The 143,391-nt window shown below is 43.6% G+C and overlaps 4 protein-coding genes and 1 pseudogene across 8 annotated transcripts; 4 read left to right on the top strand and 1 right to left on the bottom strand.

Annotated features, from left to right (window-relative positions):
* The first annotated feature begins 24,709 nt into the window (after positions 1-24,709).
* Positions 24,710-62,879, top strand: TTL (tubulin tyrosine ligase). 4 transcript variants are annotated; one of them, XM_061211255.1, is made up of 8 exons: positions 24,710-24,960; positions 28,354-28,432; positions 34,453-34,685; positions 44,008-44,143; positions 45,159-45,428; positions 52,303-52,446; positions 54,236-54,425; positions 54,583-55,126. In XM_061211255.1, the coding sequence occupies exons 1-8, from the start codon at positions 24,804-24,806 to the stop codon at positions 54,592-54,594; spliced, it is 1,221 nt and encodes a 406-aa protein (XP_061067238.1). In that variant the 5' UTR covers positions 24,710-24,803; the 3' UTR covers positions 54,595-55,126. The 4 variants fall into 4 exon arrangements, with proteins under 4 accessions (XP_061067238.1, XP_061067237.1, XP_061067239.1 ...); XM_061211254.1 differs by having other exon boundaries at positions 54,876-55,124; XM_061211256.1 differs by lacking the exons at positions 54,236-54,425; positions 54,583-55,126 and adding an exon at positions 59,438-62,879.
* An 8,224-nt stretch (positions 62,880-71,103) lies between these two features.
* On the top strand, positions 71,104-96,621 carry POLR1B (RNA polymerase I subunit B). Of its 2 annotated transcripts, XM_061168827.1 has the most exons (15): positions 71,104-71,298; positions 74,918-75,085; positions 75,717-75,863; positions 77,079-77,211; positions 79,957-80,093; positions 80,997-81,220; positions 81,797-81,968; positions 84,940-85,111; positions 85,857-86,138; positions 87,253-87,386; positions 90,777-90,947; positions 91,526-91,687; positions 93,784-93,975; positions 94,406-94,659; positions 95,274-96,621. In XM_061168827.1, exons 1-15 carry the CDS (start codon positions 71,122-71,124, stop codon positions 96,154-96,156), a joined length of 3,408 nt encoding a protein of 1,135 aa, XP_061024810.1. In that variant the 5' UTR covers positions 71,104-71,121; the 3' UTR covers positions 96,157-96,621. The 2 variants fall into 2 exon arrangements, with proteins under 2 accessions (XP_061024810.1, XP_061024811.1); XM_061168828.1 differs by lacking the exons at positions 71,104-71,298; positions 74,918-75,085; positions 75,717-75,863; positions 77,079-77,211 and adding an exon at positions 78,541-78,721.
* Positions 96,622-111,446: 14,825 nt separating this feature from the next.
* CHCHD5 (coiled-coil-helix-coiled-coil-helix domain containing 5) lies at positions 111,447-116,556 on the top strand. Its single transcript, XM_061168829.1, has 4 exons — positions 111,447-111,716; positions 112,845-112,985; positions 113,085-113,250; positions 116,102-116,556. Coding segments are annotated over exons 1-4 (333 nt in total). The 5' UTR covers positions 111,447-111,714; the 3' UTR covers positions 116,126-116,556.
* A 3,310-nt stretch (positions 116,557-119,866) lies between these two features.
* Positions 119,867-121,225, top strand: LOC133105278 (axin interactor, dorsalization-associated protein-like). The gene has a single exon (XM_061211260.1). It carries the CDS (start codon positions 119,867-119,869, stop codon positions 120,785-120,787), a length of 921 nt encoding a protein of 306 aa, XP_061067243.1. The 3' UTR covers positions 120,788-121,225.
* An 18,602-nt stretch (positions 121,226-139,827) lies between these two features.
* LOC133105155 (large ribosomal subunit protein eL21-like) lies at positions 139,828-140,310 on the bottom strand (annotated as a pseudogene).
* Between the last annotated feature and the right edge of the window lie 3,081 nt (positions 140,311-143,391).

Raw genomic sequence — 143,391 nt, 5'->3', positions numbered from 1 at the left:
ATGGTATATTTTGTAGAGTTTAAAATATATGTAGATCTAAAATGCATGACATGAGGTGGATGGACCTAGAGACTGTCATGCAGAGTGAAGTAAGTCAGAAAGAGAAAAACAAATACTGTATGCTAACACATATACGTGGAATCTAAAAAAAAAAAAAAAAAAAAAAAAAAAAGGTTCTGAAGAACCTAGGGGCAGGACAGGAATAAAGACGCAGACGTAGAGAATGGACTTGAGGACACAGGGAGGGGGAAGCTGGGACGAAGTGAGAGAGTGGCATGGACTTATATATACTACCAAATGTAAAATAGATAGCTAGTGGGAAGCAGCTGCATAGCACAGGGAGATCAGTTCGGTGCTTTGTGTTCACCTAGAGGGGTGGGATAGGGAGGGTGGGAGGGAGGGAGATGCAAGAGGGAGGCGATATGGGGATATATGTATATGTATAGCTGATTCACTTTGTTATAAAGCAGAAACTAACACACCATTGTAAAGTAATTATACTCTAATAAAGGTGTTAAAAAAAAATAAAATGCATGACAGGGAATTCCCTTGTGGTCCAGTGGTTAGGACTCGGTGCTCTCACTGCCGAGGGCACGGGTTCGATCCCTGGTCGGGGAACTCAGATCCCTCAAGCCGTGAGGCATGGCCAAAAACAAAAAAAGAGATAAAATGCATGACAATCGTAACACAGAGAGCAGGACGGGGTAAATGTTGTCAGAGTGTTCTAGGGTTGCAGCATCATTAAGAAATTAGTAAAAATAATCATCTGCATTAAACTATAATAATGTAAGGACACATATTATAATCTCTAGGTTAACCACTAAAAAAGTGAAGGAATGTGTAATTAAAAAGTTATTACATGGAAATAACAGAAAAATTACAATTTTGATTGATTTTTAAAGTCAAGAAAAATGGGCATAAAACAGATGCCGAATAGAAAAGTCATCCCAGTAAGACAGTATATATATATATTTGTGTGTATATTGTGTGTATATATATATATATATATATACACACACAAATACATCTAATTACATTAAATGTAAACAGATTGGATTCATCAAGTAAAAAACTAAAATTGCCAGTCTAGGTAAAACAAATTCATTCTAATTATAATACAGTAATCCTGCTTACAGGAGACATAGTTAAGGGCACAGAGAGAGATTGAAAGTAAAATAAAGAAGCATACCATGGAAATGTTACCTAAAAGAAAGCTGTTTTGCTATAATTAATGTCATACAGAGTAGACTGAAGGCAAGAAATATTACTGGAGATGAAGAGGGTTACTTCATAGACATGACAAATCTTCCATGCAGTAGAATTCCAAATAATTTCTATAGCAACTCCACCCTCAAGGAGGGGGAGAATAACTCCCCAGTCCTTACGTGTGGGCTGTGCCTAACAACTTCCTTCCAAAGAGGACTGTAAGGAGCGGCTATGGGGGAGAGTAGCTTCACAGTAGAGAAACCTGACAACGCTATCTCAGCCAAGCAATCAAGGTCAACATCAACAGTGATGAGTCTAAATAGTATTCCTCAAAATTGTTTTGATCAAGGTGATCAAAAACAGGGAAAACCTTTGTAACTGTCATGGCCAGGAGGAATCTAAGGACCCATGACAACTAAATTTAATGTGGCATCCTGAATGGAATCTTGCAAAAGAAAAAGGATGCTAGGTAAAAACTAAGGAAACCTGAATAAAGAATTGACTTTATATAATAATTGTGGGGACTTCCCTGGTGGCGCAGTGGTTAAGAATCTGCCTGCCAATGCAGGGGACACAGGTTCGAGCCCTGGTCCGGGAAGATCTCACATGCGGCAGAGCAACTAAGCCCGTGCGCCACAACTACTGAGCCTGTACTCTAGAGCCTGCAAGCCACAACAACGGAGCCCGTGTGCCACAACTACTGAAGCCTGCGTGCCTAGAGCCTGTGCTCCACAACAAGAGAAGCCACTGCAATGAGAAGCCCGCACACTGCAACAAAGAGTAGCCCCCGCTCGCCACAACTAGAGAAAGCCCGCGTGCAGCAACGAAGACCCAATGAAGCCATAAATAAATAAATAAATAAATAAATAAATAAATAAATAAATAAAATTTAGTAATTGTGTATCAATATTAGTTCATTAATTAAAACAAATATACCATATTAATATAAGATGTTGATAATAGGGGAAACTGGGTTCAGGGAGCTCATACTACTTTCTTAATTTTTCTGTAAATCCAAAACTGTTTAAAAAAATTAAATCTAATTTTTTAAAAATAAATGATCACAATATATTTAATCAATAAATTAAATATGATAATATTAAATCAATAAATAGTAAAAAGGCTATTCCTAATCTTTAAAAAGATTTCCAAGTAAAATGCTTAAATATGATAAAGATTATTTACCAAGAGAAAGCTTTAGACTAAAGAGTAAAATGCAGAGCCAATTTCATCAAAATCAGTTTCAAACTACTTATGCCATCTATCACTATTATTCAACATTTCCCAAGGTTCTATTTAATGCAATTAAACAAAAAAAATAAAATAAAATACAAATTAAATTTAAAAATAGGCAAAATCATCCATGATATTTTAGGAAAGAAAATCTTTAAAAAGAAAATTTGGTTAAATGGTTGCATATATTTTCTGTATTAACAAAAATTGGATATGGAAGAACATCTCATTATAATAGTAACAATATCCAATGTGAAGTAAATTTAACATGAAAGGCATGATTTAACTTAAATAAAATCTTCTAGAGGACATAAAAACGGAATAAATTGAGAGATATAACACGTCTGGATAGGAAGACTTAGTAACATAGAAATAAGAACCCTCCCAACATTAATATGTATGGACATTACTGCCATTCTATCACAATGAGTTTAGAGCTAGCTAAAAATACTCATATGGAACAACAATAATGACAGAAAAGTTCATACGGAAAAATAAGTGCTTGAGAATAACCAAGAAGCTAAGGCAAAGATTAAGAGGGAATTGCCTTTAAAACCATTGTGTGGTGGAGACGGCTACTTACCCCCTGGTATTGGTTATCTATATCTGTGTAAGTACAACCTTCTGTAATACCTCAAGAAAATCAAAGGATCCGAGTTTTTTTTTTTTTTTTTTTTTTTTTAATAAATTTATTTATTATTTATTTATTTATTTATTTTTGGCTGTGTTGGGTCCTCGCTTCTGTGCGAGGGCTTCCTCCAGTTGCGGCGAGCGGGGGCCACTCTTCATCGCGGTGCGCGGGCCTCTCACTATCGCGGCCTCTCCTGTTGCGGAGCACAGGCTCCAGATGCGCAGGCTCAGTAGTTGTGGCTCACGGGCTTAGCCGCCCCGCGGCACGTGGGATCCTCCCAGACCAGGGCTCGAACCCGCGTCCCCTGCACTGGCAGGCAGACTCCCAACCACCGCGCCACCAGGGAAGCCCAGGATCCGAGTTTTGTTCCGTCATACAAAGGTCCCTTTAAAGAGATTTGGGTGTTCCTCTCAGATCCTCTCAATCAAACAATAAGGGGAGATTAAGAGCAGTGTTCCTCAGCCTCCGTGCAGGAGCTCAAGGTAGTGAAGGGTTTATCTCAAAGATTTGTAGCGTGTTTCATCTAATGGAGTTAATCCCAAGAAGACTCACACACACACAAAGAAAACCCACAAGTTTTTTGAGAAATCTGTGTCAGCCAAGCAGGCATGCTCCCACAGGGGTGGGGTGTAGAGGGATACAGGAAGAGTCCCTCTAAAATTAAGGTAATGGTGCCCGCTCGGACACTGTCACCAGCAGTGCAGCTGGTGCTGTGAGTGTGAGCTGCCAACTCCCCTCTCCTGGGAATTGCTCTGAGCTGACAGAGCTGCTTTCCCTGGGGAGTAGTTCCTTCCCCCTGGGCAGAGCAGACTGTAGGCAATGACTGAATGTTATGGAGTGTAAATGGTCAGGCCCCCTTGCCTTTAGGGGAGGCAAATCTGGGATGCAGTTTGTGCTCCATGGTCATATCCTGTGGGTCAGACCAGGTTAGACTTGATCCTGAGACCAGGTCCTTGCTCCTTCCCCTCCCCTGTCCTCCCTTCAGGCTTTTCCTGAAGGGCACTTCTTCAGTACATCCTGTGCCCCCAAACCACTATCTCAGTCTCTGCTTCTGGGGAAGCCGGGCTAAGTCTCTTCCCCTGGCTACATGTATTGATTCAGGGAGGGCAAATGATCTCAGCCTGTCCAATTAAAGCTGACTCCCAAAACCCGTTGAGAGCCAGCCTATGCGCCTGGAGCTGCTGGCAGCCATTTTGCCCCCATGATGGCGTGGCGGGTGGTGTCTGCTCTTGGAGGGAGCCAGCAAGGGTAGCCAAGGGATGGAGCAAGTAAGACCAAGTCCTGAAGACATTGCTTACGCCCTTGGATTCAGGTAAAAAGTTGTCTTCCAACACACACTTTTTTTGTTTTGCTTAAACCATTTGGTCACATTTGGGAGACTCAGCTGACATACCTGGGAACCTCCCAGAGGAATGAGGCCCCTCCCTCTGCATAGCTACAGGTGGTCAACACCACCTGTAGTGCTTACAGAGTGGCAGGGAGGAGCTACAGAATCCTGGCCCACTGTCTCAGTTATCAAAAAATTAAAAAATTTTAAAAAAGGATTTTATTTAGTTTTTTTTTTTGTTTTGTAAAAATCTTCTTTCTCATTTTTAAATGGATACCCACACAATGTTTCTAGTGTGAACTCTGTTCATGAAAGATTTTAACACACCAAAACGTATTATAAAATAAGTTATTCCTGGGACTTCCCTGGTGGCGCAGTGGTTAAGAATCCACCTGACAATGCAGGGGGCACGGGTTCGAGCCCTGGTCCAGGAAGATCCCACATGCCACAGAGCAACTAAGCCTGAGTGCCACAACTACTGAGCCCACACGCTGCAACTACTGAAGCCCTCACGCTCTAGGGCCCGTGTGCTGCAACTACTGAGCCTGCATGCTGCAACTACTGAAGCCCGTGTGCCTAGAGCCCGTGCTCCGCATCGAGAGAAGCCACCGCAATGAGAAGCCCGCGCACCGCAACGAAGAGTAGCCCCCGCTCGCCACAACTAGAGAAGAGCCCGCACGCAGCAACGAAGACCCAACGCGGCCAAAACAACAACAACAACAACAACCAAACAAACAGAAAAACAAAAAACATAAAATAAGTTATTCCAGATAAGAAAGAGTTTAACACATAAGAAAAAGGAAAACCTGGTTATTCCTGCTTCTGAGTATGCCTGGAGATCAGCCAACATCATCTTATGCCAAGAGCATGAGTTGTAAAAACCCTATGATCCATCTTTGATTGACAATCATTAGAGCGTAGCCACCCATAGAGAACCAACAAGGGGGAAAACATGGACATTTTTGCTTACCTTGATGGGAAGATGCTTTCCACTCTCTAAGCCAAAGAGCAGAATACTGGATTCACTCTAAATGTAAAATATCCAGTTTTTTAAAACCAGCAACAGGAATCTATTTACATCCATACTACTGTTCAAAACGGTGGCATCTCCCACCGTCTGTTAGCTGACTCTGCTACTGACGTCACAGACAGTATTGCTAACAAGCAAACATCATAATTTATGCATGGAGCTATTCAAAGTCTGCTGTTTCTGCAGTATTGAATGTCCTGCTTATTCACAGGAATAGGAACCAGATTACAGTCTGAGAAAGAATCTAAATGTTTTAATCAATTCAGTCATAAAAATAAGACTCAACTATGGGTCTTCAAAAAGTTTTGTTGTGGGCAGCTGAAAGGAAATTAGGCATCTGAAAGCCAGATGATGAATCACTAAGCAGTTTAGTTAACTTGGCTTCTTTCTAGTTTCCTCATGTGTAGATTTTAACAAGAATCTGGTTTGTGAGTGAATATTCACTGCTGCTGTTTCCCGGGAACAATAAAAGAAATGGGGTCTTAAACTGGAGGGAAAATAGAATTAAATATGTATTTAAGGTTTGTACTGTGTCCCGGGTGTTTCCTATATGTCATCTCACTTACTTCCTAGAACAACTTAATTAGGTAAGTATTATGATCTTCACTTTACAAGTGAGGAAACCAAAGACTGGGGCAGGTGAATGGTGCCAAACCTTTGAGAATTATTTCCTATTCAAATTATCACTCATTCCTTGATCTGCAATAAGTTCCTAAAGACTATATGATGTTTGAGTTGTGTCTGATCAGGAAAACAGAAAGCACTTTAGGTACTTAAATCAGAGGGAATTTGATTCAAAGAATTAAATACAAAAGTGTTGGGAAGGATAATGATTTCAGGCAGGACTTCTGACTATGGTTGAGTGAGGAGATTGTCAAATGCTCTTCCCTAAAAACAACTATAAAGATGGACAAAATTGCCCCCAAACAATCATTTCAGCACTCTGGAAGTTGACCATAGGCATTCAACAATCTGAGAAGTGTTTATGCTTTAGCAAATGCTGGACTTGGTGGAAATCTATGGCATTCTAGTCTGTGGCTGATCCTGTCTATCCCTTCAATGTGGAGTACTGTCAGGGAGGAAAGACCACGAGAACCAGCAACTTTGCTCTTGCCATCAAAGGGGGCTCACTCCATTTGGAGCAGTGGATGATGCCCACACTCAGGGTCCTTGTCAGTGAAAGTGGTTTCCCAGAGGCAGGAGAGCTGGGGAGGGCCAAGCGTTCATTTCTACCGGCCAGAGGTTGAGGCTGTAACTGGGGTAAGCACATTCCCTGCTAACGCTTTGCACATATGTAGCAGAGACCAAGAATCCTCAAGCTATTTAGAGACTCCTGGCTGACACTAAGGTCTTGTGCATAAGCATAGAAGACTCAAAAGGCCCATCAGAGAGCAAACCCCAAGACAGACTAAACCATGAATGTGCTCCCCTGTCTACATACAAATGCATCAGCAGAGGATGAAGCTTAACTGCTTTGAGGTGTTGGAGCACAATCTCTGTCCAATTATTGGCTGACCCACTGAGCTATGCAGACACAGTGAAACCATAGAAACAAGGCTAAAAAATAAAAACAAAAATATATTCATGAGTAAAGCCATCTATGAAGATGTGGTCACACACCACAAAGGAGACAGACAGATTTCACAGATATAGTTCAGGCAAACCACTAAACATATAAACAGCTACAAAAACAACTTTAGGAGAAAAAATAAATCCAGAGTCACTAAAATGACCTTTTTTTTTTTTTTTTTTTTGATGTGGACCATTTATAAAGTGTTTACTGAATTTGTTACAATATTGCTTCTGTTTTATGTTTTGGTTTTTTGGCCGTGAGGCATGTGGGATCCCGGCTCCCTGACCAGGGATCGAACCCACACCCCCTGCATTGGAAGGCGAAGTCTTAACCACTGGACCACGAGGGAAGTCCCTAAAATGACCAATTTTTAACAAAAATTATGAGACATGCAATAAAAAGGAAAGTGTGACTCATATTTAAGAAAAAAAAGCAGTCAACAGAAACTGTCTCTAAGTGACTAAAAATGTTAGATTTATCAAAGTTTTCAAAGCAGATATAGTATGTTCAAACAAATAAAACTATGTGCAAAGACTCAAAGGAAATTAAGACAGCAATCAACAGTGAATCTCAATAAAGATAGAGAAATTATTAAAAAATAAAAATTTTGGTGTCAGTACAATAACTGAAATAAAAAATTCACTAGAAGGGCTCAACAAAGATTCAAGATGACAGAAGAAAGAATCAGTGAACTTGAAGATAGATCAAGAGAAATTGTCCGGTTTAAACAACAGAAAGAATAAAGTGTGCAGAAAAATGAACAGAGCCTCAAAGATCTGTTGTACGTCAAGTGTCCTAATATATACTTAATGGGCATCCCAAAAGGAGAGGAGAGAGAAAAAGGTACAGAAAAATATTTGAAGAAAAAATGGCCAAAAACTTCTCAAATTAAAAGAGAAGTATTTATCTATCAATCCAAGAAACTCAACAAATTCCAAGAAGGCTATTCATACCTAGACACACTATAGTCAAACTGTTGAAAGCCAAAGACCCTTTCATCATTGAAAGCAGAATGTACAGGGAAGCATCAATACAATTAACAACTAACTTCACATCAGAAACAATGAGAACCAGAAGGTAGCTGTATTATATATTCAAAGTGCCAGTGGGAGGAAAAGCTGTCAATCAACCAAGAATTCTATATCCAGAAAGAATACCCTTAAAAAATGAAGGTGAAGTAAAGACATTTCCAGATAAACAAATACTAAGAGGATTCATTGCTAGCAGATTTGTTTTATAAGGAATATTAAAGAAAGTCCTTCAGCCTGAAGGAGGAATGACACCACATGGTAACTCAAATCAACAGAAAAAAAATGAAGAATTTCTATAAAGGTACTTACATAAGTATCAGAAACAATACACAATTTTCCTCATAACTGATTTAAGGATATAAGTTTATATAAAGGAATATTTATGAGACCATATTGTTGGATTTATAACAATAAAAGCATAAGGGAGAAAAGACAGGATGAAACTACATGGAAGGAAACTTTAGTTATTTTACCAGAATTAAGTTATTATTAAACTGAAATAGATTTTTTTTTAGTTAAGATGTACATTACAATCCCAAAGCAACCACTAAGAAAATAACTTTTAAAAATACTAAAAGTAGGCTTCCCTGGTGGCGCAGTGGTTAAGAATCCGCCTGCCAATGCAGGGGACATGGGTTCAAGCCCTGGTCCGGGAAGATCCACATGCTACGGAGCAACTAAGCCCATGTGCCCCAACTACTGAGCCTGTGCTCTAGAGCCCGCGAACCACAACTACTGAGCTGGCATGCCACAACTACTGAAGCCCACGCGCCTAGAGCCCGTGCTCTGCAACAAGAGAAGCCACTGCAATGAGAAGCTCGCGCACTGCAACCAAGAGTAGCCCCTGCTTGCCACAAATAGAGAAAGCCTACGCATAGCAAAGAAGACCCAACACAGCCAAAAATAAATAAATAAAACAAATAAGTTAAAAAAAAATACTAAAAGTGATGAACAATGAATAAAAATTGCATACTAAAACTATCTAACACAAAAGAAGACAATCAAGAAGGAGAAAATAAAAAACAAATAGCAAAATGACAAATATATAACAAACAATATCAATAATTATATTAAATCTGAATTATCTAAACACCCTAATCAAAAGGCAGAAATTGAAAAACTGCATAAAAAAGCAAAGTCCAATCCTGTCTACAAGAGACACAACCCTGATTCAAAAACACAAATAAATGGAAAGTAAAATTTTGGGAAAAGATACTCTTCGCAAATAGTAACCAAAAGAGAGCTAGAGTGCTGTATGGGATTGAACAGCATTCCCCCCAAATTTCATGTCTACTCAGAATCTGTGAATATGACCTTATTTGGAAATAGAGTCTTTGAAGATGTAATCAAGATAAGACAAGGTCATACTGAATTCAGGTGAGCTCTAATCCAATGATTGATGTACTGATAAGAAAATAGAAATTTGGACACAAACACACAGAGAGAACGCCATGTGATGATGGAGACAGAGATCAGAGAGATGCATCTACAAGCCAAGGAACATCAAATATTACTGGCAATTACCAAATACCAGGAATAGGCAGGGAAACATTCTTCCCTTGAGAATCCTAGAGCCTTGAAAGAAAGCATGACCCTGACAACTCCTTGATTTCAGAGTTCTAGCCTCCAGAACTGTGACAGAATCAATTTCTGTTGTTTTAAGCTACCCAGTTTAGATACCATCAGAGACAAAATGGGACATTTCATAATGATAAAAAGGGTCAATCTGTCAGAAAGATGTAACAATTAAAATGTAAATGCACTTACAATAGAACTCCAAGATACATGAAGCTAGGGAATTCCCTGGTGGTCCAGTGGTCAGGACTAGGTGCTTCCCCTGCTGGGGCTCGGGTTCAATCCCTGGTCAGTGAAAAAATACATGAAGCTAAAACTGACAGATTTAAAAGGAGAAATATACAACTCAACATATACAGTTGTAGATTTCAAGACCCCATTTTAAATATTTAATAGAACAACTAGTCAGAAAATGAGCAAAACATGAACAGTACTATCAACAAATGCACCCTAACTAGTATATATAGAATACACCACCTGATGATTGGAGAATACACATTCTTTTCAAGAACACATGGAACATTTCCAGGAAAAACCACGTGCTATGCCATAAAAGTATAAAAGTCTCAATAAATAAAAAGGATTGAAATCATGCAAAGTACAATCTCTGACCACAGTAGATTTAAATTTGAAAACAACATCAGAAAGAAATTTGGGGAATTCTTGAATATATGAAAATTAAAACACATTGATAAATAGTCGATAGGTCAAAGAAGAAGTCACAAGAGAACTTAGAAAAAAATTTTAGTTAAATGAACCTGAAAGCACAATGGATCAAAATGTGTGGGATGCAGATAAAACAGTACTTAGTGGGAAATTTATAGCTTTAAATGTCTAAAGTAGAAAAAGGGAAAAAAGTGTTTGGTAATTGCAATCATTGTTGCTTTTGTTGTGGTCATCCATTTACAATGCTTGGTGTCAGTTTATTTATCTCTTGTAAAAATAAAATACAGTGTGTGTGTGTGAGTTGTGAACAAAGAAAAAAATCTGAAAGCCTGTCTATGTGTTTTGATCATTTTTAAAATTGGTTTATTGTTCTTTAAAAAATTGACCCATAAGCGCTCTTTATATATTAAAGAAATTAGCCCTTTGCTTATTGTATGGGCTACAAACATTTCCCCCCACTTTGTCTTTCACCTTTAAAATGTTTAAATATTTTCCACAATTAAAAAGATGCTTTTAGTTAAAAAAAAAGAGAAAGAAAAAGGGAAAAAAAATCTTAAATCAATCATCTAAGCTTCCACATTTAAAAAGTTAAAAAAGAAGAGCAAACTTAATCCAAAGTAAGGAAAAGAAATAAAAAAGATTAGAGTAAAAATCAGTGCAATAGAAAGCAGAAAAATGATAGAGAAAAATCAATAAAACTAAAAATTAGTTCTTCGCAAAGATCAACAAAATTAGCAAACCTTTACCTAGACTGCCCAAGAAAAAAAAGAGAGAAGTCAAATTAGGCACAAAATACGATGCATCACTATTGACTCTATTGAAATTAAAAAGAATGTAAGGGAATATTACAAACATATTCATGACAAAAAATTGGATAACTTTCATAATGGAAAAATTCCTAAAAAGATACAAATTGCCAAACTGACTCCTTAGAGATACCCGAAGTCAGGTGGGAGAGGGATAAACTGGGTAGAGGAAGATGTAGCCTTTGGCCTTTCCTTTGGTCAATAGAGATGGGACTATTTCCTTCCATACTAGATCTGTTTCAAAACTGATTTCATCTAAGAAGTTTTCCCTGATTATTTCCCCCTCTCGCAAATGCTTCTTGTATTCCTATCTCCTTAGCACCTCTAGTTATTTAGGTCTATCAATTATCTTAAATTTATTACGATTTTCATTTGTGATTTTTCTATAATGGTTCCCTTGGTGCATGCTTAATCTCACCAACTAAACTGTAAATTGCTTGGGTTCTGAGATTGTGTTCCTTTTTGCTACTGTTGCCCTAACACAGGTTAAAAGTGGGAGTGGTTAAGAGCACAGTCAGGAGACGTGGGGACCAATGCCCAAGCAAGTTACTTAATCTCTTGGGGCCTCATTTTCTCCTTTGTAACATGGGTAGGACACTCATAAACCTACCTCATGGAACTATAGTAAGGATCAATTGAAAAAATATTTATAAAATGCCTAGCAAGTACCTAGCATATATAATCTGCTGAATAATAACAATAATAGTGTTGTAATTGCTAGTAGGAGTATTAAACAAAAGTGGAAAATTTTAAGACTCCACTTACTCACCATGTCCTCTTAAGGTTTGGCATAGCAGAAAGGATACGGGATTTGGCATCTAAGGGCCTTGATTAAACTTTCAGTTTTGGGGCTTCCCTGGTGGCGCAGTGGTTGAGAATCTGCCTGCCAATGCAGGGGACACGGGTTCGAGCCCTGGTCTGGGAGGATCCCACATGCCGCAGAGCAACTAGGCCCGTGAGCCACAACTACTGAGCCTGCGCATCTGGAGCCTGTGCTCTGCAACAAGAGAGGCCGCAATAGTGAGAGGCCCGCGCACCGCTTGCCGCAACTAGAGAAAGCCCTCGCACAGAAACAAAGACCCAACACAGCCAAAAATAAATAAATAATAAATAAATAAATTTAAAAAAAAATTTTTTTTTAGATTTGTCAAGACCTAAGAAAACTCACTTTACCTTTCAGTTTCTACATCTGTAAAATGGAAATGCTATCTGCCCTAGAATCTTTTTTGTGAAGATCTAATGAAAAATTTGCAAATAAACTGTATATATATCAGGTGCACTTACTGAGGGCTCTCCCCTGGGAGGACTGAACCAGATTCAGTCAACAGAACTTTCATGGACAATTAATTAATGCCTACTGTGAGGCAGACATGAAATCAACCATTGATTCAAGGAAAAGGTAGGGGATCTACATCGCCACATGAGGGTACTGAAATAAATTGTGAAAATAGGGCATTCTCCTCTATAATGGGACTATTCATTAAGTAAATGAGTCAGGAAATGGAAAGATCAAAACATCTACTAATTATGCAGAACAGAAGAGAGAAATGCATCCTTATGTTCGAATCCATTCTCATGGACCATCTGCTGGTCAGGATCCAATGAGACCCCCAGCCACCAAAGCTATGATGCCAAAGACCAGACATAGGTCTGGCTTCACTGAGATGGACAAGCCAAACAGCCTCATGCTACAGGCTTGAACACTACAGTCTGGAAAGGTAAAATAAAACTGCTTGCTCAGAGTTACAAAGACAGTCAGTAGAGGGGCAAGATGTGGAAAGAGTCTAGGCCTCTGGCTTCTAAACCATGCAGAAAGCTGGCAACAGTCAGAGAATTCCAGAGAAATGAATCTGCATTGGGAGCAATTGTGCACAACCCATGCTGGGATCCAGTGGGAAGGTTAGTTCCAGAGACATCTGGGCTGGGTGTCAGTGCTGGGGATTGGGGTGCAGCTGATCCACTCATGCCCTGGCCATCTAAGATGATGAGATAGAAGACCTTTCTAGACAATTATCCAAGTCCCATCCTCAATCACTGTAGACCCTAACGGGCTTGCTCTCGTCTTCCTGGCCAAACACTCCCAGCTTTGGCCCCAACTTTGACTCTCTTTCCCTTTTTGGTTTGGCCTTCTTGAACATCCTCTCTGGGTTTGGGGAGCTTCAGCTTCATTCATCATTGTGTATTACTCTAAGGGGTGGAGTGTCAAGGGCCAAGGAAGCTAACCAGAAACGTTGTCCCTTCTGTTGTGTCTGATGGGTGGCTGATAGAAGTTGAGTGCAGATACTGAAAAGTCTCCCATCTTTTCAGCCCCATCAGTCCTGCCGATTAAAAGCCAGTTTTATAGGGAGTCATTTGGAAAGCTCTGTTGCTACTCACTCATCTTCATCCTATTCTCTGAGCTAGAGTAACAGGAACTATCTTTAGCCAGAGCACAGGTAGCCTGGGGCACTCCTGGCACTAATCTCTGACTCAATTATCATTTTCAGTTGCGTCTGTTAATTTCCCAGACTTTGTGGAAAATGCCTCTGTTCTAGCTATCGACTGTTACATAATGAATTGCCCCCAAACTTAGCAGCTTAAAACTACAAACATTTGTTTTATCGTGCAGTTTCTGAGAGTCAGGAATCTAGGAGCAGCTTAGCTGGGTGATCCTTGGTTCTCCAAGGTTGCAGTCAAGCCATCAGCTGGGGCTGCAGTCATCTGAAGACCTGACTGGGTTGCAGGGTCTGCTTTCAAGGTCACTCCTGTGGTTGTTGGTCAGAGGCCTCAGTTCCTTGCCATGTGGCCCACTCCATAGAGATGCTCAAACATGTGGCTAGCTTCCCCAGAGAGAATGATCTGAGAGAGAGAGATCAAGACAGAAGCTACAATGTCTTCTCAAACCTAATCTTGGAAATGGTCTATTATGATTTCTGCCATATTCTATCTGTCACGCAGACCAACCCAGGTATAATACGGTAGGGGACTACACAAGGGTATGAGTACCAGGCGTTGGGGATCTCTGGCTCCAATATACAGGCTGGCTACCACAACCCCCTTGAAATGGGACAGCTCTTGACTGGTGATGTGTGTGCAGTGCAAGCTTGGCTTTCTCCTCTCCCGCCCTCTTTGTCTGTCACCATGCCCCATTCTGGGAGATAAATAACACTGGAAACTGACATATATGTTACTTTCTCTCTTTACTGAGATGTCCTTAGTTTCTCCACATTTTAAGGACAGTCTGACATATCTTTTCCTAAAACTCTGTGCATATGCCCTCTTACAGTTTAAGCCTTTCCCCCTTGAAACCTGGAAACCTAATTCTTTGCTGGCATGCTGAGTGGCTGCTTCCTGGATGTCTTTGTTTGAAAAGATGCCACCAACATCTAGTTAAGTTTGTTATTCACAGGCCTGTAACCCTGTGTGCAAACTCTAAGCAGGCATCACGTGGCAGAAACCTGACCCAGGCAGAAGGAGAGTGTGGCCTCCATCGGAGGCCTCTGGATAGGAGGCATGGGTGTCACCTCAGTCATTAGTACTCTGTAACTCTCGGAGATTTCACAATGTCCTGTGGATGCAACTCACCGAGTTATTTTTCTATTTTCCTGTATCTCTGCGTGGGAGCCATTGTATTCATCCCAGAAAGAACAGGAAATAAGAGGAGAAATTACTTAAGTGCCACATGGACATAAGTGGCTTCCTCCTACATGGTGAGATGTGAGGTTTCCAGAAGGTATTGTTGTTCCTTACAACTGTCACCCCAACCCAGAATTGCAGCTGCGGAGACTGTGGGAATTTGTGCTCCTCCAGTTAAAATTCCTCTCGCTGCATGCAGTAAAATCCAAGCTTCCCCAGGAACAGAAGCTCTGCGAAGGCAGGGACATTGTCTTGTGTCCTCCGTGCCTCAAGCGATGTCTAGAACAAGGATTTGTTAAATATTGAATGAGCAGTTCATGCCTTGAGAAGAAGGCATTTCCTGTGTTCCAGAGTCTCTGTTTCAATCACCAATGCTGCTAGAAATACCAACACATCAGTCATCGTAATCTTAGCATTAATAAGTTCATTCACATGGAAAATACTTTTGTCCTAGTTTTGAGAACTATTTGGATGGACATAAAGATGAGAAAGTCAAGGTGCCTTCCTCCAAGGACTTCACAACCTAGTACGTCAATTTTGGTGTCCTTCGGCTGCATGAATGAGCTGGGTGAGAACAGCAGAGTGCGACACTGTCGGAGCAGATTGGTTCAGTCAATGTTGAAGCTATTAATCAGCAGACACCTCTTGACATAAAATGCAATGCAAAAAACCCAATCCCGGTATTACCAACCATTGACAAACTTCGTAGCTTCCTCCAATCCTTCTGTTCCATAGTTATAATTCTGGGTACATCCTGGCCTCTACTGGTCCCATTTCCATGGCTCTGTATGATCCTTTCCATGGTTGGACGTAGGTCTCTTCTTCATCTGTGTTCATGGGCTGCATACCCAGCCCATTCTCAAGAGTCTGGCAGGAATCTGATGGGGAGGGAGCTGTCCTGTCCAGAGCTCACCTCACTGCCTTAAAAGGGCAGCGCCAGGACATGCAGTGGGGCCCTGGCTGGTGTGGGGTGCGGGCTGAGCATCTGGGCTGCAGAGAGTGTTAAAAGGTGTGTGAAGTTGAATATCACCATCTTAACTCTGTGTCTGGAGACTGCTCATCTTGAAGACTTGGAAACGAAGGTTTCATGCTCACCAGCAAGGATATCCTCGCCCTACAGACTCTGTTTTCCTTCTAACGGAAATGTTATTTTAGGCTATCACGTACACGCAACATCCAAACTTGGTAACTTCCCAGTTATGAAGAGTTGATTATATGCCAGGCATGCCTTAAGCGTTTTACATGTCACTTAATCCTCACCAATGTCACATTATTATTCCATTCTTCAAAGATACAATTTGAGGGACTTCCTTGGTGGTCCAGTGGCTAAGACTCCACGCTGCCAGTGCAGGGGGCCTGGGTTTGATCCCTGGTCAGGGAAATAGATCCCACATGCATGCGGCAACTAAAAAGATTCCGCATGCAGCAACTAAGACCCGGAGCAGCCAAATAAATGTATGAATGAATGAATGAATGATATAATTTGAGGCCCAGAGAGGTTGAGTAACTTGTCTCAAGTCACACAGAGAGTCAGCGGCTGAGGTGGGATGTTAGCCGAGGCCTGGTGGCCCCAGAGCCTGAGTTGTCATCTCTCTGTCACACAGTCTGAGCAAAGTCACAATCCCAGACACAGTCACCTTCTGAAGAAAGTGACTCCAAGCTCTGTCATCCTAATAAAAACCTCAGGCCTCATGATTTCTAAATGACACCCAGCCTAAAGCTCAGGACCTCATTCTGGAACTCCAAGTCCCTCTCTACGGCTGGAGTTTAAGTAGCCTGGAATGTTCTCCAGCGCTTCTTAGGGCATTTGAAGTGGTAGGAGAACAAAGGACGGGACCAGCTGTGTGAGCTGAGAATACTGTCTCCAGAGGGACTGAGCCCCTTCCTGGCTCACTTGAGACCTTTGGGAGAGTGGGATGTGGGATGTCTATGGAGGGGCAAGGAGCTCCCCCATCCTTCTTCCTGCTGCCATATTCACGGGTACCCACGTTCCACATACCACGCATGACCTGGGCATGTCTCATCCCTGAAACTCTAAGGAACTTGACTGCAAGAGGTACATACCCGGAACTGCATATAGAACCACCCTTCAAGGGCCTTTCTCTGCCGCAAGGTTCAAGCTGTTGTTACAAAGGACTCTGTGAGGTAATAGAAAATACATACAGTTGACCCTTGAACAAAGTGGCGGTTAAGGCCACTGGCTCCTGTGCCCTCAAAAATCCAAGCATGACTTTACAGTCGGTCCTCCCTATTCACGGTTCCAATCCATGGATTCAATCAACCATGGATGGTATCGTGCTGTATTTATTGTAAAAAAAAATCCATGTATAAGTGGACCTGGGCAGGTAAAACCCATGTTACTCAAAGGTCAAATATAGCAATCCAAATCTCTCATTTATCACTGATACTTATTGAAACTCTTTAAAATCACATTATCTAAAGAATGCCCCATTTAGGCAGCTGTTCCACGAATTTATTGGTCTCTACACATGTCTAGAGAATGGGCAATCCCTTCACAGTTGGGGCAGGATTAGAAGCGGATTCAACAATTGGCACATATTTCAGGTATGGTTCAGGTACTTTTTTTATACTTTTAACTATAGGTTCTGACTGTGCTTTCCTTTTACAATTGTTTTTTAGATGTATATGTCTGTATGTGTATACATGAATGTGTATAATAATAATTATTATGGATATTTAGGACATCATACAGTACAGAAATTTTTGAAGCAGATGTTCACTTTGTAATATCAAAGGCATGAAAGAACTTAACACAGAAAAATAAAACAGATAAGTTATGCAGTCTTTTTATTAAACATTTTGGTGCTTGGGGGGAAAAAATTAAGAAGGTCAAATATATATTGGTCTCTGCTCCTGGTTCCTGGCCCAGAGTTCCTAAAACACTTGTAACTTCCTAAGTGATAAGAACCCTGGGATCATCTTGTGTTCTACTGAGGTGACTCTGGGTGGGCTTCTCGATGGCTCCTGGATAGGGGCTGGTTACCAGGAAGACCAAATCATGATTATTAGGAGCTTGGAAGTTTCAGTGGCACCCTCCATCCTCCAGAGAGGATAGAGGGGCTAGAAATTGAGTTAATAATTGACCATGCCCATGTGAGGTAGCCTCCATAAAATGCCGATAGTACAAGGTTCAGAGGGCTTCCAGGTGGGTGAACACATCCACATACTAGGAGGGTGACTCATCCCAACTCCACGGGGACAGAAGCGCCTGCGCTCGGGACCCTCCCAGACCTCATCCTGAATATCTCTTCATCTGGCTGTTCATCTCTGCCCTTTATTATACCCTTTAGTAAACTGATAAACGTGTCTCCGTGAGTTCTGTGAGCCACTCTAGCAAATGAATCAAACCCAAGGAAGAAGTTCATTGGCTCCTCTGACCTACAGCCCACTGGTCAGAAGCACAGATGACAACCTGGGCTTGAGGCTGGCGCTGGATGTGTGTGCTGTGGTGGTGGAGGCAGTCTTGTGGACCTGAGCGATTAACCCATGGGATCTGATGCTACCTTGGGATAGTGTCAGGTCTGGGTGGAACTGTTGGTGGTCACAGAGAATCGCTTGGGGTGGGGAAAACCTCCACACACTTGGTGACCAGAAATGTTGGAAGTGAAGTGTTTGGTGTGAGTGTGGAGTAGTATGAGACGTGCAGGAGAAGGAAGCACCGGAGGGAAAAACTGGTGTTTCCGACTCAGGCCAAATCTACTTTTGTGGAAGCGTGGGCAGCCCTGGGATGGATGAACCGGACAGGGAGAGACTGGGGAGAAACCTTACATAAAAAAGACCTATGTGGTCCATGAACGTTTGTACAGCATGCTATGCAGGAAGAGTTTGCTGCAATCAATCTGTCAAAGAAAGGCAGAAGGAGCTTTTGCCAAGTAAACTCTTCCTGTACGTGAAAGCTTTTCATTTTATTGTTTAACATCCTAATTGGGAGAAAAAAAAAATCTCCCATCATGTGTTCACAATTAGAACTTTTTTTTTTTTCTTTCTTCAAAGAATATTAAGGGAAGTTCCCTGGCAGTCCAGAGGTTAGGAATTGGCACTTTCACTGCCATGGCCTGGGTTCCATCCCTGGTCGGGGAAGTAAGATCCCGAAAGTCGTGTGGCACGGCCAAAAAAAAAAAAAAAAAAAAAGAATTAAGTACCTACCATGGGGCAAGCCTGATGAGAGATGCTGAAATGTAGAGCTGAAACTACACGGTCCTTGAGCTTATCATCCAGTGAGTGTAACATCACGTGCATAGCATCTTGAGAACCGCGATTCCGGTTCTCTGGGGGCAGAAGAGTGTGGTGGGCCTTCTCCCTCAAGGAGGGGGTCAAGGGCTCCATTGAAGGGTACAGCAGTTCTACCTGCAAAGTGCTTAAGAGCTACCAAGATCTCAGGCTAAAGAAATAGTAAGTCTTATTTTACTCAGCACGATTGTGAGATACAAAACTCTGGCTCATTAAATGCTTTGATTAATAGGGACTTTATGATCCATGTGGTATATGGTTCATCCATCTAGGGAGGGTTAATACACACTCAACATTGAAACAGACTTTCATTTGACCTTGACGATGATCAGGGCACTTCAAAGACTTTGGATGAAGGAGTGTGGGAAACACGGCAGGGAAGATCCAATGGGAAGACTTAATGAAAGGCTATGAATTTGAAACTGAGGATGCTGGCTTCAATGAGCCACTGCAGTTTTTGATGGGTGGATAGACGTGATGAATGCTGTGTTTTTGAAACCTGATATTGATGTTCAGGGAAGAGGGGAGGTAGAGGGGTGAAAGCAAGAAGAGCAGCCAGAAGGCAGGTGCAGTAACCGAAGCGTGGAATGATTGTGGTGGTGTCAGAGACAGACAATTTTGAGTTGTTTTGGTGTCCAAGTAGGAGACACAAAGAGCAGAGAGAGGGGAAAGGGTAGTTGAGGATTTTGCAGCTTGCATCTTAGGAGCATCAGCCTAAGGCCCACGTAAGAAAGGTCCTTCTTTAGAGGCTCCGAGTCTGGCCCTATTCTAGCCATGTCCCTCCCTATGAGTGAGACATTTGTGAGGTCAAGGGGATATGGCCACCCCAAGACTATAACCTTCCTCCTTTCTAGACTATTCTGGGTACCTGAGAACCTGATGCTTCACTGTCCAAATAGCCCAGCTCATGGCCTGGGCCTACACAGGCTTCTTCCCTGGGTCCATTATCTGAAGGGTCAGTGGCATGGCTGGTGTGTGCGCCTCTAGGCCTGAGTGGTGGCCAAAAGGCAGCTATTTGTGGGAGGTGTTGGGTGAGTGGATGGAGCTTGAATTTCCTGGCTATGGAGTCCCCGTGCATGATGCACAACCAACCCGTCACAGCGTAGGATGGAGTCAAGGGGGCGGGCCATGGGCAGGGGTCAGGGTCATCCCTTCCAGTATTACCAAGGTCTGGCATGGAACTCCCATGAGTCTGAAAATTATTAAAATCCTGACCTTCCAGGTCATTCTCATAAATGTATATTTGTAAGGCAGGAAGATAGACATATTATTTAGCAGCTTATTGGCTTGGTTTATAACTTTAAAATATTTAGACATATGGCTTCCCTTTGTACTCTTGCCCTACAACTATTAGGTGTATGTGGGCCTGCTTTTTAGGCAAATATATTCCTTTTCTAGTTTCTCAGTGTGACTTTTCTTCAAATTTTCTCTTTTCTGAGGGCTTACCTCTTGGGTTGTCCCTTAGAATATCCAGAACAATTCTTTTGTTAATTGGCTTATCAGTTTTTTGTTTGTTTGTTTGTTTGGCCATGCCACGTACGTGGCTTGTGGGATCTTAGTTCCCCAACCAGGGATTGAACCTGCACCCTTGGCAGTGAAACACGTGAAGTCCTAACCACTGGACTGCCAGGGAATTCCCCCCAGTTTTTTAAATTATTGATTTGTAATTCCTTGTGTATCTCAGCTATGAGTCCTTTGTCAGATACATATGTGTATGTACACACGCGCACACACACATCAAACATATTCTACTCTCGTTTTCCTTTTTATTCTCTTGATGATGTCTTTTTTTTTTTTTAATATTTATTTATTTATTTATTTATTTATTTTTGGCTATGTTGGGTCTTCGTTTCTGTGCGAGGGCTTTCTCTAGTTGCGGCAAGCGGGGGCCACTCTTCCTCGCGGTGTGCGGGCCTCTCACCATCGTGGCCTCTCTTGTTGCAGAGCACAGGCTCCAGACGCGCAGGCTCAGCAGTTGTGGCTCACAGGCCCAGCCGCTCCGTGGCATGTGGGATCTTCCCAGACCAGGGCTCGAACCCGTGTCCCCTGCATTGGCAGGCAGACTCTCAACCACTGCGCCACCAGGGAAGTCCGATGATGTCTTTTGATGAATAAAAGTTCATAATTTTAAGGTTGCCAGTTTATCAGTTTTTTCCTTTATTCATAGAGAATTTTGTGTCTGCTTTGAGAAATCTTTATCTGGCGGAAGATCATAAAGATTTTTCTTCTTTCTGTTTTCCTCTAGCAGGTTTATTGCTTCACCTTTCACATTTAGATGCATTATATATATCACAATGAATCTGCAACTAATATTTTTCTTTTTGCAACTGATTTTTGTGTGTGGTAGAGGTCAAGATTAATTTTGTTTTCCAAGTGCATATCCATTGACCCAGCTCCATTTATTGAAAAGTCCATCCTTTCTCCTATTGATGTGCAATGTTGCCTTTGTTATAAACAAAGTGACTATATATGCGTAGGCTCTTTCCATTGGTCTATTTGTTTCTCCTTGTACCAAAATCATACTTTCGTAATTACTATAGCTTTGTACTTAAATATTATAATTTTACAGTTCTTGATATCTGGTAGTGTTAAGTCCTCCAACTTTCTTGGTCAAGATTGTCTTTGCTATTCTTGGTCCTTTGCATTACCACGTAAATTTTAGAATTGCCTTGTCAATTCTCAAAAATTGTTCTGTTTTCTATTTCCTTGGCTTCTTCCCTTATTGTTTCTTCCCTTCCACTTACTTTGGATTTGATTTGATATTCTTTTCTAGTTTCATAGATGAAAGAGATGACAATAGAGATGAAAGCTTAGATAATTGATTTTCAGTCTTTCTTCTTTTTCTAACATATGTACTGTAGAATGTAAATTTCCATTTAAGCACAGCTTTAGTCTGTGTTCTACCACTTTTGATACACCATATCTTTATTACCATTCAGTTAAAAAAATTTTTTTTCATACTGTTGCGATTTTTTCATTGACTCATGGGCTATTGAAGGGTTTTACTTGATGTCCAAGCAGCTTGATTCCACTGCAGTCAGAGAAAGTGCTCAGAATTATATCAGTCCTTTGAAATTTGTTGAGGCTTACCTTATAACCCAGCATATAATGAGTTTTGGTAAATGTCTTACAACGTTTTGTTCCACTATTGTTACTGACTGTGTATCCTGCCTCCAAGAGAAGAAGGAGAAGGCAAGTGCAAATTCTAAGGTCCAGACTAGGAAGAAATGCACAGTACTTCATTTACATGTAGTAAATGAAGATATTCATATATCCACATGGCCAGGCCTAATGCAAAGGAGGATGGGAAGCTGAATTCTCAGACAGGGTGTTCCCTCTGTAAGATAGCAAGAGAGCTGCACGCTGTCCCACACAATCTTCCAGCTAAGCAACTCCAGTTGGGGAAAAAAAGAGAGAGTCTTTCTCCATAGCTCAGGTAGAAAAATCCCGGAGAGAATCAGATTCGCCAAATTTGGATCACTCTCCTACGTTTTACCAATCACGATGGCAAAAGGGGTGGAGTAGTCCTGTTGGGCCAAGCCTGGATGTTCATTTTCCTGTGCCCAGAATGGACAGCGTCAATCCCAACAGAATCACATAAAATGGACTCCAAGGGGAAAGATGGATTCTATTCTTAAGAAAAGGGGATGCTGGGCTTCCCTGGTGGCGCAGTGGTTGAGAATCTGCCTGCCAATGCTGGGGACACGGGTTCGAGCCCTGGTGTGGGAGGATCCCACATGCCGCGGAGCAACTGGGCCCGTGAGCCACAATTACTGAGCCTGCGCGTCTGGAGCCTGTGCTCCGAGAGGCCGCGATAGTGAGAGGCCCGCGCACCGCGATGAAGAGTGGCCCCCACTTGCTGCAACTAGAGAAAGCCCTCGCACAGAAACGAAGACCCAACACAACCATAAATAAATAAATAAATAAATAAAACCAAAAGCCAACTAATTATTGCTTTAAGAAAAAAAAGAAAGAAAAGGGGTGCTGTACAAGAACTAAAACAAAGAAAAAGGATGTTCACTACAAAGTGTAGGTGAGAAAAAGGAGAAAAGTACTACTGGATTTGGAAATTCGGAGGTCGCTGATGTTCCTAATGACATCCGTGGCTGTGGAGTGGCAGAGAGAGAGAAGCCAGCTTGCCGGGGAGAGCGGGTAATGCAGGAGGAGTGAGTGAGTGAAGAGGAAGGGGGCACGATGAAAGTGGGTGTCACTTCCGAGATGACTGGCTGTGAAGAGAAGCAGCTACAATGTCTGGGCCTGAGTTCCCCAGAAAGGTGGCCCTGGTACAGGGATTTGAGAGCAAGTAGTTTATTTGGGAAGTGATCCCAAGAGAGGTGGGATAGTAAGCCAGGAAAAGGAAGGACTCCAACAAGAGAAGGTGCGTAAATGAGCAGGTTACAAGCTGTGGACAACTGGAACGCTTCTGCAGATGACCTCGAAGTAGAGTGCAGGATATATGCCTCCCCGCCGGTTCGTTCACTGGAGGGGTGAGGAAGCCGGGGGACTATCTACCAACTCTTATTCCTCCTGGATGTCTGACTGCTGGGGGCGGGGTTGGGGGGGTGAGGAAATGTAACCAACCCGGCACTCCTGAATCTGCCCCATTCCTCCTCTGAGCTAGCTTCCCACCCACAGTGAATGCCTCCAGGTGGTGGCCGAGCTGGAGGCTTGGGCGTAGAATAGGCGAGTACTCGCCGCTGGGAATGTGGGCAAAATGGGAGAGAGGAGAGCGCTTTTACGATATGCTAATTAGACACCATGAGCACAGGGAGAGCAGGACGGGGAGACGTCCCAGGATGTTCCTTCTCTAAAGAAGAGTAAAAGATGTGAGCCGCGTGGCTGATGTGGCTATCTTACGGGGAAGTGTAGGAAGTTTACGGGAAATCTGATAGAGTCCTTTCGCTGTCCCTCAAATGCACCAAAAATCGTTTCCTAAAAGGAAGTCAGAGTGAGATCAGGACCGAAGGGACTTTGAAGAACCCCGCCACGCACACACTCGGAAGGGGAAATCGCTCCGGAGAAGAGAAAGCGAGTGACCCAACGCCGGTAAACCGCAGGGCGGAGTCCAGGGCGCCCCAGGGCCTGTATGCGAGTGCCCGGCGGAATCTGAAGTCACCCCTGGCTGTGTGCCACGCAGGAGGTCTCAGCAGGTGAAAGGAGCATTCGACCCAAAGGGAAACCAACAGCCACCGGAACGCTTCTGGTTCTCCGCCGTCTTTAAGCAGTAAAGTCAAAGAAGAGCATCTTGGACACAGGATGGGGCCGTAGAACTTTTTGTTTTTATCCATAAAACGTCCCTTTGAAATAGTAGGTGGGAAGCTACCGGAGCAAGCCCCCTAGAAAGAGATCTTCCGCTGGCACCGCCGCCCCCCTCCGCCCCCGGCAGTGACCCTGGGCTCGGGAGGACTGCCCCACTCTCCGGTCCCTCTGGGGACCGGCTCCCGAGGCTGCGGCTCAAGCCGCGCGCCCCTCCTCCAGCCCCCGCACCCTCCGCCGCCGGCAGCCGGCTCAGGGAGGGTGCGGGGCGCGCCCCGGGCGCACAGGCTGCCCCTGCCCCCCCGCCCGCCGCCGGGCTGGCCGCGCGGAATCACGGGCCGGAGGCGGGGCTGCGCCGGCGGTGGGCGCGGCGTCCGGGCTGCGCTCGCCGCTCGGGCCGACGCGCGGGCACCCGGGCGCGGGCCGCCAGGGGAATCCTAGCTGCGCGGGGGCCGGGCGCGGCGGCGCGGCCGGAGCGTGCGGGGCGGGGTCGGCGGGGCCGGGTCCCGGCTGGCGCCCGGGCGGGTCCTACGCTGAGCCGCCGCCTGGCCGGGTGGTTCCTGCGGCGGCTGCCGGGGCGGCCCGGTCGCGCGGCCCTTCGCCATGTACACCTTCGTGGTGCGCGACGAGAACAGCAGCGTCTACGCCGAGGTCTCCCGGCTGCTGCTCGCCACCGGCCACTGGAAGAGGCTGCGGCGGAACAACCCCAGGTTCAACCTGATGCTGGGAGAAAGGAACCGGCTGCCCTTCGGGAGACTGGGTGAGCTTCCCCGTTTCGCGCCCTCCCGCTCCTCCCGGTAGAACGAGCGCTTTTGTCTTAAGGTCAGAAACCTTCCCCTCTGTCATTCCTCGGGCGGATAAAAAAGTGCATCCCTAAAGGGCCAAGCCCGTCGTTTTTCATGCCTTCTCGGGTCCCAAATCGAATTCGGGGCGGGAGTGGCGGTGCGGGCCCCCGGGACGGCGGCCGCCTCCTGACAATGACCCGGCCCTGCAGCCCCGGGGGCGTCGGCCTCGGGAGCGGGGAGCCCATGCCGCGCGTTCCCCGGATTCCCCGGTCCCGACGCCCCCAAATCGGGCAGGTCGGCTGGGCAGATCGCCGGGCGGGGCGAGGCTCCGCGGAGCCGGCGGCTGACATCAGGCTGGAGTCATCTTGCAAATTTCCTCCACCGGGGATTCCGCCCTGCCTGTGTTGGCTCGGGAGGGGAGCTTGTGTGTGTTGAAAACCCTGAGGATTCAGCTCCCCGAAGGCTCAGATAAAGCGTCAGGGGATTTGGAAAAGACCTCTGGATTCCGAAAACAGGAGCTTCAGCAGTGAGCCCAGCCCGGGGAAGGGCGGAAGGGTGTCTGATTTTAGACCTTCCCTTAGTTTCACCAAAGAACACGTTTTCACAGTTGCGCATTGAATGCAGATTTTACGTGACCCAGGTTTCTCTGCCCTACTCTCTCCGAGGGAGTTCCCTTCATTCACGCGGTTGAAGCTGGTACCCCCATGTCTACATCTTCCCCTGTAGGAAGAGGCAGGGGGAAGGAGAGAACCAACGGCTCCTTTTTAGATGACGTAATCCAGAAGTTGTGCAGATCACTGCCATTTACATCCCACTGACCTGCACATAGTCTCACGGCCCCTCCTCCCTGCACAGTCATCCGGAATTGCAGCCTCACTCGGGGTCGCCGTGTGCCCTGCCAAAATTCCCCTGGGATAGGCACCCCATCGTACTGCCAAAGATAGAAGGGGAGAAAATAATGAGGAAAAGTCATCTCTGCCTTGGAGGGCATCCCAGAGAGAACAGCGTTCTTCGTCCAGGAGAGGAGACAGTTTTTAGAAATAGGTGTGGTCAGCGGGTTGGAGAGGTTGAATAGGCAAATACTGAAAATAGCCATTTGGAACTGACTAGCCCTTGGTGAGCTGATAGAGCACAGTTGGGTGGGAGCCTGTAGAATTGTAATGATTTGAGGAATGAAGGGGGTTTCAGCCTAGCCTTCCTGATATTTTTTCTTTGAAATGAGACCATGGACAACTTTTTATTGTTATACAAATTTATGATGTATGTTGGGGACTCCATGGAAGGGCTGATTCCAACCCCCAGAAATCTTCGAATACAGAGAATGTGCCTGGAGATTGATTCCCTTCTGTTAAACTGTCTCCCCAGGAAGCCCTCAGCGAGAAGAATACCTTCCCTGAAAGAAGAAAACCTGCTTATAGTTGAGAACGTTTATTTCCTCCTTGCTCTGTCTGCTTCCCTGCCTGCCTGACTTTCCTCTTTGGACTGGTCAGTGCCTGGCTGAAAGAGCTTAGGTGGAATCCTAAAATTAAAAACTGGCAAAAATGGTTCTTTGCAGGGGTGATGGGCATTGCTGTGGGGCTGAGGACTAGGGTGTAGGATTAGGGTTAGGAGCAGAATCCTAGAAGGTCCAAATCCTAAACAGGTACCATGAAGTCAGCAGCTGCTCAGGAAACATTTGGTTTTTATGGGAAAGAAAACAGCATCCGATTGGGAGTTTAGGATTAGCAGATGCAAACTATTACATATGTATAACCGGATCACTTTGCTGTATACCAGAAACTAACACAACAGTGTAACTCAACTATAGTCCAATATAAAATTAAAAAAGAAAAAGAAAAATTCTAAGAAGAATGTCAGCCAAAAAAAACCCCCCATACTTCAATAAAATAAACATTTTTAAAAAGGTTAACATCTTAAAAAAAAAAGAAAAAGAAAAGAAAAAGAAAAACAAAACAAAAAAACCAGCATCCCACAACCAGATGGTTATAATATGCCTTCATTGTTAAGGATATTTACCTTTCACACAGTTCGAAACCCAAGGAGATGGCCCAGCGGATAAAGGCCAAGGAATGCTGCTGCCTTGGTGATGTGAAGGTGGGTAGTTCAGGTGTGAACCAGTCCGTCTGTCCAGGGAGATGGTGAGAGCTAGTTAGCGCCTGAAACTTTTTATTTGATTGTATGCTGTTCTCAGATGAATTAGTCTTACCTCTGGCATCTTCAGTTCAAGCTCCCATTGTTGGGTTCTACTTTTGTGTTGCTGAAAACTGCATTTTGTTAAGATGTTAAACATAAATTGAGACTTTTATAGAGATTATCATACTCAGTGAAGTAAGTCAGACAGAGAAAGATAAATATTATATGATATCACTTATATGTTGAATCTAAAAAATAGCACAAATTAATTTATTTACAAAACAGAAACAGACACACACACAGAAAACAAACTTATGGTTACCAAAGGGGAAGGGGGGGGAGGAATAAATTAGGAGTATGAGACTAACAGATGCACACTACTACATAAAAAATAAACAAAAAGGATTTACTGGATAGCACAGGGAACTATATTCAATATCTTGTGGTAACTTATAATGGAAAAGAATCTGAAATATATATATGTATAACTGAATCACTTTGCTGTACATCTGAAACTAACACAGTATTGTAAGTCAACTATACTATAATAAAATTTTTTTTAAATTGAGGCTTTTGTTTTTATTTGTATCCTTTTGCCCTAATTTTAAAGAGGAGGGGGCATGCAGTACAATCTATTGAAAATGGGTTTCCCTGTGAGAGGACGCACGGAACATCCTCAGGGCTACTGAATTTACAGACACGGCCTCTCCACTACCTCCCCTCAGCTTCTAGCGGCCCTCCTAGAAGCTTGCACAGGGGGACATGCTTGAGAACAGCAGGATCGTAGTTCTACGGCCTTCCTTGATGACTGTAGAAAGCAAGGGTAGCAACATCAAAAGCCTGACTGTTTAAGCCCTTACTGTACAGAGATGACTAAATCCATATGTGTTAAGCCAAATGTGTGGTGCGGTGGGGGTCTAGGAGAGGCGAAATAGAAAATACTCTCCCACCCAAAGAAGAAAAAACAGAGGCAGCAGTGGTCTTTGGCAGACCTACGATGGCGGTATCATAATAGCCACTCTGGGGAGGGTGAGAATTGCCAGTGAGATGCTGAGCAAAGGGGCGTAGAGGGGCCGGGCAACTGAATTGCTCCCTTTCCAACACCCAGTCCTGAAAGGGGAGAAAGACGAGCTAAGCATGACCCTGCTCTCCCTCCTGCGGGCTGGTGCTGACATTGTCATTTCCCACGTGAGAAATTGTCTGTTTCCCTTCTGAGCCTCTTCTTCCCTTTACAGGTCATGAGCCTGGCCTGATGCAGTTGGTGAATTACTACAGGGGAGCTGACAAACTGTGTCGCAAAGCTTCTTTAGTGAAGTAAGTGTTCTTTAAGACCCGTGTTTTCCATTTTTCACCTGAACCTTTTGAGCTTTCATCCTGAAGCACTTAAGCAAAAGTGTAAGATCGTCTTTAAAGGGAGAAAACACTTTTATTTAAAAAGCCAACAAAGATCAGCTTGTCGTCACAGTCCAAACTTGGCTGTACGTGCCTGGTGAAGCCTGTCTGTCCCTTAAGTGAGGCTCCCTAGAAGCAGAGCCTGAGACAGGGCTTCTGGCGTAAGTGATTTATAAGGGGAGGACTTGCAGGAGAAACGCGCTCAGAACCAAGGGCAGGGTATCTGGGGAAGACGCGAAGCGAGGAGGTGGGTTCAGCTGAAGTCTCGCCTCAGCCTGACTCTATGGAGCTTGGCAGTGGACAGCCCCTTGACGTTCTCTACTCTGGCGTCGCTCAGCCACCGGCTGCGGGCGGGACACAGCTTCCCCAGCATTTCTAGGCACGGGCTGGTCCCTGGAGAAGAGGCGCGCCTAAGCCCTTGGCAGCCAAAGCTCAGCAGCCAGGGGTCCCTCAGAAGGGACACCTGGGCAGAATATACCGGTGTCTACTGCACCGCCCATCTCTGGGCAGTGGGCTTACAGCCAGGTGCCAAAAGACCCGTGTCATAAGGTGGAAGGAAGCAGCCTTATACAGTGATTAAGATCTAGGATCAGCAGCTTGGGTTTTAATTTCAGCTCTTAGCAGCTTGGGCAAATTTTCTGATCCCTCTAAGCCTTGGTGCATCCCTCATAAAGAGGTTGTGATGCATGTAAAGCGTGTAACACAGTGACACAGAGTGAGCGTTTGACGCTATGCCTTAGTTTCCTTTCCTGTGAAATGAGGATAATAATAGCAACTACCTCAGGGTCGTTGTGAGGATTAGTTGAGTTACTTTACATAAAGGCTCAGAATAATGCGCGTGTCAGAGTTCACACTGTATAAATGAAAGGTGGCTGTGGCCCCTAAAATCAGGTCTCCAGTATTCCCTCCACAGTGGCTAGTGAACATGTGTGTGTAGCCAAACGAATCATTTAGGTAAGAAGACACTAGAAGACTTGACCCAAAGCAAATGCTCTTTTCCCCAGTCACACAGCTTTCCGGGCTCTAGCTGTTTACTAGGTTGAGTGCTGATAGGAATATTTCCACCTTTTTGTTCAGACTGACTGCCCCCACTAACTTATGTATCCACTTCTTCCTGTGATGGATTTTCATGATTTACCAGCTATCCTGAAGGAGAACGAGGCTTTCTGAAGTCTTCTTACATATTTACACATTTAGAGTGCAAACAGTTGTTTCATCAGAACTAGAAGTAGGACACAATTATTTATCCAGATTGTCCATTTAGAACTTTTTATAAAACGCTTACTCATTCTTTATTCTATGATGATTTTTTTCCCTAAAGATAGAGGTTGAATTCTGTTTTTGAAGTAGAAAGCAGAAGGTGCTGTAAAAAGTAATGTTCTCTATATTTGCATACTTGGCAGCTATAATAGGGTGAAGAGAGTACAGAGCTGGAGTCATGAGCAGGTCTGAATAGGTATCCGGACCTCTGTGACCTTGGACGGTGCCACTCAGAATCTGTGGGGACGGAGGTGATCACACCTGCTTTTTGCCGTTCCGCAGCATGCGGCGTGGTCTGTCATGGCACCTGATAAATGACGACACGACTTATGCAGACTAGGGGTTGTCATCATTCTCATAAGCTTCCTTCGTTCTCTCAGGTGTCCTGCAAGGGACTGTAGTAATTCCAGGAGGGGATGATCACCTTTGTCATTTTGTCTCTCTCCCATAGTTCGTATGGCTCAAAAGAGCTCCAGAAAGTTAAAAATGTCATCTCAGGTGGCAGTCAGAGAAGACAACCAGGTTGCCCATGGCCGCAGCAGTTAGTGTTGAGCCAGGACGGTTCTCACCTGTGCGAATGGGCCCCGTGGGCAGTGTGCCTGGGCATCCCTCGAGGCTTCCCAGGGCCCTGATGGGGTTCCATGCTAGACCCTGTACAGCAAGCGCCTGTCACTTCGGGGAGCTTTAGAAATTCATCAGGGCCCCGTGGCCATAGTCTCAGAGCGCTCAAGGGCTGTCCTCCTGGCCCTGGAGCTTTCTTTTCCTCTTGTGAGCGTTTCTCACATCTCATGTGAGATGTGACTAAACCTCCATTTGTGGCTGCTTCCCAAATGGGCCTTTTTTGGAAAGGGAACAAATGCTAGAGACTTCCGGTAGAAACTGGACTAAGTTCTGTACAGGAAATGAGGGCTTCAGATGAAGGGCATTCTACAGACCAGCGCTGGCCAACAGAAATAGAATGCTGGCCACATGTGTCATTTTAAATTGCTTAGTAGCCCCATTAAAATGAGTACAAAGAAACCGGTGCAATTTATTTTAATAATATATTTTATTTAACCAAATAAATCCAAAATGTCATGTAATTAATATTAAAAACAACTAATGAGATATATTCTTTTATTTTTTCTGAGTCTTCAAAATCTGGTGTGTATATTTTACATTTATAGCACAACTAAGCTCAGATATTAAATTTTCATTAGAAGTCCTATATTTAGATTTCATAAAAATGTATGGTGGAAAAGGTAGATTTACATACCCAAGTCATTCTGACATACATAAAAGTTTTTCAATAACTGTATTAAATACCAAAATATAATTTTCCTTTAATATTCACATGTATATTGACAAAGCAGGTTCATAACATTAGAAGAATTGATTTGACTTTGAAGCAAAAGCATATCATTTTTAAAACTATGTCCAAGTTAAGTAAATTCACCAACCCATGTGTCAACTCAGTATTATTAATATTGAATTCAGAGGAGGTATTGAATAAATTGAAAAGAAACTCAAAATTTGTCATTATCAACAAAGTGTTCTTCAAATTTTTCTTGAGTTTTTGCAGCCAGTTTGCATAATGCTGTCTATTACAAGGAAAATCTTATGCATACTGAGTCATAAAACTATGTAAAATCGTTATTATTGACTTATATTATGAAGTTGGAACATAAATTCTCACACCTGTTGGGCTACATCATAAGTAAGATCTTTTTTTCCAACTTCCTTGGAGCTTTAAATTTAGCTTGTTCATATGCAGCGTGGTTATAGGTGAAAAAATGTAAACCACACTGCATTTTTTATCTTTGATTATTGAATGAAGTAATAGTTGCATGAAAAGAACGATTTGACAAGCATTCCTCTTATTTTAAGAAAATGTGAATTGGAGTTTACAGTACAGGGAAACCTTGTAAAACTCTTGCATCTCTCAGTCAGTGAGCATTGGCAAAGAACACAGGGTCATTAAATTCATCATCTTGTGTTTCTTTCATGGTTCTATAGCTGCGAACCATTGTAGCATTTGCAAGCATATACTGAACCATTTTAACAACTGTATCCATACTGAGTGCAAATGTTTTCAATATGTATCATACAATGAAGCAAATGTTTCCAATACGTATGGTACAACAAAATAAAGCAATAAAGCAAATGTCAGTCTATTAAAATCCCAGTAAATCCAGATTTTAACCCAACCTAGCTGAAGTAATGTCTGTCATGATAGAAGCTGACTTTTCACATGTAGATGAAATTCTTCTTGGACAAATGTAAAAGATGAGAAAATATCTTCACCACGAGTTTATATTTTAGGCTGCAATTTGACAATATTTTTTTCATATATTTGGAAATCTTTTGAGGCAAAACATACGAAGTATTAATTGGGCAGCATCTCTTATGTCACCCAACTCATCTAAAGCTAAGGAAAAATATTTCAAAATTTTCCAATTTTGAATCAATCTTTAATATTGTTAGAAATGCTTTGTACTCTATGGGCAATTATTGATGGCTTAACTAAAGATTGTTCACTTTTTATAAAATATCTTTTTAGTCTTTTCCTCAAAATAATTTCTATTACCACATTTCCATCTAAAAGGATGTTCCTTTTGCGTGTGTGTGTAAGAATCCAAGCCACTTTGTAGCTGACCAAAGTTACAAGCTCAGATCCTAAGAAAAGTATGTTTAAAGTTTTTTTGTTGAGTTTTTAATTCTGATTTCAGCCACTAATTCCATTGCTTCTCTTTAGGCTATTGAGAGGAAAACACTTATCAAATTCATTATGTATTTGCTGAAAATGTCTCCTTGTACAACAAACTTCATTTTTCCTGCCACAGCAAATTGTAATTGCCATTTGTTAGGAAATTTGTGACACGTCTTCTTCTAGTGCTTATTTTTTTCTTTATTGTCTGGTCATAGTTCTAGCTTCTGCATCCCCACTCAATTCTGTGTCAGTAGAATGCCTTTGTTTTAAACTTAAAAGTTTGTCCATGCTCATTTTTTTAACTAGAAGACTAATTATACGTTATTTACCAATTATGATTTACCTAGCTATTACTGTAACTTGGCTGGGTGCCTAATAAACACATTATAATGTTTCATCAGTGCCTGGAAAAAAATTCACATGAGCTGAATCCATCTGTTGTCCCCCAGTAGAACAGTGATGCATTTATGTCTAATACCAGAAGCAGCACACACGCCTGACATGCACGCCACCCTCTAACAACAACATCTGAGGTCACGTGGTGGTTAAAGTGAAACGTCATCTACCGAAACAGTAATGTTGTGCTTGGTGGAAACATATTTTACAATGGTTCAGCTTTTAAATTAAAACTAAACAAAATGGAAAATTCAGTTCCCGAGTTGCATTGGCCACTTTTCAAGTGCTTGGAAGCACTTGGAAGCTCCACGTGGCTAGTGGCCGCCGTATTGGACAATGCAGGTAGAGCTGAATGGTCAGTGAGTTAGAAATGTATTGATTTTTTGTTCCTTTGAGTTCTTTAAGTTAAATTCCATTGCCTCTAACTTAAACATAGCTTTATTTAAAATCTCAGTTTAAAGTTTCTTTTCATTATTTCTGCCATTGGCTCATAGGCTGGGTTTTGCTGATGAATCGTAACCCAGGCTTTAACAGTTCTGTTCTAGATAGAAGAGGGAGTGCAGCTCAGGGGAGGCCTGTGAATGTCTTTGGGCAGGTTTCTCCCTCCTCTCATTCCTGGGGAGCAAGGGTAGGTTTTTTCTTTCTATTTTCTTTCTTTTTTTTTTTTTTGGCTGCACCTCGCGGTTTGAGGAATCTTAGTTCCCCAACCAGGGATTGAACCTGGGCCCTCGGCAGTGAGAGCACGGAGTCTTAACCACTGGGCCACCAGGGAATTCCCAAGGATAAGTTTAGAGTTAGGACATGGGAGTGATTCAGGGCTTGCATCCTGCTTGTTTCTTACTACTTTTGTGATCTTGGGAAATTCACTTCTCTGTGACCTAGTGCCTCATCTGTGAAATGCGATGCTAGAGCCTCCCCCCAGGGGTCTGATTGGAGAGGAGATACAGTGTGAAGCCTTTGTGTTTATTAAGTGCCTGCCCAGGGCCTTTCTTTATTTTCCATTATATTATGGGGTTTTTTTTGAGGGGGGGCAGGAGGTGTGTTTAGTTATGACCACTGGAGTCCCAGGTTCCATTAGAAAGATTCTTCCTTTATTCTGTCACTGAAGCCAGGCTGAGCTAAAAGCAAGAAATGAAGAACGAAAATGTCTTTAGATAATTCAGATTCCTGAGTATTAGCCTTTTCTCTCCAGAATTGGGCCAAGGTGGTATTTTTGCTAGTAATCCAAATAGTTTCCCCAGTTCTCCACTTTGTTTTTTTAGGGTGGGTCTAGCTCAGCTACAGCATGTTTGGTGAAAAGATGTTGGTTCACGATTACTTCAAGTTAAGTTTCCCTAAAGATGCATTTTAAAAGGAGCTAAAGTTCTGGACGTTAAGCCCCTTTTGAATTCACTGGAGCATGCCTATAAGGTCTCGTGGAACAGCTGTGAGCTGCCCTGTGGTGCCTTGGAGGTCTGCCCCGTGAGTGGGATAAGAAGGAGACCTAGCCCTGGTCGTGCCCTGCTTCCTTCCAGAGCTCTGGGGCAAAGCACTGGCTGTTCTGAATAGAGGGACAGAGGGTACTCAGAAGAGAGACTGACCCTCTGTCCTCTGCCAGGCTCATCAAGACCAGCCCAGAACTGGCTGAGTCCTGCATATGGTTCCCCGAGTCCTATGTGATTTATCCAACCAACCTCAAGACCCCAGTTGCTCCAGCTCAGAATGGAATCCACCCGCCAATCCATAGCTCAAGGACAGATGAGAGAGAATTTTTCCTGGCTTCTTATAATAGAAAGAAAGAAGATGGAGAGGGCAACGTTTGGATTGCAAAGTCATCAGCCGGAGCCAAAGGTGAGTCGGCACTGCTGCCCCTTCTCCCTTCCCCGTAGGTTCCCATTGTGTTTTGTTAGATTCAAACGATGTCTTTAGATGAGTGGCTATTCTAATCTGAATCCTCGAGGGTAGAGACCTCGTTTCATTACATAGTTTAAAATATCTGTGTGCTGGTGACTTAGAAACGTGTATCTCCAGATCAACTAAAATAGAATAAAATAAAATAAAATAAAAAAGTGAAATAAAGTAAAATAAAATAAAAAAATAGGAGTATCTCGAAAATAGAATAAACTCGAGCTGAGGTCTTTCCCTTTAAGCTCCACATCCAACAGCAGGCATTTTCAACTTAACGTGTCTGATATAGAACTCTTTTTTTTTTTTTTTTTTAATTAATTAATTAATTAATTTATTTTTTCTGGCTGTGTTGGGTCTTCGTTTCTGTGCGAGGGCTTTCTCTAGTTGCGGCGAGCGGGGGCCACTCTTCATCGCGGTGCACGGGCCTCTCACTATCGCAGCCTCTCTTGTTGCGGAGCACAGGCTCCAGACGCGCAGGCTCAGTAATTGTGGCTCACGGGCCCAGTTGCTCCGCGGCATGTGGAATCCTCCCAGACCAGGGCTCGAACCCGTGTCCCCTGCATTGGCAGGCAGATTCTCAACCACTGCGCCACCAGGGAAGCCCTAGAACTCTTTATTTCCTTCCCAACTTCACCCACCCCAGCCTGCTCCTCTTTCCACCTTCCCGTGGAGTATATGATTCCACTTTTCACCCAGCCTCTGAATCCCCAAACCTAGGAGTCGTCTTTGGCTGCTCTTTGCTTTACAATCTATACCTAATGCATCAGTAGGTCTTGCTAACTGTACCTTCAAAATAAAGTCTGCAATGGACTTTTTCTTGCCGTTTCCACTGCTCTCACTTATCAAAGCTCCTTTTCTCTCTGTTCTGTGTAAGTGCAGCACCTGCTCACAGCAGCTCTCCTGCTCTTGGACAGAGTGATGTTTTAAAAACAGAAGCGTGATCATGTTACTCCCCGCTCAAGACTTACCAGCTGGCTTCCCAAGGCAACTAGAATAAACTCGAGTCCTGGTGGAAGTCTCCGTCACTTGATATTTGCCTGTATCTCTGATCTCATCTCTTATTCTTGGCCTTGCTCCCTGTACTGTAGCCATTAACACCTGCCTAGCATCCCTAAAATGCTCTAAATTCATCTCTGTACCTGGAATGAGCTTTCATGGACTATTTTTCATTTCTCAGCTCAGATGTTGCCTTGTCAGAGAGGCTTTTCTTTTTTCTTTTTTCTTTTTTTTTTTTAGAGAGGCTTTTCTGATCTAAAATAACCTCTGTGCCCATTGCTTTCTATCCTTTTCCCTGCTTTATTTTCCATCCTTGCACTAACCTCTTCCCAGCACTCTATTACATATTAGTTTATCTGTTCACCTCCCCCATAATCCTGCACACTCCATATAAACACAGACTTTCTGTCTTGTTCATCTCTGTACCCTCCCCATAGGCACTTAATAGATGTGTGTTGAGTGAATGCGGGGAAGGCATAAGGTACGTCATACTAACTCCGGCTTAAAATGTAGGCAGCTGCCAATGTAATGATCACATGGACACAGTCCCTCTCTATAACTACCGTCATACGCTCTCTTAAAAACCACTCCATTTTGAACTTACTTCTTCTTTTATTGCCTTGGAAGACCATCTGGCCATTGGTACTCATTTCTGTCCCTGGTCCAGTGGACCTCACCTTCTTTTCCACCAACCGTGAGACAGGAGGGCATCACCTGGAATCTCCTGAAAGTGGGAGAGTTGGACTCTTGCCACAAGCCAGGTACCCCACCTACTTCTCCCTCCCCTCCTGGGACTTCTTCTCCAGGAGAGTCCCCTAGCTTTGTTCTAATAGTAAGTGGGGGAACTGAAAGAGGAAATAGTCATCCACAGTATTCCAGATTCCTCCTTTGGATCGGGGCTGGAATCAGGATGGCCATTATGAGGCTATCATGTGTCCTTGTGTCAGGGACTTGACTGGCGCGAGAAGCATGAGTGAGGCAGGGCCCTGGGTAGAAGGATCTGTCCAGTCGTGGGGAGATCCCACCTAGGTGGTCCCTGGACCCTCACCAACACAAGATATGGAGTACTGCTCAGCAGCAGAGGGAGGTAAAGAGAGAATAAAATGCCGAACAAAGAAGACATTTTGCTTTAGGAGTTGAGGAGATAAGTGGTGTGGATTTGTTTTGTTTGGGAATTACAAAATGAAACCAATAGGCTGAATGAATGACTTTTATTCTTGTTAAACAAATACTTAGTGCCTACTACATGCTGGGTGTAGTTGGCTTAACTTCACACTATATCCAGATCAAGCCACTGTTCACCACCTCCTCCACCCCCCGTGTGGGATCTGAGTCACCTTCACCTGTCACCTGGAGCATTGCTCCCTGTTCTCCTGTTTTTGGCCATTCTCCAGAGTCTACACAAAATACAGCAGACAGAGATCCTGTTAGAGCACAATCAGACCATGTCACATCTGTACTCAGCACTGTCTCTGGGGCCAGGACAGCATGGACCTTTGCATGCAGCAAAGGTTCAATATATGTATTGAATGGATGGATGAATGAATAAGAGAAGTAATGAACGTTTGGAGGGAGATAAAGAGATAAATGAGACGGACATAGTTCTCTTGCCCTTGGGGACCCATAGTCTAGTCAGAAAGAAGGCTAATGATGCATTTATTTCCAGATTAGCTAAATGTTGAGATGGGAACAAAGAACTAAAAAAACCATTGTGACTGCGACCTTGAAGCTCCTAGAAGAACCCCAACTTCATAACTTAGTGAGGATATAAACAAATATCCTCCAGGTTTAGTTAGTGAGGATAGAAACAAACGGTGTAAGAAACACAGTTAACAAACACATGGAAACATGCTACACTGGTATACAAAACTTACAAAATAAATGTGGATTTTACGTATCATTTTACATCTACAAAATAAGAAAACAAAACCCTTCAGTGGTTGTGTTGCTGAGTTTGTTGTGAACTGCTCCCTCCCAGTGGTGATACACAGCCCTTTGAAGCAGCAATAGGATCACACAGAGCAAGAGTCAGAAAGGGTTCCTTTGCTTTCGGCTCACTCATCTCATTCCTGAAAATTTACTCCAGGGAGATAGTTAAAAAGTAACAAGGGTGATCTACAGCAAAGACATTTACCATTGTGTTACCTGTAATAGCAAAATTGTATTTAGGAACAACCCCATTGTCCAGCAGTCAGTAAACGTGTCATTTTTTACATCCACACAATGGGATATTTCTTTGGCCACTAACATTGTGAAGTTAATGCAGATACAGTGAAAATATTGACTGAAGTGAAAAAAGAATGAGGTGAGTTTGCTGTGATTGAAACTGTCTTTGCCATATTACATAAAGGAAGGTAATATGAAAAAATGAAAAGAATTATGTTAGGAAATAAGATGATGGGTAGTTTCAGGGCATTAGTAGGAAAATGGTGTTTTAGGATGGTTATTCTAAAAAGAGTATGCAAGGTGCTGTGGAGGAGGAGAGACTAAAGTCTGTACTGAAGAACTGGCAAGTGCGAATAAAGAGGAACCAGGAAATCTGAGTGTGGTTCTTAAGGGAAATGAAACAGAATGAATTATGTTCATCCAGAGAGAGAGAAAAGGATGTTTCCCAAGTTGATTTGCTGTTTCTTGTTTAAGAGGCTAACCAGGTGGTGGAGGGAGTGATAGAAATGGGGTAGTTGAAAAAGGGGTTGGCTTTTAGGAAAGATGAATCATTAAATTAATTTGCTGTACAGCAGAAATTAACACAACATTGTAAATCAACTATACTTCAATTAAAAATATATTGGGAAGAAAAATAATGTTTACTGAAAGCATGAGACCCAAGTAGAGATGGGCTGTAAATCTAAAGTGTAGGTGGGTGACTTCCCTGGTGGTCTAGTGGCTAAGACTCCGTGCTCCCAATGCAGGGGGCTCTGGTTTGATCCCTGTTCAGGGAACTAGATCCCGCATGCCGCAACTAAGAGTCCGCATTCCGCAACTAAAGATCCTGCACGCTGCAACTAAAAGATCCCGCACACCTCAATGAAGATCCCGCGTGCCGCAGCTAAGACCTGACACAGCCAAATAAATAAATAAATATTTTTTTAAAAATGTAGGTGGGAGGTCCTAGAACTAAAAAGTGAGTCCAACAAGGTCGCAGGATATGAGATCAACACAAAAATCAATTGCATTTCTACCTCTGTCACCTATTTATGCCTTGCTCTCCGCAATCTGGCCACATCCCATCTTGTATGCTCCAACCTTATTTTCTTTATGCAATTTCCTTACGGACTATTTCTTATTGAAAATTAATATCTCTGATGCTAGTAGATGGAAAAATAATGGGAAGAAAGTAAGGAGACAGGTACTTTTTTAAAATAAATTTATTTATTTTATTTATTATTTTTGGCTGCGTTGGGTCTTCATTGCTGCGTGCAGGCTTCCTCTAGTTGCGGCGAGCAGGGGCTACTCTTCGTTGGGGTGCGCTGGCTTCTCATTGTAGTGCCTTCTCCCGTTGCAGAGCACGGGCTCTAGGCGTGCGGGCTCAGCCATTGTGGCTCACGGGCTCTAGGGCGCAGGCTCAGTAGTTGTGGCGCACGGGCTTAGTTGCTCCGCAGCATGTGGGATCTTCCCAGTCCAGGGCTCGAACCCATGTCCCCTGCTTTGGCAGGCGGATTCTTAACCACTGCGCCACCAGGGAAGCCCTATAACTTTTTTTTAATTGGAGTATAATTGCTTTACAGTGTTGTGTTAGTTTCTGCTGTACAATGAAGTGAATCAGCTATATGTATACATATATCCCCTCCTTTTTGGACCTCCCTCCTCCCCTCCACCCCATTCTACCCATCTAGTCATCACAGAGCACCGAGCTGAGCTCCCTGTGCTATACAGCAGGTTCCCACTATCTGTTTTACGCATGGTAGTGTGTATATGTCAACCCTAATCTCCCAATTCATTCCACCCTCCCCTTCCCCTCTGGGTCCACATGTCCGTTCTCTACGTGTGCGTTTCTCTTCCTGCCCTGCAAATAGGTTCATCTGTACCATTTTTCTAGATTCCACATATATGCGTTAATATACGATATTTGTTTTTCTCTTTCTGACTTCACTCTGTATGACAGACTCTAGGTCCATCCACATCTCTACAAATGACCCAATTTCATTTCCTTTTAAAAAGTATTATCACTAAAGAAAACCTAACATTAAAGGGAAATGGAAAGGTTACCCGTAGTCTTACCCAGTTCCTAACATAATTATTTTTATTTTTTCATATTAGTTTCTTTTATGGATGGGCAAAGACAGATTCAGTCACGGTGAACTCATCTCATATCTTTTTCATCTCATACTAACAATGAACATGTGGAAACCAAAGTTAAAAATACAATACCAATTACAGTCACCCCAAAGAAAATGAGATGCTTAGGTATAAACTTGCCAAAACACGTACAGGGCCTATCTGCTCAAAATTACAAAACAACTATGAAAGAAGTCAAAGAGGACCTAAATAAACAGGTAGACATATCATGTTCATGGATTGCAAGATTCAACACAGTAAAGATGTCACTTCACTCCAAATTGCTCTATAGGTTTGAGGTGATTGGTGTCAAGACCTCAGCAGGGTTCTTTTGTAAACATAAAGCTTCTACTAAAATTCATATGGAAAGGCACAGGCCCTAGAATAGCTTACACAATATTGAAGAAGAAAAGTGGGAGGAAACGCTGTCCCTGATCCCAAACTGTATTGTAGAGCTACAATAATCAGTACACTGTGGTATTGGTGGAGGGGATAGAAATATGAATCAGTGGGACAGAGATGTACCCACACATTAATGACCATCTGATTTTTGACAGAGGTGCAAAAGCAATTCAATAGAGGAAGGATAGACTTTTCAACAAATGGTGCTGGAGCAGGTGGATAGCCATAGACCAAAAAGATGAACCTCAACATAAACCACACCCCTTATACAAAACCGAACTCAAAATGGATTGTGGGCTTAAATGTAAAATATAAAGTTATAATTTTTCAGAAAAAAATTAAGAGATAAAGCTAGGCAAAGAATTCTTAAACTTGATACTGAAAGTACAATCCATAATAGTAAAAATTGATCAGTTGAACCTCATCAAAATGAAAAACTTTTGTTCTGTGAAGGACCCAGCCACGAGGATGAAAAGACAAGCTACAGACTGGGAGAAAATATTTCCAAGCCTTATATCTGACAAAGGACTCATATGTAGAATATACAAACAATATTCAAAACTCAACAGTTAAAAAAGGGGGTGGGGGGAATCCAATTAGAAAACGGGCAAAAGACATGAAAACACATTCCATTGAAAAGGTTCTACGGATGAAAAATAAGCCAATGAAAAGATTTTCAATATCATTAACCATTAGGGAAATGCAGATTAAAACCACAATGAGCTATCACTCCCATTAAAATGGCTAAAATAGGAAACGGTAACAACAGCAAATGCTGGTAAGGGTCAGGAGAAACTAGATCACCCTTCCAGTGCTAGTGGGGATTTAAATTGGTAGAGCCACTCTGGAAAACAGTTTGGCAAGTTCTTATAAAACTAAACCTGAAATTATATGACCCAGCAACTCCACACGTGTGGGCATTTGTCCAGAGAAATGAAAACTTACATTCACAAAAAACTTGTACATGATTGTTCATAGCAGCTTTATTTTTAATAGCCCAAACTGGGAACAACTCAACTGTCCTTCAACAGGTGAATGATTAAACAAACTGGGATGAATTGATCCCATAGAATACTACCCAGTAATAAAAGAGAACGAACCATTAATAAATACAACACCTTGGATGAATTTCCAGGGGAGTATCAGTGAAGAAAACAACTTCCAAGGATCACATATAATTCTATTTATGTAACATTTTTGAAATGACAAAATTATAGAAATGGAAAACGGATTAGCGGCTACCAGGGGTCGGGGAGTGGGGTGTGGGGAGGTACTTGTGGCTTTGAAAGGGCAATATGAGGATTCTGTGCAATAATGGAACTGTTCAGAATTGGAGAAGATATTTGCAAATCATATATTATAAGGTACCTGTATCCAGAATGTATAAAGACCTCTTATAACTCAGTAATAAAGACAAATAACCCATTAAGAAATGAGCAAAGAATCTAAGTAGACATTTCTCAAAACAAACAAATGACATAAATAGCCAATAAGCATGTGAAAACATCCTCAACATTACAAGTCATTAGAGAAATGCAAATCAAAACCATAATAACATACCACCTCCCTCACAGCCACTAGCATGGCTATAGTTAAGACAGAATACAACATGTGTTGGCAAGGATGTGAAGAAATGGAGCTCTTGCCCTTTGCTTATGGGAATGTAAAATGGTACAGCCATTACCAAACTATTTTGGAAAACAGTTTGGTAGTTCCTTAAAAAGTTAAACAGTTACCATATGACCAACAATTCCACTCCTAAGTATATTTCCAAAAGAGTTGAAAACATACGTCCACACGAAAACTGCAATGCACATCTTCATAGCAGCATTATTCATGAGCCAAAGATATATGTATATGTATAACTGAATAACTTTGCTGTACACCTGAAACTAACACAACATTGTAGGTCAACTATACTCTAATATAAAATTTTTAAAAAAAAGAGCCAAACAACAGTGGAAACAACCCAAATGTCCATCAATTGATTGAACAAAATGTGGTATATCCATACAATGGAATATTTAGTCATAGGAAGGTGGAATGGCATATTGACACATGCTATAACATGGGTGAAGCTTAAAAACGCTATGTTAATGAAAGAAGCCAGACCAGAAAGGGCCCCATATTGTGTGTTTCCATTTATATGAAGCATCTAGAATAGGCAAACCCATAGAGACAGAAAGTAGGTTAGTAGTCCTCAGGAGCTAGTGTAAGGAAGGAATGGGGAATAACTGCTTGGTGGGTATGGGGTTTGGGGGGAGATGAAGAAAATGTCCTAAAATTAGATTGTAGTGATGGTTGCAAACCTCTTGAATATACCAAACACCATTGAATTTTACACTTTAAAAGGGTGAATTTTGTAGGATATAAAAAATATCTCAAAGCTGTTTAAAAAGATATTGCATCATTTATCTAATATTGATGGACACTTTATATTAGAGTATAGTTGATTTACAATGTTGTGTTAGTTTCAGGTGTACAGCAAAGTGAATCAGTTATACATATACATATATCCACTCTTTTTTAAAAATTTTTATTGGAGTATAGTTGGTTTAAAATGCTGTGTTAAGGACTTCCCTGGTGGTCCAGTGGTTAAGACTCCGAGCTCCCAAGGCAGGGGGCCTGGGTTCAATCCCTGGTCGGGGAACTAAGCCCATGTGCCGCAACGAAGACCCAGCGCAGCCAAAATAAATTGTAAAAAAAAGTAAAAAATAAATAAATAAATAAAATGTGTTAGTTTCTGCTGTACAGCAAAATGAATCAGTTATGCATATACATATATCCACTCTTTTTTAGATTATTTTCCCATATAGGCCATTACAGAGTATTGAGTAGAGTTCCCTGTGCTATACAGTAGGTCCTTATTAGTTATCTATTTTATATATAGCAGTGTGTATATGTCAATCCCAATCTCCCAATTTATCCCTCCCCCTGCCCTTTCACCCCTGGTAACCATAAGATTGTTTTATACATCTGTGACTCTATTTCTGTTTTGTAAATAAGTTCATTTGTACCATTTTTTTAGATTCCACATACAAGTGATATCATGGGATATTTCTCTTTCTCTGTCTGACTTACTTCACTCAGTATGACAATCTCTAGGTTGATGGACACTTTGAATGTATCCAGTTTTTTCTAATACAACGCTGCAGGAATGTTCTTGTACATTTGTCTTTATGCCCTAACCTCCTGATGTTTCTACTAGATATGGTGTTTCCAGTCGGTTTATTGGTCGTAAGCAGCATACAGCCTTTACTGTGGTAGCCAGTGACCAAAAGTAGAGCGGCCTTTATTTATGGTGCTTAGACCCTTCGAATATCCATAAGAATGAAATTTCATGGAGCCTGCCATGACAGTGTTTACAATCCTACATGGAGAGAGGGTTGGATAACCCTGGTGCTTTTGTGGGGAGAGGGGAGAGTGAGAGAGATGGAAGGAGGGAAAGGATGGAGAACGAAAAGCGAGTTGGCCAGTAACAGCCTCCTGTCGGTTTTTACCTGCTGTCAGAATTTCCTTTCTGGCTTTGCAGAGAGCTTTTCCTCTTGGGACGAACTGGACTGATTATGGTTTGCTTTTGCCCTGTTAGGTGAAGGCATCCTCATCTCCTCGGATGCTGCGGAGCTGCTGGATTTCATAGACAACCAGGGCCAGGTGCATGTGATCCAGAAATACCTTGAGCGGCCGCTGCTTCTGGAGCCAGGTCATCGCAAGTTTGACATCCGGTAATGCTTCCGTGTCTGGAGTTTTTGTTTTACAAATCTGGAAAAAATGCAGTGGTGTGTGATGAGGAGGGTGACGTGGACTATAGAGAAATATTGGACTTCGTTTAATGTTCCCCGAGTTGAGTGCGGCTGAACAGAACCGAGCTTCTGTTTTTCTTTCACTCTTTCTCTTGTCTTTCTAGAAAATGTTATTAAGATGATGAATTTTCTTTCTTTCTTTTTTTTTTTTTTAATATTCTCTTTAATGAAAATGACTTGTGGATCCAAAGAAAAGATATCAGTGTGTGGGGCTTGCTTTACGAAAGAAGCAGAGAGATATACATAGAACACATAATACAGTCACAGCAGATCATGGGATCCTGCCAAAGAGCATGTCCTCACTTTATTATCAGTGTCCCACTTTTTCAGGTTTTCATGAACACACCTCAGGGGTTTGGACTTTACCTTTCCGAGCAAAGGACCTGCAAGGAGAAGGAGGTGGCATGGTGCTTTCAAAAGCTGAAAGCCCTGCCCCAGCTTGCCCTGAGCCTTACTGTCATCTCCCCATCCAGGACTCTTTGTCACTTAGGTGCCTTCACATTGACTTGCTGCTTCTCGAACACCAGTGCTGTCAGATCAGCTTCAGCAGAAGGTCTTCTTAAGATTACTAAAAGAGCAAACATGGCAACTGGAGGTTTCATAGATTAACCGTAACAAGCAAGCCACTCAGATCTCTTCGAAATGCTGTATCTTTTGAATGGATCAAAGTCTCTGTGTCAGTTGTGGTGAAATGTTTTCTTTGCCTCGTTATGGTGATAAGCCACTATCTTGGCTAGCTGTCATGGCTTGCCTCGTATATTTTTTTTTATTAATTTTTTTTGGAGTATAGTTGCTTTACAGTGTTGTTATGGCTTGCCTCGTATAATTTTAGAACATACCTCCTTCCTCTGTTTCCTCCCAGAAAAATCAAGGTGTGGGGATGATGTATATAATATGCAGAAACTTTGGGTAACTTGAATATTTTATTGACTTGCAGAAGCTGGGTCTTGGTGGATCATCAGTATAATATCTACCTCTATAGAGAGGGTGTACTTCGGACTGCTTCAGAACCGTATCATGTGGATAATTTCCAAGATAAAACTTGCCATTTGACTAATCACTGCATTCAAAAGGAGTACTCAAAGAACTATGGGAAGTATGAAGAAGGGAACGAAATGTTCTTTGAGGAGTTCAATCGGTACCTAACAAGTGCTTTGAACATCACCCTGGAAAGTAGTATCTTACTACAAATCAAACATATAATAAGGTAACTTATTCATATCTCTTTTGGTTAAATGTGTCTTAAAGGAGCTTTGGGAGTTTGTGCCTTTCAGGGAATTATTCCATTTACATTGTCTAAGAACAAAAATTATTTGTTATATCCCTTTATTATCCTTTTAATATCTATAGGATCTGTAATGCTGTCACTTTTTTAAATCCTTCTGTTGGTAATTACCTCATGTTGGTAATTTATATTTTCTGTCTTTCACTTGGACAGATTGGTTAGAGGCTTATCAATTTTATTCATCTCTTCTAAAAGTCAGCTTTTGGCTTTATAGATTTTCTTTGTTGTTTCTGTTTTCAGTTTCTTTGATTTATGTTCTTAATTATTTTCATCCTTCTGCTCTTGGGAGGTTTGATTTGCTTTTCTTTTTCTAATTTCCTTAAAGTGCAAGGTTAGATCATTGATTGGAGAGATTTAGTTTTTTAAAAAATATAAGCATTTAAGGCCATCAGTTTTCTTATAAGTACTCATTAGCTGCATCCCACAGATTTTGCTATGTCATGTTTTTGTTTTCATTTTATTTTTACTTTTATTTTTAAAAATTTTTATTTTTGGCTGCGTTGGGTCTTTGTTGCTGCACATGGGCTTTCTCTAGTTGCGGCGAGCGGGGGCTACTCTTCTTTGCGGTGCGCGGGCTTCTCATTGTGGTGGCTCCTCTTGTTGTGGAGCATGGGCTCTAGGCGCGCGGGCTCAGTAGTTGTGGCTCTTGGGCTCTAGAGCGCAGGCTCAGTAGTTGGGGCGCACGGGCTTAGTTGCTCTGCGGCATGTGGGATCTTCCCGGACCAGGGCTCGAACCCGTGTCCCCTGCATTGGCAGGTGGATTCTTAACCACCGTGCCGCCAGGGAAGCCTGTTTTCATTTTATTAAAATATTTTCTAGTTTCCCTTGTGACTTCATCTTTGACTGGTGTTATTTAGAAATTTTTGCTTAATCGCCAAATATTTGGGGATTTTCCAGGAATTTTAATTTCATTATGGTCAAAGAAAATACTTTGTATGGTTTTACATCTTTAAAATTTGTTAACGTTTGTTTCATGGCCCAGAATATGGTCCATCTTAATGAATGTTCCACATGCACTAAAAATAATGTTTATTCTGCTATAGCTGGGCAGAGTGTTCTATAAATGCGCTTTAGGCAAAGGTGGTTGGTAGTGTTGTTCAAGTCTTTCACATCCTCGATCATTTTCTGTTCTACTTGTTCTGTACATTACTGAAAGGTAAAATATTGAAGTCTCCAAGTATAATTATGGATTTATCTATGTCTCCTTTTAGTTTGTTTTTTTTTTTTAAATAAATTTATTTATTTATTTTTTGGCTGCGTTGGGTCTGCGTTGCTGCACGTGGCCTTTCTCTAGTTGTGGTGAGCGGGGGCTGCTCTTCATTGCGGTGTGTGGGCTTCTCATTGCGGTGGCTTCTCTTGTTGTGGAGCACAGGCTCTAGGTGCACGGGCTTCAGTAGTTGTGGCACGCAGGCTCTGTAGTTGTGGCGCACGGGCTTAGTTGCTCTGCAGCATGTGGGATCTTCCTGGACCAGGGCTCGAACCCGTGTCCCCTTCATTGGCAGGTGGATTTTTAACCACTGCGCCACCAGGGAAGTCCCTCCTTTTAGTTTCATTAGGTTTTTGCTTTGTACATTTTGAAGATCTGTTGTCAGGTGCATATACATTTAGAATTGTTATCTCTTTGAGGGGAATTGACCTCTTTATCATTATGTAGTTTCTGTCTTTATCTTTGGTAATATTTCTTATTTTGAAGTATATTTTGTCTGATATTAATATAGCCACTCCAGCTTTCTTTTGATTAATGGTATGTCTCTTTCCATCCCTTAACCCTTCTTCTCTATTCTATTCTATATTTAAAATGGGCTTTTGGTAGACATTGTATCATTGGATTTTGTTTTCTTCTGCTTTTAATCCAATATACCATCTCTGTTTTTTTTTTTTTTTGAATTTTTGTATTTTATTTTATTTATTTTTTTATACAGCAGGTTCTTATTAGTCATCGGTTTTATACACATCAGTGTATACATGTCAATCCCAATTGCCCAATTCATCATCATCTCTGTTTTTTAATTGTTGTGTTTATACCATTTAAATTTAAAGTAGTTACTGACTTGATGGGATTTACGTCTACCATTTTATTATTCGTTGTCTGTTTGTCCCTTCTTTTTTGTTTGTTTGTTTTTCATTTCCCTGTTTCCTGCCTTCTTTTGAATTATTTGAACTTTTTTAGAGTTCCATTTTAATTTTTCCATTGAGTATTTGGCTATATCTCTTTGTATTTTTGTTTGTTTGTTTTAGTGGTTACTCCAGGGTTTATTATATACATACTTAATATATGATAGATTGTCAGGTTGGATGAAAAAAAAAAAAAAGACCAAACTGTATGCTCTCTACAAGAAACCCACTTTAAATATAAAGGGAGAAAAATATTCTTTTACATTTACCCAGATATTTGCAATTTCCTTTGCTCTTCCTTCAGTCCTAAAGTTCCAAGTTTCATTTCCCTTCAGACTTCAGCATTTCTTTTAGAGCACTTATGCTGGTGATAAGTCCTCTTAATTTTCCATCATCTGAGAATGTCTTTATTTTACCTTATTCCTGAAGGATTTTTTTCACTGGAGTTATACAAATGTAATGTCAAGCAAAAAATTACAAATTGGTCCTGTTCATATAAATTGAAAAACAAGCAAAACTAAGTAATACATTATTTGGAGGAATGTACATATGTGGTAAAAATCTAGAGAGAAACAAAGTAATGATAAACACAAAATTCAAAATAGTGGTTAACTCTGGAGGGGAAGCAGGAGGGACCCAAGGAGGGGGTTTAAAGGTATTGAATTGTAAGTATATAGGTAGTCATTAGTGCTACATATATTTTAAAATCACAAGTCATTATTTTTATTATATGTATAGTTAATATCCTGTTAGATTTCCCCTTACATTTTAACCCTTTATGTTGCTTCTCTTTTTTTCTTGCATTTCCTTGCTTTTGTCTAGAATCATTTTCCTTATTCTTACAAAACTAATTTTTAGTGCTTTTAAAGTAAGGTCTGCTGGTGATGATTTATCTCAGTTTTTATTTATTTGATAATATATTTATCATTTTTTAAAGACATTTGCTCTGAAAACAAAGATCAGCAATTAACTTACTTAGCACTTTGAAGGTATCATACCATTATCTTGTGGCTTCCATCGTTTGTTAGGTCAGCTGAAATCTTAGTATTGCTCTTAATGTATCTTTTCTTTGTTTTTAAGATTCTTTCTTGTTGATTTTATAAATTCTACTATAAGATGGGTATAGTTTTTCTGGTACTTATTCCTGTACAGTTTTCATGGTGCTTCTTGAATCTGTGGCTTGATATCTTTGATCAGTTTTGGAATATTCATGCCATTATCTTTTAAGTTATGGCTTTTGTCCTGGTCCTTCTTTCCTTACGAGTCTCTAATTACACGGATATTAATCCTTTTCACTGTCTCACGTTTCTCCTATGGATTTTGTATGTTATTTTTATCTCTTATTTCAGCTATTAAAACCTGTTTTTAATAGCTTTTAAAAAGTTAAAAGCTGTTAAACACATCTGAGTTCTTGATTTTAGTTATTGTGCATTTTCATTCTAGAATTTCCATTTGACTCTTTTTTTTTTTAGATTACAATTCTCTGTGAAATTCTCCTACTTATGGTTTATATTTTCTTGAACATATTAATGGCAATTCTTTAACGTCCTTGTCTGATAACTCCAGATCCTGGATTACCTATAGCAGAGGTCAGCAAACTATACCCTGCGGGCCAAATGTGGCCCACAGCCTGTTTTTGTTTAGCTCATGAACTAAAAATGGTTTTTACATTTTTTAACAGTTGTGAAAAAATAGAAGAATTTGCAACAGAGACTGTATATAGCCTGCAAAACCTAAAATAATTCTATCTGGCCATTTGTAGAAAAATTCTGCCAACCCCTGACTTACAAGTCTGTTTCTGTGTCTGTTTTTCCCTCTTGGTCCTGTTTCTTAATATGCCTGGAAATAATTTTGTAATGTTATTATTCATTTATTACAGCATATTAAATCTAGTAAATATTTTTAAATTAAATTAAATTTTATTTTTTTAATTGAAGTATAGTTGATTTACAATGTTGTGTTAGTTTCAGGTATATAGCAATAGTAAAGATTTTTTTTTTGAGGTATCACATGCAAACAGTAAAGTTCACAAATCTTAAATGCATAGCATAATGAATTTTTAATTATGCATACATTCACCTAATCATAATGTAAATCAGTATATAAAACATTTACAGCATCCCAAAAGACACCCTTGAGCTCCCTCAAATATATACTCCCTGACAAAGGTAGCCACTCTTCTGACTTTTAATGCCATAGATTCCTTTTGCTTGTTCTTAAACTTTATGTAAATGGAACTATACTATATTTCTTGTTTTATGTTCAGCTTTTTTCAATATCGTTTCTATGTCGTATTCCATTGTGTGAATGTTCCGCGGTTTATCCCTTCTGGAGTTGATGGACCTCTGGGTTTTCCTCTTATATTTTATACCTGTAATCTATCTGAATTGTTATATGTCAAGTGTCATGTTTTTCCACAAGTATATCCTATTGACCCCAGGTCACTAGTACATATGACTGTCCTTTCCCCACTGCGTTTTGGTGTGCCTTTGTTATAAATCAGGTGGCCGTTTATGTGAGAGTCTCTTCCTGGGATCTCTATTCTGTTCCATGGTCTGTTTATCTGCCCTGTCGTTACCACCCTGTCACGATGACTGAGCCTTTTTCCTTAATGCATTCTTACACAGAGTCTAGCAGAATAATTACGGGGCTCAGAGTTCCATTTCTTCAGGGATTATATGTGGTTAGAATTCTGACACCAGATAAGTCAAGTATACTGAAGAAAGAATTCATATTTTAGGCAAAAGATTTATTTGATATTTGCTATACCCCCTCCTCCTCATTGTTCTGTGCACTTCAGAGAGTGTTGCTACTTTGGTGCTATTAACGCACCTCACGGCTCTCATGTTCTTTTTTTCCCCAGCTAGCTTCCCCCAAACTTCCCACTCCAGCTGAAAAAAAAAGATGTACTATATAAAGTCTCTGATGATGGAAAAAAATTCTTTAAAGTGAATTATTAACTTGAACTCCCAGCAGATAAAAAAATATTTCGTTTTGATTTGGTTCTGGCTTTCAGTTTTTCCTATAAGTGTTGGAGTGTAATGTTTCTTTCAATTTTTATCCTTCAGTATTGTTGGGTTTTTTTTTTTTTATCATGAGCACCTATTAAATTAAAATTTTTTTCTTAATTATATTTTAAAGGGCATTTTAATAAAAACAAAAGTTAAGGGTATTCTCTCATAGAATAGAGATGAAATATAGAAAAATATGTGATATGTGGCTTGCAGGTTAGAGATGAATGGGAGAAGAAATTTTTATTCCAATTGGTTCTTAAGTGACTAACTGTCCAAAGTGATTTTTAAAGGTTTAAACACATCTATAGAAAATTTTTCCTCTTCGAGAAAAGAAGGAAACTGATGCTTGGTGTGGAGGGAGGTTGAGGGGAACAAGACCCTGGTGCCAAGTTCACAGAAGCCTCATTTCTTCTTTTAAAGTCATAAGCCAAAAGCTACTTATAAGGACACATCTTTTTTTTTTTTCTTTTTGGCCACACGGCACGTGGGCTCTTAGTTCCCCGACCAGGGATCAAACCTGCGCCCTCTGCATTGGAAGTGCGGAGTCTTAACCACTGGACCGCCAGCGAAGTCCCCTTCTATTTCTTCTTCCTCTTCTTCTTCTTCTTTTTTTTTTTTTTTAGGACACATCTTTTTCCTTCTAAATATACAGCTGTGTAGAAGGACAGCTATCTCTGGTAATCTTAGAGTCATCATAACATATATTGCATTTACTAAGGTAAATAATTTGCCCCAACATCTAGTTAAGGGAAAAAATCAGTGAAGAGCTTCATAAAACAGAAATGGCAGAGGTTTTTTCTGGGATGGTTGTACTAGATAACAGTTCTTTATTATTCATAAACAGTAGATTCATGATTATTGTAATTAATGATAAATTCATAAAATATGCTTACATTTATTAGATGCTTCCTAGCTACCAGAAGTCATGCCAAGTTCCTTATGTAATTATGTCATTGAACCATCTCAGCACTGGGAGTAAGTATTATTTTTACCCCAACTTTACAGACAATGAAGTCAACACTTGGCTTAAAGAGGTTAAAAAATTTGTCCGAGCTTCTGGCTTCAGCAGCCTGACCTCAGGCATCATGTACTTTTTCATTATGTCTCTGAGATTCACTTTCAACTTTTCTGTGTCACTAAAATCCTCCAATTTTTGCAAACAGTCATTGATCCTAATAATCATCCTATTCTGTATTTCAGTATCTTGTTTCATTATATAAAGCGTTAAAAGCAACTATTTGGCACTTGAACTGGAGCTAGTGAAAGAAATGAATGAAGTCAGCATTCTTTTTGCAAATTCTGCTCATCACTAAATGGTGGTCCATTTTTTTAATATGGCAAAAATACGTAGAAATGTTTTGCTTATTATAAACAAATGGGGCAGCAGTCCACCTGTTGGAGGAGTCCACATTTGTAGGGACCACGGTGACTCAGCACTTGCTGGGAAAGCAGCCACTACTTGTAAAGAACAAGAGTGATGGCAGAGTTTTCTAACAAATAAGTCACATCATCTTGAATAATCTATTGGTAATACATTTAAAAAAGAGAATTAAGCCAAAGCCTAATTTTCATCAGCACATTCGACGTAAAATCATCCAAGCACCTCTCCCAATGTTCCTTCTCCCTGGACCACCCCATCCTCAGTGAGCTCCCCCTCTGCCCTGCAGGAGCTGCCTCATGAGTGTGGAGCCCGCCATCAGCACCCGACACCTCCCTTACCAGAGCTTCCAGCTCTTCGGCTTCGACTTCATGGTGGATGAGGAGCTGAAGGTCTGGCTCATTGAGGTCAACGGCGCCCCTGCTTGTGCTCAGTAAGCCTGAACACCATTGGGTTTTTGTCTGTTTGTTTGTTTTTTATCTAAAATGAGATGTATTGCATTTCGTGCAGTTTGAAGTCCATGCAGCAAAGGAGACTAGCACAATTTTTAATGCATTTAAAAATAAAATAAAATTTAAAATGGAGGGTGGGAGGCAAATACACAAAGTCCTAGTCTCCTTGAGTCCCTGGAAGAGAAGGGTTTGGGTTAAAACACGTGGGAAGTTAGTTCTGCAGGGGGAGTAGTCTGTCTTGGCAAGGTGGTGAGCTCCTGTTACCTGGGACAGGTAACCACTGACCCTTTGAGTGCCGTCAAGGAGGATGTACCAGCGACCGGAGGGCTTTGGGAGGACCCCGGCCAGCAGGGGGCTTTGCTGAGTCATTTCTTATCCCTTTTCCTCCCTGTACGTGTTGAGCACTTAGCACCTGTGGGTGGTGGATGCTGTGAGAGTTCTAAACAAAGCTAGTAATACCAGCAGAGACCCTCTCCTGTGACAAGGTGATGAGTCAGCCGCGTCCTGTGAGTCAGGGAGAAAGTGATGACCAAGCAGTTCAGAGGCTCCCTGGGCAGGAAGTGGTCTGAGAAGGTACCATGGACATGGTGGAGCTGAGGCTGGGGTGTAAGAGGAGAGTGTCATGTGTGCTAAGGGGGAGGGTACCCAGAATCCAGTGGGACCTTGCTCTGGGCCAGGCTCTAGGGGAGACGCACAGATGAACAGACCCTGCCCTCGGGGTACTTCTGTTCCTCCTGGGAGGAGCCTGGCTGCAGCGTGGCACGAGTGTTGGGGGGTAAGGAAAGGTGAGGGTGAAAAGGTGAGTTGGGGCCCCACTGTGGGAGGCCTTACGTGTAAGGGAGTCATTTGGACTTCGTCCTCAAAGGCTGTTGGTTCTTCTGAGGATCCACATTCATTAGTGTCAAGACCCTTTCACGGTTCCCCACGTCCACGTCTTGGAGAAATTGAGGTGATCTTCCGACGGCGTAGGAAAAAGGCCTGCACCTCCAAGGGGCAGTGTTAACACATAAGCAGTTCTGTCATTTGCCTCCTGCTTCGTGACTGTGACCTGGCAGGTGGGATTCCGTCTCATTCATCCGTGCCTGCAGCTAACGAATACTTGTCAGATACCCCTAACCCGCCAGGCCCCGGACTGGGCTCTGGGTCACAGTCGTGAGCAGAGAGACCCAGGCCCCGCCCTTAGTGGAGGGAGACTGGGCGAGACAAAGGACGAGACAAATATAGATTACAAACTGGGACACACCCTTTCGTAGGGTAAAAGATGTTAGAAGGTAATATAATTGAGCAAGAAGTCCCCTTGGGAGGTGATGTTTGGAACCGAGATCTGAAGGAGAAAGGAAAGTTAAGGAGACCGGGGTGGAGGAGAGCAGAAAGTTTCACATCCTCCCTTCACCAAGTCCACAGGGGTGTCCGTCTTCTCCTGTCCATCCTGTCGGAGGTTTGTCCCTTCCTTGTGCTCTGGACCCGATCCCCTCCCTCCAGGCAAGAGGACGGGACGAGGATGCCTTCCTCATCAGCTTTCTTCCTCTTTGGTGCTTCATTCCCACCAGCATGTGGTACTCAGCAGATTTCCCCAGCGATTAAGAAAATCCCTCCTCTGATGCCCCGTCCTGCTCCCGTGACCACCCCCTCCCTGTTCCCTTCACAGCCACACTTCTGGGGAAGCCACATGGGCACACGCTGTCTCCTTGTCCTCTGTCTGCATCCACGCTCTGGTCCACTCCAGGCTGGCTTCCATCCCAGCCGCTGCACAGAAACTGTTCTTTCCAGGTCCCCAGCCAAGTCCATATTGCACTCCAGGATTTTAAAACCAGCAAATGACGTTGCAGCCCGGAGTTCCCGGCCAGTATGTGCACCTGTCTTCCCGGCGTCCTGCAAGGATGTGTGTGGATGTCCAGTAGGCGCCCCGCCCTGCCCCGAGTCGCCCATCTCACTGAATGTCCAGCCCCCCTCTTTACAGGTGCTGAGCCCGAGACCCTGCCCCCCGCCTTTCCATTACCCTCAGGTTCTGTCCGTCGGGGCCTGGTCAGTTCTGCTTCCAGCCTCGCCAGCCCTCTGCGCCCCCCGCCCGCTGCCCTTGCTCTCCCAAACACTGTCCTCCACCTTCGCTTTTGCAGAGAGCCTGCTGACCGGGTCCCCGCTCGTGCTCTTGCCCCACTGGAGTCCGTTCTCCCCTGAGCAGCCAGTGATAAACGGAAACCAGGCCCTGCTGTTCTCTAGCCTTCCCCCCGCGCCTGGGACCGAAACCTGCCTCCCCTCCGCCTGCACGGCTACTGCCCCGCCTGCCTCTCCAGCCTCACCCAGAGCGTCGTTTCCCTGATGACGCTTACCTGCTGTGGGGCCTTTGGCTTGCTCTTACCCTCCCCCCCAACCCAGTCTTACCAGGGCTGCTCCTACTCTGTCAAAACAGCATCTCGGGCTTCCCTGGTGGCGCAGTGGTTAAGAATCTGCCTGCCAAAGCAGGGGACACGGGTTCGAGCCCTGGTCTGGGACGATCCCACATGCCGCGGAGTGACGAGGCCCGTGAGCCACAAATGCTGAGCCTGCGCGTCTGGAGCCTGTGCTCCGCAACAAGAGAGGCCGCGATAGTGAGAGGCCCGCGCACCGCGATGAAGAGTGGCCCCCACTTGCCGCAACTAGAGAAAGCCCTCGCACAGAAACGAAGACCCAACACAGCCATAAATAAATAAATAAATAAATAAATAAATAAATAAAAATTAAAAAAAAAAAAAAAAACCAGCATCTCCCTGAATAATCCCATCTTTTTTAAAAAATTTATTTTATTGAAGTATAGTTGATTTACAATGTTGTGTTAATTTCTGCTGTGCAGCAAAGTGATTCAGTTATACATATATAGACATTCTTTTTCATATTCTTTTCCATTTTGGTTAATCACAGGATATTGAATATAGTTCCCTGTGCGCTACAGTAGGACCTTGTTGTTTATGCATTCTATATGTAATAGTTTGCATCTGCTAACCCCAAACTCCCAATCCATCCCTCCCTCCCCCCCTCCCCTTGGCAACCACAAGTCTTGAACAATCCTATCTTCGATTTTCTCCAGCCAGAGCCTTTGTAGTTTACTTCATTACACTAATTGCCGTCAAATCAACCCACTTGTGTTTTCTTTACAGAATGTATGCACCGTGAGGGCAGTAGCCTTGTTTTTCTTGTTCTCCTTGGAGTCCCAGCACCTAGCACCATGCCTGGCACATCCTAGTCTGCAAATAGTAGTTGGATGGACATAGTGTGTGTTCCTGGTTAACACTCTTACTCACCTGACTCAGTAGTTGCTTAGGTTTTATTTACATAGAGACATCTTTCTATCTTCTTAATACTCCCTAATGACATTGGTGCTTCAATGCATAGAATTTATGTATCAGTAGGCCCAAACTTACACATCAGCCAGGATGGGGTTTCAGGGAGCAGGGAGGTTCTGTTTGCTTACTGTGAAGAGCTTTGGGAATGTTTAAATGGCAGCTTTAAGTGTTTAAAGACAAGGATGCCATCATGTCTTGATGGTGAATCAAGGACCAGAATCTAAAATGCAGTCAGGCATTCAAGTATGCAAGGTAAGAAAGTAATAAAATAATCCGACTGTCTTGTGGCGAAAGTGATTCTGTTTCATTTTATTCCTGAAGCTTATGAGATGCTCACTAAGCATTTTCTCTCCAGGGTAGCTCTTTGATTCCAAGCATAAATTATCCTAGGTCAAGATACAGATAATCTGGTGCAGGTCCTCATAACTGAACACTTTCCGTAGAGGTTGGACCCTTTATTTACCACTGGTCTTTTTTTTTTTTTTAATGAAAGCTTCTTTATTTATTTATTTATTTATTTTTGGCTGTGTTGGGTCTTCGTTTCTGTGCGAGGGCTTTCTCCAGTTGCGGCAAGCGGGGGCCACTCTTCATCGCGGTGCGCGGGCCTCTCACTATCGCGGCCTCTCTTGTTGCGGAGCACAGGCTCCAGACGCGCAGGCTCAGTCGTTGTGGCTCACGGGCCTAGTTGCTTCACGGCATGTGGGATCTTCCCAGACCAGGGCTCGAACCCGTGTTGCCTGCATTGGCAGGCAGATTCTCAACCACTGCGCCACCAGGGAAGCCCTACCATTGGTCTTAAGGGCTTTGGCTCAATGGTGGACCTCCAGTCTCTGGATTGGAAAAGGTGAATCTGCCTCTTTTGTTCCGCGTAAGGATTGAAGGCTAGAGAGGGCAGAGAAACAGCAACTTCTTAGTTCATTTGGAGTGTTGAGTAATGGCTTTGACCTCTTTCCCCAACAGTAGTACCCACTCACCTGCTCTCTGAGGTGCTTTGCAGGATCAGGTCATGCTGGAGCCCAACAGAGGCCTCTGGTGATAAACCCCTGGGCATCAGCGTTCAGTGTCTTCTCTGGGCTCCATCTCACCAGCTCCCACACAGCCACTCACTGTCTGTTGGATTCCCTTCGTTCAGAGTCCTGATGCGAGCAGTGGGGTCCAGGGAAAGAGCCGGGATTTTAGGAACATGTAAAAATGAGTGTCCTCAAGGAGTCGACTGGAGGAGGGAGACAGACACTGCCCAGTTAATTATTATATGAATCATACTGTGTTACAGTTGCTGTAATAGAAAAGAAACAGATTCCATCTTTTTTTTTTTTGGCCGAGCCTCATGGATTGTGGGATCTTAGTTCCCCGACCAGGGATTGAACCCAGGCCCTCGGCAGTGAATGCGTGGAGTCCCAACCACCGGACCACTGGGAAAGTCCCTCAGATTCTGTCTTTTAGGTGCATGATTTTGAGTGGGGAGTGTTCTTGGGTCCTTGCTTCCTAAAGGACGAACGGGGGTAGAGGGTCGATGGAGATGATGACATGATGGCGTAGTCAAAGGAAAGTCTTTTTTTTTTTTTTTTAATAAATTTATTTATTTGTTTTTGGCTGCGTTGGGTCTTCGTTGCGGTGCGCGGGCTTCTCATTGCAGTGGCTTCTCGTTGCGGAGCACGGGCTCTAGGTGTGTGGGCTTCAGTAGTTGTGGCACGCGGGCTCAGTAGTTGTGGCTCGCGGGCTCTAGAGCGCAGGCTCAGTAGTTGTGGCGCACGGGCTTGGTTTCTCCGCGGCATGTGGGATCCTCCTGGACCAGGGCTCGAACCCGTGTCCCCTGCATTGGCAGGCGGATTCTTAACCACTACGCCACCAGGGAAGTCCCGGAAAGTCTTTATTCAGGAACCACAGTTTCCATTGTTGTGTACATGTTAAAGTAGGAGTTACTCATCTTGCCGTATGAAAACGAGCAGGATGTTCAAAGGCCCACTCTTGCCTGTATGTCAGGTACCTCCTACCCCAGAAATACCGAAGATATGAGTTGACCAGGTTGAAGCTGCGTCCTCCCCTCCCCCCAGCATCCCCTTTGGAAAATGCCTTCCCGAGGTGGCTAATGACAAGCATCATGAAACACCAAACACGGTGTATTTTGACGGTTGTGGCTCTTGGTGACTTGCCGAGTCCCAAGTTTAGTAGCCGCTATCACTCCCTTGCAGGCCTCCTGGTCACTATCCCTTCAGAAGTGGGAGGTTGAGTGGTGTGGCCACACCAAACTGTTGAAAATGGGACTTGATTCATAGACAGAAGGGGCAGAGGCTGGGGGACTGGGGAGAGGGGAGAGAGGGAAGAATAGGCATCCAGCAGGAAAGATGAAGGTCAGCTGGCAGTTAGGACTTCCTGAGACAGACAATGGAAGCATGGCTTTGCATGAGCTTTCTTCCCAGAGGGCCTTACAAGAGGTTAGAACATACAAGTTCCAGCTTCAAGGGCAGTAGAAGGGGATGGGGGGTGGGAGAAAGTTTCTGTGATGGGGAGGATGATAGAGATTTGCCATTGCATCAGGAGGGATGGGAATTCGGTTGTGAAGATTTCCTACCTGATGGAGATTGGGACATAGCATCTTCTGGAAATCAGGGCAGTAAAGACCTCTGTTCCTCTAGGTCGAGCTGGCCTGGGCTCCTACCCTTGGCTCCAGCCACCTGGATTCCAAGTGTGTCTTGAGTGAGTTGGGAAGGCACATCAGGCCTAGAGCATCATCCCAAATGTGGGTTTTCTCTTTGGACCATATGTCTCTGGTTTTTCCCTGTGTTAGAGACAGTCCTGAGAGAGCTGGCTCTGGGGCCTCATGTGCTGCCATGTGAAACGGGCGAAAATCCTATAGGCAATAAGTGAGTGGGGAGCTAGAGGGCCTCATCGCTTCTCTGAAGAGACTGGGTGGGAGGTTTTCCTCCTTAGCTTTTCTGCTATGGTGGTTCCATTGCCTCTGGCTGAAGTCCAGACCCCTGCACGTGGCATCAGAACCCTGCATGGCCTGGCCCCTGCCTTGTCCCTAGCCTCGCACTGCGATGGTCCAGTTCCCCAGATGCTCTGAGTTCTCTCTCCTCAGTGGGTACCACTCCTTCCATTTGCACTGCCCCTCTTCTCTCCCGCCCAGGTCTCTCTTTCTCCCTCCCCTCCTTTCTCTCCGCATCTCTCCCTCGTTCTTTGTGTCTGGCTCCCCCTCCTTCATCCTGTTTCCTATCCCATCATCCATTCTCTGTCCGACGTGATTCCCTCTGCGGGTCTCGGCTGAGCTGTCACTGCGGGGAGCCTTTCCTGAAGGCCCCTCAGCCACACTGCGTGGGCGCTTTCCCTGGGGAGAGCCTGCACCTCCAGGTGTCCCCCCCCGAGACAGGCAAGACGGCCCCCGTTCTCTTTGGAATTGCCTGTCTTCCCTGCAGTTCAAGTCAGAGCAGGAGTCGTCTTGTCTGTTCACCTACAAGACCTTCCAGAAATATCTGTTGAGTGGCTGCTTTCTCTTCCTGCAGTACCTCCTGCAGGATTTGTATGGTCAGCAGACACCAGTCTTAGAAACGTGAGGTGGAATTTCTAGGGCAGATCCTGGTGAAAAAAGCGTTGACTTTTCGCTTGCGCTTTGATGAGCATCCTCAGTAATAGCTCTCTGAACCCGTTTCAGGAAGCTCTATGCGGAGCTGTGCCAGGGCATTGTGGACATAGCCATCGCCAGCCTCTTCCCGCCCCCCGACTCAGAGCAGCAGCCGTCCCAGCCGGCCGCCTTCATCAAGCTGTGACCGAGGGAGGTGCTCGAAGCTGCATCGGAGGAAGCACGAGGGGGCTCTGCCCCGGGGGAAGGAGAAGTGTCCGAATTGCTCGTCATCACGCCAAACAGGAGGAAGAGAGACAACCTGCAGAGACGTGCTGGAAGAAGAAAAGGCAGCTTCCCCGAGGAGTGGTTGGTTGCCCAGGGGTTCCCAGGTGGAGCTCTTGGCACTGCTACTGAGATTTGAAAACTGCAGCAAATTTCGCCAATGGGAGAGCAGAATATTCTTCTGAGGGGCAAAAACAGGGATGTGCTTATTTTACACTCTCATCCTTTGAAAAATCTGATTTTTATCCTAAGGTAGTGCTGTGAGCAGCGCCTCTCCTGCCCGGGTTGGCAGCCGTTGGATCTGGTTGGGGTCTGTCCACCTGCTGCATTAGTGCCTTAGCTCTGTGCCCAGCTACAGCCTCCTGTCTGGGGCAGGGGCGGGATGTGAGAGCACTTGGGAGGTTGCCAGTGTGTCCCCCGCTAGTCCCACAGGCATCTGGACAAGCGCACACCAACTGTCCTGGGTGCTGGGCTCTGCGGACGCTGCCTCGCCATCAGGGGGCTTGCTCGTCCTGGTCCTGATGGCATCTGGCTGGTCACTGGCCAGGGTTGGCGTGGGCTGGGCACCAAACAGCAAACGCTGCTCTCAGTCTGCTCTCTGCATGTTTTAGAAACCAAGCAGCAAGTTTGCTGCAAACCCGTAAGCATCCAATAAGCATGAGAGAGGAAAAAACACAATGTCCTGCTTTACTTAATAGTTGCGTGGGCGGGGAGTCTTTGAAATATGATTCTGTGTTCTCTTTGTTTTAACCAGAATTCTACATGCCCTTGGCCAAGTTCCCTTTAGTTCTGTTTTTTTGGGGATTTAACTTTTGTAAAAACCCTTCCAGGGGTCAGGAGAGGGTAGAATTCCCCTCCCCTCCACCCCAGGGGGCTCCTCCCCATTTTGTTTTTCTTGTTTTGTTTTCCACCTTCTGTGGGAGCTGGACAGGCAGGTTTTGTTCCAGGGAAGATTCTCCGTCTGCTGCGCCTCTCGACATCACGGAGAGGCTCTGAATCAGTGTGTGTCTCGCCTGAGTGGGAGAGTCTCTTAAAATGGGGAAGATGCGGTTTCATGGCCGCACTCAGCATCTCTTAAGTCAGCAGAGGTTAACGGTGTCCCGTTAGATGTAGTTTCTACTCACGGGATCGACGAATTTTCTGCAGACTTTCCAGGAGGCCATGTCACTAGCGAGAGGAAGCCCCATATGCCATCTGTGTCCAGTGTAAGATGAGTGAACGGTGCGCTGGGAATCACAGCAGACCCACTGAACAGGCTCCCTCCTCCCCAGGACGCGGCGGGGTCTTCCCTCTGGCACGTGTGTGCTCCGTTATTCGTCTCTACTTGGCACGAGAAAACAGTTCTGCAGCCAGGGGAGACTTTTTTTACATAGAGAAGAAAAAGCAACACCTCAAACATGATGAGATGTGGGAGCTTACAGTGAAAAAAGGAATCAGGATGGAAATGATTCAATGGATGCAGCAGTGCGTGTGGGATGTGAAAGTGTTATGTCCGGGCTGAAGTGGAGGAAGGGCCAGCTGGCTCGGCCCTCCCGGGTGTTTGGAATTACAAAATAAACGTGCGGGCGGTTACCCAGAATATATAGATAATGAAGTTTCCATCCAGAGCAAAATAAGACAGTGTTAAGGGAACTGCGAAGGCCCAGCACAGCTGATGGGTTAGTGCTGGGGGCTTCTGAGCAGATCGTGGTGAGGTGCACACCTACGTAGAAGGTGTAGGGTGATGGGGAAAGCCTGGAGGTGTTTGTAGTGCTATCACATGCGAACGCAGATTTGTAATGATCTTTTGGACCTGAACTGCAGGGACATTCGAGAATTTTCTCTTACGGTGTCTCTTACGGTGACAGAGCTAAGAATCCAGGTGTAGGAAGTCTGTGGATCTTGATGGATTTTCTAAGAAACCTGAATCAATAGCAATATATGTGAGGGAAGGAAGGCTTTAAAGAGAAAATTCTGCTTCATTCCTCGCATGGTTTCAAATAAGTATCTATTTTATGCATTTATTTCTGATCAGGTGGAATGGTTGACTCAGAACTGTTCCGTATCCTTCCATGATATCCGTGACACAGGTGGTCATGCCTCGCCCCCAGTCAGTCTTCATACCTGTAGTCTGTGTTCGTGTCTCCAGTTGCTGGGGAAGGAGGCGGTGTTTTTTGGAGGTGTCGATTCTGATCTTGACTCTGTCGTTGGCTGCACAGCATCAGAGGAGCCCGTGAACCTCTCTGTGCCTTAGTTTCTTATCTCACGGAAGAGCTTGTTGCCTGACCCAGGGACTACCTCAAGGGCATTTAGTGAGGACACATGAGATTAGGAAGGCTGGAGAACCTCTAGTACTAAGGTTCTCAATGCTGGCTATTTGCTGGAATCACTTGGGAAGCTTTTAAAGAATGTTGGTGTCCACACCTTCCCCCTCCCCCACCCCTGACCCATTAAGTCAGAACCTCAGGCATCAGCATGCTTTGAGATGCCTTGAACCACTGCTTGAGATGGAAGGACAAACACATTATTACCTTGGAAGAAACAGATAAGGTTTAGGGCTTTTTAAAAAATTCCTTTTAGAAGGCTAGGCATTCCTTTAAGAATGACCGGATGCTGACGTGATACTGCGAGTGCCGTCCAAGCAGGTTTTTCTTTGCTCCCCGTCACAGCCTTTGGAAACTCAGCTGTGCTTTCATCTACTTAAACAGTTTGTGAAGCCTTGTCAGCAAATATAAACAGACATGAATTTATAAATCTGCTAAATATGTGTTAAGATTATAAATGAATTATTGAGAGAAAATCCCCTTCCCTCCCTCTGGACTCCCGTGGTAACTATAAACTCCACTTCCCCAGGACGTGGAAGTGCCTCAGTGTCTGTCTGATGCAGTGGAGCAGGTGCTGGTGAACTTACCAGCTGACGTGATGTTTCACGAGTGCCTCAGGGTGATCATCCCAGACTTGGGACATCTGGTAGTGCTGGAAATGGATGGGATCTGCAGGACCCGCAAGCAGCAGTGATGCTACAGAGGGTGTTGCCATTAAGAATTGAGGTCGTGTCAAGCAGGGGTGCATCCAGCCCTGCTGTGGGTGGTGGGGACTCTGCCAGAGAAGACTAGATTCCAGAGTGGGTCCCCACAGCACATGGGTGCCACGGAGAAAACTATCCTTGATCCTGGACACAGAATCTGTACCTAAGAGGAAATGACTTCTGAAACAAGGTGATTTTATGAATGTTTAAAATGCCTGGAGCATTAAAGGAATCATATTTCAAGCGTTTCTTTGCCCTTTGGTTCTGTCATCTTATTGTGAGTGTTGACTGTCCTAGGATATCACTGGTTATTTGAATGCATGATTCTGTTACCCAGAGGTAGGCATACTTTTTCTATAAAGGGCCAGGTAGTAAATATTCTAGGCTTTGCAAGCCAAACTGGTTCTCCTTTGCATATTCTTCTTTTTTTTCCCCAACTCTTAAAAAATATTAAAACAAAGCCAAAAAAACTTAGCACACAGGCCACATGAAAACAAGCACATATGTGGCCATCGTTTGCTGACCCCAGAATGCTACTCAATACGTAAGCCAACAGATTGTCCTTTGAAACTGTGATGAGCTGCTTCAGGGTGAAGCATTGAAACAATTTCAGCTGCCAAAATCCAGTCCATCATGTTTCACATGTCACGTGTATTGTCTGAATCATGCTGCAGATTGTGAGGTGAGACCCCTGGTTGTGAAGGAGTTATGTGTGCTTTAAACATGGAGGTAGATGGGCTTCTGAAGTGAGGTTCCTTCCCCAAATAGCTAGAAGTTCAAGAAGTCCTTACTAAGACTTCACTAAGGACTTCTATGTAAGTCCCCATCTTAGGGCTTATTTTATGTGACCTGTCTCAGAGTGTGCCCAGTGTGAGCAGCCTTTTCCCTAGGTGCATTTGTTAAAAATAATCAGCAGCAATTGTTTAACATCTCAACTTACTGAGATGGCTTTAGCAGCTGGAACAAAGAAGCTGCTGACCAAAAAATTTAGAAGGGAAAGATGGGAAATGAGATGTCCATAAAACGTTTTGAAAAGTTTCAACATATTCCTAAAAATACGGAAGGCCACACACAGGTGTAGGGCTGTGTACATGCCCAGGGGAGACCTGAATTCCCTCAGCTTTCACCTCTGTCTGACTAGGAGGATCTGCACAAGCAGGAAGTGAAGACTAAGGCAGAGCTGTAAACTGCCTGCCTGAGCATGAAAGCATGCCCAACACACACACACACAGACATGCACACACAGTCCTGTGACAAAGACTGGGAGATGTACTGGTTCTAAGCATTTGAGGAAATCTCTGTTCAATCATTAGTTGACCACTAAGCTAACTGAGCAGAGACTTCAGTGGCCACACACTAAAGAATACAAGCTTTACAGAATTAGTTCAGAAAAGTCACTAAATAAAGAACAACAACAAGAAACCCTGGAGAGAGAAGAGTGTCTGGTTTCCAAAGTTGTCCCATCGTATTATTTAAAATTTCCAATTTTCTACACAAATTATCGGGACATGCAAAGAAAAAAGAAAGTATGGCCCATAGAAGGAACAGTCAATAGAAACCATACCTGAAGAAGCCCAGGCATTGGACTTAATACATAAAGACTTTAATTCAGCTATTTAAAATATGTTTAAAGAACTAAAGGAGACAGAATGATGTGTCACCAGAGAGACAATATCATTAAAGAGAGAAATTGTTTTTTAAATAGAACAAAGTAGAAATTTTGGCATTGAAAAGTATGATAATGCAAATGAAAAATTCAGTAGAGGTGTTCAAAAGCAGGTTTGAGCTGGCAAAAGAAGGAATCAGTGAATCTGAATTCAATTGAGATCATCCAGTCTGAGGAACAGAAAGAAAAATGAATGAATAAAAAAATGAACAGAACTCCACAAACATGTATGTACACCAACATATACGTAACAGGAATCCTAAAAGAAAGGAGGGAGAGAGAAGGGGGCAGAAAACAAATTGGAAGGAGTAGTGGTCAAAAACTTTCCCACTTTGATGAAAACCATTAAAATGCATCCAAGAGGTTCAATAAACTAAGTAGGATACATTCAAAGAGATCCACACCAAGACACATTAACCACTAAGAAAATAAGTTTAAATATATAGTAAAAAGGACAAGGGAACTAAAATATTACACTAGAAAATATATATTTAACAAGAAAAGGCAGTAGTGAAGGGATGGGGAGGTAAGAGGCATTTAGAAAGCAAATAGCACAATGCAGACACAAATCCTAACATCAGTAATTTCATTAAATGTAAATGAATTAAACACTCCAATCAAAAGGCAGAGATTGGCAACATGGATCAAAAAAAAAAAAAAACAAACCATGATCAAACTCTGTGCTATCTACAAGAGACATACTTTGATTCAAAGACACAAACAGGTGAAAGTAAAAGGATGGGAAAAAATATACCATGCAAGCAGTAACTCAAAGAGAGCTTAGGTGGCCATACTAATATTAGACAAAATAGGCTTTAAGAAAAAAAATTATTACAGGCAAAGAAAGACACTTTATAATGATAAAAAGATCAATCCATCAGGCGATATAACAATTATAAACAAATGCACCTAGCAACAGAGTCCCAAGATACATGAAGCAAAAACTGGCAGAACTAAAGAGAGAAATAGACAATTCAACAGTAATAATTGGAGCTTTCAATTTTCCATTTTCAATAATGGATAGATGATCAACAAGGACATAGAAAACCATGTAAACCAACTAGACCTAACAAATATCTATAGAACACTCCACCCAACAATAGCAAAATATACATTTTTCTGAACTGCACATGGAACTTTCTCAGGAATAAACCATATGCTACACCATAAAGCCTCAGTGAATTAAAAATGATTGGAATCAAACTACATATGTTCTGTGAACAAAATGAAATAAAACTAGAAATCATTAACAAATCTGGGAAAATCACAAGTACGTAGAAGTTAAAAATGCCAAAGGAAAGAAGTCACAAGGGAAATTAGAAAGTACTTTGAGAGAAATGAAAATGAAAACACAACAGAGCTTTCCTGGTGGCACAGTGGTTAAGAATCCATCTGCCAATGCAGGGGACACGGGTTCAAGTCCCGGTCTGGGAAGATCCCACATGCTGCAGAGCAACTAAGCCCGTGCGCCACAGCTACTGAGCCTGCGCCCTAGAGCCCGCAAGCCATAACTACTGAGCCTGCGTGCTGCAACTACTAAAGCCCGTGTGCCTAGAGCCCGTGCTGTGCAACAAGAGAAGACATTGCAATGAGAAGCCCGCCCACTGCAACGAAGAGTAGCCCCCGCTCACCGCAACTAGAGAAAGCCCGCACGCAGCAACGAAGACCTAACACAGCCAATAAATAAATAAATAAATAAAAAAGAAAGAAAACACAACATGCCAAAACTTACGGAAAGCAGTTAAAGCCATGCCTAAAGGAAAATTTATATCTTTAAATTACTATATTGTGAAAAGATCTCAAATCGGTAACCTAACCTTCCACCTTAAGAAACTAGAAAAAGAAGAACAAGCTAAATCCAAAGTAAGTAGAAAGAAATAATACAGATTAGAGTGGAAATAAATGAAATAGAGAATAGAAAAACAATAGATAAGATCAATGAGACCAAAAGCTGGCGCTTTGAAAGATCAACAAAATTGACTAACCTTTAGCTAGACTGACCAAGAAAAAATAAGGAATGAAAGAGGGACATTACTACAGCACAAATAGAAAGGATTATGGGGGAATCCGATGAACAATAATATGCCAACAAATTAGATAACATATGAAATGGGCACATTCCTAGAAAGACACAAAACTGATGAAACTAACTCAAGAAGATAAATTCTGAATAGACCTAACAGGAGATTGAATTAATAATAAATAATATTTTCACAGGGAAAAGCCCAGGACCAGAGAGCTTCACTGGTAAATTCTACCAAATGTTTAAAGAGGAATTAACACCAATCGTTCACAAACTCTTCCAAAATATAGAAGAGGAGGGGACACTTTCCAACTCATCCTATAAGGTCACTATTAATACTTTAATACCAAAACCAGACAAAGACATCACAAGAAAAGCAAGCAACAGACCAATATCTCTTAGGAATAGAAATGAAAAAATCTTCAACGAAATACTAACAAACCAAATCCAGCAACATATAAAAAGGATTATAGATCTTCCTTGACTTATGATGGGTTATGTCCCAGTAAACCCACTGTAAGTTGAAAATACCATAACTCAAAAATGCATTTAATACACCTTACCTACCAAACATCATAGTTTAGCCTAGTCTACTTTAAATGCGCTCAGAACACTTACATTGGCCTACAGTTGGGCAAAATCATCTAACACAAAGCCTATTTTATAATAAAGTGCTGACTATCTCATGTAATTTATTCAATACTGTAGTGAGAGTGAAAAATGGAATGGCTGTCTGGGTATAGAATGGTTATAAGGGTATTGGTTGTTTACCCTTGTGATCGCTTGGCTGACTGAGAGCTTCAGCTCACTACTGCTCCCCGGTATCATGAGAGAGTACCATACTTCATATCCCTATCCCGAGAAAAGATCAAAATTCAAAATTTGAAGTAAGTTTTCTCATGAATGTGTATCGCTTTTGCACCACTGTAAAGTTGAAAAATCATAAGTCGAACCATTGTAAGTTGGGGACTGTCTGTATATACTATTGTATACACCATGATCAAGTAGGATCTATCCTAAAAAGTCTACATTCATTTAACACACAAAATTCAATCAATATACTCATTTTTTATAGAACAAAAGATAAAAGCCACATGATCATATCAATATACACAGAAAAAGCATTTGACAAAACAACACGTTCTTTGTAAAAACACTCAAAAAACTAGGAATGAAGTGGGAACTTCCTCAATTTGATAAAAGGCATCTTTGGAAAAACCCACAGCCTACATCATATTTAGTGGTGGAAGACTGAAAGCTTTCTCCCTAAAATCAAGCATAAAGCAAAGATCTATTCTTGCCACTTCTATTCAACATTGGATTAAGGGTTCAAAAGGAAGGAAGGAGGGAAAAAAGGGAGGGAGGAAGGAAAGAAGGAAGGGCATCTAGATTGGAAAGGAAGAAATATAACTATCTCTTTTTGCATATGACAAGACCTAACATACAGAAAATCCTAAGAAATCCACAAAACCTATTAGATCTAATAAATGAGTTCACACAAGATTGCCAGAAACAAGATCAATATACAAAACTCAATTGTAGGGCTTCCCTGGTGGCGCAGTGGTTGAGAATCTGCCTGCCAATGCAGGGGACACGGGTTCGAGCCATGGTCTGGGAAGATCCCACATGCCGTGGAGCAACTAGGCCCGTGAGCCACAACTACTGAGCCTGCGCGTCTGGAGCCTGTGCTCTGCAACAAGAGAGGCCGCAATAGTGAGAGGCCCGCGCACCGCGATGAAGAGTGGCCCCCGCTTGCCGCAACTAGAGAAAAGCCCTCGCACAGAAACAAAGACCCAACACAGCCAAAAAAAAAATTAAAAAAAACACAAAACTCAATTGTATTTCTAGACCCTACAAATGAGCAATTTGAAAATTAAATGAAGAAAACAATTCCATTTACATCAACATCAAAAAGAATTAAATACTTAGGAGTAAATTCAACAAAAGAAGTTCATTTGTACACCAAAAACTACAAAACATCTTTGAAAGAAATTAAAGAACACCCAAATAAATGGCAAGACGTCCCGTGTTCATAGGTTGGAAGATAATTATAGTTAAGATGAATATAGACCCTAGATTGATCTACAGATTGAATATAATCCCTATCAAATAGCTCAGCTGCCTTTTTTGCAGAAATTGACAAGCCAACCCTAAAATTCATATGGAAATACAAAGGATCAGGAATAGCCAAAGCAACCTAGAAAAAGAAGAACAGAGTTGGAAGACTTACACTTCCTGATTTCAAAATTTATTACAAAGCTATATTAACCAAGATTGTATGGTATTGGTATAAGAATAGACATACACATCAAGGCAATAGAACCGAGAGTCCAGAAATGAACCATCATATTTATGATCAATTGATTTTTGACAAGGTGCTAAGACAGTTCAATGGGAGAAAGAATAGTCTTTTCAACGAATGGTGCTAGAGCTAAATATCCACATGCAAAGGAATGAAGTTGGGTGTCTTTCTCACACCATATACAAAAATTAACTCAAGATGGGTCAAAGGCCTAAATGTAAGAGTTGCAGCTAAAAAAACAAAAACAAAAACAAAACACAACTCAGAAGACAGCAGAGCTGTAAACCTTCATGATCTTGGATTAGGCAATGATTTCTTAGATATATCAAAAGCACAAGCAACAAAAGGAAAAAAATAAACTAGACTTCATCAATATTAAAAACTTTTATGTTTCAAAGGACACAACCAGGGAAGTAAAAGATAACCCACAAAATGGGAAAAAATATTTGCAAATCATATATCTGATAAGTAGTATAGAAATAATACAAAGAAGTATGACAACTCAACAATAAAAAAGACAACCCAATTTTAAAATGGACCAAGTATTCATTGGAGACATTTCTCCAATGAAAATATACAAATGGTCAATAAACCCATGAAAATATGCTCAATATCACTAGTCATTAGAGAAATACAGAAATCACAATTAGATACTACTTCACATGTACTAGGGTGGATATAATTTTTAAAAAACAGAGAATAACAAATACTGGTGAGGACATGGAGAAACTGGAATCCTCATACATTGCTAGAGGGAATGTAAACTTGTACAGCTGCTTTTGGAAAAATTTGGCAGTACCTCAAAAAGTTAAACATGGAGTTACCATATGTCCCAGAAATTCCACTCCTAGCTGTAATACCTAAGAGAATTGAAAACATATGTCCATACAAAGACTTGTGCATGGATATTTCTAGCAGCATTACTCATAATAGCCAAAGGTGGAAACAACCGAAATGTCCATCAACCAGTGAATAGATAAAATATGTATCCATACAATGGATTCTTGTTCAGCAGTGAAAGGAATGAAGTACTGATACATGCTAAAACATGGATGAACCTTAAAAGCAGTGGAGAGATAGTAAGGATGGTGGACGCTTTTTGTGTTCTGAAGGGGAGAATTCCTGTGGTAGCTGAAGAGGGACAAGAGATCCGTGAGCTGTTTTTTTGTTTTAACAGCTTTTCCAGCAAGTTTGTATGCTGATGGAAATGACTGCTCCTGCCATCATCCCTGCATTCTCCTGCCTTCCAGGAGACCCTGACCAAGGGAGAGGGAATGAAGGAGGAGTTTTCCTTAAAAGAAGCAGACGTTGCAAGGGGAGAGAAGGCAGAATTTAGGTCACAGCTGCACGCATCTTGGGAGATTTGATGATGTCGACAAAAGACAGAAACAGAAGATAACTTTTTAAAAGTGATATAAGAGGAATTCCCTGGCGGTCCAGTGGTTAGGACTCAGAGCTTTCACTGCCAGGCCGTTTCAATTCCTGGTCCGGGAACTGAGATCCTGCAAGCCACACGGCATGGGATGCGGGTGGGGGAGCGATAGAGGAGTGAAAATTACCAGCTGACCCAGGTAAAGGTGAAACTGGGGAAGGAGGACACTTTTGGGAGTGGTGAATTAATTAATTGTGGTGATGGCTTCATGGGTGTATAAATAGGTCAAAACTTATCAACGTGCACACTTTAAATGTGTGTAGTTTATTGCATGTCAATTATACCTCAATACAGAATAGAGCTGTGACACACACACACATACACACCAAAGATGAAGTTGAAAGACAGCTGCAGGCGGTCCCTGATACAATCCGTATTCTGGGGAGATAAATACTTCATAGGACTCACAGATCCTCAAAGGATCTTAAGGCTGGAAGGCCCCTCGGACACCCGCCTTCCCACCCCGCCGGCCCGCCCCGGCCCTGCCCGGCTCAAGACTCCAGTCCAGACGACGCGGGGAGTGGGTAGAGAGGGCGGACCACCGCTTGACCGTCCCAGTGATGAGCCTTCGACTTCAGAGTTGGGTAGAGAGCAGTCAGTTTGGTGCCCGACTGCTTTTTCCTTGAAGCCAAGACTCCGGCTGGGTGTCACCCCAAGGGTCTGCATCAGCATTGGATCGCAAAGCGGTCAAGGGAAGAGAGGGAAATCTTTGAACACCGCCCTCGGCCAGCCCTAACAGCACGAATGAGAGCCAAAGAGGTCACACGCGTAATTGCCCGTGGAGCGGATTCCCGCCTTTGGCGTCTAGCGGGAGGGGGATATGGGAGGGGGCGGTGGAAGAGAGGCGTCCGGGCGAGTCCGCCACGCTCCGACTCCGCACAGGTTTAAACTGGCCCATTCGCTCCACGGTATTGGTTTCAAGTCGACCCCGTAAAATCGGAGGACCCAGGGCCGGAGGAACAAGAGGAACTACATTTCCCAGCAAGCCGTAGGAGCCCGGCGCCGGCCGTGCTTTCCGGCGCGTGTGGAGCAGTTGCTGGCATCCGCTGTGCAGGCGGACTCATGGATTCCGGCGGCCGGTGGCGGCAGCTACCCAGCGGGCCCAGCCTAAAGCACTTGACCGACCCCTCTTACGGGATCCCGCGGGAGCAGCAAAAGCCAGCGTTGCAGGAGCTGACGCGGGCGCATGTCGAGTCCTTCAACTACGCTGTGCGCGAGGGGCTCAGCCACGCGGTGCAGGTGAGCGCGGCGTTCTCAGGCGAACCCAGGCTCCCCTCAGCTCTGGGTTCGCCTGCGCCCCTAGCCCCTGCTCCAGGCGGGCGGAGGAGAGGGGCCTGGCGAGGGTAGGGGTTGGGGGCGTGTGAGGCGTTGGAGGAGGGCCGGGGGAGAGGTGATTGAGGCTCGGGGCCTGGGAGGGGGAGATCCAGGAGGCGGGGCGAATGGGGCACAGGCCGCGGGCAGGGGTCCCAGAAAGAGGGCTGGGAGGTCGCAGTATAATTTCAAATAGTTGTAACTCCTTGACCGTGCTAGGCTCAGCGCGGGTCTGTGTTGGGGAAGGTATCAGTGAAGCATAAAAACGAAGTTCAGTAGGAAGCATTTGGTCCACAGGAAGTGATTGGTACCATCATTACGTAGCATTTGCTCCACATTAAAGTGATTGGTCTAGAGGGTGATGGTACCAGAGTTCAGGTGAAGATGGTGGGGGAGGGTCTCATTTAGTAAGCATCGCCATGTCTCCAGGCAGTGGGCTCTAAGGGTGAGGGAGAGGCAGGCCTGTAAGAGACAGTTCTTGCTTGGCATCATGTTTTGGGTGGAGGAGGTGGAGCTGTGAAGGCAGTCGGCGCCGGTACACTTGAGCACTGCTCTGACAAGGGGCGGCCGCGTGGTACTCCGGAAGCACAGAGGAGGTCTAGCTAGTCCAGCTGTGTGAGAAAGGGCAGGATTACGCGAATTGAAGAGGAAAGTGCGTTCCCTCCAGGGGAAGTGAAGGAGCAGAGCTCAAGGGGACTCTACCCTGCGCTTTTGTTGGGTAGGGCTTGCATTGGGGGAGGGGTGGAGAGAATGTGGAGAGCTGTGCCAGTCTCTGATGCTTGAACTCTATTCCGCAAATAATATGGAGCCATTGAGGCGTCTTTGAAGTTTAATTATTCCTTGACCTGTTTGCAGAAGACAAGATATGTTTGTCTGATGGGAAATAATAATTTCTATCATGCCTGGACTCATTGTATCATGTCTATGAGAAAAATTATACGTCTACTTAAAAGTTAATTGGCCCTGGGGGTTTATGAAAACAATGAAAAAGAGCCCAGTGTTGAGATGATCAAGGAAGGTTTGACCTAAAATGATGCAGCACATGTACATAAGAGATTTTTATGGATAATATGTAGACCAGCAGTTCTCAAACTTTTTGGTCCCAGGACCCCTTTCCACTCTTAAAATTCTTGAGCGATTCCCAAAGAGCCTTTGTTTACTCTATTAGAAACTGAAATTGAGAAATCTTAAAAATACTAATTCATTGAAAAATAGACCAATTTTATATTAACTCTTTCTATAAAAAATATTTTCTAAAGCAAAAATGAAATTAGTAGATGAGTGATACTTTTGTGTATCTTTTTAATGTTTGGCTTATTAGAAGACAGCTGGATTCCCAACTCTGCCTGTATAGTTAATCTCTTGATATGTTGTTTTGGTTGAAATACATGAAGAAAATCTGACCCAGATAATGACGCTGCAATTTAGTTTCTGAAAATGTTGTTCCATAAAGCACAGTAAGGTAAATGACTAATGTTTACAAAACCAAGGGGAAAATAGCCTTCATCAGATCTTGTTTTGCACAGTTTCTTTGGGGTAGATTCCTCCATCTGTGAGTGCAAGTTGATATGTCTGTCACATCTGTGAATTGCCTACTTGCTAAAGTTTATTTGTAACCCCCAAATCAGTACTCACCAACATCTGCAGGGACAAAAAATTTGAGTTGCCCATTGTACAGCCATCCCAACTCAGGTCCAATAAGGTGACACTCTTGCTTTCTTGTTTCAAGTTCTTATACTCAAAATAATGAGATAGTAAGAGAGATACGCTCGTTTTTTTTCAGCAGATTCAAAGTGTTCTTTTCAAAGTTGCTTCCGTTTTTCACATTCTTATGTTTTTTTTGTTGGTGATTTTGCTGTTTAAAACAGCCGTCATGCGTAGTGCTGAAGTGCTGTGTAATGTTCCGAAGCGTGAGAAGGCTGTGATGTGCCTTCAGAGAAAATGTATATTAGATAACCTTTGTTCAGTCATGAGTTAGTGCTGATGGCTGTGAGTTCAGTGTTAATGAACCACGGTATGTATTAAATAAGATGTTCTTAAGTAGAAACACACATAAAGGGAATTCCCTGGTGGTCCAGTGGGTAAGACTCTGCGCTCCCAATGCAGGGGGCCCAGGTTCAATCCCTGGTCAGGGAACTAGATCCCACATGCATGCCGCAATTAAAGATCCTGCATGCTGCAACTAAACACGCTGCAACAAAGATCCCGGGTGCCGCAGCTAAGAGCCGGTGCAGCCAAAATAAATAAATGTTTAAAAAGAAAGAAAGAAACCCACATAAAGCAAGGTTATGTATTGATCAGCTGATGAAATGCTGTGATCAGAGACGGGCAGGAACCTAACTTCGTATTTCCCCTGAGAACAGAGGTTCAGAATTCAGTGATTCAGTGCTTGTGGTGACTTTATGGACCATAATTGTCTTGAATAATGAGAACTGGCTGTGTTGAGATATAGATAGTGCAGCAAATGGCTGGAGAAAGTGACTCATCTAATCTCCTTTTGTAAACTAATGCTCTATCCTGAAATAGGAGATATGTGAAAATTTTATTTTAGAATAAAATACTAAATTCTAAAATACCAGCTTTAGATAAAATTTTGAAGTTTAGAAAAGGTCAGTTGAACTCACGTGAGGTGGAAGAACTTCCCTCGTATTCTTAGCTCCATTTTTTTTTTTTTTACCATCTTTATTGGAGTATAATCGCTTCTTAGCTCCATTTTTGGCATTCTTGCTATTTTAGCACTAAGGCCAGGAGGTTGTTCAGAGTTAATACGTAGGAGAGCTCAGTGATGCCCCTTCCTCAGTTCAGCAGCGCTCCCCCCAGGGAGTGGTACAAAGAAGCAACTGCTGTGGAAGGGGAAGAACCACCATGACCACCACCAACCCCTTGCATGGCTCTGCAAGTATGAGGCCACCATGGAATGAAATGTACAAAGATCAGCCTAAAGAATGGCATTTATTAGAGTGTCTGTTGCTAAATCAGGAGGGTGTGTCCATATCCTTGCTCTGTTAGCAGGAGTCCCATTTGTCTTGCTATGCATGCAGAGGGTACAAGGTAAGAATGGGAGGGGTGGGGGAGAAATTAGGAGTTTGAGATTAACATATACACATATACACATATATAAAATAGGTAAACAACAAGGACCTACTGTATAGCACAGGGAGCTAACTATACTCGATATCTTATAATAAACTATAATGGAAAAGAATCTGAAAAAGAATAGATGTGTGTGTGTGTGTGTGTATTATATATAAGAATAGAGAAGTCAAGCACTTGGTTCAGAGAACAGCTTTGTTCTGTACACAGCTGTATCCCTAGAACCTACTACAGAATCGGACATGTAGTAGACAGTCAAAAAAAATCTTGTTAAGGCATTACAGTTTTAGGTACTTAGGATATGAGTAGACTGGATGTAGCTTTAGCTGTTTTTCAGATGTGTCACATTAGCATTATAGCCATCAATGCTTACAGAACACATGGGATTTGAAAGAGTCTTAGAGAAAAAATACCTTGGAAATGCAAGCAGTTAACAGTGTGAATTGTATTTCAGGCCATTCCTCCCTTTGAATTTGCTTTCAAAGATGAGCGGATCTCTCTTACTATTGTGGATGCTGTCATCAGTCCACCCACAGTTCCAAAAGGGAGCATCTGTAAAGAGCTCAATGTTTATCCAGCAGAATGCCGGGGCCGAAGGAGCACCTACCGGGGAAGGCTGACAGTGAGTACAAGAGACAGTGTATGACTTGCACACTGTACATTTTTGAGAATAAGCCTGGTGCCTAATACAGTTTATACCAGAATTCTACTTTCTTAGTGCTGTCATCCAAGAGATCCCATCTTTTAAATCTAAAGCATAAAATCATTTAGTTTATGGTCTTCTGCCTTAATCTTTTCAAATACTCATTCTTGTAGATCTGGATATTTCCTTTTTTGTTTATTTTTATTTAATTTAATTTTTATTTATTTTTTTATTTTTTGGCTGTGTTGGGTCTTCGTTGCTGCACGCGGGCTTTCTCTAGTTGCGGCGAGCGGGGGCTACTCTTGGTTGCGGTGCGCGGGCTTCTCATTGCAGTGGCTTCTCTTGTTGCAGAGCACAGGCTCTAGGCACGCAGGCTTCAGTAGTTGTGGCACGTGGGCTTCAGTAGTTGTGGATCACGGGCTCTAGAGCACAGGCTCAGTAGTTGTGGCGCACGGGCTTAATTGCTCCGCGGCATGTGGGATCTTCCCGGACCAGGGATCGAACCCATGTCCCCTGCATTGGCAGGCAGATTCTTATCCACTGTACCACCAGGGAAGCCCAGGATATTTCCTTTTTTACTAAATAATGTTTTTTTCTCATTTTCATTTAGGCCGATATCAGCTGGGCAGTGAATGGAATCTCAAAAGGAATCATTAAACAGTTTCTTGGCTACGTTCCCATCATGGTGAAATCCAAGCTTTGCAACTTATACAGCCTTCCTCCAAAAGCCCTCATCCAGCACCACGAGGAAGCAGAGGTGCCCGCAGGGGTCCCGTGCAGTGGAAGGCCCGGTGACAGTAGCAAGCGCCTGAGCTGGGAGTGACGGGGCCGGAAGCTTGCCGGGAGTGGGGGAGGGCTGTGCGGCTTTCCTCTCTGCTTCAGTCTCTGGATGGGTAACGTGGGGCATTGATGTTTCGTCTGCACACTGCATGGGCCTCATAATGAGTCTCAGATGAGACAATGTATGAAAAACAAACACTCCAGTTAGAGAATATTATTATTATGGGGAAAGAATTGGTAGGTTTTTCCTACCAACTGGTACATATTTAGATATGTATTTGGTTTTTTTTAAAGCTGTCTTAACCCACATATCTGTCTAAAATGTCTGCTTTACCCACAGTCAGATTCTGTGGACGTGTTAAATGCTTCATATACCTTCCATTCGAGCCCTGTTAGGTGGCTTTGCAGTATTAAGTTGAAGTAATCAAGGCATGGCAGACTCTGCTTACAACAGGGGGGCTGTGTCGTGTGGTGGGAAGAGGGTTTTGGTGGCAGATCTGGGTTTGACACCCAGCTGTTCCGCTTACCACTCCCGCACCTTTGGGAAATTTAATCTCCCTGAGCCTCAGTTTTCTCTTCTGAAAATGGGCATATAGCTCTCTCTCATTATTATGGGATTAAATGTTATGCTGACATGGAGCACTCAGCGTGATATGCCTGCTTCATAGTAGCTCCTTATTTATTACAGAAATGTTCTATTAACTTATTAAAAGTTAAATATTAAAAATATTTTCCTATTTAGCTAATCCAAATTTCTGGTTTCCAGAGCTTTCATACAGTCAAAAGTTTTTTAACTTATTCAGGAAGCCATACTTGTCTGGAAGCTAAACAATTACTGTTTTCATCTTTAGACTTCTCTTTGGAGTAACTTGTTTTTGTTTTTTAACATCATTTGAAGACTGCAGTCATTTTAGGGACAGAAAGGCAGGTTAGGTTCAGCCTGTCTGGTAGAAGAAAGTGCTATGATTTTCTTCCATAGTTTTCTCCCAAGTCTCTACAGCCTTCTTAATGTGCTTAAGAAGACTTAAAATTAGGTCTGCAGTTTCCAAGGGATCCACAGTTCCTCTTGCCCGAGTGCACCTCTTCTGCACATCTGTTTAGGAATGAGGGTGGTGATTGCAGTTGGTCAGTTTCATGTTTACGGGTAGTTATATATCTTTATTTAACAAATTTTAATTCATCTCTTTGGCAGGAAATGGGAGGCTATTTTATAATCAATGGCATCGAAAAAGTCATCCGAATGTTGATTATGCCTCGCAGAAATTTCCCCATCGCAATGGTAAGACCAAAATGGAAAAGCAGAGGGCCTGGCTATACTCAGTATGGTAAGTTGTAGTGATTTTTTGGAATGTTCTTTTAGAAAAATTTAAGTTATTTTATTGGGTCAGCCAAAAGGTTTGTTCGTTTTTTTCCGTAAGATGGCTCTAATAGCACTTAGTTGTCTTTAACTTCATTCAAAACAATTTTGTTAGATTGTATGTGACAGCTGTCATATCAGCGTGCATTTAAAAAATGACTTATCAAAATTAGTGAATTTTTGTGTAGCCATTTTAATATTGAAGATGAAAGAAAAAAAGCAACATTTTTCAGCATATTATGTTTTATTATTTCAAGAAAGGTAAAAACGCAACTGAAACGCAAAAAAAATTTTGTGCAGTGTGTGGAGAAAGTGCCATGACTGATCGAACATGTCAAAAGTGGTTTGTGAAGTTTCGTGCTGGAGATTTCTCTGGACGATGCTCCACGGTCGGGTAGACCAGTTGAAGTTGATAGTGATCAAATCAAGACATTAATTGAGAAAAATCAATGTTATAGGACTTCCCTGGTGGCGCAGTGGTTAAGAATCCACCTGCCGATGCAGGGGACACGGGTTCGAGCCCTGGTCCGGGAAGATCCCACATGCCGCGGAGCAACTAAGCCCATGCGCCACAACTGCTGAGCCTGCGCTCTGGACCCCGCGAGCCACAACTACCGAGCCCACGTGCCACAACTACTGAAGCCCGCGCGCCTAGTCCGTGCTCTGCAACAAGAGAAGCCATCGTAATAAGAAGCCTGTGCACCACAACGAAGAGTAGCTCCTGCTCGCTGCAACTAGAGAAAGCCTGCACACAGCAACGAAGACCCAAGGCAGCCAAAAATTAAAAAATAAAATAAATAAATGTTTAAAAATCAACATTATACCACGCGGGAGATAGCTGACATACTCAAAATATCCAAATCAAGCGTTGAAAATCATTTGCATCAGCTTGGTTATGTGAATCGGTTTGATGTTTGGGTTCCACGCAAGTTAAGCGAAAAAAACTTTCTTGGGGATTCCCTGGTGGCGCAGTGGTTAAGAATCCGCCTGCCAATGCAGGGGACACGGGTTTGAGCCCTGGTCCGGAAGATCCCACATGCCGCGAAGCAACTAAGCCCGTGCGCCACAACTACTGAGCCTGTGCTCTATAGCAAGCGTGCCACAACTACTGAGCCCACGTGCCACAACTACTGAAGCCTGCGTGCCTAGAGCCTGTGCTCCGCAACAAGAGAAGCCACTGCAATGAGAAGCCTGCGCACCGCAACGAAGAGTAGCCCACCCTTGCCGCAACTAGAGAAAGCCTGCGCACTGCAATGAAGACCCAAAGCAGCCAAAAATAAATTAAAAAAAAAAAAAGAAAAAAAAGAAAAAAACTTTTTGACCTTATTTCCGCATGTGATTCTCTACTGAAATGTAATGAAAACGTTCCGTTTTTAAAACAAATTGTGACGGGCGATGAAAAGTGAATACTGTACAATAATGTGGAACAGAAGAGATCATGGGGCAAGCGAAATCAACCACCACCAACCACACCAAAGGTCGGTCTTCATCCAAAAAAGGTGATGTTGTGTATATGGTGGGATTGGAAGGGAGTCCTCTATTATGAGCTCCTTCTGAAAAACCAAACGATTGATTCCAACAAGTACTGCTCCCAGTTAGACCAACTGAAAGTGGCACTCGACAAAAAGCGTCTGAAAATTCTTTTTTTTTTAATATAAATTTATTTTATTTTATTTATTTATTTTTGGCTGCGTTGGGTCTTTGTTGCTATGCGCAGGCTTTCTCTAGTTGTGGCGAGCGGGGGCTACTCTTAGTTGCAGCGCACGGGCTTCTCATTGCAGTGGCTTCTCTTGTTGCGGAGCGTGGGCTCTAGGCACGCAGCCTTCAGTAGTTGTAGCACGTGGGCTCGGTAGTTGTGGCTCGTGGGCTCCAGAGCGTAGGCTCAGTAGTTGTGGCGCAGGGGCTTAGTTGCTCCGTGGCATGTGAGATCTTCCTGGACCAGGGCTCAAACCCGTGTTCCCTGCATTGGCAGGTGGATTCTTAACCACTGTGCCACCAGGGAAGCCCCAAAATTCTCTTAATGGAAAAAATTTCAATTCCCTGCAAGACTGTAAAAGGCACCTGGAACAGTTCTTTGCTCAAAGAGATAAGTTTTTTGACGATGGAATTATGAAGTTGCCTGAAAAATGGCAGAAGGTAGTAGAGCAAAAGGGTGAATACGTTGTTCAATAAAGTTCTTGGTGAAAATGAAAAATATGTCTTATTTTTACTTAAAAACCGAAGGCACGTTTTGGCCCACCCGATATTAAAAAGTAGATGCATCCAAACAGAGTCTTTGATATTTTTCTCCCATATATGTATAATTTTTTGTTTTTCTGTTAAGCATTTCTGCGTTATAATTTCATAGTGGGAAACCTTTCTACTGTGTTCAATTTTTTTTCAAACCGAATGAACACATGTATTTATGTTACTGCTCATGGTGCTGAAGGACGGCTGACTTGGCCAGGTGTAGGTACAGGCCTCGGAAGTCTTCTGGTTCAGGGTATGTGGCACTCCCCTCGGTCTCTGGCTCACAGTGACCTGGCCTCTGTTTGATCACTCTCCGTGACAGTGCCTGGCTTCAGAAGATAGCATTTTGCATTCATGAGCCCTATAGTTAAACAACTTATTCTTATAATTGAGCTAAAAATCAGTCTCTAATTGTAGCCACGCATACTATACTTACTGGTAGTATTGCTGAGTTTCTGACTATTTGCTCTGTTTGTTTAAATAGGAGTTTCAATGCACTGTGTGAGAGAAGAACATTCCGCTGTCAATATGAACCTTCACTACTTGGAAAATGGCACGGTTATGTTGAACTTTATTTACCGGAAAGAACTGTTTTTTTTTCCTTTGGGATTTGCACTTAAGGTGTGACTTACTGAATATACTTCTTTCGTTGGGGAGTGAGTCATTGGAAGTGGTGTGCTGTGCAGGATGGATGGGTTGTCCTCATCAGAGTTCATGCTGTGCTGGCATCTACTACAGCTCCATAATAAGTTACCTCAGGGAATTTCCTGGTGGTCCAGTGGTTAGGACTCCTCGCTTTCATTGCCGAGGGCCGGGGTTCGGTCACTGGTTGGGGAACTAAGATCCTGCAGGCCACACGGCGCGGCCAAAAAAAAAAAGTTAACTCAAAAGGCAGTGGCTAAAACATCGCTAAACATTTCTCTCACAGTTTCTGTGGTCAGGAGTTTGGAAGTGGCTCCAGATTTGGGCAGTTCTGGCCAGGGTCTCCGGAGGTCGCCGTGAGATGTCAGCGGGGGCTGCTGTTGCTTAGAAGGCTTGCCCGTGGCTGGAGGATCCCCTTCCGAGGCGGTTCCCTCATGGCTGGCAAGTCACTGTGGGCTGTTGGCAGGAGGTCTCAGTTCCTCTCCACGTGGGCCTTTCCACAGGCTGCTTTGAGGCAGCTGTCTTCCCCAGAGAGTTAGCCAAGAGAACAAGGCAGGAGCTGGAGTGCCCTTTACGACCCAGCCTTGAGAGTCATGCTTCAACTTTTCCACCATATTCCATCGGTCACACAGGCCAGGCCTGGCTCAGTGTGGAGGAGACCAAGGTTGTGGATATCAGGAGGTGAGGATCATTGGACCATCTTGGTGTCTATCATACAAGCATTGCCCTGATTTTGAAGAGCTCACTTAGATTCAGCGATAGTGGAGTGCTAATTTTTCTCGAGTATTAAAAAAAAAAAAAAATAGAACAGAATGGTTACTAAATGATTAAGATGGTTTAGTTATTAGCAATTTTAAAAAAGAACCTTTTTTTCTTTTCTAGGCACTTGTCAGCTTTTCCGATTATCAGATTTTTCAGGAGCTCATCAAAGGAAAGGAAGATGACTCTTTCTTTAGGAACTCTGTTTCTCAGATGTTAAGGATTGTAATGGAAGAGGGATGTTCCACACAAAAACAGGTCCTTAGCTATCTGGGTGAACGCTTCAGAGTAAAACTCAGTCTTCCTGACTGGTACCCAAATGAACACGCTGCAGAGTTTCTCTTCAGGTATGTGTGCTTTTGTTTATTGGGGGTGGTGGGTGTCCATGCTTCCTTGTGTTGATGCAGCTGGGGCTGGTGAGTCATCTGGGAATCACAGTGGCCCTGGGGGTGGGGTTCTGGCTTAGAAAAGTAGGGCCTAGCTTTGTTTCTGCAGCCATCCTCGCCTCTCTTTTTTCTGGTAGCTTCATACCTTCTGTTGTACTTTAAAACTTTTGAAATAACTTCAGACTTCCAGAATTGCTGCAAAAATAGTACACTGGACACTCTCATTCACTAGTTGTTAACATTTTTACCACTTTGCTTTGTTGCTTTCTCTGCATATCATTGACGTTTTTCTTTCTGCATCATTGAAAGTTGCAGGCATCATGTCCCTTTATTTCCCCAAGGCTAGGACTTTGTCTTCTGTAACCACTGTGTAATTATTAAAGGAGCCCTGCTCTAGACCAGCGCTGTCCGATCTGTATCCGCGAGCCACGTGCTGAGCATTTGAATGGCCAGTGCAGCGGAGAAGCTGAATTCAGTAGGACATCGAGTAGTAGCAGCAGCTGAGTCGCTTCAAGCTTTTTCTTTCTCTTTTGGCAGCCAGTGCATCTGCATCCACTTGAAATCCAACACTGAAAAGTTTTATGTGCTTTGTCTCATGACCCGGAAGCTCTTTGCTTTAGCCAAAGGAGAGTGCATGGAGGAGAATCCTGACAGTTTAGTGAATCAAGAGGTCCTGACCCCCGGGCAGCTCTTCCTCATGTTTCTGAAGGTAAATGCAGGCTGCTTCACCCCGGAGCATTCGTACCTCTTGTGGGATGATGTGGCCATTTCCAGCAGTATTGTTTCCTGCATGTTTAAAATTTCTAGTTTGGGCGTTTTATGTAGTCTTTTTTTTTTTTTTTTTTTTCTATTTCTTGTTTGTTTGATTGTTTAGCAGTAAGGGACTTACAGATCTTAGCTTGGCCAGGTTCAGAAATTTCTTTAATGTTTTTATAGAAGCTAAATAAAGACAATATCAAATCTTGGTCATTACATTAATGATAAAATGCAAATGGCCTATATACACACATACAGTCCGTCCCCATTATTCACAGAGTCTGTACTTGTGAATTCACCTACTCGCTAAAATTTCTTTGGAACACCAGCGGTATCAGCACTCTCATCCTCGTTTGCAGACACGCACAGAGTGCTAGAGAAGTGGGGCTTCCTGATGTTCACGGTCCCAGCCGAGGTCTGATGAGCTGGAAACAAGGGTCTCTGCTGCCATGTTTTTCACAGTTTTGTGCTTTCTGTTGGTGATTTTGCTGTTTAAAGTGACCCCCAGGCTCAGTGCTGAAGTACCGTCTAGTGTTCCTAAGTGCAAGAAGGCTGCGACGTTCCTTATGGAGAAAACACTTGTATTAGACAGGCTTTGTTCAGGCATGAGTTACGGTGCTGTTTGCTCTGAGCTCAGTGGCAACGAGTCAACAGTATAAACTAAGGTGTCTCTCAACAAACACAAAAAACGAGGTCGTGTATTGATCAGTTGACGAAAATGTTGTCAATGACCAGAGACTCCCTGAAGTCTAACCCTGCATTTCCCCTAGGAGCAGGGTTTCTGTGCTCGCCAATGCAGTGTTCACAGAGACAGGATAGGAGATGATTACTGTAAATAATGAGAACTCTGTGTGTGTTGGGAGAGAATGTTGGCATGACACAAAAATGATTTTATAAGCAAGTTGATTTGGTGGCATTTTATGTTTTGAATATCATCCCTAAAAAAGATTTAATCTAAGAGATAACAGAACAACGGCAGGGAAGATGGAGAGGACTGAAGTAAAAATCTCCCAAGTTTCTAATCTAGTCAATAATTAAATTCTTACTTGAAGGTAATAACTTTTGTTTCTGTCTGCTCTGTCTATAAAATTAGATTGAAAAATTTTGGTAGCCTAGAATTTCCCTGATAAAAATTCAAATCAGGCAGAAGTTTCAGTCACCTTTAAAGACTAATTTACATTTCCCTCCTCCTTAAACTGAAGCATGTGGGTTCGTTGGGAGCCGGCCACGTTAGAAGTATCTTCAGTTGCACGACATTACCAAGGTGACCTGTTTCAGCAACAGAGGAAAGGAAACTTGGGACTTTTTCAGAGAATTCATTGCTTAAAAGTGTCTGATTTCCTTACCTTTGCCTCCGTCATACTCAAGCTTTTAAACCTCTGAATTCGGGACATGAAAGCAATCTTCAGAAGGTACACGACAGTGACCTGACATGAATGACAGGCTTGTATAACCATCTCAGTGAGTGTTGCCACAGAGACTGAGCTCCCTGTGATTGGGTCCGAGGCTGCTTAACAGGGTTGGGGAGTGAGGGACGCTGAAGCGATTCCCCTCTGACCTGTGAGAGCAGATGGGGCGATGCTGTTCTTCCTTCTCAGCGCTGCCTCGCTCTCCACAGGCTTGCCCGCCCATCCCTTCCGTTTAGCCCTTTTACCAGAGAGGCTGGTGAGCCTCGTGGGAAGGCTTCCTGGAGGGCTCTCGCTTGCTTCTGCTCGTCCTGAGTGTGCAGACCGCACAGACAGGTCCACAGCCGCTCACCTGCAGTTCCAGATCCAGAAAGTATGAGAACCAAAAAAAACATGAGAGTTGGCAGCAAAACCTGATCGGAACCGACAGGAGGCTGTTGATAACTTTCATTTGCTATACTTAGTATGACAGTTTGCGTTTCAGGGTAGAAGTGCGTTTGATTATGAGCCAGTGCCTCGGTCTCCATCATGGGTGTTAGGTAATAAAAAGGTCTGTGTGCCTGTCACCTTTCTGAAGCCTAAAAAATTCTTAATACTGAAATGCATTTGGCCCACTGGTTTTCAGAGGTCCTGTAATGCAGTGCTTCCTGAGGAAAAGTTTGTTGTGAGGCCGAAGTAAACATGCAGAGGACCAGCTTGTTGTACGTGCCCAGTAAATGCTAGCTAACCTCGAAGAGACCACGGGCAGGCCTCTGACCCAGGCGGAAAGTTTAGCTCACTCTTTCCGCCTCCCCGTCTCCAGTTCCAGAGCATTTTACCCACATCTCTGTTCCTCATCTCTTCTTTCCTCTTTTGTTTTCTCTTCCTTTTCCATTATGTTTCAACTTTTATATGAGAAGAATGTGTCGGTCTTTGCTACCGGCTTGTCAGGGGTCCTGTGTGTTGGGTGGGACTTCGGGTTCTTCTTAGTTGTTTTGTTCTTGGGACAGCGGGCTGCTGCTTTGTCTCAGGGCTTTGTTGTTGTTGCCTGTTTCTGGGGTTGAAGGTCTTTGGATTGTTTGGTAAGAGCATTTGAATTAAAAACTTTTCTAAGGCCCAAGCAAACCAGCTTTGGTTCTTTTCCATTGGTGTGGATAATCTCGACTGGGAGCGATTTTGTTCCACCCCAAGGGACCTCTGACAGTGTCTGGAGGCATTTTTGTGGGTAAGGGCCAGGGGTGCTGCTGTACCGTCCCACAGCTCACAGAACAGCCCCTTGTCACGAAGAACTATCCAGCCAGAGGTCCACGGTGCCGAGGCGGCACTCAGCACTGCAGAAGTCTATCTTCTGTCTTAAGAAATGCCTGAGCTGTAATAGTACTTTGAAAAGCTGTTTTTTCAGGTTTATAGTTTAGAAGTTTTCCGTGTCAAATGTATGGATTAGTGGGCTTTTGTTATGGATGTGCAGGTTATGTAGGAGTAAATATCCAACTTGTGGTAATTAAAATACCTAAAAATTTAAATTTTTTTCTATTTCAGGAAAAATTGGAAGCTTGGTTAGTATCTATTAAAATAGCTATAGACAAGAAGGCTCAGAAGACCAATGTGTCCTTAAACACTGAAAATTTGATGAAGATTTTTAGTCTGGGAACAGACCTTACAAAACCATTTGAATATCTTCTTGCTACTGGGAATCTACGTTCTAAAACAGGTGAAATTAAATAGAGAGGCTTCATTTAGTTATGATTTTCAAATTATTTGCTTAATGTAGATTTATATATTGCTGAGAGAGATTCTTTTCAAAAGTGAACTTCTTACTCTCGTTAAAGACAGATTTCATGTTGTAAATTTTGACAGGTGTATATTGGGCTGTAGACAGGCTGTCTGTATAGTTGAAATCTAATTTTAATGATCAAATGCATTTCTTGTGCCTCTTTCTAGAAAACTAAAGAAAGCTTAGATCTCTGAGGAAAGGTTAACTAGATGGGTTGTCTGGGAGGGTTGTTAGACATGCCCCTCCCTAAACCAGTTGTATTAGAATGACCGGAAAACTTTAAAAAGTGGTTATTGAGGGCCCAGAAATCTTTTTTTTTTTAAACAGATGATACTGGTGCAGATTCCTTAAGGGCTAACAAATGCTTGTGTGTTATCCAGCCCTCTTGAATGAATCCCATTTAATTACTTGCTATTTTATTACTCATTTAATGTTTTCCCACAAAGGAGATAGTGTAGAGGAGATGGAGAAACAGTCGAGGCTAATACAATTTGTGAAATCTGGGGATTTTTACTGTGTTTTTAAACTCTTCCCCTCACCAGAGCTGAGTAAACTTTGTGATAACCCACTGTCTGATCTCTAGTGTACTCTGAGGTTTTATCTTATCAGAGCCTCCAGTAAAAAATAGGCTTTTTTTTCCCCTTCAGTTTAGCCCATTTTCAATGACATTTGTTTTATTAAGGTCTTGGCTTCCTGCAAGATTCCGGACTTTGTGTTGTGGCTGACAAGCTGAACTTCATACGCTATCTCTCCCATTTCCGCTGTGTGCACAGAGGGGCAGATTTTGCCAAGATGCGGACCACCACAGTACGCAGGCTGCTGCCGGAGTCCTGGGGTTTCCTTTGCCCTGTGCACACCCCCGACGGGGAGCCCTGTGGTCTGATGAACCACTTAACCGCCATATGTGAGGTCGTCACACAGTTTGTGTATACAGCATCTATTCCAGCTTTGCTCTGCAACTTGGGTAGGTGGTGTACAGCAGTCTTGTCTTGTTTGCTTGTGTGGGTTTTAACAGGTGCAAAGCTATTAAGTTGTGCTCCTTTGGGGGTTGAGCAGAGAATTCTTGTAAGGGTGATGGGTGAAACACTGTGGATAACCTGTGACATTTTGTAAAGCACTTGCTGTCTTCAGAAGGTGTTGATGGCTCATGGAAGAGTGTTCTTTATTTAGTTAGAGTCGATTCTTGGTATTTGCAGTACTTCTGTAAAGTCACCACTGGCACTGAATGGGCAGATACTGAGCTGTTGTTCCTGGGGAAACAAAAGATTAGGTTCCTGTGAGCCTCTTGTCACAGCGTTTTCATCAGCTGGTACATAGTCTTGCTTTATGTGTGTTTCTGTTTAAAGACGCCTTATTTAATGTATATTGTTGATTCATTCATATTGAGCTCTCAGCCAACAGCACGGTGACGATAAGCCTATCTAACACGTGTTTCCATAAGGCTCAGCATGGCCTCGTGCTTAGGAACCAGCACTTTCACACTGTGCTTGAAGGCCATTATAAACAGCAGAATCACCCACAAAAGCACAAAGATGCAAAAACATGGCACTGAACAGAGTGCGGAAAGGACGCTTGTTTACAGTATGAGCTGAAAGAGCGCGTCACCTGGTTTGACCTCAGCTGGGAACACGTGTATCCGGCGATTCAGAATTTTCACTGCGTGTCCTCAAATGATCAAAAAAGCGCCACTAGTATCGATATTGGGGTTACAAATAAATCTTAGCAAGTAGGCGCATTTGTGATATGTGAACAATGAGGATCAAATGTAATTAGATTTTTGGGAAAAAGTTAATATGTTTACATGGCTCAGAAATCAAAATACAAAAGGTGCACAGGGAAAAGCCTCCCTTAAACCCCTGGCCCCCTGCTACTCTCCTCACCGGCAATTAGAGACAGTAGATTTGGGGGGTCCTTGCCGAAATGATTTAGATATTTACTCAGGCAATACAAAAACATTCCGCTTTAGAGACAAGATGACTAGATAGCTAAGATGATGAAGCACTTGTTGAATCTGGAGGGAAAGTTAAATGTTGGGAAAGGCATCCTGATGTGATCATTCCGTTTCCTCACTTCACCAGGCGTCACTCCAGTTGATGGAGCTCCACAGAGGCCGTACAGCGAGTGCTACCCTGTCCTGCTGGACGGTGTCATGGTTGGCTGGGTGGATAAGGAGCTTGTTCCTGGCATTGCCGATTCTCTCCGACATTTTAAGGTGATCTTGAGTCTCTGTGAATTGTTCTGTCCTTCTGTCTTAGGTTTTCAGTCATTTTCTAGTTGTTGAGGTAGCCCCAGGGCATTCTCAAGTGTCAAGGGGTCTGGAGGTCAGAAGCTAATTACAAAAGTGCCCATACATTCCCTCTGGTGGCAGCGTCTTGCCTTGTACTGACCTCATCAGTTAGGGTCAGTGACAGGTATTTGCTCCATGCGTCATGTGGGATCTTAGTTCCCCAACCAGGGATCGAACCCGTGCTCCATGCATTGGGAGCACAGAGTCTTTAACCACTGGACCACCAGGGAAGTCCCTTGAAATACATTTTTTAAAAGTCAAGTAGAATGACATTCTTTGAATAAACTAATCTTTAAAATTTCCTCCTAATAGTCTTTGTTGCTTAGATAATGGCCATTAGTTTGGCAGTAGGACGAATTTGTAGTATACGCTCTGTCCTGTTTAGTTGTTTTTGCCCCATGTGCTTTATCATTTGTATGCTTTTTCTAAATACTGTGTACATCTTAGTTCTGAACGTTTGAGAGCAGTGTACAGATGTGTCCCCTTTTCCATGAAGATTTTTGTGTATATTTTCTAAGAACAAGGATTTTCTCTTCATTAACCACAGTGCACTTACCAAAATTAGGGAAGGTCAGGTTGGTGGAATCCACAGCTGATATTCAGATTATTCCATTATGTCTTGAATAATGTCCTTTATAGCTAGTTTTTTTCTTCCTTGTCTGGGACCAAGTCCAGAATCACGTGTTACATGTAGTTGGCCTGTTTCTTCTCCTTTAATCTGGAACAGTTCCTCAGCCTTTAATGTCTGACTTTTTTTTTTTTTTTGAAGAGTACAGGCCAGTTTTGTAGACACTCTTGTTTTATGTAGCTTTTTTATGATGAGATTCAGGATATCTTTTCAGGAGGCACTTGATGTTGGCTGGTCTTTTGGCTGGTGACATTAACTTTGATCACTTTAAGATTCTCTTCTTTAGATTAAGTCCACTGTACTATTACAGATTTTTTCTGTAATAAGTAATATGTAGAGAGAGATTTGGAAGCTCTGTGAAAGCCCTTTTCCTCATCAAATTTTCACCCACTAGTTGATGAATTCTTTGCAAATTTATTACCATTCCATTGATGATTCTTTGCTGAGTTAGTTATTACTGTAATGGTTGTTTTCTAATGCCATCATTTGTTCTATGTTTATTAGTTGCTATTATGTAAGGTAGAGTTTTCCTGTTTCCATTTATTTATGTGTTCATTTATTAGCATGGATTTATAGATGCTTATTTTATTTCATGAGTGTTCTCTTACTATCATTTATTTTGGTGCTCAAATTTTGTCAGATTTGGCTAGTGGGAACTACTCTGGACTGGTCCCTGGGTTGTTTTGTAAATATATAGAACAAAATTTATCATTTTAACAGTTTTCAAGTGTGCAGTTCAGTGACATTAAGTGCATTCGTATTGTTGTGCAACCATCACCATTATCCATCTTCCAAACTTTTTCATCATCCCAAACTGAACCTCTGTACCCATTCAACAGTAACTCCCCGTTCCCTCTTTCCCCAGTTTCTGGTAACCACTATTCTACTTTGTTCATGAATTTAACTTTGCTAGGTACCTCGTGTAAGTGGTACATAATAAACCATACAATATTTGTCCTTTTGTGTCTGGCTTATTTCACTTAGCATAATGTTTTCAGAGTTCATCTGTTTTGTAACATGTGTTGGAATTTCATTCCTTTTTATGTCTGAATAATAGTCCTGTGTGTGTGTGTGTGTGTGTCACACATAGTTCTTTTGGGTGTATACTTAGAAGTGGAATTGCTGAATCATATGGTAATTCTATGTTTAATTTTTTGGCATCCATGGAGGAAAAAATTGTGAGTTTTTCCCCTCAGACGTATTAAGTGTATTATATTAATTCATTCCCTAACAATGATCATTCTCTGATAATGATGAGTAATGAGTCTTAAATTCCTGGAATAAATCCCACTTGGTCATTATTTTAATACTTAATAAATACTAATACTTCCTTAAAGACTAATATTTTATTTAAGATTTTTTATAATCAACATTTACAAATTTCTGCTTTATAAAAAGAATTAGAAAGTTTTCCTTAGTTTTCAGTGCTCCGAAACAGTTTGTGCAGCATTGGGTCATCTGGTCTGAGGTCTTCTAGAATTCACCTGTGAAATCATCCGGCTCTAGTGCTTTCTTTGGGGATAGCTCCTTGATACCTTTATTTCTAATACAGAAGTTGGTCTTTAATCTTTTCATCTCTGTTGCGGCCTGTTCTGGTAACCTGAATTTTATTCATTTCATCTTGGTTTCAGAGAGATATGCAAAGCGACCCATGGTTTTAAAATTTTGTTCCAATAGTTTTTTTCCCCCTTTGCCATTTTTTACTCAATATATTCATCCCCTCCTTTTGATTAGATCAAGTAGTGGGTACTGTTAATTTAAGAACTGAGAATTTTTTGATTTATTAATTTGAACATTTTTCTGTACTCTGCCTCATTAATTTCAGATTTTACTTTCAGTTTGATTTCTTGTACTTTTTTTTGTTTTGTTGTTGTTTTAGCTTTTGAGCTAAGAATTAATTCATTTATTTTCATTCTTTTATTTTATTGATAATTTAACTGTGATTCGCCATAAGTTCTGCTATACTGGTTTTGTTATTTTTTCACATTTCTGTAATTTTAGTTCGTATATCTCCTTTCACCAAGGAGTTCATAGAAGGTTTCTTTGCTTGTTTTTTGTTTTTTAATTCCCAGGTGGAAGGGCCTTTTCACTGAATACATTTTAAAATAACACCAGTAATCTGTATATTATTTATTTATTTATTTATTGTTTTAGTATTTATTTATTTGGCTGCGCCGGGTCTTAGTCGAGGCACATGGGATCTTTGTTGCGGCATGTGACCTCTTACTTGTGGCATGTGGGATCTAGTTCCCTGACCAGGGATCGAACCTGGGCCCTCTGCAGTGGGAGCACAGAGTCTTAGCCACTGGACCACCAGGGAAGTCCCCAGTAATCTATGTTTTAGACATCAGAGGATAGAATTTCATTTAGTATGTCCACACACACATTCTTGGTTTACCTTTTCCCCAGTCTCAGTTGTACGCAGTTTGCCTGATGCTGGGACTGAGCCCCCAAGAAAGTAGGGCTTTTGCCAACTCTGGATATGGGGCGAATGGCCATCTGTGTGGGGTTGAGACTGGCAGGGCACTAGGTTTGTTACCTGCAAAACTGATTTAATTCTAAAGATGTTGCTTTTCACATTTGATCTGCTTCTCCACTATACCCGCCTCCTGGGTGGCAGGGGAGATAGATGTAAAATACTTCATTTATTCTTAATTGAACTCTTTTTTTTTTTTAATTGAAAACAGGTTTTGAGAGAAAAAAGAATTCCTCCCTGGATGGAGGTGGTCCTGATCCCAATGACAGGAAAACCAAGTCTGTACCCAGGATTGTACCTTTTTACCACTCCTTGTAGACTGGTGCGGCCTGTGCAGAACTTGGAATTGGGCAAAGAAGAACTAATTGGAACTATGGAACAGGTACATAGACTATGTGTGATTGTATAGTATGCAACTTTCAGAGACTTAGTAACTATTTCTTTTTTAAAAGTGTTACTGTTATAATTACGGTCGGGGCATTTGAAAGAAAGTCAAAGCTTATTTTCTGCCTCTTCTGTGACCAGCATGAAGCAGTTTTCATGCTCATAAAACTTGAGAGAGGGTTGGCAGTCGCATTACTTGCCTTTCCCATCCCTCGCAACTCCCCACATTCCTTGGCAGCCAGCTCTGCCTCGGGTGGTGAGACTGAAACATTCCGTTAGAATCACTCTCAATCTTTGCCTACATTTCTGCAGTTGCAAAACTCTGGGCTTTGTGCTACTTTAAAAAAAATTTTCCTCCTTCCTATCTCCCTTCACAATTGGACCAGGGTAGATTTAGAATGAAGTGTGTAAGGCGTGTGGTATTTCTAACTGTGGATCCCTTCAGTATTCATGATGCTGGGTGGGAGGTTTTTCTTTCAAGCCTGTGAGAACTAAACTCTGAGAGAGAGAGCTAATACGTGTCAGCAGTCACAGTTATTTTGTGCCCTGAACTTCCTCGTCCTTCCTCTTTTCCAGATCTTCATGAACGTTGCTGTCTTTGAGGAAGAGGTTTTGGCTGGAGTTACCACCCACCAGGAGCTCTTCCCTCACAGCCTGCTGAGTGTGATCGCCAGCTTCATCCCTTTCTCTGATCACAACCAGAGTCCGAGAAACATGTACCAGTGCCAGATGGGTAAGGTGGAGGGGAAGGTGGTGGTAGTCACAGAAGAAAAGGGCTTGTATTTTTTTTTTAAATTTATTTATTTAATTTATTTTTTATTTTTGGCTGCGTTTGGTCTTCGTTGCTGCGTGCGGGCTTTCTCTAGTTGCGGCGAGCGGGGGCTACTCTTCGTTGCAATGTGCAGGCTTCTCATTGTGGTGGCTTCTCTTGTTGCGGAGCATGGGCTCTAGGCGCTCGGGCTTCAGTAGTTGTGGCACGTGGGCTCAGTAGTTGTGGCTCGCGGGCTCTAGAGTGCAGCCTCAGTAGTTGTGGTGCACGGGCTTAGTTGCTCCACGGCATGTGGGATCTTCCCGGACCAGGGCTTAAACCCGTGTCCCCTGCATTGGGAGGCAGATTCTTAACTACCGTGCCACCAGGGAAGTCCCTTAAATCTGTTTTAAAAAATTAAATCTGTATGGTTTTCTACCATTATTTCTAAAAATATTGCTTCTGCCTCATTCGCTCATCTCCTGAGACTTCAGTTATGCATCATGTATGTTATGCCTTTTAGTATTGTCCCATAAGCCACTGGATTTTTGTTCTCTTTTTTCAATCTTTTTTTCTTCTTCAGATTGGATCATTTTTATTGATCTATCATGTTCACTGTCATCTAGTGCATTTTTATTTCAGAAACTTAATTTTTTAGCTTAGAGCTTCCATTTGTTTCATTTTTATAGTTTCTGTTTTATCTGAGAGTCTTATCTACATTCATCGTGAACATATTTTCCATTACATGAGCGTAGTTATAACAGGTATTTTTAAATCATTGTCTGCCAATTCCAACATTTGGGTCATCTCAGGATCAGTCTCCATTGATTGCATTTTTCTTGAGCCTTGGGCATGTTTTCCTGTTTCTTTGTATGTCTAATAATATTGGATTGGATTGTGGACAGAAAATATGTTGTAAAGACTAGATTCTATTCTGTTCCTCGGAAGAAGGCTGGTTTTTAGATTACTGGCAGCTAGCTGAACAGCTGTTGAAGTGCACGCTTTAGCCTTAGGTAGGCTGCTCATGTCTGTCCCACCACACATAGTGCTGGACGGAGTCCACCAAAGATTTGGACTCAGTTTATATGCAGAATGTAAGCCTCTCCCTGTATGGTTCTCTCCTTTCTGAAATTTCCCCCCTTACATTTCCAGTTGCTGTCATGCTCTGAACTCTGTTCCTTGATTCTTCAAGCCAATAAGACTGTGGGTTTCTGAGCTTTAGCCACTACACTGACTGAGCCGTCAGGCAAAAAATTAAAAACAAGAAACAAGACATTAAAAACTGAAAAAACTGGAAATTCACTCTGAAGTTCCTTTTGTCCAAATGTTAATCCCTCTCTAATTTATATTTTTTATTACATTTCAGTGCTTTCAGGTAGTATGTATATGTATGTAGTTGATTTTCTTTTCTGGATTTTATACTTACATGTTGGGGGTGATATTGTAGGAGTAGCTCTCTATACTGGAAACTGGAAGTCTCCCTTTTTTAAAAAAAAATTCCCCTGTGTATATATTTATTTTAGTTTTTAAAATCATTTTGTTTTGAATTGATTCTCTGTACTGTAAGGTAGTAGTACAAAGAAGCGTCTTACCTGCCCCCTGTACCTACCTCACTATGCACAATTTACAAATACCAACATCTTACTGTGTCTGTGTGTGTGTGTGTGTGTGTAAGAAAGTAATCTAATTAGATAATAGTTACTGTCACTCCATCTCTCCCCCCAGTAGTAGTAATATCCTGTAGTTTGTATATATCCTTTGCATCCCCTTTTTATGCTTTTATTACATTACATTTGTGTCCATAAACTAGGTCTAGAATTGTTTGGGATGTGTGGCAAATGTACATGAATGCATCATATTAAATGTCATTCTGTACTTTTTCTCATTCAGCATTGTTTTCATGGGTCACATTGATACACATTTGTCTACTTCATTTTCACCCCAAGTATTAGTCTGTAGTAAACATAACCAGCATGATTATTTATTCATTCCCCTATGATGAATATTTAGTTTCCAATTTTATATGTCACCTTTATAATCAAGGAGGAAAAAACGAAATGCTAATTTTTTTCCCTTTGTAGGTAAGCAGACTATGGGCTTTCCACTCCTCACTTTTCAAGACCGGTCAGATAATAAACTGTATCGTCTTCAGACTCCACAGAGCCCTTTAGTGAGACCATACATGTATGATTATTATGACATGGATAACTATCCAATTGGGACAAATGCCATTGTTGCTGTTATTTCTTACACTGGCTATGATATGGAAGATGCCATGGTAAGTTATACCAAGAGATGTAGTTCCATCCTTTTTTGTTTTTAACTTTTTTGTTTACCATCAGATCACTGAAGGAGTATTTCTTGTGTGCCCAAGTGCCTAGTATTTGGTGCGTGACTATTCTGTCAAATAGTTAATTCCTGGTCTAAGTTAAAAGTGACAAGCCTTGAGGGGTATTACTAAATATTCATATGCATATAGCCTGCCTATTTGAGTGCATAGTATAAGTAGATGTCGAATGAATGTAAAGTAGTCTTGGAAATATCTACCTTTATATGTGTCTGGATTTTAATAGTTAGCATAGGTGATTTAGGAAATGTGGATAGAATGAGATTAAAATCGAATGCCTAAACCAGTTGTAATTCTAACCGGCTTTATTTTGAAAACTCTCATTTGGTCTCAGTCTCTTAATGATTCTTTGACTTCACAGATTGTGAATAAGGCCTCTTGGGAACGAGGCTTTGCCCATGGAAGTGTCTACAAGTCCGAGTGTATAGATCTGTCTGAAAAAATCAAACAAGGAGATGATAGTCTGGTGTTTGGAGTCAAACCTGGTGACCCACGGATTCTGCAGAAGTTGGATGATGACGGATTGCCATTTATTGGAGCACAGCTGCAGTATGGAGATCCATATTACAGCTACCTGAACCTCAACACCGGGGAAAGCTTTGTGATGTACTATAAGTAAGTTCGCATAACCAGTGCTATTTGTTAAAGGCTGTTTCTGAGTGAGATTGCTGGAGGTCAATGAAAGTTATTTTTCAACAGGAGAATTTTTGGAGAAAATATAAGTGGTAGCTTAGTTATTAACTGAATGGACATTTCTTAAATGAGACAAAGTTCTGTGGTCTGTTGTACTGCCTTTGTTTTTCTACTTTTCTTGTCAGTCTACTACAATTGATCAGTTATCTGTGATTTATTTTAAAACTATATTACTCAAACTTGAGCATCTCTCTCGGACATGTTGTTAGTAGTGTTTCCTAGCTAAAATGTTGAGTTCATTATACCTCTTAATAAAAATAAAAATTTTAAGCTTATTTTACAACTGTAAAATTGGTTTCAGTAGTAGGTCTTCAGCTGCCTTTCTTGCTAGTATTCTTTCAGATGAACACAGTTCTATAGTGAATATAATCAGTAGCCCTATTCATAAATACTTTTAGGGATACCAGCTCTATTTGTATTTGGAGAATAGAGGTGAGAATAAGTTTTGCAAATAACCTTTATGAAGCCCTAAATATATCAGTAAAACTTAGTATCTCTATACATTTTGACATTTTGTCTGGTTTATTTTTTCCTAGGAGTAAAGAAAATTGTATTGTGGATAACATCAAAGTGTGCAGTAATGACACTGGAAATGGCAAATTCAAGTGTGTTTGCATCACGATGAGAGTCCCTCGGAACCCAACTATTGGGGATAAATTTGCCAGTCGTCATGGGCAGAAGGGCATCTTGAGCAGACTGTGGCCAGTTGAGGACATGCCATTCACTGAGAGCGGGATGGTTCCGGACATTCTGTTCAATCCTCACGGTTTTCCATCTCGCATGACCATCGGTATGTTGATTGAGAGTATGGCAGGGAAGTCTGCAGCTCTACATGGTCTCTGCCATGATGCTACGCCCTTCATCTTCTCAGAGGAGAACTCGGCCCTGGAATACTTTGGTGAGATGTTGAAGGCTGCTGGCTACAACTACTATGGCACTGAGAGGTTGTATAGTGGCATCAGTGGGCTAGAGCTGGATGCAGACATCTTCATAGGTGTGGTTTATTACCAACGCTTACGCCACATGGTCTCAGACAAATTCCAAGTTAGGACAACAGGAGCCAGAGACAAAGTCACTAACCAGCCTATCGGCGGAAGAAATGTCCAGGGTGGAATCCGTTTTGGGGAGATGGAGCGGGACGCTCTTTTAGCTCATGGTACGTCTTTTCTCCTTCACGACCGGCTCTTCAACTGCTCGGATCGGTCGGTAGCCCACGTGTGTGTGAAGTGTGGTAGTTTGCTCTCCCCGCTGTTGGAGAAGCCACCCCCATCGTGGTCCACCATGCGCAACAGGAAGTACAACTGTACTCTGTGTAATCGCAGTGACACCATCGACACTGTGTCTGTGCCTTACGTCTTTCGGTATTTTGTAGCTGAACTGGCAGCTATGAACATCAAAGTGAAACTGGATATCGTTTAACTTGACGCTGGCCTTTTGGGTCAAGATAGCTATCAGATTAAAACAAAATGTAACTTTAGTTCATTGAAGCTGTTAATAGTTACTCTGGAGTTTTTCAAGGTTAAGAGTTCTCAACCAATGCAGAGTTTCTCAGTTGCTCTGGTATAATAACTACTGAAGATGATTTTCAGTATATTTGTTCTTTAAAAATGATACACTGATAAATAGAAGGATATTCAGGGAAAAGTCTTTCTGCCCCCAGGTTCTTCATATCCTGCTTTCAGCAGGCAGTGACTGTCAAACATTTATTTGTCCATGTAGAGCAGAGCAGTCCAATATAAATAAACAATGTGAGACATATATATGTAATTTTGTATTTTCTTAAAGTAAAAACAAAGGTAGAAAATTTTTTAACAGCTTTTTTGAAGTGTAATGGTTATATCAAAAAATGCACATATTTAATGTATATAATTTGGTGGGTTTGAACATATGCATACACTTGTGAATGATCACCACAATCATGGTAATAAATGTCACCTCCAAAAGTTTCCTTGTGCTCCTTTGGGTTGTTGTTTTTGTTTTGTTTCTTGGTGCTTTTATGGTAAGAACAGTGAACTTGATATCTACCCTATGGACTATGGATAGAACACAGATGAATATATCGCCCCATAAAAACAGCTGTTCAAAAGATTGATATGTGTCTCTAGAAACTGGGTCTTGGTATAACAAAAAATAATGTATTATTTATTGAAGGAAAGAGCGATAAAACTGAATGGTATGTGCAACATGTCTATGAGTGAATGGCTGCTAAAACACATAGAAAAATACAACTCAAGACTGAATTCTATATGTGACTAGAACAAAAATGTATCTACAAAGAGCTATACTCAACACGGAATGATATGAAGTATATCTATGAATGGACAGTGTGTATAAAACAAAACTACCTACTCAAAGGAAATACCTGAACATAAGAATGAATGGTATTTTTTAGAATAAACTATTGTAGAATGGGAAAAACTATGCACACAAGTATATGCTGTGTATCTCTATGAATGGAATGTTGGCAGAACAATAATATATTAACATAAGACATTTCCATACACATAATGGAATTATACTTTTATATCTCCCTGAATGAAGTTTATGAATCTAAATGAATGTAACTACTGAAAGGAAGGATTTATACACAAGAGAGAATGATGCAAAATATATCTGTACATGGAATGTTGGTAGAAAACAGAAACCAAAGAAGGTGTCTACAGAAAGAAAACACCTATATACAATGCATATTGTGAATCCCTGGAATAAAATGTGGTTAGAATGGAAAGGAATGTATCTACTCAAAGAAAAGTGGTGTACACAACACTGAATGATAGGTTACTTATCTCTGAGTTGAATGTTGGTATAACAACAACGAGTATCTAATGAGAATGAGTGATGTGTTTTTATCTATAAATGAAGTGTTTGTGAACACAAATGATGTATCTGGAGTATGAGAATATAAGCAATTGTACCTATTAAAAGGAAGGATTTAGAAGGATTTAGAAATGAGCCTGAAAGGTTTTTCCCTGTGAATGGATTGCTGGCAGAACAAATGGGTGTCTGCTGAAACAAACTGCCATATGCAGCACTGAATGATGATTTGTATCTCTGTGAATGGAGTGTTGGTGAACCCAAATGAATGTATTTACTCAAGTAAGAATAGTATATACAAGATCTGTGTGTGTGTGTGTGAAATTCATATGTGTAAATATATATAGGTATATAATCTCAATAAACGAAGAATAGGAGAACAAGCAAAAAATCTAAAAGGAAAAATATACTCAAAAGATTGAATTAATATGTTATGCAACTCTATGAAAAGCGTAGAAAAATATCTTCAATGGGAAGATAGAGCTAAACGTAAAACTGAATAAGTTACTTATAACCATGAATAAAGTGCTGCATAATTAAAGAATTTATTATGAGTACCTTAAATGAAAGAAGTAAATACACAATTGAATGACAGATTTTGGTTCCTGGCAGTACCCATCCCTGGGTCCTGCTAGAAGTCAGACTTCCAGGCCCAGCCCACTTGGAGACAAAGACAAACCTATGGGGTAGATTCACAGCACTCAATCCCTCTGGCAGTCAAGATACGAGCTTTCTTTTATCTACGTTCCTAATGAGAAGCCACTTGTGACTCCTTCCCATCTGTCTTGTGGTAAAAGAGGCCACATCACAGGATTGCAGTGATGTGTCTACTAGCCGAGGAGGGCCAAGGACTGCCGGCAACCACCAGAAGCTGGAAACACCTTGATTCTGGACTTCTGGCCTGAACTGTGAGAGAACACGATTCTGCCTACCTAGTTTGTGGTAGACTGTTCAACAGCCTCAGGAAACGTACCCAGCCGAAGCTCAGCGCCTGGTGGAGCACACCGTTGAATAGCATGGGCTCTAAATGTGAAATTTAGGTACCTCCATTGGGATCAGTGAGGGGCAAGTGAAGGGGCCCAGACTGGCTGTCAGAGAACCAAACCACCTAATTAACCCTTCCCATGCTTCCTTTTTCCTTCCCACGAGGTGCCAAGTTCTGTTTGAAACATCAAATGTACTTTAAAGGCAAAGCAGAGGGAATTCCCTGGTGGTCCAGTGGTTAGGACTCTGCACTTTCACCGGCAAGGGCCCAGGTGCAATCCCTGGTTAGGGAACTAAGATCTTGCAACCCTTGCAGAACGGCCAAAAAAAAAGAAAAAAAAAAAAAAAAAAAGGGCACTGTCCTGCATCTGTGACCGGTTTCTGTGCGCCTCCTTTGGCCTCCTTTTGGCCCACAGCTCTGCAGGACCCGGAGAAAGGAGTTGGGCGCTGGGACCCATTCATCAGCTGCAGCTTGTGAAACCACCTCTTCTAAGCCTCACACCCCGTGAACCTGCAGCGGGTAAGGAAAGCTCGGGCAGTGCTGAGGAGGGGCCCAGGCCCACGGGAGCCCCAGCAGCTCCCAGCCCAGTGCATGAGGAAAGGAGTTGCCCTGGGTGGGTGGCCAAGGTCTTGTCTAAGACTGGTCCCCAGGAGGGAGCTGCTCCCCTGCTCCCAGGGGGCAGAAGAGTCCGAGTCCGGCCTCACGAGGGCACCGCGTCCTCCTTTCACCTGCAGCGTGCCTGCCATCACTCAGGAAGGCTGTTTCTGTAGCTTCTCTAGGACACAGCCACAGCTTCCACCTCTTCCCCAAATCCTCCCCTGCCCAGCACCTTAATACAGGCCTGAAAGCACGGCAGGAACCTACAGGGATACCCTCCTCCAGGCCTCCCAGCCCTGCCTAGACTGGCAAACGGCTGGACTCCAGAAGCTGGAGTCGAGGATGGAATTTTTTTTTCTTTGTCCGCTTCGGCTCTTCATTGTGGCATGCGGGATCTTTTTGTTGCGGCACTCGGGCTTCTCTCTAGTTGTGGCGTGCGGGTTTTTCTCTCTCTTGTTGTGGAGCACGGGCTCCAGGGTGCGTAGGCTCTATGGTTTGCGGCACACGGGCTCTAGTTGACGTGTGTGGGCTCAGTAGTTGCGGCGCGCAGGCTTAGTTGCCCCGCAGCATGTGGGATCTTAGTTCCCTGACCAGGAATCGAACCCACGTCCCCTGCATTGGAAGGTGGATTCTTTACGAATGGACCACCAGGGAAGTCCCCACTGAGGATGGAATTTATCACAGTTCCGATTTTTAAACTAAAGGGCCTAAGATGGAGAAAAGGGGGAAAGAGACCCCCTCAGAGTATGTGGTTTCCTCTAACAATTTCCTGTGCCACTATTTCCACAGGAGGGGAGGCCCTGAAGGTCTACGTCACTGAGAAAAGGTGGAAGGTGGCTGGCAGGGCGCACCCGCTCACCGCTGTCCTCACACCGGGAGACTTTGCATGTGCTGGGCTCCTCAGGATTTGCCTCCCCTCCAACATGCCCTACAACCTCAGATCAGGAGTGGGGAGCTTCCAGAAAAGATAGAAGGAAGCCCAAGAGTTGAGGGTGGTGGGCGAAGCCACCCGAGAGGAGAGGAGCCCGTGGGACCAAGAGACCCTCTCCTGGTCTACAGAGCCTTCTCGTAACACCCCGTCAGGAAACCACCTGTACACCAGGCACCATCACAGGCTGCCTCGCAGCCCCTTCAAGGGATCGAGGGTCAGCACTCACTTTGCTGCCAGGTCGGAGATCATCTGGTCAAAGTCATGTCTGTGCTGCCATCCGTGACGGCCCTCAGTCTGGCCAGGGATCGAAGCCCTGAACTGAAACTCTCTCCGGGTCAGTCTACAAGCGCATCCTCCCATCCACCACCCTGCACCCACCCCATCACACAACCCTGCCCCTCACCAACTCTGACACGCCCTCCCTGGAGGGCTCTATGCTCGGTGAAATAAGCTAGACACAGGAAGACAAACACTGCATGATCTACTTGATATGTGGAATCTAAAAAAGTCAAACTTCCCTGGTGGCGCAGTGGTTAGGAATCCGCCTGCCAATGCAGGGGACGTAGGTTCAAGCCCTGGTCCTGGAGGATCCCACATGCCGCGGAGCAACTAAGCCCGCGCGCCACAACTGCTGAAGCCCATGTGCCCAGAGCCTGTGCTCCGCAACAAGAGAGGCCACTGCAGTGAGAGGCCCGCGCACCGCAATGAAGAGCGGCCCCCACTCGCTGCAACTAAAGAAAGCTGGCGCGCAGCAACGAAGACCCAACCCAGCCAAAAATAAATGAATAAATAAATTAATAAAAACAAACTCTGTGGAGCTAAAACATAATTTAAATAAATAAACAAACAAAATTAAAAAGTCAAACTCATAGGAGCAGAGTAGCCAGGCCCAGGGAGTGGGGGAAATGGGGAGATGTTGGTCAAAGGGCACAAACTCAGTTATAGGATGAATAAGTCCTAGAGACCTAATGTACAGCATGGTGACCACAGTTAGCAATAATGTATGATGTACTTGAAATCTGCTAAGAGAGTGGATCTCAAATGTTCTCATCACACACACACAATGGTAACTATGTGAGGTTGATAGGGATAGAGAAGGATAATTAAATGGTTAATTTAGAAATCCCACTAGGGGATTAAAGACAGAAAGGGAATTTTAAGAGAGTCTGGGAGACTCTTGTAAGCTAATGACACTCAAGAAAAGGATCCAGCAATCTAGCAACAATCTACTCTACCTTGAAGGAACACCAGGCGCATTCAAGTGCCAGGCACACTCAAGCCACAAATCCTGATAGTTAAAACACAAGACAATAGGGAACTCCCTGGCGGTCCAGTGGTTAGGGCTCTGCACTTTCACTGCTGAGGGCCCGGGTTCAATCCCTGGTCGGGGAGCTAAGATCCCACAAGCCATGTGGCATGGCCAAAAAAACAACAAAAACCCCACAAGACTATAGATATGGGGTCTATGTCTTGTTACATGAAGTCGGGGAGTTAATGGTCCTCGAAAAGTACCATTTCTGCATGTAGCCAAGACAGGACTTTGTATAGGTGAAAGGGGACATCACCCCGAAACCTGAGATGAATTACCATATTTTAGTATATATCACCACCCTAATATACATAGGATTTAAATAGCACCATGACGGTCTCAGACCATATAGGGTTAAAGGAGGAACTAATGATGTAAGCATTGACGTCTACCCAAGAATGAGGGAAAAGGTGGTCTTCTCCCCTCCCCACTTTTTCTTTGATTATAAAAATGGAGCCCTCTTTGTTCTCGGGGCTGCACTCCCTTGCCTGCCCGCTTGTCTCTCTCACAACTGTCCTATGCTAATAAACTCACTCTTTGAATGCCACTTTACCTCACGCTGAATTCTTTCTGCATCAAAACAAAAGAACCTGAGCTTCAGTAAGTCCTGACACCAGGTGAGCAGTTTCAATGAAAAGACAGTGGGCTCGAGTCCCCTCCTAAGTAAGGGGTCATGGGTTCAAGTCCCAATCTGAGTTCTGGCTGGGTTCAAGTTCCATCCGAGAATGAGTGTGGTTTCAAGGTGATGGATACATTAACCAGCTTAACTGTGGTAATCATTTCACAATCTATACGTATATCGAAACATCACATTGCACACCGTACAAATATAATTTTCATTTGTCATACATACCTCATTAAAGCTGGGGGGAGAGGGGAACAGAAAACCAAAACCCTGATATGCCCTGACCCCTTCCCTCTTTCCCTGGCCAGTTCCCTTCCAGACAACCTGCTCCCCTATCCCGTTTCTTTCACCACACCCTTCTCCCTTCTTGCTGAAATGTGCAAATCTCACATAAAATCAAACAGCTGATTCTTCGTCTCCCTCTCAATCTCCCCCAATTCTCAGTGCTATTCTCAGCTAAGCGTCAGGAAGAAAGCAATTATTAACCCTGCTCAGAGGGGCTTGCATTTTTGAATAGGTACTTTTTAACCTAAATGAATCTTTTTTTAAAATAAATTTATTTATTTACTTTTGGCTGCGTTGGGTCCTCGTTGCTGCGCGTGGGCTTTCTCTAATTGCAGTGAGCGGGGGCTACTCTTCGTTGCGGTGGCTTCTCTTGTTGTGGAGCACGGGCTCTAGGCGCGCGGGCTTCAGTAGTTGCATCACACGGGCTCAGGAGTTGTGGTGCACCAGCTTAGCTGCTCCGCGGCATGTGGGATCTTCCCGGACCAGGGCTCGAACCCGTGTCCCCTGCATTGGCAGGCGGATTCCTAACCACTGCGCCACCAGGGAAGCCCAACCTAAATGAATCCTTAATTCAAGGGGGAGTTGTGTTTTTGTATATCTGTTTTTGAGTGTTTCTGCTTCTAGGACACTCCTCGAGGGCGGCAATACTAGGACGTCCATTCTAGATGAACTGGCCCAAAGGAGGGGCTTCCTTTCTGCCTCTCTGGCTTCTCACTGAAGCCTCAAACACTATTATGGGTAGACTTACCTTGGGAAGCTCACTAAAAACAGAATCCAGGCCCCCACTCACCATCTCACTCAGTGTATAAGCCAGAGTCCTTATAATTGCCTGTAAGGCCTCACCCATCCAGCCTCCTGCTGCTGCCCTATCTCCCTCATCATTCGCCACATGGCTCCCTCTACTCCAGCTAAACTGGCCTGTCCTCGTGTTCCTTGAATGTATCCTGCATGTTCCCACCTCAGGTAAGGGCCTTTGCATTGGCTGTTCTCTCCGCCTGGGACACTTGTCCCTGAGGCTCCCTCTCTCACCCTCTTAGGCCTTTCCTCAATGGTACCCTCTCAGGGAGGTCTTCTAAAGTTCTGCACCCAATTCCAAAGGGTGGAGTGTTCCCCACCACCAAGCAATTCTCCAGATACCAGCTGGGTGTCCTATAATTCAACAGAATTCTGATCCTATTGTTACGGAGCTCGGTTCATTTTCCCAACACGCAGCAAGCCAAGCACTGAGATGCCGAGGTTTGCAGCAAAGAGTTTACTCACAAGGCAGCCAAGCAAGGAGATGGCAGAACGAGTCTCAGATCTGCCTCCCCAAAGGGATATTTATGGGCTAAAGAAGCAGGGTGGGACTTCCCTGGTGGCGCAGTGGTTAAGAATCCGCCTGCCAATGCAGGGGACACGGGTTCAATCCCTGGTCCGGGAAGATCCCACATGCCATGGAGCAACTGAGCCCGCGAGCCACAACTACTGAGCCCGCGTGCCTAGAGCCCGTGCTCCAGAACAAGAGAAGCCACTCCAATGAGAAGCCTGCGCACCGCAACAAAGAGTAGCTCCTGCTCACCGCAACTAGAGAAAGCCCGCGCGCAGCAACAAAGACCCAACGCAGCCAAAAATAACTAACTGAATTAATTAATTAAAAAAAAAGAAAAGAAGCAGGGTGGCCTTAGTTAGGCACGGGGAAGGGGTGGCTGCAGGCAGGGAAAAGTGAGCTGTTCTGCTCAGGCATATCTGAATTACATGCTTCTTCATGAGACGCCTGTTCAAAAGTTCAGATCATTAGCATGATCTGAGGGCGGAGCTTCCAGCGCTCTGACATCAAAAAGTCATTCATCCGACACTTGTGCAGGCCCAGTTTTAGGGTCAGTGGTCTCAACCAGTCTTAATGAAATTGAGCGGAGCCCTGCAGGGCCGTCCCAGTTGCAGGCCCCTCCATGTTCCCCCACCTCCGTCTTAGTTTCTCAAGTTTCAGAAAAGAGACTCAAGCAATTAATCATTTCAGAAGGGGCAAAAGCAGGGGAATTCCCCGGCAGTCCGGTGGCTGGGACTCGTGCCATGGCCTGGGTTTGATCCCTGGTCAGGGAACTAAGTAAGATCCCACAAGCCGCATAGCGCAGCAAACAAACAAACAAACAAAAAAGAAGGGGCAAAAGCAGGAACTAAAAGTTCCATCAGAAGGAAGTCACACACCCTGCAGCCCTCAACCCAAATTTTGAATATACAAACTTTCCCCCCCAAACCATTGGGGAGGCAGGGGTTTTGAGCACAAGGCATCGTTCTCCTTGCTTCGTCCTGCAATAAGCCTTTCTTCGCTCCAAACTTCAATGTCTCAGTTCATTTAGCCTCACTGTGCGTTGGGCACGCAAACTTTTTAAAATTTATTTATTTAATTTATTTTTGGCTATGTTGGGTCTCTTGCTGCACGCAGGCTTTCTCTAGTTGTGGTGAGCGGGGGCTACTCTTCGTTGCGGTGCGCGGGCTTCTCATTGCGGTGGCTTCTCTTGTTGAGGAGCACGGGCTCTAGGCACAGGGGCTTCAGTAGTTGTGGCGCACGGGCTTCAGCAGTTGTGGCTCACGGGCTCCAGCAGTTGTGGCTCGCGGGCTCCAGCAGTTGTGGCTCGCGGGCTCTAGAGCACAGGCTCAGTAGTTGTGGCACACGGGCTTCGTTGCTCTGCAGCATGTGGGATCTTCCTGGACCAGGGCTCGAACCCGTGTCCCCTGCATTGGCAGGCAGATTCTTAACCACTGCACCACCAGGGAAGCCCCATGCAAACTTTTTTAACAAGCTGTTCCCTTACCTGCTGTTCTGTAAGACAAGCTCAAGAATTTCTGTTAGTCACCAGTTTCTGTTAACCCATTGGGGCAGAGTTTCCCTATCTACTGAGAGATGGCATCAGATTCCACAGCTTAAGGGCTCAGTCCTACAAGACTGCCTTCCCTTGCCCCCCGTACGCACACACACTTCAGAGGGCAATCCTGAGTCCAGGTCGTCACCTGTGCTTCTGACCAACTGGCTACAGATTGGAGGTTTCAACAGTCCCCTCCTTTTGATCAATTAAGTTGCTAGAGTGGCTCGCAGAACTCAGAAAAAAACATTTTACTTGCTATATGACTAAGGATATAACTGAGGATATAACTCAGAACAGCCAGATGGAAAAGGTGCATAGGGCAAGGTATGGGGAAAGGGCTTGAATGAAGCTTCCAAGTTCTGCAACAGGCCACTCTCCTGCATCTGCACGTGTTCATCAACCTGGAAGTTCTCCAAACCCCTTCCTTTTGGGTTTTTATGGAGGCTTCATTACATAGGCATGAGTAATTAAATCACTGGCCATATATAATTGATTAAACCTCTGGCCCCTTCTCTCTCCCCTGAAGTCAGGAGGGTGAGACTGAAAGCTCCAACCATCTAATCACAGGGCTGTTTCTCCTAGCAACCAGCCCCCATCCTTAGGTGTGGCCCCAAAGTCACCTCATTAACATAACAAAAGACACCTTTGTTGCTCTCATTTCGTAGGAAATCCCAAGGATTTCAGGAGCTCTGTGCTGAACAGTTGATGAAGACCAAATATATGTTTATTATAATCATATCATCACACCTTCCCTGGACATTCTACCGAGAAAGTTGTCACCCTCTCAACACTTCCCATTCCCTTCCCAGTTTGATCATCCTCTTTAGCATTCATCACTCATTTCGTATATGCTTTTCTTTTTATTTTTTTTATTTTTTTTTATAACTTTGGCAGCAGTGTGGTGGATTGAGTTATGCAGAGAGTGAGAGAGATACAAGTTAATCAGTTATTTTGATTTCAAACTGAGAAATGATGAGTTGTTTTTTTTTTAAATTTATTTTATTTATTTATGGCTGTGTTGGGTCTTCATTTCCGTGCGAGGGCTTTCTCTAGTTGTGGCAAGCGGGGGCCACTCTTCATCGCGGTGCGCGGGCCTCTCACTATCGCGGCCTCTCTTGTTGCGGAGCACAGGCTCCAGATGCGCAGGCTCAGTAACTGTGGCTCACGGGCCCAGCCGCTCTGCGGCATGTGGGATCTTCCCAGACCAGGGCTCGAACCCGTGTCCCCTGCATTGGCAGGCAGACTCTCAACCACTGCGCCACCAGGGAAGCCCAGTATATGCTTTTCTTATTTACTGTGATGACTGTTTCTCCCACTAGAATGTTAAGTTCCACTCTGGTACTGTTGAAATAAAACTTTACAGGCTCAAGATAGAGCCAATCCAGCCCTGGGTGCCAGGCCTGCAAACCGAAACTTAGGTAACTTTCATATCCCTGTAATGCTCCACTTGACCAGAAGCACAGTATGTCCAGTTAGCCAATCCCCAAATGCCAAGCCAACTCTGGGCTTATTTCCTTCTTCCTTCTCACCTCAAACAAGGTTGAATATGTGGCCCGAGCCTATCAGATATTTTCTGTTTCTCTCTTCCTTGTTCTTTATTTTTCATCCTATAAAAGCCTCCTGCCTTCCACCCCATTTCGTGGTTCTCTGGAGACTGCTTCACGAAGTGTTAAAATTTGTATCACCTGAATTGTCTTCTTTAACTTTTTATCAGTATAAATTTTTGTCTGTTTTATTCACTGCTGTCTCCCCAGCTGGTAGAACAGTTCCTGGCACATATATGGCACTTAATAAGTATCATATTTAGTGTGTGAAATAAAATTCATATTTATGACAGGAAAAAAAAATTTTTTTTTTGGCTGTGTTGGGTCTTTGTTGCTGTGCACGGGCTGTCTCTAGTTGCGGTGAGTGGGGGCTACTCTTCATTGTGGTGCGCGGGCTTCTCATTGCGGTGGCTTCTCATCACAGAGCACAGGCTCTAGGCATGCGGGCTTCAGCAGCTGCAGCATGTGGGCTCAGTAGTTGTGGCATGCAGGCCCTAGAGTATGCGCGCTTCAGTAGTTGTGGCCTGTGGGCTCAGTAGTTGTGGCTCATGGGCTTAGTTGCTCCGCGACATGTGGGATCTTCCTGGACCAGGGATAGAACCCGGGTCCCCTGCATTGGCAGGCGGATTCTAACCACTGCGCCACCAGGGAAGCCCAAGAAAAATGTGAACATAAAAATTCTTCTCTGCCCTTTGGTCTCCCCTCTCCCCACCGCACTGTGCATTGTGTATCTGCATTATGCATTGACCAAACCTCCCCACTCAGCAGAAATACCTACTCAACCATAAACAGCAACATTCTCCTAGCATAAATAGACAACTCCTTAAAAAATTACATTTCTTCTTGATCTTATAAAGGGTCACATGACCCACTGTGATGGTGCTCAAATCTGGAATTATGTAAACTGTCAATAATACATCATTTAATGTACAGCCCTCTGTCTCAAAAAACTTATATAAACTGTGTCTTGACTTCTAAAGGGTGGAACAGTTCTCAGAACTTTCTGAGATGCTCCTCCCAGGTTATTATCCTCAAATTTGGCTCGAATAAAATTTTCCAGGGACTTCCCTGGTGGCACAGTGGGTAAGACTCCACGCTCCCAAGGCAGGGGGCCCGGGTTTGATACCTGGTCAGGGAACTAGATCCCTCCTGCATGCCGCAACTCAGAGTTCACATGCCACAACTAAGGAGCCCGCCTGCTGCAACGAAGACCTGGCACAACCTAAATAAATAAATAAATATTTTTTAAGAATAAAATAAAAATTTCCAATTCTCTCTTAGATCAACTGATCAGTTTTTCGTCAACAGTGAATAACTGGATCTCATGTTACTGTCAACAAAAAATGAATCAGTGGTCAATCTAAGACATGGAAAATTTTACTCAAGCCAACCTGAGGCTTATAACCCAGGAGACAGTCTTTCAGGAAGTTCTGAGGACTGTTCTCCTTGTTAGAGGTCAAGGTACAGTTATATAAGTTTTTTGAGACAAAGGCTTATACATCAAAGTAACATATTGACAGTTTACACAGTCCAACAAGGACAGCAGTGGGTCATCGTGATTGCTTACAGGATTGAGAGACGCATGTTATCTCCTAGCAGTTACTTTGCTGGTGCCAGGAGGAAATCGCTTTTTTTAAATCTTTGTCAAGTAGGCATTTCTGTGTCTTCTTAGGGGATCTAGTTGATGTATAATGCAGATGCCCAATGCACAACAAAAGGGAGGGGGTAGTGGCTCAAATGGGCAGAGAGAGAATTTTGTTTTCCTTTTTTTATTTTGAGAATTTTATGTTTAAATATTTTCTTGTCCTGCCTTAAAAACAATTTTATTTCATCATTATCCTCATGCAATCCTATGAGCACGCTGTTTCATTCATTCCACTACTACTCTGCCAGGCCCCCTGCTGTGGGGTAGCCAGCAGTGACCATGATACAGATACAAAGCCCCTTCTCTCATGGGCTTCACAGGGCTTTGAAGTAGGCAGAAAATAAGCCAACACATATATACAATAATAATTGTAACAAGTAATAAACAGGACCAAAATTAAAAGAGTCGGGAGGTCAGAAGGGGGCGCACTCACACCCTAACACAAAACTGAACCCAACAGGAAGAGACTCTTCTTCCCTAGCAAGAACTCAGCCGACGAGACTGTCAGGACTTCGCCAATAAAAAGCCGCTAAACTTCAAACTCCCAATCCCTCCAATGGACTCTTTGTTTACTACAGTCCTCCCAATTTCCTTTTCCCCTCTTTAAAAGAGCTCTCCTCTCCTTGCTATGCTGGGACCTGCACCTGGCTTGCTATGGTTGCAGACCTGTTAACTGTATTTCTTTACTGATCTCGAATAAACCCACTTTTGCTGGAGAGACAACTGGCAGCCTATTTGTTTTAGGTCAACGTAACAAACTCTGATAAGGCTAGAAAGAAAATACAAAGTGCTCCATACCAGGTGCTTTGCATATGTCATCTCAGTTTCTACTCACAAGGAAATCCTGAAACATCTGTTACAAGGAAACTGAAACACAGAGAGAAGTACTCTGTCCGAGCTCTCAGGTTCAAACCCAGATCTGCTTCACTCCAAACCCTAGGGTCACTTGGGTCTCCCTTACCTTTGATTCCTAGAGAGGAAGTTAGTTACACTCTTGAGCCACAGGCCAAAAGGCAACTAGAAGTTTGGAGGCATGAGTGTCAGACGTTTGAAACCCTTCCCTGGAGGAAGCATATTACCTGGATTTTGGGATAAGACTCAGGGGGAGGGCATAGGACAGATTAAGATTTCACTCTCCCAGGAAGGGAAAACCTGAGAATTTAGTCTACATTTGAAGCCAAAGAGAAGAGATGCTGACGCTGTTCCCTTCCTCTCTTCCAGGCTCCATGCTAAAACGCTCACATACACTATGTCTTATGTGAAGAATTTCACTGCTATCATCCCCATTTTACAGACGAGCACACTTGCAACCAAGCAGGACTCTTTGGGGCCCTCCCAGAACACACCTCCTCCCCATGTTCTCTGCCTACCTTCTGTCTGTAGAAAAACTTTAGCCTCCTGGGCCTTCCCCGAGTTCCAAAGAGTAAATTTAATCAGAGAAGTGAGAAAATGCAGAAAGGAAAATAGTCAAACAAGACAAAATAATAATAGTTTAGCCATTAAACAAAGTCAAGGCCCTTTAGTTCCTCCTCAGGGGCTACAGATAATATTCTGAGCCGTGTCCTTTGAGCTGTTTTGCACATACTGAGACCCTCACCAGATGGAGGCACGTAGACCCCAGACTGGTTGGAACCAGAAAGCTGACGATGCTGACTCCCACCAACCAATGAGAAGAATGTCTGGAGCTGATCACACACCCCACAACCCCGCTCCCTCACCCCGTCTTTAAAAACCTTTCCCTGGGAACTCCCTGGCGGTCCAGTTGTTAGGACTTGGTGCTTTCACTGCCCTGGGCCCGGGTTCAACCCCTGGTCAGGGAACTAAGATCCCTCAAGCTGTGTGTCGTGGCCAAAACAAATAAATAAAAAAATAAAAGAATGCCAGAGCCGTTGCAGGTATGGCAAAAACTGGCTAGAACAGATTAGGCCCGAGACGGAGGAAGATTCAACTTGCAGGAGACCTTGAACCTCATTATACACAAGCATATGCAAATGACACGCCCACAGGTGCCAAGACAGTTCTGAGGCTGACCACAGGAGGCCAAAAAGTGGGCAGGGACCCAATTCCTGGAAATCCCCGCCCCTTCCCCTAAGCAGTTAGAATGCTCCTCCCGCTTGCCTAAGAAATTACCCAGCCCATACAAACTAACCACCCCGTATTTCCGGGCCAGTCTCCCCTTTTGAGATGGATTGCATTCTGCCTACAGAGTGTATCTCTCTAAATAAATCCACTTCTTTCCTATCACTTTGTGTCTCACTGAATTCTTTCGGCAACCAGACAGAAAAAACCTGAGCTTCCTTAAGTCCTGAGACCAGGTGTGCGATCTCCATTAAAAGACAGTGGGTTCGAGTCCCAGCCCATGGGGTCCAGTCCCATCTGAGCTGTGCTGTTTCAGTTCGGTAACATACGGAGACTCCAAGCAATTGTCACTTGCCCACAAATGGCTCTTGTTCCTCTAAGCCACTATGATTAACTACATTTTATGTTCATTTTGGCTCACCCTGGGTCTGGAAAAACCTCTGCACACAAGACAGCAGGACTGACGCTCAGTTCTCTGACCAAGGGATACTCACACGGAGCCTCACACCTGAAGACAGCCGAGGAGGCGGAAACGTTGTGATATGATGAAGAATTACAGAGAACTAACTTCCCCAAGGTGGCAGGGAGCCAAGACTAAAACTCACGTCCGCCTTGGCTTCATAATTAATGCCCAGGGGTAGGGGACACGGTCTGGGTAACCCAGGCTGAGTAGACGAGAGGTCCAGGCCTCCTTCTCCTGCTCCCGGGGGGACCCCCTTCCCGCCCGCTCCGCCTCGCGTACAACCAGCGTCCCCAGAGGCTAGTGAGCGCACGCGCAGAGCAGAAGGTGCAGAGGGGCATCAGGTATCAGGTTCCGTGTCCGGGCGCCCAGCAGCCCGCAGCCACAGCGCCCAACCAAGCCGCGAACGGCAGCATGTTGAGGGGTCGCAGCAGCGGCAGCCGCTGGCCACCAGCTCCAGTAAGGCGGCTAAAGGCGCGAGCCGCTGCGGCCAAGTACAGGAGCGGCGCACACCAGCACCGCACTCGCCTTAGAGCGGAGGTACCGCGATTCTTCCCAGTACTTCCGGTGAATTCCCAGCGCCGCCAGGGCCAGCCGGAAATGGAAGGGCGGAAAGTACCGAGCCGGCTGGGGCCGGAAAGTGGCTACGCAAGGCGCCACCATTAGAGGTCGGTGCCGGAAGGAGAAGTAGGGCGCCGCCATGACGGGTTGGGCCTAAAGGGAACGGGGCTGCCTGTCTGCTCTGCGACCGGGAAAATACGAGGCGAGGAGGGCTGGGCTGGGCGCCGCCATGACAACCTGATACCGGAAAAGGCGGGGCTATCCTCCCTCATTGATCCTCCTCCGGCATCGGCCTCAAGATGTGAGTAGCGGGAGCCCCTACCCCGTACCTGCCCCCGTATTCTTTCTCTTCTCCAGTGATCTGGACTTAGGCCAGGACTCCGGGAAGAAGGATTGGCCTCTCTGTTCCCTGGAGATCCGAGCCTTAGGATTCAGCGCTGTCCTTCACGAGCCCCAGTTCTCCGCGTGTTCAGGCCCCGCCCTCTGAGCGTTTAGGCTCCGCCCCTCTTTCGGGTGATAAGGAAGGACTTTCAGGTCCAGTCTCTCAACACCCGAAGACTTGCCCCCCGAAACCCCGGGTCTCGTCCCTCACCCTGCAACCCTACGACTCCAGACTTCTACCAGGACCTCTAGGACTCCTAGAGCCGTCGTTTTAGAGCTCCAGGTTCCTCCCCCTGGATCATCTGACTTTACCTTTTGAAACTTCCGGGTCTGTCGAGTATCTCAGACCTCACCTATAGGGCCCACAGACTTGTTCTTAGATACCACTGATCTCACGCTGGAGTTCCAGACCTTGTTCCCAAGAACTTGAAGAGCTTATCTGTAGGACCCTCCAGATTTACCCCAGAGCCCCAGCCTCACCCAGGGCTTCCAGATCATGCCCCTAGGACCCTGAGACCCACCCCAGGATCCCCAAACCTGCCCCAGGGCCTCAAGTCTCACTTTCAGTACCCCTGTCTTCAGGTCTCATCTCTAAGACCCTCTGGTCAAGAGACCCTTCCCCAGGACCGAAGACCTCACCCCTTGGACCTCTAACCCTCACTTTTAGGGCCTTCAAAATTCCCAAGCCTAAACTGGGGGATGCCCAGACTCGCAGACCCTTCTTCCAGGACCTCCACAGCCTGCCTTGGAATAATCAGACCTTTTATTCAGGACCTCCACTATCTCCCCAGAAGCTTCCAGCCTGCTCCACAACCCCCAAGGCTCATGCCTTACCTCTCTACCTCCCTGGCCCTATCCCAGGACCCTTCAGACTCTGAGATTTGCCCAAGACCCCATAGATATACTGTATATCTGTTTAGGTACTGTATACATTAAAAGTATATATACTGTATACTCACTCTGGGGTGAGTCTACACCCCAGACTCAGATCAGAACTCCCTTTCTTGCCTACTGCCTGGAATTATCCTCAGACTATCACGTCCCACAGGCAGGCAGCCCTGGAGATCACTGCTCGCTACTGTGGCCAGGAGCTGGAGCAGTATGGCCAGTGTGTGGCAGCCAAGCCTGAGTCATGGCAACGAGACTGTCACCACCTTAAGATGAGCATTGCTCAGTGCACGTCCGCCCAGTGAGTGTGGGCAAGTACGGGGCAGGTTGTGGGGGGCGGGGGTGTTGGTGGGCAGTGGGGTGGAAGTCTCCCTGGGCCTGAAATGCCCTGCCCCTGCAGCCCAGTCATCCGGCAGATCCGCCAGGCCTGTGCGGAGCCTTTTGAGGCCTTTGAGGAATGTCTTAGACAGAACGAGGCAGCCGTGGGCAACTGTGCAGAACATGTGCGCCGCTTCCTGCAATGTGCTGAGCGGGTGCAGCCGACACACACACCCTCTACCGCAGAGGTAAGACAGCGGCTCAGCAGTTCATCCCACCCCTTCATCTTTCTAGCTGCTCAGAGTAAAGACCATGGAGTCAGCCTCAGCCCCACGCAGACCTTTACCATGCATCCCGCTTCCAGAACATCAGAACGTGTTCCCTTCTTAACCATTCCATAGTCCCTGCTTTAGTCCAGCCATCTCCTCCACCCCTCCACAGCCAAGATACCTGCCCCAGCCTTCTCCCTGGTCTCCCTGAATCCCCTCTTACCTTGCCTCCGTGCGGTAGCCAGAGAGAACATTTAGGAACTGAAAACTAGTCACATTACACCTTTGCTTAAAGCTCTTCAGTGACTTCTCATCCACACTGAGAACAAAATCCCAGGTTCCTGCTGGTTCTCTGTGTTCTTCCCCAGGCTGACCTGATCCACCTCCTCCCTTACCCACTCTCCCTTTCTCTTCCTCGCTGCCTCTCAGCTGTATGGGCAATGGGCGTAAGGATGGGGCAAAAAAGTCTTAACTGTTTTTAATGTATACAGTTACCTAAACAGATTTAATGTATACAGATTTAATGTATACCTAAACAGATGTACAGTATATCTGTGGTATTAAAATGTCATGGATGGGTGCAATTTTTTAAAAATGTCTAAAAAGACTCCTTGGGGGGGCAATAATTTTTTTAAAAAAAGGTTGAGAAATGCTGGTTTAGATGTTTACTGTCTCCCCCACTGGCCTGCAAGCTCCAAAGGCAAAAGTTACATCTTTCACCAGCTCCCTCTTAACCCCCTCTCATTTGCCCCTCTCTCGGTTCCTGGGGCCCCATCTTCTCTATTCGCACCCAGAAGAGAAGCCTTCTCTTGGACCTCCATGCTGTCTGTCTTACCTCAGTCAGTCCATTCTCCGTGAAGGTCCCAGAGTGATCCCAAAGGAACTCTGACTGCGTACTGCTTCATGGCTCGCGTTGACCAGGCCAAGTCTACACTCCGGCACAGCCTCTCGGGCCCTGCAGGATATGGCTTCTGGCCCTACCTCTACCCGACATCCACCTCAAGCTCTGTGTTTCCTGCCCCAGTGAACATGCAATTACTTGAATGCCGGTCTCTCCTGCTGCCAGGCTTTTATCTCACTGTTTCCCTCTGCCGGGACTGCCCTTCCTATTCCATCTGGCTAATTCTTATTCCAGCTTCGATGTCACCTCCCTCAGAAAATCCCGTCATGGCCCATCTCCATCCTCCCAAGATGCCTGTGCTCCCTCCCTATGGCTTATATTTTACTGCCTTGTAACCGCTTCCCTCCCATCGCCTGTTTCAGAGGCGTTCTTGGCTAAAGACTGGGGAAATGCCCTTCTACCAGGCCCTGTAGACATTGGGTTTTTTTTTTTTTTTAATAAGGCACAGATAAGTGAAAGGTTCAGGTTCCAAGAGCAGACACCAGTGAGATGGACTTTTAATTCTTTTCAGAAAATATGCAGTAATGATTGCATACTGTTCACACTAGTTTATTAATTCTATTTTGGTGATACTTCTTGCAAGTTTTTTGAGCATCTGAACAAAGACCCCACCTTCCTATCTTAGGGCCAGTTGCTCTCTCCCTGCTGGAATGAGCAACCAAGGCTCTCCCTGGTCTTCCTGGGGTCACCCCTGTCCTGCCCCCCTGCTACTGTCTGTCTCCCTGCTGGTAGCCAAAGGAGCTTTTAAAAAGGGAAATTTAAAGCCTGTGGGTTTCCAGTGCGCTCAGAGTCATTAACCCCACACCTGGCTCCACCTCACTGTCTTCTCCTTCCCGGTAACGGCATCCCAGCTGCAGCTTTCCCTCTCTGACTGGGGGCAGTGAGATTCAGGCCTCCTCTCTTCTCTAGTCTCCATGATAGCAAGCACGCAGGCTCATCTCATAAAACATGGTATAAAGACGTCTCACGTTGACGCAGCTGACAGCGTGAAGTGCTGCTTGTACCTTCCGCTCCGCACACCTCTGCTCTGTACCCTGATGTAGTTTTCTTCATAGGATTTACCTGCTGACACATTTTTGTTCACTGGTTGTCTGTCCCTCCCTAGAGTCAGAGATGTGTGTCTGCTGCATCCACTGCCAGGAAATTCTAAGAATTTTTCACATGATCTGAATTTTTAAATTGTCATCAATTTGTTCTTAATATCCTCATATTATCTTAAGGTCTGTCAAACCTGTAACAAAGGCCCCTTTTTCATTTCTCTCTTTTTTTCTTTTGGCTGAGCCATGTGGCTTGTGGGATCTTAGTTCCCACCTGGGCCCTCGGCAGTGAGCGTGTGGAGTCCTAACCACTGGACCGCCAGGGAATTCCCCCCTTTTTCATTTCTTTTTTTTTTTTTTTTTAATTTATCTTATTTATTTATTTATTTTTGGCTGCGTTGGCTCTTTTTTTTTGCTGCGCCCGGGCTTTCTCTAGTTGTGGCGAGCGGGGGCTACTCTTCCTTGTGGTGGGCGGGCTTCTCATTGCAGTGGCTTCTCTTGTTGCGGAGCGCAGGCTCTAGGCACGTGAGCTTCAGTAGTTGTGTCACACAGGCTCAGTAGTTGTGGCACACGGGCTTAGTTGCTCCGCGGCATGTGGGATCTTCCCGGACCAGGGCTCGAACCCGTGTGCCCTGCATTAGCAGGCGGATTCTTAACCACTGCGCCACCAGGGAAGTCCCCCTTTTTCATTTCTGACATTGGTTATTTGTGTCTTCTTCCTTTTTTTCTTGATGAGCCTTGACAGGAGTTTATCAATATTATTAATCTTTTCACAGAATCTGCTTTTGGCTTTGTTGGTGCTCTCTATTTCATATATTTGTTTTTAATTTTTCTTGTGTGTGCCAGGCACACAAGAGGTGCTAGTAGATGTCGATGTGGCTTTTTTCTGCAGGCACAGCCACTTCCTGCCTCCTGAGGACCCTTCAGACCGTAGGAGAACTGGACATGAGTGACTGCACTTGATGCCTCCACCCCTGAAGAATGGCCAGGTGGCGTCCTGAGGGCTGTGGACATGGGCCTGGCTTCCCTGGACATCAAGACTCACAATAAATAAAGACTATACCAGGCTTTGGTTCCTGCCTTCAGCACCTGCGGGGCCCTGTTCCCCAGCTTCACCTACTGTGCCAAGGAGGGGCCTGGGGCATGGGGCAAGCTGCTCTGTCTGTTCACCAAGGTTAAGGCGACCCCTCTTCCCCCCTCAGCTCTGCCAACATCAATTTCCTGTCTCCTGCCGCACGGATACAGAGAAGGGCTCCTTCTCACTTTAACTCTAGCGTTTACAAGCCTTCATTGAGTGTTTCCTGGAGGCTTAGGGGGCAATAAATAACACACCTCCTTCCCTCTTGAGTTCAGAACCAGTTGAGCAATAGACATGGGCATGAGGCAATGCAGGTGAAAACACTGGCTTTTGTATTGAAAAGAGCTGCATTGACGGATGTGGCTTAGAGTTTGCTGCACTGGACTTCTCTTCTGTCTTGGTTTGCATCCTTCCAGAGTCCAACCCGGAGAATTTCAGTACAGGTAGTATCTGGGGGCATGATTCCAGGAACACTCGTAGGGAAGTGGAGAGGTGTGACAGAGGAAGGCAGCCAATAAAAGGTGCATTACCAAGCCGGTCACTGCTGTGGGCAACTGAGGCTCAGTCCCACCTGGGACTTCTGGGAGACGGCACAGAACATAGCTCAGTTCTCCCATCCCAGGGGCAAGGAAGTTGGGGTGTATGTACACCAACTCCCCATCTGACATTGAGGGATGTTTTCATGGGCATTGACTGCCCTATGCGTGGTCGAGTGCCTCCTGCCACCAAGAGAGGGCCCTGAGCAGAGAGCAGTGGGAAGTCAAGTGAGCAGCCTCCAGCACACAGGAGAGGGTGCTGAGTGGATCGGGTAGGTACCAGCAGTGGCTGCTGCAGCTTCCTAATGTTTCTCTGCAGGATTACAGGCTCCGTGGGCATAGCTGGTTGATCTGTCTTCCTGCAGGGGCAGGTCCTAAAGGGCAGAGGGTAGACAGGCAAGTATGCAGAGAGAGAGAGCCCAGAGCCTGCACCCAGCTTCACCTTTCAGATAAGTTGCTCTGCCCTGGAGCGTAATCCAGACTTACAGAAACTGGAAGTGACTGGTCAGCGCCGACCGGACTGGCCATTTGAAATCTAAGGCTTGTGCTCTGGCTTGGAAAAATGAGCTGGGAGTCTCTCCTGGGGATTTGACACCTAAAACAAAGGAAGTTGTTGGTTGGCTTAGCAGCCAGGGTGGGAGTCCTATGCAGTCAGGGTTGCAGGGGCCCTTGGATGCCATGTGGCCCAAACAAGAAAACCCAGGTTGTGGAGAGAGGATTGTCATCAGTTCCTGTGGTCCCTGAAAGGCTGCTTGGGTCCTGATGGCTTTCTGTTCCCAGCTCCAGTTTCCTTGGGCTGTGGATTGAGCCCTCAGACTTCTGTGTATGTTTTCAGCCAACCTGTCTTTACTTGAGTAAGCTAGGGTGGGGTTTTCTCCATGTGACTGAAAGAAGTGATAAGAGCAGACAAAATGGAGGTGGAGACTACGTTTTAGAACATCTCTAACGGGCCTGTCTTCCACTAGGCTAGACCAGCTTCCTTATATGGTGGGTCTCAGGGGTCCACGAGAGCAAAAATTGAAACAACGTCACCGCATTTACCACATTCTACTAGTTGAAGTAAGTCATGAGGCCAACCCAGATTAAAGGCCCTGGAGACTCTGCCTCTTTTTTGGCGGGGAAGGGACTCCACCTCTTGATGGCGTTTGCCTGCAAAGAATTTTTGCCCATATTTACCCATAAAAACTTAATAGTTTCTATTCTTGCGTCTGTTTGGGTAAAATGTATTTTTCTAATAATTTTTCACATGATCTGAATTTTTAAATTGTCATCAATTTGTTCTTAATATCCTCATATTATCTTAAGGTCTGTCAAACCTGTAACAAAGGCCCCTTTTTCATTTCTTTTTTTCTTTTGGCTGAGCCATGTGGCTTGTGGGATCTTAGTTCCCACCTGGGCCCTCGGCAGTGAGCGTGTGGAGTCCTAACCACTGGACTGCCAGAGAATTCCCCCCTTTTTCATTTCTGACATTGGTTATTTGTGTCTTCTTCCTTTATTTCTTGATGAGTCTTGACAGGAGTTTATCAATATTATTAATCTTTTCACAGAATCTGCTTTTGGCTTTGTTGGTGCTCTCTATTTCCTATATTTGTTTTTAATTTAAATCTCTTCTTTATTATTACCTTCTTTTCTTGGATTTAATTTTCTGTTTTCTACCTTTTTGAATGTTTAGCTCACTGACTTTCAGCCTTTTCCCTTTTCTAATATATGCACTTTTTCCCCAAAGCATGGCTGTTTTGCTTTTTTCATTGATCTCAGATTATTTAGACGTTTAAAACTGTATTTTTTAAATTCTAAACATATGGGGATTTTTCTAGTTATCTTGCCTAATTGCAATTGGGTTGAGAACATATTTTATATGATTTCATTCTTTTGAAATCTGTTGAGACTTTCTGGCTTGGCATATGGTCAGTTTCTGTTAATGTGCCATATGTGCTTGAATCCTTGGCTCATGATGCATGATCTTAGCTTGGATTCCCCCAGAAACAGACTTTGAGACAAGGGTTTGGGAGATGATCCCAGAAAGCACTGGTAGAGCTGTGGGAAGTGAGGCAGGGAAGGGAAGGCAGCACATCAGAGGTGCATTTTCAAACAAGGTATCACTGTGGGCAACAGCTTCATTCTCTGGGCAACTCTGGGAAGCAGTGGAAATAGGCTTCCCACTCTCGTGGTGAGGGCATTTGTACACCCTTCATTTGGTTGAGGGCTACTTAAGGGGATGGGTTTTTTGGTTTTTGTGGGGTCTTTTGTTTTTTTTAGTTTGGCCTGCGGGATTTTGGTTTCCTGACCAGGGATCGAACCCGTGCCCCCTGCAGTGGAAGCACAGAGTGTTAACCGCTGGACCGCCAGTGGAGTCCCAAGGGGATGGATTTTTAATTCCCTGCCACTTCCCGCTTGCCACACACCAGGCAGAGTGGGCTCTGGTGGAGAGAAAGCTCTCCAGCAAAGATCAGCTGCCTTGCCTGCTTCACCCACTGGGTTCACTTCTGTGGCCGCCGCCTGTGGCCACAGCTGCCATTGCTGCCGTCTGTCATGGCTGCCTCAGCAGCAGCCAGCGTCATCCTGACCACCTTTGCTGCCTGTCCCTACTGATGCCATCACCACATCCCACCGTAGCCACCGTTGGTGGAGGTATTGAAATAACAAGAATGCCTTCAAAATGCTTGACTCCGTTCGCAAAGAATGGCTACATTCAACCCAGGAGGCCGATGAGAAGTGGTGGGCATGAAGGCGGGGGAAGCACTGGGAAGAGTGTGGGGAGGGACAGACGGCAGTGTTGGGGGGACGTGTGTGGGTGCTGAAGGGGTTGAGTGAGCTGATAACGCTCAGGATTCTGAGGAGGCAGAATTCCAGTCAAGGCTTCGGAGCCGCAAAGTTCGGCTCTGGCGGCAAAGGGGCTTGGGCGGCTCCTTGGCAGGTGGTAGCAGTGGCCTAGCGGTTCCTCCTGGCCCTGTGAATGTCGGAGCCAGGCCCGGGGAGGATGGCACCCTAAAGCCCATCCTCGCTGGGGTAGGGGCAGGAGGGGACGGGGTGGGGACCGGCCATGTCGGAGGTGACCCGAAGTCTGCTGCAGTGCTGGGGTGCCAGCTTTAGGAGAGGCTCCAACTTCGACTCTTGGGGCCAGCTGGTGGAGGCGATAGAGGAGTATCAGATATTAGCAAGATACCTACAAAAAGAGGCCCAAGCTCAGCACAGTAATTCTGAATTCACCGAAGGACAAAAGAGAACCATGGGCAAAATGGCAACGTGCTTGGAATTAAGAAGTGCAGCTTTAAAATCCACACGGTCCCAAGAAGAATTTAAACTGGAGGGTCTGAAGAAGCTAGAACCAATCCTAAAGAATATTCTTACATATAATAAAGAATTCCCATTTGATGTTCAGCCTGTCCCCTTAAGAAGAATTTTAGCACCTGGTGAAGAAGAGAATTTGGAATTTGAAGAAGATGAAGAAGAGGGTGGTGCTAGAGCAGGGTCTCCTGATGCCTTTCCTGCTAGAGTTCCCCGTACTTTATTACCAAGGTTGCCATCAGAACCAGGAGTGACGTTACTCACTATCAGAATTGAGAAAATTGGCCTGAAAGATGCTGGGCAATGCATTGATCCTTATATCACAGTTAGTGTAAAAGATCTGAATGGCATAGATTTAACTCCTGTGCAAGATACTCTGGTGGCTTCAAGAGAAGAAGATATGTATGTTCATTTTAATGTGGACATGGAGCTCCAGAAGCATGTTGAAAAATTAACCGAAGGTGCAGCTATTTTCTTTGAATTCAAACACTACAAGCCTAAAAAAAGGTTTACCAGCACCAAGTGTTTTGCTTTCATGGAGATGGATGAAATTAAACCTGGGCCAATTGTAATAGAACTATACAAGAAACCCACTGACTTTAAAAGAAAGAAATTGCAATTGCTGACCAAGAAACCACTTTATCTTCATCTGCATCAAACTTTGCACAAGGAATGATCGTGACATGAATACCCTGGAACTTCTGTGAATCTTACCACTCAGTAGAAACCATCCTAGCTCTGTGTAGCCTATTCACCCTTCAACAGGCAGGAAGCAAGCTGTACCCAGGCCAGCAGGCCAGAGTGAGTCCATTACAAAGCTGTAGCACAGAATTCAAAGTCCAGCACGTCACTGATGTAAAAGACTCCTTTGGATACAGGCTTATTGTAGATCTTGAAACGTTTTCACTTTTCTATTAATTGTGCAATGAATAGCCTCTTTTCTAATGTGCCACTACTCCTGCCCTGCTTCCTGGAACGACACTGTTGTGGGTGGAATGTGCTCACCTTCACACTTAATTCAGCAATAAGAGTGTGCTAGAGTTTACACGCCTGTCCACTTCTGCGCCAATATGCTCTTTGGTTTTTCGAGTTAATGTCAAACTTTGGGTTGATGTGGGTAGGGTAGTATGAAACTGCCTTTGAGAGGAATTGGACCAATTATGCTGCCCAAGGTCAGTCTGGAAATTTATAGGCTGCTCCTTAGAGACGGCCTTGATTCACCCTGATCTCATGGTTCTCCTGCTTAGAAACAGTGTGCCTTGGCCTAGTCAGTATCCCATATGGGCGTGTTCGCAGGTGGTAGCTGTGATTTTTCCAGATGACCGGATCGTTTTTCTGAAAGTGAGCATGTTTTTAGTCATGTTGATTAGCTTCTTTCTACATCACATCGTTACTCTTTCTGATAGTGATTCTGGGGTTAATGATGGAACCATCTCAGAATAATTACGAATTCTTGGTGGGTTTATAATGTCTTCTAAATCATGTAATCTAAAAATAATTTGAGTCAGATGCTAACAAGATACCGCAGGGATAACTGCTGTTTTTCTGACAACTGATTGTGAAACCTTAAAACCCGCCTACCTCTTCTTATCGTGGTGAGTAGGCAAATCTGGAGATATTCTATTTTTTTTTATATAGGTAGATAGGATAGCCATTTATTTCCTATGTAGATATACTGCCATTAATCCATATGGAAATATGCAGATCATTAGCTTTTTTTAATTTGACTATTTACATTCTTTCGACTTAATAATGGGGCATAAATAAAACTTTCATAGTACACACGAGGTGGATATTTGATACACAGAACATTAAGATTTGGGGTGGGCATTCTGTGGGTTAGATGTGGAGCACACATATTTAATATTCACTATTTTAAATGAGCAGTGCTAGCATGAGGGGAACGCAGTGCCAGTACTTGGCCTATTTTTAAGCTAGTGTAATAAGCCTAGTCATACCGTTCAGTATGTTTGCTTTTTAAAGTAAGTAACCACAGTCAAGTTCTCGCCCTTGCACTTCAAGAGATCTAGTCTCCACTTTCAGTTGTCTGTTAGGTCAGTTCTGTTTACTATGATGGATGTTAAAAAACTATATGAGCCTGAAGAATTGTCAACCAAATTTAGTCTTGCCTCTCTCTTGATTAGTTTAATTCCAAAATGATTCCATCCACAGTAGCTTGAGGGGATGAAGAATTTGCCTTAATAAATTATTTTGTTGGGGCTTCCCTGGTGGCGCAGTGGTTGAGAGTCTGCCTGCTAATGCAGGGGACACGGGTTCGAGCCCTGGTCTGGGAAGATCCCATGTGCCGCGGAGCAACTAGGCCCGTGAGCCACAACTACTGAGCCTGCGCGTCTGGAGCCTGTGCTCCGCAACAAGAGAGGCCGCGATAGTGAGAGGCCCGCGCACCGCGATGAAGAGTGGCCCCCGCTTGCCACAACTGGAGAAAGCCCTCGCACAGAAACGAAGACCCAACATAGCAATCAATCAATCAATCTTTAAAAAAAAATAAAAAAATAAAAATAAATTATTTTGTTGTTCACTCAACTCTTAGACTGTGAGTTGTCAGCCCACCTGCCGACCCCTAGACTATAAGCTCCTCAGGGGGTAAGAACCACATGTTCCCCATGTCACGTACATTTTCTGAGGTGCTTGGCAGCGCTCTGTACCTTGTGGAGTACTCGGTACTTTCTGTTTGATGTTGCTGACAAGACCTAAAGCTAATCCCTTAAAAAACCTACCATTAAAATGTAGCAAAACTGGAAGAAAAAAAAAAAAAAGTCAGTCACAGGTGTGTGGAGGTGAGGAGGCGGGGTATGTGAACCAGAAAGCAGAGTCTTCAAGGGTCATCATTTTCACCTTTGATGGTTGAACTGAGGATTTTGTGCTTGTCACTGAACATACTGACTTGGATGATAAAGATAATCACTATATTAATGGTAATAAATATTTCAGTCAGGACTTACCTTCAAAGGGTAAGCACCTCATTTATACCATCAAAAACTTTCAGGCAGAATGTGTGCAAATAGAAGCCAGATCTCTAAAGAAATTAATAATCTTGAAAGAAAGTAAGCTAGCTTTTACCATAAAGTGTGCTGCTTTTCAAAAGTCCTGCTGCCACACCCTAGACCAATGAAATCAGAATCTCCTGGGGTAAGACCCAGACATGGGTATTTTTTTTAAAATACCGATTTTAGGGGGCTTCCCTGGTGGCGCAGTGGTTGAGAATCTGCCTGCTAATGCAGGGGACACGGGTTCGAGCCCTGGTCTGGGAAGATCCCACGTGCCGCGGAGCAACTAGGCCCGTGAGCCACAACTACTGAGCCTGCGTGTCTGGAGCCTGTGCTCCGCAACAAGAGAGGCCACGATAGTGAGAGGCCTGCGTACCGCGATGAAGAGTGGCCCCCGCTTGCCGCAACTAGAGAAAGCCCTCGCACAGAAACGAAGACCCAACACAGCCATAAATAAATAAATAAATAAATAAATTTAAAATACCGATTTTTAATTTTATTTCAATATGCAACCAAGAACCACTGCCCTGGCGGAATTCCTCATTTTTGGTTGACTGCGTTTTGTAATATTAACTTGTTTGGAAATAAAGTTCTGAAAGTTGTTGACCCTATTTCTGAAGCCCCTGATGATGTAGAATTTACAGAGTCTGGGAGCCTTTGAGTGTCACAGTAGTATTTCTTTCTAACCCAATGAATATTTACCAGTGAGGTGGTGACATACGAAACAAGGTCAGATCTAAGTAATTTACATCCTTTCCTCCTTCTCTGATGGGCCAGAAATTATGGGATGCAAGGTGCGTCAGTTCAACTGGACAGAAGGAAAGGGTGTCACTCGAAAAAGCATTAAGCAGCAAAAATGTCAAGGACATGGACAAGTTTGTGCAATAAGGGGACCTGCCCTCCTGAGTCTTCCAAGGCCAGAGGCCTGGACACTGCCGCTGGGACTGTGCTGGCTGCGGAGCATGTCCAAAGTCAAATCTCTTACTTCCCAGGAGAAGACATTGAAGATAACACGGTGACCTCGATACAGCAGTGTGAGGTGCTGGCGAGAAAAAGGGGGGAAATGCAGATCGGAAAAATGGAGAAAGAGAACAACTCCAAAGATTCTGTACCCAGCAGAGCGTGAGCCCCAGGGAACCAAGTCCAGGGAAGCATATTTACATATGTTCTTAAGACATGTAAAGGCAAGACTTTAAAAAAGAAGATGGCAAATAAAATAGTACTAATTTAAATGGATATAACCTATACAGAATAAAAATGACAATGACATGTTTCTTCCTGTCTGATGATACAGTAAAATAGTTTTGCTTTTTCTGTTTCCTTTTCCATTAATAATTCTCTAAACTGCCTGCAGTCTTTAGGATGTCTTATTTTCTTTCATTTAGTGGTAAAACTGAGAATCCTAATGATTCCGTGTTCAATGCTTTTGTTGAGAGAATGTTTAGCTGGATGTCATCACATTGGCCTGACACCAGGAATCAGCGTGATGTGTGCCTTCTGAGAGTAGAACTTCAAGGCAAAGTGAATTTTATGTGATAGAGTAAAAGTGATAAAGTAAAACAAAACAAACAAACAAAAAACAAACAAAAAAATCCTCATTTAATTCTTCTTTACATTTCGAGAAGAGGAAAAGCGACCAAAATGCACATTATGAAAGCCTCAATATCACAGGTAAGTAAATCACATCTCTTTTTAGCAAAATGTGTCCAGGACACTTAGCAAGTAAGATCTTTTCGTTTTCTTTGGTAAGGAGCTTATATACTGAATGGGATTTGCCAAAATTTACATTTGCGCTCTCTGCTGCGTATGCAGATAAATAAGCAAAGTCTAGTTTGTATTTGTATAAGAGATCAGCAATTTTTTGTTTTATGTTTTCTGCAACTTCAAGGCAACCTTCATGGAAATTAAGGAATGATTTGAAGCTCCAGTTTTCATTTAAAAAGGTACCTAAGAGCTAGGGGAAACATTCGTTGTGGCTGCCACGCCTCAGTTGAGTCACTGTAGAACGTATGATCATCGGTGAGATCCGACGGAGTCAGTTTTGCACTCTAAGGGGCCAACACATCTGTTATGCTCTAGAGTTTACCCTTTTGTTGGCCCACAAGACATTTTACTTGCAATATCTGAATGAGGAAATGTAATTCTACTCAGTTTCATAGAGCAGTCAAGGGAACAATACGCTAATCGTACATGTTTGTGTCAATTCAATGGCTGCTGTTTTCAGCTGAGCTTTGGTGTCTTTTGGGGAGACAAACAAGCAAACAAACACACTGGCTTTTTTTTTTATATATATAAATTTATTTTATTATTTATTTATTTAATTTTGGCTGCGTTGGGTCTTTGTTACTGTGCGCGGGCTTTCTCTAGTTGCGGTGAGCGGGGGCTACTCTTCGTTGTGGTGCGTGGGCTTCTCGTTGCAGTGGTTTCACTTGTTGCAGAGCACGGGCTCTAGGCGCACGGGCTTCAGTAGTTGTGGCTTGCGGGCTCTAGAGCGCAGGCTCAGTAGTTGTGGCGCACTGGCTTAGTTGCTCCATGGCATGTGGGATCCTCCCGGGCCAGGGCTCGAACCCGTGTCCCCTGCATTGGCAGGCGGATTCTTAACCACTGCGCCACCAGGGAAGTCCCAACACACTGGCTTTTGATAGATTTAGAAGTACTTGCCTGTCTCATCCTGAACTTGTGAGATTCAATCCCCACATGTGCTTTCATATACTCTTTTCCACCATGTACAATCCCCAGTTTTTTCCTGCATAGTGTGCAGTATGATCTAGTTTGGTTACTTACGTTCCTAATCCAGTTATATATGTCCTTCCATTTGTCATTAAAATAACATAAACATTTAGTCTGTGTTTTATGTGTTATCTGGGTCATGCTGGCATTGGTACTATAATTGTTCTCATTTTCATTATCTGAACTCCTAGAAAACAAAGTCACGATATTCACAATGTTAAATATTAAACTATCACTGTCCCAGTCCAAAGTACAACAGTTAACCCACAGAGACAGAGTATTAACATACAACTACAATGTACTTGTTACACATTTAAGTTGCATCATTCAGAGTGATGCAGCCATGGAGGATTCAATACTCTGAGTCAAATTATGGATTGGGAGGAAAACAACAACAACAGTGGCAGGGAATTCCCTGCAGTCCAGTGGTTAGGACTCTGCGCTTCCACTGCAGGGGGCCCGGGTTCGATCCCTGGTCAGGGAACTGTGATTCCGCAAGCCATGCTGCGCGGCCAAAAAAAAAAAGGCAGGTGGTCAACTTCTGAAATTTAATCTCCACTCAGACTTCTCTGCCAAACTCCAGACTTGCATATCAATTGCCTACCCAACGTTTCTGTTTTTTTTTTTTTTTTTAATTACTACACTTACTTTATTTTATTTAGTTATTTATTTTTTGGCTGCAGTGGGTCTTCGTTGCTGCCCACAGGCTTTCTCTAGCTGTGGTGAGCAGGGGCTACTCTTTATTGAGGTTCTGAGGCTTCTCATTGCGGTGGCTTCTCTTGTTGCGGAGCACGGGCTCTAGGCGCGTGGGCTTCAGTAGTTGTAGCACACGGGCTTCAGTAGTTGTGGCACATGGGCTTCAGTAGTTGCGGCACGTGGGCTCAGTAGTTGTGGCTCGTGGGCTCTAGAGCGCAGGCTCAGTAGTTGTGGCACATGGGTTTAGTTGCTCCGTGGCACGTGGGATCTTCCCAGACCAGGTCTCGAACCCGTGTCCCCTGCACTGGCAGGTGGATTCTTAACCCCTGCGCCACCAGGGAAGTCCCAACATTTCTATTTTGATGTCTTGAAACATCTCAATATTACCGTGTTCAGAGCTGAGCTTCTGATTCTCCTCCTAAAACTGTTCCACCCCTGCCTTCCCTAACTCAGGCAGATCCATTCTGCCCGTTGCTCAGGCCAAAGACCTTGGGAACCTCCAAGGCTTTTCTTTCACACCCAATATCCAGTGCATTTGGAAATCCCATTGGCTCCTTCTTCAAAATATATCCACAATCCCTCTACCTCTTAGTACCTCCTGTTACCAAATCCAGCAGGAACCACCATCCCTCACACCTGGGTTTCTGCACAGCCTCGTCCCTGCTCTCCAAGCTTCTCCTTCCTCCCACCCTGAGTGTGTTCTCAATACAAAAGCTAGAGGGATCCTTTTAAATATGTAAGTCAGAATATCTGTCACTTCTCCATCTGAAACTGTGCAAAGATATATCATCTCAGAGCAAAATCCAAAGTCCATAGAGTAGCCTGTGACGCCCTGCACCCTCTGGGCACCCTCCTCCTCATTCCTTCTGACCTCATTTCCTTCCAAGTTCCCAGCCACGTGGTCTCATTCCTGCTCTTCGAACACTCCAGGAGTGGCCCTGCCTCAGGGACTTTGCTTAATTCTGCTGGGAACCTTCTTCTCCCAGAGAAACATGTGACTGTCACCTCCAAGTCTTTTCTCAAATGTCACCTTCCTGCCACCCTACTTAGCACTGATACCTACCTCTTGCCCTGCACTTCGGATAACCTGCTCTTTTCCTTTTATCACCTCTTCGCCTACCTTATTTATTAGTATTATTGCTTACGGTCTGTCTCTCCCACTCGAATAGGCAGGAATCTTTGTCTCATCTGTTCATTGGTATATCCAAAGCCTTGAGGATAGTGTTTGAAAGGTGCTCAATAAATATTTTATTATTTTATTTTATTTTATTTTTGGCCGTGCTGTGTGGCCTGCAGGATCCTAATTCCCCCACCAGGGATCGAACCAGTGCCCCCTGCAGTGGAAGCTCAGAGCCCTAACCACTGGACCAGCAGGAACTCCCTCAATATATATTTTAGAATGAACGAAGGAGGTGATCACCATGCTCTCTTCAGGTCACAGCCTGGGAAGTGTGGCTGGAGCTGTCGTGGTGAGGTCCAGGGCCCTGGAGTGGTGGTGAAATGGTAGGCTGAGGCCTCAGGGCCCAGGGGTTCACCGTTGCGCTCCCTCACCTCTGCCCTAAGTGGCTCTAGCCTGTTTATCAAGGTTGCATCGTCGTCTGGGGAAGAAGTTTCACTGGAAATGCAAGTATCATCTTATTTTGAAAGACAGCCAGATCCCTCCAAGTTGCTCAGATCTGTAGGCAGGCTGTGCTAAATTAGGTGGTAGGGAATGCCCTCTGAGAAGATGACATTTGAGCAAAGACTTGCTACCAGGTCCAGGGCATGGGATCGAATCTCAGTGCAGAGAGAGGGGAGGGGGCAGCAACGGGATATGGTAAAAATTTGTTTCCCTTCTCAACCTAGTAATGCTCTAGGGCTCAGAGACCTCCACTTGACCTTCTGCACACGTCAAGCAGACGAAGGAAGAGAGAGAGCTCGAGGATCATGGAGAGGTTTTTTAGGGGCCAGTTCTGGAAGTGCTGGTGTACATCACTACTGCCACCACCCAGAACTCAGCCCCACCTCACGGCAAGGGATGCTGAGAGATGTAGCCTACTTGTGTGCTCCGGAGGCAAAGCAAGTAAGCACTCAGCATTGTCTTTGCCACATAGGTACCCTGCATAATTCGGGGACAATACTCAGGGCTGTAGAATAAGTAGAGTACCAGGCACACACTGGTGTGGATGGGAGAGGTGTGTGGCCTGGAACAGCCTTTCTGGAAGGCAATGTGGAAGAATCTTGTTCCCTTTGTAGGAATTTATGCTACAGAATCATGAGTGTACAGATGTAAGTGTACAAGAACGCATCCAGCAATGCAGTTCACAGTAATAAAAATTGGAAACGTTGGACAAAAAAATGGGTTGCAGGTCATTTAAAAACAAAGACAGGGATTTTGTCGGCAGTCCAGTGGTTAAGACTCTGCACTTCCATTGCAGGGGGCACGGGTTCAATCCCTGGTTGGGGAACTCACATCCCACATGCCACATGGCATGGCCAAAAACAAATAAACAAAGACAGATCTTCTTATATTGTCATCTGAACTGATGTCCAATAAAATGCAAATTGTACTGTAATTATAGTGTGATCTCAGGAAGAATATTTATACATTAATTTTTTAAATACATAGTATTTGCACATGGTACAAAAATTCGAAAGGTAGAAAAGGCTATCCACTGAAAAATCTCCCTGTCACCCCTGCTCCGGGTCATCAAGTTCATCTCCTTACAGGCAACCTATGCTACCAGTTTCTTGTATATCTTTCTAGGAGCATCTTATGTATACACCAGCAACGGCATACATATGTGGGCACATTCCCACACATATGTATGTGTATCTTGATCCTCCTTTTTTATGCAAATGCTAACTTACTATACATATTTTTTTTCAAAACAATTTTTTACTGAAGTATACACTTACAATGTTGTATTAGTTTCAGGTGTACAGCAAAGTGATTCAGTTATATAAGAGTATTTCAGATTCTTTTCCATTTCAGGTATTACAAGATACTGAATATAGTTCCCAGTGCCACACAGTAGGTCCTTGTTGTTTATCCATTTTATACATAGTAGTGTGTGTATGTTAATCCCAAACTCTTAGTTTATCCCTCCCCCCAACTTTCCCTTTGGTAACCATAAATTGGTTTTCTATGTCTGTGAGTCTATTTCTGTTTTGTAAATAAGTTCATTTGTATCATTTTTTTTTAGATTCCACATAGAAGTGATATGTGATATTTGTCTTTCTCTGTCTGACTTACTTCACTTAGTATGATCATCTCTAGGTCTTTTTTCACCTAAAAATTTAACTTCTTGATCATTCCATTATGAGTACCTAAATAATTCTCTCGTTCTTTTTAAGGCTGCATAATATTTCCTTTTATGGATATAAAGAATGAGTTATACTTAAAATTAAGTGTTCTCAGCCCATATATACATAGAACTATATGCAAAATATCCTCAAACTCTTCACAGCTCTTGCTAAGGCCGCAGTGACCTCCACATGCAGTGAGCACTTTTCAGTCCTCCTCTTGGCCGCTCTTGATGGGTTGCCTTCTGACAAAGACTCTGCTTGATCAAACTTGAGTCAGTTTCCCCCAGGCCCTCTTTTTGATTAGGTCTCAACCTTGGCCACCATCCTGTGTCTGGCCTGCACAACCCAGTCTCAGCAAAGAATCCTGCTAAGTTGGTTTAGGAAGAATTCCCTCATCTTTGACATCTGATCAAGTTCCTCATGCCCCACCTTTGACGTCTAAGTCCTTCACCTGCCTTAGCAAGAATTCTGTTAGGTTAGTTTCGCAAGAATTCCTTGAAGTCTCTTAGTCATTTTCCATCCACTGAGCTCTTCACGCTGCCCTTGGCTCTAAATCCCCCTTGTCCTTGTTGTATTCAGTGTTGAGTCAGATATCTCTGCCCTATTGCAGTACTCCTATTGCAACAGTCCTGAGGAAAGCCTTTTTTTTTTTACCATTTTAACAAGTGTCAGTATTAAGCTTTAACCTTGCTCTTTTAACCATTCCCTGAAACTCGTCTTCCCTTGTCTTTCTGTACACACTTTTCAGGCCTCCTCCTGCCTCTCTGGCCATCCCTCCACCCATTCCCACCCCTGGCGGTATTCTTCAAGGCTTGAACCAGGCCTCTTCTATTCTCTACTCTCTGCAGTGATATAATTTCTTATAGAGAACTGCAAACAATTCATTGGGTCACAGATGGTTTCCTTCAGCCCAGGCCTCTGCCACAGGCTTCCCCCCAACTACATGGATTTTTCTCAGATTTTCCAAGGGAACACTCACCATCCAGAACTAAAGGCATCATCTTCCCAAGCTTGTCTGTCATTTCCTTTGGCCCCCTCGCTCTTTCTCACGGCCATGTCATTGCACCTGGGCCTGGAGGGCTCTTGCTCACCATGGCCAGTGTGCTTAGTTAATTCCTTCTCATCATTCAGGCCTGAGCTCAGCCCAGAGTCCCTTAGAGGGTCTGCTCTGTCCCTGCCCTCCTCAGAGGCCAGATTCCACTTCGGTATGTTTTCACAGCAGTGCCATAAGCATCTCACTTGTGGCCCCACTTGAAAGAGGGAACCTCAGGCCGATCCACATGGAGAGACAGTCTGCAGAATGAGTGTCTTGGACTCTTCAAAAACATCAGTGTCGGGCTTCCCTGGTGGCGCAGTGGTTGAGAATCCGCCTGCCAATGCAGGGGACGCGGGTTCAAGCCCTGATCTGGGAAGATCCCACATGCCGCGGAGCAACTAAGCCTGTGCGCCACAACTACTGAGCCTGCGCTCTAGAGCCCGCGAGCCACAACTACTGAGCCTGCGCGTCTGGAGCCTGTGCTCCGCAACGGGAGAGGCCGCCGCGACAGTGAGAGGCCCGCGCACCGCGATGAAGAGTGGCCCCCACTCGCCGCAACTGGAGAAAGCCCTCGCACAGAAACGAAGACCCAACACAGCCAAAAATAAATTAATTAATTAATTAAAAAAAAAAAAAATCAGTGTCATGAAAGACAGAAAAAGTCCAGGGACTGGTGCTAAAGAGACATTACTTGGGCCATCCATCTCTAAGCCATTATTGGGATAATTGGGGATATTTGAATATGCACTGTATATTAGACAATAAATGTTAAGTGCCTTGGGTTTGATAATGATATTGAGTTAATATATGAGAATTATAGGGAATTCCCTGGCAGTCCAGTGGTTAGGACTCCGAGCTCTCACTGCCTTGGGCCCGGGTTTGATCCCTGGTTGGGGAACTAGGATCCCACAAGCCGTGCGGTGTGGCCAAAAAAAAAAAAAAAGTTGCTTAATATATGAGAATTATATAATATATAAGAATTCTTGGGCTTCCCTGGTGGCGCAGTGGTTGAGAATCTGCCTGCCAATGCAGGGGACACGGGTTCGAGCCCTGGTCTGGGAAGATCCCACATGCCGCGGAGCAACTAGGCCCGTGAGCCACAACTACTGAGCCTGCGTGACTGGAGCCTGTGCTCCGCAACAAGAGAGGCCGCGATAGTGAGAGGCCCGCGCACCGCGATGAAGAGTGGCCCCCGCTTGCCACAACTAGAGAAAGCCCTCGCACAGAAACGAAGACCCAACACAGCCAAAAAATAAATAAATAAATAAATAATAAAAGTGTTTAAAAAAAAAGAATTCTTTAGGAGATACACGTTAAAGTGTCTAGGGGTGAAGTCTCATAATAAATGAAACTTATTCTCAAACAGTTCAGAAAAGAAATGTGAGTGTATATATGTATATACCTATAACTATAGGTATTACATATACATCTATACCTATCATTCACATATGTATATTTATACATACGTACACATATATACATACTATATATAAACATATATCTATATCTATCTATCTAGAGAGAACAAATGTGTCAAAAGGTTAATAATTGATACATCAAGGTAAGGGATATATTGTATTATTTTTGCAACATTTTGTAGGTTTGAAGTTTTCCAAAATAAAAAATTGGAGGAAAATCAGTGAACATGTAAAGTATAAAAAGCTTTGGGGAAGAACTTCTTGATAACAGTCATTCAGGCCATGTTGTCATCCTTTTGTTTTCATCTACAGTCCAAAAAGATTGACTTTTCTGGGCTTTCCTGGTGACGCAGTGGTTAAGAATCCGCCTGCCAATGCAGGGGACACAGGTTCGATCCCTGGTCTGGGAAGATCCCACATGCCGCGGAGCAACTAAGCCCATGAGCCACAACTACTGAGCCTGCGGCTCTAGAGCCCACGAGCCACAACTACTGAAGCCCGCGAGCCACAACTACTGAAGCCCGTGTGCCTAGAGCCCGTGCTCTGCAACAACAGAAGCCACCGCAATGAGAAGCCCACACACAGCAATGAAGAGTAGCCCTCCTTGCTCGCTGCAACTAGAGAAATCCTGCATGCAGCAACAAAGACCTAACGCGGCCAAAAATAAATAAATTAAATAAATAAATTTAAAAAAAAAAGATTGACTTTTAAAAAAAAAAAAAAATCTGAGACACAACTTAATGATTTAAAGTACAATCCAGTTGATAACACCTTAACTTAAACAACTCAAGATCATAGAGATATAGTTTATTCTTTCTAGTTCTGAAGTTGGACACAGACTGTGCATGGGTTTATTCTATTATATTTTAAATAACAAAATAAATAAAGCAGGCCATGCATAGAATAGTGATGACAGTATCATGGAAGAAAGATTTTGCTTGGTCCAAGTCTGAGCTCTTGAGGTACAAAAAGCAGAAAGGAGGAATAAATAAAATTAAAATCTGATGTTAATGAAACAGGAAATAAAAAAGCAAAAAAAAAAAAAAAAAAAGGCTTAAAAGGATGAATTCCAAGTTGCTTCTTCAGGAGCCTGATTAAGGAAAAAGAAAGTAAAAAGTTAAAAGAGATGCATTAAAAATTAGAAAGGAAATGTAACCAGAAATTGTCTGGAAACTACTGTGTGCCACTCTATTACAAAAATTTCCTGGGCTTCCCTGGTTGCACAGTGGTTAAGAATCCGCCTGCCAATGCAGGGGACATGGGTTCGAACCCTGGTTGGGGAACTAAGATCCTGAATACCAAAAAGTAAAACAAAACAAAACAAACACCCGTATACCCTTTACTCAGATTTACTTATTGCTAACATTTTGCCTCATTTGCTTTATTGCTTGTTTTCTGTCTCTCTCTCTCTCTCTCTGTATGTTCTTAACTTTTTTTTTTCCCTGAACAATTTGAGAATAAGTTGCAAACATCATGGCCTTTAACTCCTGGTGTAATACAAAGCGCACTAGTGAGGGAGCTTCTGGTAGCAATGAGAAATTCAGTGGTGGGGTCCTCCATAGGCTGGGGTGATGGTAAGACATGGTACCACTGAACTGGACTGTCTTGTGTTACTGGGAATAACAGGATTCTGAAAAAGCAGAGGCAGGTGGGGTTACTTAACTGTCAGAAATGTGGACATAATTACTGGAATGGGCAGCAAGCTTGAGGTAGCAACCAGGGTATCTTGATACACAGAGATCTGTGGCAATGACTAATGATCCATAGTGTCTTTGGGAAAGAGATATGACGGCATCTGAATAGAGTATTGTTTAGTTGTATAACCAGAAAACATGGAGAGCTGGGGAGCTGAAGCCTGATGGCCTTCACTACAGTGGAAAATCACAAGTTCTCACCCAGTTTCTAGATCTGAGTCAGTTCTCAGACTGACAGATGGGCAGTCCAGTTCCCTGTGGGGAAGGACTTGGAAAGGCCACTGCAAGTATGCACAATATTCCTGTAGTTCCTCCTTAAAGGGACTCATGGCCATTTTCTAGAGAAACTGTCCACTACGGAAAAGGGAATTCCTAGATTTCTCGAGGGCTGTGAAATACTGGGTTCTGAGGTGACACCAATACCAGGGGATCTGAAATGCCACTGTGGTTCCCCTGGCTGGAATGAGACTGAGAGATGAAAGGTAATAAATGAAATCCTGACTCATGTTTGTCTCACTGTGGGTCTAGTGGGCCCACAGATCCATTCTGCAGTTACATCTCCTAACTGTAATGGATTAACAGCTAGCAGAACTCACATATTGGTTCCCTCACCAATTATGTTAGGGAAAGCCTAGGGTGTAGTGACAAGACAGTACATAAAGAATAATATCCTATCAGGGGTGGAATTGCAGAGATTAGCACCTATATCAGACTAAAAGATGCAGGACTCCCTATCATATACCTATTTGGGTCTCATGAATATAAAAAAACAGATAGATTATGGTGGATGGCTGTGGATTTCCATCCACTTAACCAAGTGATAGTCCCAATTGTAGTTGCTGAGCTGGATCTTTTCTTTTTTTATTTATTTATTTGGCTGCGCTGGGTCTTAGTTGCGGCATGCGGGTTCTTTAGTTGTGTCATGTGAACTCTTAGTTGCAGCATGTGGGATCTAGTTCCCTGACTAGGGATCGAACCCAGGCCCCCTGCATTGGGAGCACGGAGTCTTAGCCACTGTGCCACCAGGGAAGTCCCACTGAGCTGGATCTTTACCTGAACAGATCAATACAGATTTTGGCACTTGGTATGAAGCTATTGATCTGGTAAATGCATTCTTTTCAATCTCCATCATTACAAAGGCTCAAAGGCATTTTGTTTATATGTGGGAAGGCCAGCAGAATACATTGACTGTCTTGCCCCAGTACTATATTAACCCTCCTGCTTTCTGTTACAATATTATCCACAGAGACCTTGATCATCTTGATATTCTACAGAACATGATACTAACTGAACTTTGTTGAACAAAATATGATAAGTACTCTGGATGCCCAGATGCCAACTAGTGGGAAAAAAGACTCCCTCAAAATTCAAAGTCTTTGCCACATTGGTGAAATCTTTAGAGGTCCACTGGTTTGGGACAAGATGCTGTACCTTATGTACCCCCTATCACTATGAAAGGGACAAATAGTATAAAAAAAGAAAAATAGTATTCTTTGGAGCTCTTTGGATTTGAGGCATCATACACCACGTTGGCAATACAGCACTGATTCATTTATTTCCTAGTTCAAATAATGTCCAGAGCAAAAGGAGATTTGCAGTAGATCCAGAACGTAGGGCAAATTGCCTGATCCTTGGCCACTGCAACTTAGCAGGACCTGTGGTGCCCAGGTATCCTTGATAGGTAAAGATGCCATGCGGAGGCTCAGGAAGGTCCAGTAGGAGGCCTACAGCACAGACCTCTAGGGATCTGGAACGAGGTTCTACCTTCTGTAACAAAGAACTATTTGCCATTCATTTGAGAAGCAGCTCCTGTAATGCCACTGAGCCCTAAAAGGGACTTTGAAATTGATCATGGGGCATCTGATGACTTTGCAACTGGAGCTGCCTTTCAAGTTGCAGCAACAGTTCATCATATAAGGGAAATGAACAGGTCCAGAGGACACAAGTAAGTTAAATGGATAAATGGTCCAGATCCCTATGTCATCCACCTCTGTTGCACTGACACCATTCTCTCAGCTCATGCATATAACCTCAGGGGATCTGTATGATCAATTGACGAAAGAAAATCTTGGGCCTTCTTAGTGTGAGCTGAAATGGACAGCTACCACATTACAGCTGTACTCAAGGTGGCCTTAAAAATAGCAATGAGGAGAAATCTTCCCAGCAATCAGAGCTGTGAGTAGTGTATATTGACTGAAAAACAACAACAAAAACATACAACCTGAAATTATGTTTTATTCGGGGGCCATACTGAGGACTATATAGCACAGGAGACAGCCTCTCAGATAGCTCTGAGCAACTGTTCCAATGAGGTAAGAGAGGAGCCAGGATATTTAGGAGTTTTTGTTGGAGAAAAAAAAAGAAAACCAGGACTTCCCTGGTGGTGCAGTGGTTAAGAATCCGCCTGCCAATGCAGGGGACATGGGTTCGAGCCCTGGTCTGGGAAGATCTCACATGCCACGGAGCAACAAAGCCCGTGCGCCACAACTACTGAGCCCACGTGCCACAACTACTGAAGCCCGCGTGCCTAGAGCCCGTGCTCCACAACAAGAGAAGCCACCGCAATGAGAAGCCCGCGCACCGCAACGAAGAGCAGCCCCCGCTCACCGCAACTAGAGAAAGCCCGCGCACAGCAATGAAGACCAAACACAGCCAAATAAATAAATAAATAAATAAATTTATTTATTTAAAAAAAAGAAAAGAAAACCAAACCCATGTAGTTGAACATCAAAAAATTACTGCTAATCACAAAAAAACAGACAAGTTAATGAATTTAGTGCTTTTCTATGTATGGGAAGATGCCAGAGTCTGCATCATTGAAATCATTCGTTTGATATGCATCTTAACTATCTAAAGCCAGTGTCTATTTTTCTCCATCCTGAAGAATTCCCCTCAGGGAGCACCATGCAGAGGGTGATGGCCTGATGGCCGGCAACGTTCCTAGTTTACTGGAATGGCAGGAAACAAGTTTTGTCCACATATACTTTGTATTTCAAGAGAAGAGGTCTGAAGTAGGTATGTGTATGGACTCCTGAGCTGTGATGAGTAGTTCGTCTAGTAGGTCAGGGACCTAGAAGGAGTAAGATGGGAAGATTAGAGACAAAGGGGTCTGAGGGGGAGGATGAACCTGTGTGCATGAGCACAAGATGTGTGTATCTTTGTGTTTCAAGTCAGGGCCCACCAAAAGCATCCACATCAGAAGAGGCACTCAGCAGCCATGTGGATAGGATGACATATCTGGTGGATATCAGCTAGGCTCTGTCTCTTATAACTCCATTGCTTGTGTGATTGACAGCATGGGCTCCGTCTGTCCAAGGCTGATCTAACCTAACATTTACCATGTCACCAACTGTGCCACGTGGTACCATCCCTTGGAGGAAAACAGCCAGCCTCTTGGTGGCAAATTGATTACATCTGATCTCTTCTATTCTGGAGGGGACAGTGATTCATTCTTACTAAAGTTTAAGCCTAACTCCACACGTGGTTGTAATTCGCTGCCTGAAGTGTCTCTGCCAGTACCACTGTGAAGGCTCACTGAATGCCTGATTTTCCTTGAGTTTGAATGACACATAACCATGGGTACCTAATAACGGAACCCACTAGTCCTACCATATACCAGACCATCCAAAAGTAGTCAGCCAGGTAAATGTTTGGAATGCCCCATTAAAACCTCAGCCCTGGCACCATCTTGGGAACAACATTCAGGGATAGGACATTCTTCTTCCTCCGGGGATGCAGTCTATGCATTGTACCAATAACCAGAATATACAGGTTCTGGAATCAAGGGGTAGAATGAAGAGTGCCTTTTCTCACATTGACTCACATGAGCAGGTTGCCAACTTGCAACCTGAGGCTCTACTGGATCCAAGGGCCTGGTTCACGGAAAATGAATGCTTGTTCCAGCGGATGAAGTAAGGTTTCAGCTTCTTTGGATTTCTTTTGTCTTTTTTGCAACTTCTTAAGTAGGATACTTACATGGATCTTTAATCTTCAGCCTTTATTTCTCTCTAACACGAGCATTTAAGGCTATAAATATCTAAAGAGTGTTTGTGATATGGTAGTATATTGTCATTATTTTTCATTTCTGCATACTAAGTGATTTCCACAAGAGTTTCTTCTTTAACACATCAGTTATTTAGAAGTTATTTCATGAATTTCCAAATATGGTATTTTTCTAATTTTCTTTTGGTTAATTCTTTTCTTTTCTCTTCTTCCTTAAGAAAGAAGTCTACTTTCTTTAATGTTGTACAGAAAGTATGTGTAGAACCAAAAATAAACATTATCACATTTGTTTACACCACAATCTAGTTTTTCATATTAACTTTACTATTCAAACAACAGAAAGTAGGTGGTAATTTAGGGATTGGGAAAGAGATAAAACCAAAAAGACTTTTCTAGCATGTTTATTCTACACTGTGTATAGCTGTGCTCACAAAGACAGCTTCTCTTTTTTTTTTTTTAATTTATTTTATTTTTTTTATTGGAGTATGTTGTGTTAACAATGTTGTGTTAGTTTCTGCTGTACAGCAAAGTGAATCAGTTATACATATACATATATCTACTCTTCTTTAGATTCTTTTCCCATATAGGTTATTACAGAGTATTGAGAAGAGTTCCCTAAGGAACCCACCTGCCACAACTAAGACCCGGTGCAAACAAACAAACAAATAAATAAATATATAAGTTCCCTGTGCTATACAGTAGGTCCTTATTAGTTATCTTTTTTTGTTTTGGCTGCTTTGGGTCTTCGTTGTGGTGTGTAGGCTTCTCATTGTGGTGGCTTGTCTTGTTGCAGAGCATGGGCTCTAGGTGCATGGGTTTCAGTAGTTGTGGCGCACGGGCTCAGTAGTTGTGGCGCACGGGCTTAGTTGCTCCGCGGCATGTGGGATCTTCCCGGACCAGGGATCAAACCCGTGTCCCCTGCATTGCCAGGTGTATTCTTAACCACTGCCCCACCAGGGAAACCCAGTTATCTATTTTATATATAGTAATGTGTATATGTCAATCTCAATCTCCCAGTTTATCCCTCCCCACCAAGACGGCTTCTCTTACTTCTCTGCTGCGCAGGAATTCAGTTGTGTATAAAACTGAACCTGCTCAAAAGCTGGGGGAGACTAGATATGATGGGTCCATATCTGGGTGTATTGTCATACAGGTCAACCAGTGGTGCAGCTACCAGCTCGTAACGTTTAAGGACTGCGAACAAGGCTTTCTCTTGAAGTTGAACCAAAAACAACTTCTTATGTTCCTTAGGTTTTGTAATATGTGCAGGAATCTATGGATACTGAGGAGGCTCAGAATTTGGTCTCCACCAGTTACTAGTGCGATCATCAATGTCCCCGTCTTGCAGGACTCCATCTTGACGACCCAATAGCTCTGTCATTAAGCATTTTTGTCCGTCGACTTCATCTTCTCCTGGTTAAGCTACCACCAGGTAATTTGGAGAAAGTTGTTCCCAGCTGTAGCAGCAACACACGGGGTAGCTGGTGCTCAGGGACAGTCAAAACCCCTTCTACAGTCCTCCCCTTGCCAATTTTATCAAGTTCCTCCCTCATGCGCTGAAATCTGGCTGCAACAGAGCTGTACTTCTTTTTTTTTATTATTATTATTTTATTTTATAAATAATACCTGGCCGTTTATTAACCAATGGAGTATATTGCACAACAAACTACCTCACATCTTTCAGGAAGCAAAACCACTACATTTGAAAAGTAAAGACATCACCCACTGAATTTGAACACAATTAAAATGTGCTTGAAATATTTCTTTGGGGGAGGGGACACAACATTTCCAGTCAATTAAGAGAAGCATTGTAGAGTCCAAGTCTTTTATTTTCTTTACACCCATCATGCCATGAATTCATAGGGAATGGGCTCCAACAGTTCAGACTCATTTTCATTGGTTCTCACGAAGTGTGCTTCTCTGGGCGGAGCAGGCTGGCGCTTCAGGTGAACCCAAGTACCCTTCTCTTTGGCTTCCTTCTTTTTTCTGATCATTTTCCTTCACTCATTTCAGGAAGAAATCCCGGCTCTTAGCGTGCTTAATATGCTCGATAGGCACATTACTTCTCTTGGCAAGAATCTTGCCCTTGTTCGTGTACAACGATGCCAACAGCATGCTGGGTAACACTGTAGACTCTTCCAGTTTTGTCACGGTAACACTTGTGGGATATTCCTTTTTGAACAGTGCCCAGTCCCTTGATGTCGACATCACCTTTCTTGTAGATTTGCACGTATGTGGCCAAAGGAACAACTAACTCCATGTTTTCTAAAAGGCCTAGAGAACAAGTAGCGGGTGCTCCTCCTCTTTCCCTTGGTGTTGGTCATTTTGGCGAATTACTGGAAGATGGTGGTTCCGACCAAAAGGCCTGAGCTGTCCTTCTCATAAAGGGGCTCTTTTGTACCAAAATGTAATTGGTAAGAGGGTACAGGTTGATGGTGTGCTCTAGGGTGAGGGGCTTGGTCTGCTGGATGTACTTGTTGCTGACCTGGTTGACCCCCCCTCTGGCCCACCCACCCTCCTGGGGCCAGCGGGTCTGCGAGTGATTTGTGGCACCACGGATATGCTGGCGAGCTCGGGCACTGGAGGCAAGGGGAAAGGGAGAGGCAGGGAGATGTTCCCTGTGCCCGCAGAGGTTATCTGCATTCCACTGAACAGCCGCCGCCCTTCACTAACAGGAGAGCGCAAGAGCTGGTTAATACTTTCTAATTTAATTGAATCAGAGAGTGAATCAGTCTTTTGAGATCTGATGAAAATAACCTTGTGGGATCTTTTTTCATAAAAGTTCCCTGCGAGATTCACTGCTGTTCTATTTCTGCCCCAAAGTTAAGCTTCTTGGTTGCAGAGATTAGTCAATAGAGTAACGTCTTGATCTGAATATTGCAGAAAGTAATGTGTAAAATACCCCATGGAGGGAATTCCCTGGAAGTCCAATGGTTAAGGACTCCCGCTTTCACTGTCCAGGGCACGGGTTCAATCCCTGGTCGGGGAACTAAGATCTCACAAGCCACGCAGGGCAGCCAAATTAAAAAAAAAAAAAAAAAAAAAAAAATCCATGGAGAGTAGCATTGTAAATTTCTCTTTGTAGTTCTGTCCATTTTCATTTATATACAGTATTTTGACTATTTAGTTAGGTTCACACAAGTTTGTATTTGTTTTATGTTCCTGGCGTAATAAACCTTTTATCATAATGGAGTGATCCTCTTTATCTCTAGTAATGCTTTTTGCATTAAATTCTATTTTGCCTGATAATAACATGGCTACATCTGCTTTCTTTCCCTTAGCTTGTCTAAATACAAGTATATCCTTTTCCATTCCTCTACTTTAGATCTTTCTGAAAATTAAACCTTTAGATATTTCTTGTCAGCAATATAACGCTGTATTTTCTATAATCCATTCTGACAATCTGTTTTTTGTTTGTTTGTTTGTTTTTTGGCCGAGTGTCCTGTGGGATCTTAGTTGCCTGACCAGGGATCGAACCCGGTCCCTGCAGTGACAGCACCGAGTCCTAACCGCTGGACCGCCAGGGAGTTCCCTCTTTGTCCTTTTTAAATTAATATTTTTAGTTATTTGTATTTTATATACTCTTTTACAATTTATATGGTAATCAGCGCTCTCTTTGGATTATTTTTTCCATCTTATTTTGGGCTTTATATTGCTTTCTTTTCTATTTTTATTCCTCTCTGGCTTTTTTGGGATCAATTAAATATTTTTTCTAATTACTTTCTTAATTTTTACAAGTATGGGACATATTTTTAGCTTAATAATTTTTACCCTGATATTTTGACATTCATATTTAACTTAGTAAAATCTAAAATGAATAGCTTTACGGTCCTCCAAACCACACAAGGATATTTGAATATATGAACCTCACTTCCTCTCCCTCTTATGTGTTCATCTTGCTGTTTTAAGCCCAGCGGGCAGTATTATTGTTTTACACTGTCAATGTTTTTCATTCTTTCCTGCATCTCCGATCTTTTTTCTGGATTGCTTTCCTTCTGTCCAAAGTACATTCTTTAGAATTTCCTGAAGTTCTGTTGGGGGCACACCCTCTGCAGTCCTTCCTCCGTGTCCTTGGGGGACTGGTTCTAGGAGCCCCTGGGGATGCTCAAGTCCCTTATATAAAATGGTGTAGTACAGTGAATACAGTCGACTCCCGTATGGGCAGACTTAACTGCCGATCGAAGTACTTGTGCACAAACGATGGAGAAAGAGAATACACAGTAAGAGGAGACCTTAGGTTGTTAAATAACCAGAGACTTTCTTGCTTATTATAACTCGTGACCCGACTGCCTGAAAGATTACTCACGCCTGAAAATGAGCAAGAAGCTGTCTCCAGGAAGAAAGGTTAAAATATTCTTTAGAGGAAATTGGGCCGCTCTGAAGCATCTGCCTGTGTCTGCTGGACTCACAGTAATGCCTCAGGGCAGGTTAAATGTGGGAGGCACAGGCTGAGCCTCAGAGGCTGAGGGTCAAGGACGCCTGGAATGCTGGCGGTGGTGGGAGGGGAGCTTAAGGGCCAACAGGTGGGGAGACGGGAAAAGGCTGGAGGTCCCAGCTTAATTTTAGGCTGGAAGGAACAGGTTTCCTGTTTAGAAAGGCTGGGGAGGAAGTTTTACATTATAAATGCAAATATCTGCAGGATGTGATCAGGCCCCAGGGCAGGAGAGAATGCTGGGTCTTGGGAGATGGACTGAAAGGCCTGCAGAATTAACCCCTTTCATTGTTGTCACGGTCTCTTGCCCAGTCCATCCTGAGGGAGGAGAAGGGGTACCAGAAGTGAACACAAATCCCCAGAGTTTGTGTTCCAAAAGGGTTGCATGTGAATGCAGTTCCTTGTAAACACTTTTGGTTGTTCATGTGAATGCAGTTCCTTGTAAACACTTTTGGTTGTTCATGTGAATGCAGTTCCTTGTAAACACTTTTGACTGTTCTACTCCTCCTCGTGACACTGCATGATATATTTTTTTTAACCTAACCCTGATGTGCTCTCAGGGACCCTAATTCCACCCCAAGCCCTCTTTGACCAGAACCAGAAGGTGGGAGATTTATGCCTTGGGGCAAGACTACCGATGGCTCTGATAAGGATGCAAATAGAGCAATTTGCCAGATCACTGGCCCATACTGCATACCTGATATGCTGTTCGTCTGCCTAAGGAAGACACCTGGGTACCTCTTCGTGCGAGGCAGCTGTAAACACTGGGGCCGTTCTTTGGCTGCCTTTGTGGTTGTCCACCGTCTTCTGCTAGGATACATCTGGTTTGTGCTTGAAGTGGATGTGATTAAAGAGGGGTCTGAGAGGCACCTCCACCTCTGCATTCCTTCATCTTTATGGGTGGCACAACTCCCCTCCCCCCCCAGGATGTGGGATTATTTGTGAGTTACGATTTTGGTCAGGGGAAGCAGGTTCA

This window comes from Eubalaena glacialis, chromosome 14 (assembly GCF_028564815.1).
Source record: "Eubalaena glacialis isolate mEubGla1 chromosome 14, mEubGla1.1.hap2.+ XY, whole genome shotgun sequence".
NCBI classification, from domain to species: domain Eukaryota; kingdom Metazoa; phylum Chordata; class Mammalia; order Artiodactyla; family Balaenidae; genus Eubalaena; species Eubalaena glacialis.
The sequence above is the reverse complement of the archived record's forward strand: the minus strand, read 5'-3'. Positions and strand labels throughout refer to the sequence as shown.

Bases quoted from the DNA above. Each gene is read 5' to 3' on its own strand.
- TTL (XM_061211254.1), top strand. From the start codon at position 24,804: ATGTACACCTTCGTGGTGCGCGACGAGAACAGCAGCGTCTACGCCGAG. The intron at 45,429-52,302 runs GTAACTTATTCA...TCTGCCCTGCAG, and splicing joins CAAATCAAACATATAATAAG to GAGCTGCCTCATGAGTGTGG. The intron at 54,426-54,875 runs GTGCTGAGCCCG...CTGTCAAAACAG, and splicing joins TCCAGCCCCCCTCTTTACAG to CATCTCGGGCTTCCCTGGTG.
- POLR1B (XM_061168827.1), top strand. From the start codon at position 71,122: ATGGATTCCGGCGGCCGGTGGCGGCAGCTACCCAGCGGGCCCAGCCTA. The intron at 81,969-84,939 runs GTAAATGCAGGC...TTTCTATTTCAG, and splicing joins TCTTCCTCATGTTTCTGAAG to GAAAAATTGGAAGCTTGGTT. The intron at 85,112-85,856 runs GTGAAATTAAAT...TGTTTTATTAAG, and splicing joins GAATCTACGTTCTAAAACAG to GTCTTGGCTTCCTGCAAGAT.
- CHCHD5 (XM_061168829.1), top strand. The intron at 112,986-113,084 runs GTGAGTGTGGGC...CTGCCCCTGCAG, and splicing joins GCTCAGTGCACGTCCGCCCA to CCCAGTCATCCGGCAGATCC. The intron at 113,251-116,101 runs GTAAGACAGCGG...TTTTTTCTGCAG, and splicing joins ACACACCCTCTACCGCAGAG to GCACAGCCACTTCCTGCCTC.
- LOC133105278 (XM_061211260.1), top strand. From the start codon at position 119,867: ATGTCGGAGGTGACCCGAAGTCTGCTGCAGTGCTGGGGTGCCAGCTTT.